This window comes from Myripristis murdjan, chromosome 9 (genome assembly GCF_902150065.1).
Source record: "Myripristis murdjan chromosome 9, fMyrMur1.1, whole genome shotgun sequence".
In the NCBI taxonomy this organism is placed as follows: domain Eukaryota; kingdom Metazoa; phylum Chordata; class Actinopteri; order Holocentriformes; family Holocentridae; genus Myripristis; species Myripristis murdjan.
The window spans coordinates 26,330,930-26,475,108 of NC_043988.1; the positions used below are offsets into that span (position 1 = coordinate 26,330,930).

The 144,179-nt window shown below is 42.0% G+C and overlaps 7 protein-coding genes and 1 long non-coding RNA gene across 8 annotated transcripts in view; 6 read left to right on the plus strand and 2 right to left on the minus strand.

The window, feature by feature from the left end:
* The first annotated feature begins 1,250 nt into the window (after positions 1-1,250).
* On the plus strand, positions 1,251-14,747 carry LOC115365376 (E3 ubiquitin-protein ligase KCMF1-like). Its single transcript, XM_030060348.1, has 7 exons — positions 1,251-1,406; positions 3,338-3,505; positions 7,580-7,719; positions 8,424-8,525; positions 10,263-10,443; positions 12,487-12,805; positions 12,956-14,747. Exons 1-7 carry the CDS (start codon positions 1,391-1,393, stop codon positions 13,281-13,283), a joined length of 1,254 nt encoding a protein of 417 aa, XP_029916208.1. The 5' UTR covers positions 1,251-1,390; the 3' UTR covers positions 13,284-14,747.
* A 2,527-nt stretch (positions 14,748-17,274) lies between these two features.
* slc20a2 (solute carrier family 20 member 2) lies at positions 17,275-68,644 on the minus strand. Its single transcript, XM_030060345.1, is given in 12 exon segments — positions 17,275-22,146; positions 27,922-28,006; positions 31,987-32,172; positions 32,443-32,501; positions 32,503-33,080; positions 33,778-34,011; positions 35,714-35,833; positions 36,019-36,115; positions 38,310-38,395; positions 39,729-39,869; positions 42,225-42,841; positions 68,558-68,644. Coding segments are annotated over 11 exon segments (2,040 nt in total). The 5' UTR covers positions 42,514-42,841; positions 68,558-68,644; the 3' UTR covers positions 17,275-21,981.
* Positions 68,645-72,996: 4,352 nt separating this feature from the next.
* Positions 72,997-86,792, minus strand: gc (GC vitamin D binding protein). The gene is made up of 15 exons (XM_030059689.1): positions 86,777-86,792; positions 85,607-85,812; positions 84,405-84,505; positions 83,923-84,027; positions 81,832-81,964; positions 81,583-81,683; positions 80,892-81,021; positions 80,036-80,253; positions 79,760-79,892; positions 79,314-79,417; positions 79,002-79,140; positions 78,657-78,862; positions 74,502-74,613; positions 73,950-73,994; positions 72,997-73,061 (listed from the first exon to the last, which is right to left on the minus strand). The coding sequence occupies exons 1-14, from the start codon at positions 86,790-86,792 to the stop codon at positions 73,983-73,985; spliced, it is 1,716 nt and encodes a 571-aa protein (XP_029915549.1). The 3' UTR covers positions 72,997-73,061; positions 73,950-73,982.
* A 2,337-nt stretch (positions 86,793-89,129) lies between these two features.
* On the plus strand, positions 89,130-102,648 carry LOC115365735 (probable bifunctional methylenetetrahydrofolate dehydrogenase/cyclohydrolase 2). The gene is made up of 8 exons (XM_030060870.1): positions 89,130-89,289; positions 91,499-91,683; positions 91,898-92,020; positions 92,851-93,003; positions 95,203-95,310; positions 100,243-100,335; positions 101,489-101,614; positions 102,115-102,648. The coding sequence occupies exons 1-8, from the start codon at positions 89,147-89,149 to the stop codon at positions 102,228-102,230; spliced, it is 1,047 nt and encodes a 348-aa protein (XP_029916730.1). The 5' UTR covers positions 89,130-89,146; the 3' UTR covers positions 102,231-102,648.
* A 1,321-nt stretch (positions 102,649-103,969) lies between these two features.
* LOC115365736 (uncharacterized) lies at positions 103,970-105,034 on the plus strand. Its single transcript, XR_003928786.1, has 3 exons — positions 103,970-104,133; positions 104,702-104,833; positions 104,974-105,034. It is a non-coding gene; the product is annotated as an uncharacterized LOC115365736 (long non-coding RNA).
* Positions 105,035-123,290: 18,256 nt separating this feature from the next.
* LOC115365741 (epigen-like) lies at positions 123,291-126,137 on the plus strand. The gene is made up of 5 exons (XM_030060878.1): positions 123,291-124,335; positions 124,904-125,035; positions 125,176-125,296; positions 125,444-125,596; positions 125,888-126,137. The coding sequence occupies exons 1-5, from the start codon at positions 124,308-124,310 to the stop codon at positions 125,940-125,942; spliced, it is 489 nt and encodes a 162-aa protein (XP_029916738.1). The 5' UTR covers positions 123,291-124,307; the 3' UTR covers positions 125,943-126,137.
* Positions 126,138-127,392: 1,255 nt separating this feature from the next.
* LOC115365414 (proepiregulin-like) lies at positions 127,393-131,305 on the plus strand. The gene is made up of 5 exons (XM_030060408.1): positions 127,393-127,728; positions 129,445-129,528; positions 130,376-130,502; positions 130,596-130,742; positions 130,997-131,305. The coding sequence occupies exons 1-5, from the start codon at positions 127,689-127,691 to the stop codon at positions 131,061-131,063; spliced, it is 465 nt and encodes a 154-aa protein (XP_029916268.1). The 5' UTR covers positions 127,393-127,688; the 3' UTR covers positions 131,064-131,305.
* Positions 131,306-138,048: 6,743 nt separating this feature from the next.
* areg (amphiregulin) overlaps positions 138,049-144,179 on the plus strand; it is a 6,644-nt gene continuing 513 nt past the window's right edge. The window contains exons 1-5 of the mRNA XM_030060527.1: positions 138,049-138,191; positions 139,214-139,387; positions 140,228-140,456; positions 140,731-140,904; positions 142,582-142,690. Of these exons, the coding sequence (XP_029916387.1) occupies positions 138,155-138,191; positions 139,214-139,387; positions 140,228-140,456; positions 140,731-140,904; positions 142,582-142,675 (708 nt within the window). The 5' untranslated portion in view covers positions 138,049-138,154 and the 3' untranslated portion in view covers positions 142,676-142,690. The remainder of the gene's footprint in view (positions 138,192-139,213; positions 139,388-140,227; positions 140,457-140,730; positions 140,905-142,581; positions 142,691-144,179) is intronic.

Sequence of the window (144,179 nt, forward strand, 5' to 3'; positions counted from 1 at the left end):
GTTGGGAGATAGCACCGAGATCTGCAGTTAAATTCTACATTCATATTACTTGTAGAACAACTGGTAACCCAGACTTGATTTTGCATTAATTTTGAATTGTTCTATGTAATTTAGAGCACGGAGAGTCTGCCTCCAAAGTCGATGCAAAAATGAAATGTTTCTTTAAATGTTAGAAGACAAGATGAGTGAGTTTTGGTTGAAGCTCATGTTCCCTGTTGGCTCTCACGAGACTAACAGGTGATAGGCGTTTAGTTTTTATGTTATGTATTTCTGCAATTATTAATATGACATGTACCCAGTATGTAGTGACATTTAATGCTATTAAATGATATAACACTTCTCTAACATGTGGCTCTTTGTCTTGGGATATATCACTAACCAAGACCGGCCAAGGCCACAAGCTCTGAGTCCAATTTTAGGGCAGGGGTTCCCAAGGTCCTCTGTGTCACAGACCCCCAGATAGAGATGATTTTGCTCACAAATCCCCATTCGATAAATACTTTGTCCCAGGAAACCCCTCTGAGAGGTGTTTTGCTGTCCATTAATATGACAAGCGCATAGACAGTGGCAAGTGAGAGATCGGATTAAAGCAATCATTTGTCTACTTTAAAAATTAAATGTGTGAAGTAGTGAAATTCAACTAATCCTCGTTTTGCTTTGTACTCTCTGGTATCCATTGGATGAATCACACCCCTTTACTCTGCCATGGAGTCATTGTTTTAGGGTGCAAATCACCAAGATGCACAACCGAGTGCACTAGCGAATCAATCTTCCTGTGGCCATGAGACTTTGTAAGGCGTGGATGGCAGGTCAGAAGGCCTGGGTTAACAAACTGCATAAATGTACACTATTTACAGTGTTTATTTAACCATTTAACTGTGCAATACCTTATACCTGTAGGACTTGACAACAATTCAAAAGTGCAATATCCCTTTGTATACATGGTGATGCACATTTTTAGACATAATGCACTTACATTTTTTACAGCTTTCTACACAATGCGCTTACTTTATGCATATTACACATACTTTTTTCTATTTCTTGTAATTTAATTCTTATCTTGAGAGTTTGAACAACTGAACTGGCCCTAATTTGGCCCTCGTGGTTTAATACAGTATATATGACTCTTGATTGTGAATCTGAAACGCATCCCTCAGCAGAAATCATGTCAAACGTGAGACAACTGCGCCCCCGTGTGGCTGACGCCGCCCGCGCAGCTGACGGTGACACAGCAGGAGGCGGAGGGGGCAGTCTGCCAGACCGGATCCTTCACAAGGGAAGAGGCCAGGGATAGCCAGCCAACCCCGGCTTCTCTTCTCTTCGGCTAACAATATTACTCCGTATTATCAGCCAGGGAGCCCGAACAGAGGGCTGCGTTACTGTTCGTAGGATGTCCCGTCATGAAGGTAAGAATAAATGTGCATAATGTAGCGTGAGCAAGTCAGGGCTTACCGTATATGCAGTCACGTTTGTCAGAGCACCGCTTGCTAACGTTAGCTAGCCAAGCGTTTAGCATCATCCTAGCTGTCGTTGGCTAGTGTTAGCATACCAGTAAAAGGTTAGACGTCTGTCGCGTTACAGTGTTGCGGGGCAGCTTATCGCTACAAAGCGTACGTCGCATTCATCCGTCCTTTACTTGCCGTTTGCATTTCACACAGTGCATATAGTGTGTGTTACTCGATCAAAACAGCGCTGACAAATAAGCGGAAGGAGCTAGCTAGCGTTAGCCGACTATGCTAGCACGGCAGCTAGCTTTATAGCAAACGTTAACGCTTGATAGGTTATAGGTTAACGTTAGCGAGCTAGTTTGGTAGGGGGAGTGCCGAGAATGGGAAACAGATAGCGTTGCTGAGGCGAAGCTTGTCATATGGTCAACATGCGCTAGTTTCATCTTCCTTCTTGGTAAAAGTTGGCCTGCCGAGCCAAGTCTTGCAAGCTAACAGTAACCTCGTCCTTGTGGCCAACCTTGTTGGCAATGAAGTTCGTGTCAAATTAACGCTAGATTATCAGCATTACCGGTGTTTGACTCAGCTGGTGTTAGCTGGAGAGTTGCGTTAGTTAAAGTTAACCCGGCATATTGGCTCATATAGCCGATTTATTTGTTAAATGTCCATCTGTTTCCCAGAAAGTAAAGGGTTTTGGTGCACGATTAGGCCCATACGGCCTCTATTTTCCACGTCTGTGTTGTTGTTAACTTTGCGGTCAGCAGTGTTTGTATCAGTAAGTAACTCGTGATTCAAGGCGGACTGACTGAATTTTACTGTCACCAACATCAATGTGACAGCGACTTGTTAGCTGCCAGCTACGCAGGATCAGGTTAACACTTACAGCTTTTCCAGCTAGCTATGAATGGAGATATGAGGGAGTTTAGACTGCCTGGTGTCATACAATACACCCAGGCTGCACGACTGTCGTAGTCAATCAAGAAATGCTTGGACTTGAACATAGTGGATATACCGCTTCTTATAAACATCACGTTAAACAATGTTGAGTGTGTTTTTGGAGGGCTCCCCTGTTGCTCTGTGAGCTGGATATTGTGTTGAGAGTTGCTTTATGAATGAGGCGGGTGGTGTGTGGAATTATATTTGAAACAGGGACACATGGCAGTCCAGTTTGTGTGTCACCAATGTGAGACTACAAGAAGATTGCTGTATGCAGCTGAGGAATGACTTTAATGTATTGAGCCTTGGGATGCACACAGTGATTGGATGTTGATGAACTCTGCCAGATATGCTCTTTAATTTTGATCAGCCAACTTGGTACAGGAAAATGCAAGACATTTGCAACACCTGTTTGTCATCTATTAGAATATCACAAAAAGCCAGCTGTCTGCTGCCACGGGAGAAAAAAAAATTCCCTGCTATTTATGTTTGCAGTATCTTACCTGTTTGCCTCTTTTTGTCAGGAGGCAATTACTCACTTTTCTGGGTATCTGGATGGGTAAAGGTATTTTTAAAAGTTAGATACATGCTAAAAGTTCATTGGAAACATTGAAAAATTAGACTCGCCAGGATTGTGAAAAATTGGTTTTAGCCAAATTTCACAGTGTAAAAAATTGGCCAGAATTGGTTCAGAAAATGTCCAATCATGACTACATCATGTAATGTGGAGGACGTGTTAATGTTGTTGCATGTTATCTTCCAGGTTTTTGGTAATATTGACTCTTACTTTAGCAACAAAGCATCATCAGTCACTACATTTAGGAGTAGTTACACATTACCAGTCAAATTACACAGTGCAGAATAACCCTACTGAGCATGACATGAGTATTAAATGGCAGACCTTTCCTTTCTCCTATCTTGTGTTATAATTTCTTATTATTTGTGTCTTACTCCAGGTGTAAGCTGTGATGCATGTTTGAAAGGCAACTTCAGAGGTCGACGATACAAATGTTTAATTTGCTACGACTACGACCTGTGTGCATCATGCTATGAGAGCGGAGCTACCACAACCAGACACACCACAGAGCATCCCATGCAGTGTATATTAACTCGAGTTGACTTTGGTAAGTCCTGACTGTAACTGTTTTTGTCAGCAGGCCTTAAGGTGGTAGTATAGTTGAGACAGTTGAATTTGCACACGGTGCTGTGAGGAAGATGTCTGTATTCCTTATGGCCTGAGGTTTGTTGGTTTTAGATGAGGCAGTTTGCAAACTGCAGGGTTAACATTGAGATACGAGATTGGAGAAAATAGGAAATGAATGTTCTAGTGGTGGTGACCCCCTAATTGCTCATACAAGTTTTTCAAAGGTTCCTTGCACAAATTGGGATTGTTGACACCCCGCTGGTTTGAGATTTCTCTGCAGGAATTTGCTGTCAGCTGCATGTCCTTTTTACGTCCCTGGTTGCATGGTAACATAAATCCACATATTCACCCACAACTTTAGCAGGTTTTGCCTCAAACTGATTTATCTTGGAAATAAGCAGAGTGGAGACAAATTCATTGTAAGCAGAGGAAATAAACCTGCAGCAGGTGCCCCAAAGGACATGAAAAAAAGCACAAGCAGTCATGTGACATTGACTGATTGCAAGTGCTTATGTATTGGGGGTGGTGAACAGAGGTATGCAGAAATTTTGACTAGTTCGGCTGGTCAGCCTGTGCACCTTGAGGCAATTAAAGCCAACACAACACTTTGTTTTAGTCGCAAACCGGATGCTTGCTTTTGCCCTCACTCTAAACTTTTTCTCTCCCTTATTGATGATATCCCTTTGGTTTGCACTACTGAATGCACCTGCTTTGTCTTATGCCCCACCCCACAGACATGTTCCACCAGAAAATACATCACATTTAGGGAAACAAGATGAGCTCAAAATGCTGTGTAATTGTGACTTTTATGTCGATGTTCTCTTTTCTTGTTTAATTGAGCACCATCACAGATAGGTTTCAGAAAATTATTTATAGCTGGGCAATTCATAACAAGGATGAACCACTAATAGCTATCTTTGCAATCTTTCCTTTTTTCACGTTTTTTGATGAAAAAGAATGTCATGTCAATGTTCATCTGACCAGAATGACAATGCCATTCTGGTCAGATGGAAGGCTTTTCTCAAATCACTTAGGAGTGGCTCGTCTGGCCCAAAGAGCACCTAGAGAGTTTGCTGCATTTCATTTGCATCCACTAGCATCTTGACTCCGAGTGTAGCCAGTATAATGAATCAGCTGGTGGAAAAAGTGGTGCTGTTATGATGCCTTGCCCCTTGAATATATATGTAAACAGATATGTGGAAAAATAGACACTCAGTAACTCAATTGTGTTCAAACAAACTTATACCATTTTACACACGTGTCCAGGTCCACCATTTTCCTGCTGCAAATGCTGTCTGTGTCCATGTGACACATGGCCCGTACACGGCACGCAGGTCACATTTCAAAATAAGACGCGTGTGCTAATACTAATGTATAGTTGTAATCCTGTAGCCTACAAGGCTGTTTACAGGGTTTGTTTGTGTTATCTATATTTTAGTGTGAAAGTGATACAGCAGGACTGCAGCCATGGCTCACTGATCAGGATTTCCCATTATTGTGACATGCAAAATAGGATTCAGGGTTCAGCCACATTGATCCATCAGATATTGAACAGAATTTCTGACTGATAATTTTTCTGTGTATTGGGCTGTAGTGTTGGCATAGGCAAAACTACAGTGTGGAGAAACATATCATGAAGGCTGCGGTCATAACAGTAACATATCATGAAAAATAGAAGAAACAGACTTTACAGTATAAATCAAACTGACCTGCAGTCATCCCATGATGATGCCAGGCTTGCTCAGATTGATCTTTCTTTTTGTAATCCCCTGTGTCCTACCGCTGGAATGATGTACACTGTGTTGTTTCAGTGTTTGCTGGTATTTTCCCCAAAACAAAAGTAGGAATGCCTCTAATTGGCTGAACAGATGGTAATGAATCCGTCTAGCCACAAAAAGTTCAACTGGGTTGAACTCTCTGCCTGTCAAAATGAATAGAAATCTAATAGAAATAAGGAGCACACATCATCAGCCCTGTCAGGACAGTAGAGAGTTCGCATCGAAAATAAATTGAGAAGACACACACACACATAATGGATCAGTGTGAACGCCTGCTTAAAGTTGGTGTAGAAATATTCCAGTTTAAATTCCATAGTGCTCAGTGTACATTTACTGAGATTAGGGGTTCATCTTTTAATCAGTCTCAAAGCTTTCGCCATGTAAAACATACAGGAAATTTCTCTTGGTCCAGGTGTCAACATAAAATCTAATAGAAAAAGAAAATGGGGGAAAAATACAGTATAAAGAATGTGAAGTTACGTCATGCTTCCTTGCATGTTGGGCCCTGGGCGCCATCTTCCGAGGATCACGTATGTAATCAAACTCCGTCTCCTTTATCCTTCCCGTTTTGTTTGGCTGAAAACTGTCAAAATCAACATGGCGGGGCAGTACTGCTGCAGGAAAGACTGCTGCAGCAGATCGCAATATCAAGCTGGGGAAAAATTGATCACAAAATATGTTTTTTCCTCATTCCTCATTTCTTTCCTCACTATGTGGAAAAAACTCAGGGCCACATATAGAGGAGAAAGAAAGGTTTAAAGGGGTAACCTTTATTGATCCCTATAGGGAAATTCTTTCACTGCATTTTGACCCATCCTAACTATCAGGAGCAGTGGGCAGCTAACGTGCAGCGCCCCCAGGGATCAAGTCCAGTTCTATGACTGCGCCTTGGTCAGTGGCACTGACAGGAGAATTAACCCAGCATACTGCTTTATTTATTTATTTATTTTGGATGGTGGGGAGCACCTGGAGGAAACCATCACAAACACAGGGAGAACATGCACACTCCACACAGAAAGACACTGCCCCGGCCAGGATAAATGAAAGGAAAATGAAAAAGGACCCTACTGGGAAAAACTCATTTACGTGCGAAACAAAGGTATGGAGAAAAATGAGGCTGATAAATTATAAAGGTCCTTAGGAGTTGGCAGCTCATAAGCTATCAAAACGACGTTTGATGACATGGGTGGCAGCTGTTAGAAGAAAATCCATAACATTCAAAAAAATTCCTTTGTTGATGAAAGTCTGCTCTCTACATTTTCAGTCAGGTGAGTTCTCTGGTTGGTAGCCGGTTGGATATGGACTGGTGTGCCTTGAACCTGGAGCGAATCACCTGGTCACTAACTATGGCCTAAAAACGTTAAGGCTTCTTATTTTTCTCTGCTCTGCAAGGGCATTTATGTAGTTCTCTAACCGGCAATGAGGGCTAGGAAGAGTGTCACCATACCTTTGTGAGTTGAACTGTGCTGTTCTCCAGCTTGTGAATTTGCAGATCTTGCACCCATCCACTGGAAAACTGTTCATCCTCCTCCAATGAGTTATAATTTCTGAACTCATGCAAAGTGTATGCACTTAAACCAAACACTAGTTAGTTCACAGTGTGCGGATATGTGAGTGGTGGTAATTCATCAGCTCCAAAATCCAGTCCTGAGCTACTAACTAATAAAGATCTATATCACTTAATCACCCATAATTTTTCTGGAAATCTTTCTTTTTGCGCTGAAATGTAGTTTTTTCCCAGTACGGTCCATTTTCATTTTCCTTTCATGCATCCATTTCTTCCCCTCTTGATCATAACTAAGCCATTCAGCTTTTTCTTTCTGAATGAAAGTGACAGGTGCTAGGTAACGGGTAGTAAACAAACATTCCTCGGAAGATGGTGAACGTGAGCTAGTGTGCAGCGTGGCGTGACGTCATCTTTGCATTCTCTGTTGGGTTTGCTATTCATTTGGTGTAATATAAGGACAATTTTGGAAAAAAAAACAGGAGCATATTGATTTCTACTGAAATAGCCTGGGTCATTTTCTTTTGATTTTTAGGTGACTGGTCCAATAACTCTGTGAGGACTGTTACAAATTGGTGCTGTGAAATCGGATGCACAGCAGCCTTTCACACATTGGAAACGTTGTTTTACAGTCTGCCAGGAAATAGTACAAACTGTTGCAGAAGCCACAACAGAAGATGCTGTTTCCTATGTCCCAGTGCCTAAAATGGGCTGGCAGTTAAACCACGCCAGACCACTGAAACTCATGTTGTTCATGTTGGTTCCCCGCCAGACCTGTACTACGGTGGAGAGGCCTTCTCTGTGGAGCAGCCCCAGGCCTTCACATGTCCCTACTGTGGCAGGATGGGCTACACGGAGATCTCCCTGCAGGAGCATGTGGCTGCCGAGCACACAGAGACCTCTACAGAAGTGGTGAGTTGGTGCTGGAGCCTCACATTCACCTGCCATTCTTGCCCCACTTGGATGTGTGAAGGTACTCGCAGACTTGAACAACCGAAAAAATGTCCATGTGTATTGTGCCCCTTTGGGAGAGCCTAGAAATCCTCACATGCCCCAGAATATTTTTCAACATTTATGACAGAGTAAATTTAATGAATATCTGAGAATGTTCCCTTTTATACTGGAGAATTCTGGGGGTCTGAATGTCTGAATTTAGCATATTGTCTTTATCACAGCTTACATAATTTCTGTTGCTGCTGTTCATATTTAGTCTAGAGTGTTAAAAACCTACTTCCTGATGTGAAGTGTTAAAACATGAAATGCAAGTGATGTCGGGTAAGCTGTGTGCCTGGTTAGAAATGCTGACCATATTGTTGACCATACTTACTTGCTAATAAGATGGTTTTGAATCACTTTGTTTGACAGAAAAAGGCTGAATGTAATTGAAGTACTTATAGTTGGCATCCTAGTAAATGTGGGAACTATGGATAATGTGGACCTCAACACACTACTGCATCTTGCATCTTGCTTTCCCTTCCTGTTTGAATATGGCATTTGTAGATATTTACGGTCTTGGTGTTTATTCCAGAGAATCCAGCCCTGCACCCACTGTTTACTGTTCAGTTTGATGAAATGTGCTGTTATTTTTGTGCTTGCTTTCTCTTCCTGTCGTACAGATCTGTCCCATATGTGCAGCACTGCCAGGTGGCGACCCTAATCATGTGACGGATGACTTTGCTGCTCATCTCACACTTGAACACAGAGCACCTAGAGACTTGATATCCTTTTCAAGTGTCTGTTTGCCCCCTCAAACTACAACTGTATTCTGGCTGCAGCATTTACGTTGACAGTTGGCCAATATTGAGAGCAGCAGTTGAATTCCGATTCCATTTTGTCTTTGAAGCAAAAGTAGAGATCCTTAGGTTTCTGTGTGGAAACTAGTGTATGTAGGGTTTTTGTGTTTTATGTTTTACCTTTACACAGCTGACCTGAGGGTGATGGAGGGTCACATCCAAATGAATCCGAAGCCAATCAATGTACTCTAGATTGCCCTTTAATTTTAAGATGGTATTGAACCGAGGTATTCGTTTAGTGACACGGACACATTTGGGGAGATATTTCTTTACATTTTGTTCACAATATTAAAGCCATTTGAACGTAGCCAAAGTTATTTCCATGTTTTGTGAAAACAAATTGGTAAGATGACATGTCAAGATTCTCAGCAATATTGCTAATGCCATTTCTCTACTGGGTTTCAGACGTATTCAGCTCTGACCAGTTGAGGCGAGCAGCAGGAGGGCTTTGCTCTGAGATGATGATCAGTTGCACACTGATTGCCACTGGCTCGGTGGTTTGTGGGAAGAGGGTGGACTAAGTGCATTCATCCTCCTGTTTTCCTACCACGGCTTCAAACAGGCAAAATGCCGTGATGACAGTGAATCATACAAGCATATAGCAAATGATTATGGCTTGGTTTTATCCACATCTTGCTGTTAACATTATACAATTTGTCCATTAAATGCCTGACATGCAGGACCACACAGGGTGTTTCTTCTCTAAACATCTATGGTTCCTTTGTTGGGTTTTCAACAGTTTCGTCACACAATTTCCTGCTGGTTTTCACATCAGAGTCTGAAGCCACAGCGTTCAAACTCTGAGAACATTTTTTTTTCATGAAAAGAAAATGTTTAAGTCTTGCTTAGGTTTTACAGTGAACACCGTTTACTGTACACATCATAATGTTGCCTTGAATCACAGTAATTTTTTTCCACTTAATTGTGAAAGACATTCTTTCCAGTGGGATTCGTTTCCTCTCTGATTCAGACTGATTATGTATTCCTGGGGACAAACTGGGTGGTCTGCTGTGTTTGTGAAAAAATGAAGGTGGCCTCAAGTGTATCAGTCAGCTACACCCTTTTCTAAAAATGTGCATATTATAGTTTTATTCCTTGACAATTGAAATCACTGATGAGATAAGAATTGATTTGTGACTGCAATCCATATAAGTACGAGCTGTTGTATGTCAGGAAAGCCAGGAGAAGAAACATTTTTGAAGAACTCAGATGCTGTTTGATATTGCCACTGCAGTCCAGCAGTGAACCATGTACATAAAATGGTGGACACCAGGTTTCATTACTGGTCCCAGGGCTAAGTGTTTCCTGTGGGTTGTGAGTAATAGAAATTTCTTCAAAAGTCAAGTTATTTGTAGATCCCTTTTCACAAAAATGATTATTACCATTGTGCTCTGCCAAAAATACAGGATGCAAAGACTGAAATATAAGTGATTAACCAAAAAAAAAAGAGCAACTACTTTTGTACGCGTGTTTGAAGGTGTCTCGTACCACCGGGCAGCATTTGGGCAGTCTGCCTGAGGAAGAAGTAAAGAGTCTACAGAGTCAGACTGTCTTGCTTATCAGCCGGTTCATCAGACCGGAGTGTGGTGTGAATGTGGAGGAGGAGAAGTGGCTGTGTTTTCATGTCAATCTGTGCATGTATTCCTTAATGGCGAGCTGTACGATGAGTCCAGTGGGGTGCGGCACGTGAGGAGGATGTTCCACCCTGGGCGTGGTCTGGGCGGTCCTCGTGCCCGGAGGTCTAACATGCACTTCACCAGCAGCACCACAGGGGGGCTCTCCACCAGTCAGAGCTCCTCACAAAGCTCCAGCTACAGCAGAGAGGCTATGGACCCCATAGCAGGTTAGTCACACAACACAGACGAGATACACATGCATGCTACAGACTGCGTAGGCTCGCTCCGAGGCACACAGCTGCCAAACAAGAAGCCATGCAGCTTGTGGCAAAAAACAAATACTTCTGTTCTCTCAGCTGCACAGGATATGGGCTGTTTCGTGGGTCAGAATGCACAATATATGAATTTGATAGGTAGTCACACAGACATGTATTTATGAATTGTCTTATTAGAAGCCGTACTATGCACATGGCTTAGAAAACTCACCATGCTATGTTCATATTTCAGTATGCACTTGGCAGGCTGCCCAGACAGTAAAGAAATGCGTGGGTAGAGATGTTGCCGTGGCAATTACTTGTTTATCCTATTCCCAATTTTAATCCGGTTCAGCGCCTGGCACTTGCCATGTCAGCTCCAGCTGTGCCATAATGAGTGGCCCTGCTCCAGTCTGCCTCACAGACAGGGCACTGGTCGATGCACCCCTACTCTCTAATGGCCTGCTGTACCTGCTGGGTGGTTGACCCGCCTGACAGACTGTTAGACTAACAAGCTCACTGGTATCACTCTGTCATACATACACTCAGACCATGTCTTCTGATTCCCACATGTGTTGTCTGTAGCACTAAGCAGGCTAAAGTTTGTTTGAATTTCCTTCACATCTAGATTAGACCTTGATAACCTCGTCCATTGCTATGTTATTATTAAGTTTTTTTACATGGCTTTATTGACTATTGGCCAGTGAGCACATTCAAGGGTCTGTATCTCCTACTTTTACATTGCTGTCAAAGGCAGAGGAGATTACCAAATCCCTCACTATGCCGGTTATGCAGTTGTGAATTTCTTCTGCTCTCAAATTGAGAGAAGGTCTTTAATTCCCCCCTCCCCAGCTGTCTGTAGCTTTCTCTGTTGCATATTTCAGGGATAGCTTGTGGGGTTGCTGTCATGTCTCAACTCTGTGAGGACCACTCTTTCAGGGTGCTCCTTTTAGCTCACACTTGTGTACTGGTGAAAACGAGCCAGAGAAGAGTGGCCCCGTGACCGTGGTTAGGCGCTGAACTTTCACACCAAGCAGAGCAGTGTGTCACCCTGGTCTCTTTAGGGTCATTTGGCAGGGTCAACTTACCCAAGTCAACCCTGTTAGTGATGGACAGCTAATATTTTTCACAGGTCCACTGATACAGTGTGAAAAGGGTATGAGGAGATGGTAGTGATCACATCCCAAGTATTAGTTGAACTTTCTGGTGTTACCAGGAAAACAGAGATATTGCTAGGAAGAAGATTTTTAACTCCAAAGGCCAAATGTATTAAAATGAATTTGAAGTGAATTGGCACTCCTTATGTATCAACCTAGGCAAGGTATGAGCAGGATAATGTCCTGTGGCAGGATAAAGTGTATGGTAAGCAATTTGAATAAATGTCAGACACAGCATCTCCTTTCTTCATGAGCCCAGACAGCAACCAGTATAGGAACTGATAATTAGAAGAACTGTGAGTAGACACTGAGTCCTGCTGTAGAAATCTCCCCTGCCTCTCACTGCCACACAAACACTCAGGAAGCATACTTGCTGACCACCGAAGAGACAGCTGGCTGGGTTTTGTGTAGGTATGCAGCCTTGCTGTGTATTTCTGTAACTATTTGTTAGACTTGGCTGGGTTTCTGACCAGATGATTGACTGTTAGCTTTTATATTAACCAGTATTGATGGTTCAGGGGGTGATGCAAGCTTGCAACACAGGGGTGAGTTATAAGACTGTTTCCTCATTCCTCCATGTTGGCAGTTCTTGCTCGAATGCATGTGTTACTGTTATTTATAGCTCCATCAGCAGCAGTATTTACACAACTCTTCGGTTTACTATCTTGAGCTGTCATTACTTTGTAGTAGCTTAACTACAGAGAGATGAGGGTAAGTTGTAATTTTATTTGTTGTTTCGTCTGCATCCTTGGATGCAGTGGCGATCCAGCTAAACTAGGCTTGCCCAGTCTTGTTTTCCTTCAGCCTCTCCACAACAGGTTCTGACGACGGGTCTCTCTGTTCTGTGTTCTTCCTCCAGAGCTCCTGTCCCAGTTGTCCGGGGTGAGGCGCTCTGCGGGCGGCCAGCTGAGTTCGGGTCCCTCGGCCTCTCAGCTCCAGCAGCTACAGATGCAACTCCAGTTAGAGCGTCAGCAGGCCCAAGCAGCGCGCCAGCAGCTCGAGACGGCCCGCAATGCCACCCGGGGTGGCGGCCGCGCCAATGCAATCCTCAACACCAACTCAGCTGCTGCCAACCCCAACCCCAACGCCAACCACAATACCAACCCCAGTCCCAACCCGGGCCCCCCTGAGCCCAATGCACAGCACACTGCACATAGCTCCCAGTTTCTACTCAGCAGGTTGGCCTGTTGTATTTATCTGTGATCACCCTCATTCTTGTAATCGTCTGAATTTGGGATGTTGTCTCTGCTGTTGCCAAATTTGTCATGTCTCTCTCCTTTACTCATCGCCTCGTTCTCATCACTGCTCACTTTGTCTTCCCCTCTCAGGCTGAGCGAACCTCGACTGTCTGAGTCAGAACGGCAGGCGTGCGAGGCCCAGTGGGCCGACCGGAGCCTGTTTGTGACAGAGCTGTTGCTGTCGACGCTGCTGCCTGACGAGGACGCCTCGGCTTCCTCCTCTGAGGATGAAGATGACTGTCACAGGCCATTGCGGAATTTTGCTGACTTCGAGGCCATGGGCTGTGTGGAGGTCATGACCTTGGACGTGGCACTGGAGAACCTGAACCTCAAGGAGACAACCCCCGCTACCAATACGATGAAAACAACAACTAAAACAACAACAACGAAGAAAGAGCCTCCCGCCCCGCCCCTTTGATGACATGGCCGCTCCCCCCCAAACCACCATTGTAACGGGCTGACCGCCGTGTCTGTCCAACTGCCAATGGATGAAAAACAGACTGCAGTTCTTTTTGGCTTTTTGTTTTGTTTTTGTTTCCTTTTTTTTGTTTTCTCAGTGATTGTCATTTCAGTTCTGTCGCTCCACACTCATCCCCATGTTTATTACGTTGTGTACATTGAATAAAAGTAGTGAGACGAGAGAATGTGAAAGTGAGCAAGCGAGGTGGGTGTGTGAGAGAGAAAGGAAAAATAACTATATAAATATATTATAGAAAAAAAAATTATATGAAAGTTGATAATCAATTCCACATAACCCGTGTTTCCTCTAGCAGGTGAGCAAGCATAGTTAGCTGTTAAGAGACAAACACGTCCTCACACACTCACCCAGGGAGAGGAGGCAGACTGAAACCTCTCCGACAAAAACGCTGCTGTGTATTTATAGTTATTAATTAAAGAAGTGCTTGGATGGTTTACCACAACTTAAGCATGAGCTTAAATCACCATGTGCCCATTTTTACAGTAACTGCACAGTCACTAGACGGGGAGGTCTTTCTCTGCTCAGACACCCGAATAACTGTAAATTTAGGGTGTCGTTTGCCACAACCGTGACATTTCTGCGCCACACACACACACACAGACAGACTGTTGGCCGAGTTTTGGTTACGTTCATATCCAGTCTCAGACCCCCCTCCCCCCCTCCCCTTTGTGTGACATCACCTGTATTGGGTCATGCGACCTTGCTTTATATCAACTGTGGGCACTTTGGTTTTGAATTGCATATCCAGAGAAGTGTCCATCCGTGTACACTACAGATGCTCTACATAAAGGCGATATACAACTCTGAGGCAAAGGAGATAAGTAATGGTAACAATCTCTTCAGTGTAACCGTTTTCATCCTTTTATAATGCGGAAGAAACACAACCCTGGTCTTGATACGGATGTTTTTCTTTTTGTTTTTTCCCTCTCTTTTCGTAAGACCAGACGCTACTCTCTCCAGCTTCCTGTGATCTGAAATTAATCCTCTCTCCATTGCTCATGAATGCAAAGATTATTCAACATGTGACTTGAAGGAGAGAATCCTGTATGCTCTTTCCATTTATTTCTCTCAGTAAGAAAACAAAACAAAAGATCTTTGTATGCCTCCACTGCTACCTTAAGAAATGCAATGTATGTTTTTGGCTCAATAAACAAGCCAAATCACAGGGTAAACCTTTCAGTTTGGAGGACAATAAAAATGTTTTGGATGGAAATGAACTAACCCAATCCTGCTCTCTGGTTTTTTTGTTGTTGTTTTTTTTCTTTTGTTTTCTCAGTTGCTAATTTACTGGCTAGCATGTACAGCGTATGGTTAAAAAAAAAAATAATAAAGGAAACACTTATATGAAATCTCACAGGTCAAGTTCAATCTTACAAGTAGTCTCATCTGATGCATTTCTTCCTTCACAGCAGCAGTGCCACCTTCAAGTGAAATGCTCAAAATAAAGCACAAGTGGATGGAGAAGTGTGATGATGACAGAGAGGAGTAGTGTTCATGCCGGTGTAGATTATGCAATGATGTCAGAGTGACGGCTGATGTCATCTGGACTTGTGACAGGCACAGGAGCTTCACAGTCACGTTCTGGATCCCAAACTAAAAAATCACATTTGGTTTGAAGCAAGCCCAATTCGGTTCCTGCTGTCAGTCTACGTACGCGGTGTGACAGCAGCTTTTTACACCCAGACACAACTGTGATGAGTCACATCTTCCTTTTAGTGCAGAGGCACTGACGGCATCTTTGCATGATCTCACCTTGGGCACCAAACGCCAGGACGCCATTGCTTCTGATTAACGTGTGTGTGCTTACTATTTCAGAATCAGGCTGACGGTGTCCCACACTTTTTACCGTATGACAATTTTCTTGTTTGTAGTGCCAATAAATGCCTCCAAACGACGTTCTCTTTCTGTGAACTCAGTCAACCTCGCACTGGTGACCTTCAGTCAGTGCAGCTGCGGTTGTTGAGGCTTATCGCTGTGTGCCTTTTCTTGGAAGACCGTGTGTTTGAACAGGGGGAATAAATGCTAAACTAAGTAAATATGTGACATTACAGCTGCCATTTCGGGCAAATTGGTGGCACGGGGTTATTAAGCCCATTGACGTGTGTTTTGTTCATAACAGGCAACATGCATACTGGTGGTCTGCGTTGTAAACATGAAGCAGCCATATCTAACATCAGCAAAATCAGTGGGACGGTAGTTTTTGAGCCTTTTTGGTAACTTTGTGAGAATTTAGTTATTTGTCATGCAGGTCAGATATTCCCACCAAAGTCTGATCTACGGGACAAAAGCCTATTTCACTGAGGACAAACATAGGTGTTGTCTATCAAAAAAATATTCTTCTAATTCACATACATCAATTAAACTACTTTATCAAAACAACTTAACAGAACAAAATTGTTTTTAAAGCAAATAAGAAAAGTTGCATTAGTGCAGTATGCAAGAAGCAAATAATTCAGAAACATATGCATTTAATAAAACAATAACCAGAGCGATAGTGTGCGGTGTGTGTGTGTGTGTGTGTGTGTGTGTGTGTGTGTGTGTGTGTGTGTGTGTGTGTGTGCATGGAGCAGAGACTTCTGTTACAGTAGAAAAAGCTTAAGTTGCGTGGCATTAAAATGTTCAGTCTGTTTGATTAATCCTGCGGTTCCCTGAGGGAAGTGGGTTGGATTCTCTCCACAAATGAGGAAAATCTGAGTTCAATGGCTGCGTGTGGCATTCAGAAGTAGAAGCGTTACTATAAATAAGGTTTATAATACAGCAATTGCAGTGGATTTTCAAAAACACCGTGTGACCAAAGTGGTTTAATGATCTAAATCAGGCTTAATGGTTTAAATCAGGGATGGGTGACCATGTACCGCAAAGTGCTGAGAGCCTGCAGGTTTTCCAGTCCAGCCAACCAGGACTGTCTCTCACTGGCATGGGAACACGGCTCATGGCTGATTGCCTATCCCTGCTTGAAATTATCCTTGCTGTTTGTGGTGAAGCCTGTTTTCATCATTCACTAAACCTATATCTGGGGCTCAAGGGGGGGAGACATGTTTTTTTCTCAACACTGCAGTAGCCATTCTGTCTCATACTTTAAGTTAACCACAAAAACAGGAAATCACAGTTCTGAAGTTCTTATGTCTAATAAACGGGGGCCTCAAACCCAGTGTGAAAAATGTACCTTGCACCGTTTGAGATGCTGTTACGATTGCTGCAATGCTGACGAGCAACAAGAAATGCCAGCCATTATCCCCCTGAGTATAAATTGTGCCTCCTGTTCATTATGTGTTGCATCAAACCAGCAGCCCTCCGTGTTCAGCACAGTCACACTGCTGGCAACCTAAACAAGTGCAATGTGTGCCAAGTCACTGAGTTATTATCTGTGCTATACGGGCCTGCAGCTGAAAGGACCTGGCAGATTTATTGAAGTGGAAGCCTTAAAGTTAGCTGGTTGCCGTAGGAAACCAAACACATGCAATCAGCGGTAAGGTAACCAGGAAGCTGAACGCTGTGGCAGACAATGCCTGTGCGTACTGGCCATATATAAAGTCAGCAATAAAATCTAAGTTTTCCACTAGACTACACAGATTATCAAGCACATTATTGCCTTTGTCTAAAGATTTCTATATGGTGATCAATCAACAGTAAGTAAACAAATAAAAAGGGCACTATGCAGTTGAAATTTTGTCATTTGGAGTTATGATTCTGTGATTTCACTAATGGAAGGCCCTTAATAAATTACTAAGCGGCAAGAGCAGCCACATGAAGAAATGCTTTATGTGTTATGTGTTTCCTGCTCGCTGTGCAACTCATGTCTTTTAGCTCAAGCCCAGTGCCCCAGCCCCATCAGTCTGTAAAATAAGACACACAACTCAGAGACATTTAGGTACTCTTTGTAATTTTAATTCCCATAATTTAATTAGTTTAAATGCAGACATTTTTTTTCACTAAAATTTTTAAATAAAACAACATTACAGTACGATATATGCAAATCAGAAGAGCTTTAAGATTTTGTAGAAGCCCAGGCTACTTTTTCCTTTCTTTTTTTTTTTTTTTTTGATACATTTTTGTATTTTTTTTCCTCTGAAGGACTGGACAGTTAAATAGCAAACAGTAAAAAGACAACACAGAGCTGTAAAGCCTGCAGGCCAGCCAAGGAGCACAGTCTATTACAAGACGAACCGGAAAACTAGCTAGAGACAGCACGCCACATCCAGATGAAGGTCAAAATTGATGCCCTTCCACCTTGGTGAGGTGGTGGTAATGCCACGCAAACAGGAGAGGGCGCCATTACACCAGGTTAGGTGGACCTACACAACCACTGAGTGACAGCAATGTAGTAGCACCTTCACAAGAAACAGCTTTTATTGCACATTCAGGGAGAAAACACTGCACATTCTGTTTCTGTAGTGATCTCTAGAGAGGGGCGAACAGTTACGCTGCAACAGAGGCACGGTAACTCCCTCAATGGCAATCACACCACTGGATTCATACTGATGAGTTGATACTGATTGGTCAAAAATGCTGTCCCTCTCTATCTTGAGCAGTGCATCCCTTTCGGCCTATCAGGACTGAGAATGCATGGAGGAAAAAAAAAATGACTGTGTGGGTTCCAGAGGGGGTCTGCAGAGCCTGGTGGTGTACTGATTTGTGTGCCACATAAATCAGAGAATCGGACATCTGAAGGGCTGAGGCTTGTAAAGAAACCTCGCAGTCCAACATGGAGGGACACGGAGGATTTCAGCCTTTGCTTGACCAGGCAAAGCAAAAGAAAAAAAAAAATCCCATGCAATGGAGCTGAATCTTATGAATTTTACAGATAATTTTTTTTTCCGAGTTGTTATTCCTTTTTAGAAAGAGACAAAGATGATTTTGCAAAGTGAGAAGGTTACAGTAATTCATGCCCAAGCCAAATGGACTGCACAATTCACACTTGATTGAAAAATGATGGGAAAGTATGATCTATATTAGGCTAGACACCTTGTGCATGATGGGATTTTTTTTTTAAATGGTCCATTCTTGCATTTATATTGTAATAAGAGTCTATCAAGAATCTCACACCGCAGGTCTGTGCAGCCCCCTGTGCAACACACCACTTCGAAAAAAAGGAAAAAGGTATGAGCTTCAAGAGTGGAGGTCAACTGTCAAGACGAGGAACCCCCTCCCTCCCACACACACACACTTTTTCAGCTTCTCAAAAAAAATCAAGATTTATTTCCATAACTTTTCTTGTTTCTACTGCTGCCCATTCCCAGGCCTCCATCGAGGAAGGAGTCCTCAGACCGTCCCACAGATCCGTTTTCCTGGTTTTGGCAAGGCGCTGACGTCCCACTCTCACAGTTCATGATGAAAGCAGTAGGGAAACAAAATTACAAAGTGTTTTCGTCTAAAATTCAAAAATAAAAATGGTAATTTAAAAATCTGATCTATTGGCAACCGACACATCAATCTACATGTTAAAAGAACACACTGGGCTGAGCGGGTCTGTGGCACATGGCACCAGAGAGAGGAAATAAGACCGTCTGCCAGGGTTTTGTCACGATCAGTCTTATAACTCGCCGACTTCCCATCGAGCCGCCACGTGTCCTCCAAAGTGTCTGGTAGCTCACCCAGATTAAAACTCAGATATGGTAGAAAAATATATAGTCTTGATGAAATTTCTCTATTTATTCTCTTCATTATTGAATTGCACCCATACATGTAGTGTTAACGTGTTGTAGTAGCAGTGTAAAGTGACTCTGGGATCATGATTAGCACTACTACTACGTCAAAACAAACAAAAAAAAAAACAAAAACAAAAACGAGGACATTGAGTCATTTCGCGCGCACACTTGCTCGCTCGCTCGCTCGCTCGCTCTCTCTCTCTCTAGACACTTCTGGTTATTTTTTTTCTTGCACTTAAATTCATGGTTAATAGTTTGTCTTTCATTGGCATCATTAGGCAACAGTTTTTTTTTTAAGATACTCTACGAAATGGTTACGATGTAAACACCACAGTACTTAATTATTTACTGTATCTGCACACAGTAAAAACACAACGTTACAAGGCAAGTGGCCACTTAAGCATAGATTTGTTCATGAGGAAAAAAAAAAAAAACAAAATTAAGAAACACACAACAAAGAAAAGAACCTGCAACACCTCACGTTGGGTTTGTTCAAATAATAATAATAAAAAAAAAGAAAAAAAAAGAAAAAAAAAAGCTTTAGATTTTGTTCATCTACAGGTCAGGTGACCCGGTTGAAAAGCTGGTGATGATCAGTTCCTATCCCCCCGATGCCATCTCAATCAAAAATAATGATCCTTGTGATCTCTCCATGACCGAGTGGCTTCTACACCCCGACACTGGGCCGCTGTAACTTTACCCCGTGACATTAAGTGACATCTAACCACGCCGCGTTCGCCGATTTCTAACCTTTAGCGCTTCAAGATGCAAATTCAGATAATCATCGGCCTCGGCGCTTTTCCCCTTCAAAGAGCCCGTTTTTGAATGGCTACACATGCGGCTGGAGCTCAATCACAACTCAAGTCAGTCCCGCTCTCTCGGCCTACCGAAGTGTGGCTAAGTGTGTGTGTGTGTGTTTGTGTGTGTGTGTGTGAAGTTGTAAGGAAACAAAGTTTGGCTGAATCATGTTTGATATGACACGGCAGACCGCCGCCTGACATGATGGGGCTCGGAAACAGGGGCTACGCTGGAGAACCGCCTTTGATTTAGCACGATATGAGACTGAGATTAAGGACTACAGGCTGATAAATCCAGGATTAAAGGACAGTTTGCTTCACTGGCAAACAGAGTTAGGCGATGTGAGATGTTCTGAATATGGGCACTGCAGAGGTCAGGAGGCCTCGGTGTTAGGGAGCACACGGCGGCTCCTGTGGTTAAACCTTACGACTACAGAGGTCATCAGAGGTCACACGCGGGACCTCGTCCGTGTGCATATGTGTCTCCCTCCGCCGGCCCCATCCCTCCCCAGATTTTGGCTTCGGCTGCACCTACACATCACGATTCTACATGAACGTTGGCATGCTGATATGGCGACGGGTGTCTCAGCTTAACTTTGGCATGGTGCGACTCTCTTCGACTGTCTCGCCTTTCCGGAGGGAAACGCGTCAAGCTTGGAGAACTTTCTGTCAATACTGTCGAGTCTGCAGGAAAATTACCGGCACGATAAAACTGGAAGAAATGGCGTATCCCCTGAGGGTCATCAGCAAAGTGGCTGTTATTTATTTATTTATTTTTTTGTCTGTTGTGAAGAGGTCAGATCATTTTACTTGCACTTTAAACGCCGCTTTTAGATGAGAGGAGCTTTTACTGGCAAAAGTTCAACGCGGTCAATGTTCTTCTGTCGACCTCAGAAACCCAGCAGCCAGCTGATAAGCCTGTGTGTGTGTGTGTGTGTGTGTGTGTGTTTCTGCCTTAGTGTCAGGGGTGATGCATATGTATGACATCATGAAGAGGCGAGGCAAACAGGCACCTCTGATACAACGTTAAGGAGATGAAAAAAAAAACAAAAACATTATGGCCCCCACCCCTCCCCCTCAAATTCTTGAGGACAGTATTTACAGTACAAATTACAGTATAGTACATCGTTAAAAAATATGATATCCATCTCTAAAACATAAAGGAGCTCTTGATATAATCACCTCTTCTTTTACAAATCAGGTTTTCGATAGTATCATGTAGAAAATGAAAGCAGACCGACAGCCCACCCCCCTCCCCCCCTCCCCTCTCTGAGGCTTCCTCTCTGTTGGCCCCAGTTGTACCTTCCTGGCTAGCATGTTAGGATGAGATGAAGGATGGGTTGGTTGACCACACGCACGTCTTTTTTTTTGTGTGTTTTGTTTGTTTGTTTGTTTTTTTTTAACCGTAAAGCAAGCTGCAATACAACAAACCACACTCAGTTAATCCAATATTACAGTATTTACAGTTTTCTTCTTATTTTTTTTTTCCAGAATAGTAGGTACTGGACCATCTATGCTACCTGGGTTTGCAGGCAGCAGGAACGCAAAGGATAAATGTTTCTAGATATGCAGGCATGTCACTTATTTGTGCAAAATTAACCTGTTATTGTGTTTTTTGTTACTTTTTTGTTACCATTATTACTGGTGTGTTTTTTTTTTTTTAAGTCCATGTTTTCTAATGAGGAAACAAGGAAATTGCTGCATTCATTTCTCCAATCCACCACATTAAAAATCGGCTATCGATAAACCCCTATTATTGTCTTATATGTACAGCAGGTTGATTGGTAGGATGGACACATTGGATACACACTTTCTTATGCAAAGAAAAAAGGATAAAGAAAAGAGAATAAATTAAACAAAAACAGATCGGAAACTCCAATGAGTTAAAACGATCTCTGGACTACTGAGCCAGGCAGCATGTGAACCAACCCTCCTCACCCTCCACAGTACAACCAAGTCCGTCTCTTTACCTCTCCTCCCTCTCTTGTCCCCTCCTTCTCTTCTTTCCTGTCTCCTAACTCCTTCATCCTTCATCCATTCCCTCTCTTCATTTCCCTCCGCTATCTGCATCCTTTTCCTCTGTCTGCATGCCTTCGACACTCGAGCTCTAATTTTCCTCCAGGTCTCTCTCTCTCCCTCTCTCTCTCTCTCTCTTCCTCTCCCTCCTCCGCTCTCCCTCCCTGCCTAGCGCCCTCAGACGTAGGGCAGAATGCAGTAGACGAACAGGGCCATGATGGCGGCGCTGAACAGGCCGGCCACGGGCACTGTGACGAACCAGGCCAGGAAGATGTTGCGGAAGAGGCGCCAGTCCACCGCCTTCTGGGAGCGGATCCAACCCACGGCCACCACCGAGCCCACCTGGGTTCCCAGCGAGGGGGGGAGAGAGAGAGAGTAAAACAAAACAATCAGCAGCGGCACAGAACAAATCTCTCAAATGGCAAGGTCACTGAGACACTGAAGAGCTGCGGGTTGTCCAGGCTTTTCCTCCAGTTTAATTTGATAATTCGCCCACTTGATCGGCAACTATTACACTCCTGCCTGCTCAGGAGGAGGACCGCACTTCCTATTATCTGTTATTTTCCGAGGGGGAGGGTGTTTTTATCGCACGCTATGAGGGTTTAAATCAGGACAGGGTGTGTCATCCTGCTTTGTTTGTTGTAGACCATGAGCCTGTAAAGCCCTTTGAGACTGTGAATTACTGGTGGCTCTAAATAAACTTGAACTTTCTAGTGGTCCTGTGGTCTTATTCATGGGACCTTTTCACCTCATAAAATCTTGGGGACTTTTCTTCTCTAAATAAAAAAAAAAACAAAAAAAAAAGAGGTTTCCTGTCTGCTGGAATCCTTTGACCGGCTGCCTGGGACTTTTGAAATCTCATCACCGTACGATGACGTCACCACGCTCGCCACACTGTGTTTTCAGCTGCATTTTCAAAGATGGACATCGCAGCTTTTGATTCGTCAGCCTCGTATTTTCTCCAGCCCCTTTTTTTTGTCTGCCACAAGCAGATAAAAGTCACATGTTAGAGACCCCGGAGGAGGTTGGCTAACACATGGTCGTGGAGCTATTAGGCCTATCCAGGGTGTTTCGGGTGACATAACACAACCCTGGCGGTCACACCGGAGGTCGTCTCTTGGGCAACACTGGCTGTGAACAGGTGGCTGCTTTGCTCCGTGTGCAACTTGGCCATCACAACAGAAAGCATGATTCTTCTCTATCTGACCATTACTGTCCTCTTATAAATCTTAATCATCTGATTTGCACAATAGCTAACGATGAAAGCAGGCTCTAGTGCTTGTTGACAAAATAGCCAGCTGGATAATTATTCTGGCGCACAAAGCCATGCAGAGCCCAGCTGATTTTTTTGGGCTGATACACCAAGGGATTCTCTGGGGTGGAGAAAAGCACCAGAGGCATTTGGGCTAAAGACAAGACGAGCTCCTGTGTTGACAATTTGGGAACAAATCTTACTCAGACTATTTATTTTTAATGTTATTAGCCAATGTTTGAATGGATCGATAGTCAAATGACAGGAAGTTTGTTCAAGTAGCATCTCCGTTTTGTTGCATATTAAAATTTGTAAACGAAGCCTCTTTTCAAAAGTAATTCAATCGGTGGAGAGATGTCCCCCTGTTGGTTTTGTCAACACGATGCAAACATAAAAAGTAGATCGACAAGTTATGCAGGCGGCCCTAAGTGAGATTCAACACAAGAGTTCAAACTCAGTGTCTTCTTTTCAGTTACCTGTTGAAACTCACTCTTACAGGAAGACTTTTTATTAGGAAATCTGTTGTTTGTCTGTTTCTATGTCTCTTTTATCACTTTTATTTCACTTTTTATTATACACTTTGTTTCATCAGCTCTTATGTTTTATTTGTGTTTTTGCTGTTAAAATCCTGACTTTGCACATCAATTTATCATGTTCTGTACTTTGGACTTTGTAACTGCGTCTTGAAAAGTGCAATACAAATACAGTTTATCATTATTATTTGTAGCAATGGTAGTAGTATTTATTAGTAATGGGTCAAACCAGGAGTTTCAGGACACAACTGGACAGAAAAGCCTGTACAAACCCTTTCTGCTCCTCATGACCGCCTGGGCCAAAACCATGTCTGGGTTAGTCAGAGCAAGCTGATTGGAGCACTCGTCACTCACTGAATTCAAGTCTAAACATGGAAGTCTGAAATCGGCAGTTCTGATGTTAAAAAAAAAAAGTGCTGTCTGCTGCATGAGGCTATACATTTACAACAAAACATTTCAGCAGCTCCTCAAGTGTCCACAAGTAATCTGATTACTTCTGCATATGTCAGACTTCCAGCATGTACACCCTTCACTCACCTTAACAATCAAAACTAGAGCTAAATGAGGATCACATTTTTTTTTTTTTTTTTCAAAGAGGAAAACGTCTCAGTTCTATTACATTTATGGCAATTTAGTGTGTTGGAGTGGCAGCTCCAAGGTCACATGACCACCATGTGCAGTGACTGGTTCCATGACAGTGCAGGTGGGCGGGGCTTAAGGTGCATTAGCCTGCTCTTATACGGCCAGGGTAACTGGAGACGGCCTCTGTTGCACTGCAGCTAAATCTGGAAGGCCGGGTCAAGAGGGACTCGGCATGTTACAGTCATACTGTTACTCAAACTTAAACTAATTTATCCTGTAAAGAAAGAAGGCAGTCAGATCTGCAATGAGCTACAGGATAATTTCGCCTCTAAAAAAGGGAATGCTATAAATGTTTTGACAATGACAAGGGAATGAGAACAGCAACTCTGAGCTGAGGCTTAGCATGTAACAATAGCACTGACTTGAATTGCATGTAGTTCACATGAAATCTTTGGAAAATCCATCTTGCATGTGACAGTGCCTAAATTTGTGGCTCAGGTGGTTTGTGGACAGCTATGTGCAGCATTTCAGGCATGCGGCAACAAAACGTGAACTGAGTGTAACCTCAGCATTTTGTTGACTGTGCCTCTGGAGCTTTCGAAACGAGTCACTGTACATAATCACACTATAGTGCGGCACACATCGGGGGTTTGGCATCCATTCGGCTTTCACTCTACTGAAATTATGGAAACCACATGCATAAAATGCATCTGGACAAAATTGAGTGAAACGACCGACTGGATGCCCGTAGCTGCTCTCTCTCACGCACACAAACACCCTCACGCACATCTGGGATAGCTCGTCAGGCGTTGTAGGCTTTTTTCTGAACACTAACACACACTTTGGGCCCTATCTTGCGCCAGACTCCCTAAACCCGCTATTTGCGGATTTAGGATTTAGGAAGAGGCGTTCCCCCGTAAAAGTTGCTATCTTGTGCACCTCCCGCTATCCGCAAAACACCTCCGCTACCCGCTATATTATGAATAGGTGTGTTTTGGGCGTTACGCCAGTTAAACCAATCAGTGTGCCAGGTGCCATTGCCTTTAAGGGCAGGCTGCGCTATCCTAAATCCTAAATCCTAAACCCGCAATGAAGAGAGGGAGGTAGATTTTCTCAGGGCTTCTACTGAGGCTAAAGCAAGTTGGCTTTATATACATATTATATATTATATTATAGGCGAGTTAATTCGGGAGGTGGAGCCACATGTGCCCAAGTGGACGTGTCACAAGGTTGTACTGATATAGTAAAATCCCGGGTCACACCACACACACACAAGAGGCAGAGGTGGAACTATGTGTAAACTAATTTATTGACAAGGTAGATTGGGCAAATAAAATATTAAAAATAAAAATATAGCACAGCTGCTGGCTTATGATAAAACAATAAACGTGCTGGCGTAAGTGTCCAATTAAAACAGTCTTTCCTCTAAACAGTCTATATGAATAATATACTCAGTCCATTCCGGCGGCGTCCCGGTATCAGTCCGACCGTGTGTGTGGCGAGGCTCCGTCGGGGCGCGCATTGAAGCCGCCTGGACGCGCTCTCCTAACAGCCCACACTTTAGGGATAGCGGATAGCGGGTGGTCCTGACCACCCGCTATCCGCTATCCCTAAAGTGTGTGCGCAAGATAGCAACTTTAGGGATAGCGCATGAAACACGCCCACGACGCACCTCCAGGCGCAAATGATGCAGTCGGCATAACGGATAGCGGGTAGCGGGTGGCGCAAGATACCGTTTAGGGATAGCGGAAGCTCCTAAATCCGCAATTTGCGGGTAGCGGGTCGTGGCAGCGGATAGCGGGTGGCACAAGATAGGGCCCTTAGTGTTTTCGATATCACTTTTAGCAATCTTACGGTTTATCTTTTAAAATAAAGACAAACAGTTTCTTAAAAAATATGATTACAAATCAACATGAGAGATAAATAAGAATCTTTCTTATTTATCATTGGCCAACAACCTCTGTGGATCCCCAAGACACAATCAACCTCATCAATCAATCACCATCATAGTCTGACACCTCTAATCATCATTAGATTTAGCATATTGGCAGAGCAGTTGATTATTGGAGGATTCAGGGGGAAAATAGAGGGTATTTAGGGGTGAGAAATGAAATTTACAAAAAAAAAAAAAAAAAAAAAAAAAAAGGGTATGGATGGCGATGTTGATTTTTAGACAAATTGATCATCAGAAATTAAATATCAGTTTTGAATCTCCTGTATTTTTCCTTCTAGGCAGCAGCATGGACTGATGTTTCTAACCATTTGCATGAAAAGGATAAAAAAAAAACAAAGTCGGTCACTGTTGCAACATTGCATTCAGTAGCTTCCAGTCACATTAAACAGTACAGGTCATATGATTTGAAAGCAAGCGTGGTAATGCCCCCATCATGCGTTCATGTTCATTCCTTGACAGATCAGAAATTTGATTAAGGAAAATCAAACTTGAGCTTGCAGTGCTTGCAATACTGTGAATGAGGCTGCATTACTTTTTGCAGCAGCCACAGGACAAAACTTGACATCAGAATAATAGCAACGAAATGCCTCTTATGCCAAATATTAGTGCATTCACATCATTAAATAAAGCCATGAGGTTGTGATAAACTGCTCTCTATGTGATGTGCACATTTTTGGCTTGAACTTGTAAAGACTGGTTGGTACAACAATGCTCTAACGACTGTATTTTTAGCCAATTCCCACAAAATTTTTCTTCAAAGCTCCCGGCAGACGGGAAACTTCGAGGCTTCACTGCCGGAGGAAAAGTGCACGAGAGGTCAAAACTGCAACTTCGGCTGAGTTGCGATTGGCTCTGTCGATTGACAGCTATGGGTGAAGCGATGAGATGGAGCTCCAGGTCGGCTCTCTAGCACGGCTTCACTACCACGACTCCAATACCTTGCAGTGGGTGGAGCTTATTGGGATGCCCACATTTGATGCAACAAGCACTGTTAGCGCACTCATTACTTCAATGCAAAATCCGCTGTGAAGACAGATGGGGACAGAGGAGAGACAGAGAGATGGACAGGGAGAGGGAAAAAAGTGGAAAACAAGTGAGATAGGTGGAGGGGAGGGGGGGCGGTCGGTGGTCAGGATTGCGGGAGTTTGATTGCAGCCAAGCACAGTAGGGTGGAGGGGCCCACACACCAAACCATGCCGTGAGTGCTGAGAGGGTGGAATGGGAAACAGTTGGTGGGAGTGAACCACAGGATGAGACATCATGTTGATGGAAAGAGACAGGGAGAGGTTGGGGTGGCAGGGGTCCGCTACATCGCGCAGCCTGGATCCGTTGCTCCTGAAAACAACAGGGGAGAGGGGCTGCACGCTGCTGCCCAGGGCTGGACAAGCCTGCACTTTGAAAAAAAAAATGTTTTGATTGTCTTTTTTCGATTCTGGATAAATAGTCATGCCCGTGGGCGATTGTCAGGTGTGCACAGTGAATTGATGCCAAAAAAAATATGTTAGTTGACTTTGGCAAACTGTGGTGTTCCAATGCTTTTTTAAAAAAAAAAAAAAAAAAATCTGGATGTCCTTGCAAACAAAACTGGAGGAAAACAAGAACAGTAAAAACACAGCCTGACAAACACACTGTAATAAACATGGAGACAGCAGAGACACTGGCTCTGGCTGGATTGGTGCATGTAATTCCACCTCTGAGCCCTGGGGGGCAGCGTGAGCTCCCTGTCCCCTGCAGATACCTTGGGAGTTTGAGAGGCCATGTTTCGGGCCGGTGAAGTCGCCTCCACTCAGTCATACCTTGCAGTGTGTGGTACTGACAGGGATTCCGATATTGGAAGCCAACACGACAGTGAGTGCAGAAGCCAGTTCAATAGTGAATCCACTGTGGAGGAAGGAGGAGGGGGAGGGGGAGGAGGGGGGAGGGGGGAGGAGGGAGGGGGCAGGGGGAAGGAGGAGGGGTTAAGAGACATCCTTCATTGTAACGTCCCGGGACGTGCTGCTGATGGCACAGTCCAACCGCGTTCCAGCATCCACTTTCACCGCAGCAGCACATACAAAAGCTCTCTTAAGGACCACACACACACACACACACACACACACACACACACACACACACAGTAAAAGAAAGAAGCAGCAGTAATTTTCCCCTCTCTTAGTCTCTCTCTCTCACACAGACATGTATACTAAGGGTGAAAATCTTTGGCTTCAAAGAAAATCAATTGGATTCGATTTTTTTTCGATCCACTTCAACAATTCAACGATTCAGTCCTGTACTTTTAGCCAAGATGTTTTAATTTATTGAATAACATGCAATAATATAAGACTATCCTTTTTCATCTGTAATGTGAAAATAATCAGACAACAGAACTGCTCAAACACAAAAACAGTGCAATTCATAGTGCTCTGTTATATCCTCTAAACATTAGGTCTGTCTTTTTTTCTTTTTGTTTTCCTTTTTAAGAATTGAAAATGTTTCAATTCAAAGTATTTAGTATCGATTCAAGTTGAAGTCAGAGCAATTCATTCTATCGATTTCTTTCAGCAGATCGATGCGGTTGAACTGGCAGAATTTATAATCGATGCATCATCAATACAACGGATGAATCGTTGCACCCCTAACACACACACACATACACACACGCACACACAGACACACATACACACATAGACACTCATAGACACACACGCAACAATGAGGATTACATTTCTGTAAAAACAGTAGCCCAGGTCCTAAATGTGGACGGCTAATCTAAAAAGAAACTTGTAACATACAGCACATAGAGATCGGTGTGTGTGTGTGCGTGTGTGTGCATGTGTGTGTGTATCAGAGCCTTCACAATATGTCTCTTTGAGGAAGCACCCTCCCAGTATCCCACCCAGTCTATCTGACAACAGGTCGTGTTTTGTCAACAACAGCGCCTGCTGCAGATCTGCACACATGCAACTGCTGGCTCCGCCTACCACGCCGGCGACTTGGAGCTATTGTGAAGCGGGCCAATTATATAAGTGTGCCACACGGGATCAGGTCAGTGGAAAAAGGCAGGAGTATCTGGGTTTGTCTGAGTGTCCCGTTGGCAAACCTCGGCGAGACCAGTCGGCCAATTTGATCTGCAGCAATCTGTCCCTGTGGCAGTTTGACGGACGGGCCAGCCAGAGCAACAAAAAGCCATATTTAAAGATTAAAATGCGTTTATTAACACTGTGAAAAACACACCATCACCATATACACAGTGTCTGCTCAAACACATGCTCAGCCACACACACACACACACACACACACACACACACAACATATAGACACTTTCCTGTCCTTGCCCTCCATTTTGTCTGTGCTTTTGCTTCCGAACAAACCTTATTGTCAGGATGATGCATGGAAACAGACTCTAGAGGAAAGAGAGCCTTTAAGAACGGTGAACCAGAGCAAATTCCTCTTTGTGCCCTGGAAAAAGACGGATCTGGTGATGGAGAGACGGAGACAGAGGAGCACAGAGGGGACAGGGGAGGGAAGCAGTGAAACGAGGAGAAATGAAGACGAAGAGGGAAAAGAGGGGGAAAAATAATGAGATGGAGATGGAGCGAGGCGCGTGAGAAAGACTGTGAGACTCGGAGAAAAAGGGAGAGAGGAGAGAGATTTAGGGGTGAGTGGGATGCCCGGAATAAGACTGAAGAGAAAAAGATGCAGTGAGAGAAGCGGGGAGGAATAAAAGGCAAAAAGACAAGGGCAAGGAAATGAAGAAGGGGATGCGTGGAGAAACGGAGAGGCAGTGGAGAGGGCGAGGGGGAAAGTGACAAGAGAAGGCGAGAACGAAGGAGGGCGAAAATGCAAGAAAGAGTGGAAAAAGAAGCCGAGGGAGAAAGAAAAAGAGAGAAAGAGAGAGAGAGAGAGAGAGAATGAGCCAGTCTGGCGTCCCTCCCTGTGGCTGGAGATGAGAGGCCAGGGTTCCCACTGTGGCTTCCTTCCCCCTCCTCCTTCCCCCTCCCGCTCTTCTTCCCAGAGTTTGGCCCACAGTTGCCAAACAACTTCCTGCAACCCTGTGTGATATTCCTGCCAGGCAACAGAGTAAACCCCCCCTCCCTCCTTCCTCCACACACACATACACATACACACTGGAGAACGCACACAAACATACCTTAGATGCACACACACACACAGAAATTCTCCTCAGCTAATGCGTGGGAAGACAAGAGGACAGCGAGAGAGAGAAAGAGAGAGAGGGGGAGAGAGAGAGGTCCCAAGGCCAGAGGAGCAACAGTAAGTGGTTAAGCGTGTGTGAGGGACTGTGTGTTTAATTACAATTTATGTCAGCGTTTTATGGTTACGGTGGGGAACTAAGAGAGCCCCGGGGCTTTGTGTGCTGGAGTCTACGACGCTGCTTGATTATTCATAACTATTACGCAAAGAGTCCAAAGGGCAGGGGAAGGGATCGAGAGGCTATCATTCCCGTTTCATTCTCCATGCAAAGGGCCATTACAGAGCCAATTATTACCGCAGGTTTCTAAAACCTATTCCAAAACAATAACAGATTACTGCTGGGAGAGTTTAGGGTTCATGTGCTTTTTGCTGTTCGCCGAGAAAAATCAATTGCATAATGTGTGACTGCGTTCCAAAGATCAGCTCTGTTAATCAATGTGAAAATAAATAAATAAATAAATAAATAAAAAGATATGCTTTTCTTCAGGCAGCATATTTGTATTTATGCACATCAGATCAACGAGAGCATGAACAAATTACTGGTGCCGGCTTTCACCATGACTGTACAAAACGTATCATTAAAAATTACATTAAGACAGTAAATCAAAATTTATAGCCTCTACATAATGACATTTAAAACCGCGGTTATCTAAAAACTTTTAAATGGACATCATGGACTAAAGGCTCTTTGTTCAAACTGTAGTGACTGAGAGGACTGACTGAGGTTTTGCTCCTAATGCTAAAATTATCGCTGGTAGAAGACCGGATAGTGTACAGTTTGCCTTGTTGCCGTGTTTAAATTTGATTTGAATCTTTGACATCTAAAAAAAATACTTAAAAAGGTAATTACATCAACGAGATTCCCAAGTCAATAACGACAACAACATCTTGGGATATTGGTTATTTGCTCTTTACGAATGTCCCTGTCTCTTTCTCAGAAGTCGTCATAATAAATCCAGACGTGTCCAACAATCAACCTCAATTAACCTCAAAATTATTCTTATCCCTATTGGAGGGCTTATTGCTGATAGCAGGTCATTCTTCATCATTTTAAGATATGAATTTAGTCTGCGTTTTATGTATTACCACTTTATTATAGACCAATGATAATATTTTCACAACTAATTATTTGTAAGGAGACTGGAATAAAGTCAAAACAGTCACTTCTTGTTTTTTTTTTAACATTTTTTTTTTTAGCAGTCGCTGTAAATTTGGCTTAAAATATCTGAAAGGAGGAAGGAGACAGAATCACTTTGTTTATGATTAAAACAGACTAGAGACAAAACACTGGAAAGTCTCTTTACAGCACTATGCTTTTACACAGGAGTAGAGTTATATTAGCCACACAGATAAAATAAATGTCAGCTTGTGAATGTAGTATAAGCATGTGTGTGTACTTATACTCTAATATGTATGCATGTACCTCAACCTTTAGATTTTGCACTGGAGGCACTTTGTGTTTGTGTGTGTCAGCGTCTCTGGGCCTGGTGATGATTGTGAAAGTGAACATACTGGCATGTTCTCATGTCAAACAGGGCCCGGCGCCTCTGCCAGCCATTCTCAATTCTCACTCTGTCTCACACTCACAAACACACATATACACACACACACACAGACAGAGACAGACACCCTCTCCTCGGCCAAATCCCCCCATGTGGAGGCTTCCTCACCTGGAGGGGGTGATGGGAGTCAGGTCCTTTCCCATGGTCTGGATAACACGGCGGCCCCACACCCACAGGCCAGCGCAGATGCCGATACCGCCGTAAAAGAGCAGCCAGACTGGGGTAGCAGCGTCCTGCATCACACCGCCCTGGTCGTAGATCATCCAGAGCGCCACCAGTGGCCCAATGGCATTACTGCATAGGAGGGAAAGGAGTCACATTTTTAACATAGTGTGTGTAACATTAGCTCCCCTCATCAGTTCCTCCGAGGTGTCAGCAGAATCGACCCAAATCTTAATTTGAGGCAAAAAAATTCAGGGATAACTAAGTATACATTTAAAGTGTGCAAATCATTCTCATTTAAAGTTTCGGTTATATGTTTAAGGCGAAATATCCTGTTCTAAATTTGGTCAGTGCAGTGGCCATACAGGATGTCGGTGTCGTGTGAGCAGCAGGGGGCAGCACCTGACATCGTTGCCACCATGGGCGAAGGATCCGAAGCAGGCGGTGAGGATCTGCAGGAAAGTGGAAGAGCAGGAACACCTCGGGCTTGTCCTTCTCCTCACGATCCTCATCGCCCAAGTCGTCCAGAGGCACCGGTGCCGGCGCCCCTCCTTCCTCCACCCCCTCCAGCTCCGTGGCCAGCTTCATCTCCACGCCGCCCTCCTCCGCCTCGATCTCAGCCTCCGCCACGGCATTGCAGTACGACGAGTAGCTGTCGTAGCGCACCCGCTTCTTGGAGTAGGACACGCTGTTGCTCCTCCCGCTTCCTTCGCCCACCAGCTTCTCGCTGTCTTCGCGTGACTCGGTGCGCATGAGCGGCTGGACGGGCATGCCGCAGATGGCGGCTGTGTAGCAGGTGTAGCTGTTGTTGCGGCGCAGCAGGCGGTAGTTGTTGTCAGGCGGGCCGGCGTTGGAGCCTGAGCGTTCGCTATCGTCCAGGCGGCCCAGGTGGATTTTGTGGAGCAGGTCTTTATACAGACCCGAGTCCTTGTGCACTGTGTGGTAGACCTGGCCATCGCTGCGCATGTGGCCATCGAAGCTGAAGCTGCCGTTGGAGACCGGTGACTTGAGGCAGCCGTTAGTCATGGAGTGAGTCCGGCCTGGAGGACAGAAGGAAGGAAAGAGAAGAGAATATTTCAGGTCATGATGACTGAAGTTGTACAAACTTATTCAGACCTTTTCCTTTATCATTATTGTTTTGCTCTGGCCAAGGTTGTCTTTGTTTCTTCCAACTGTCACAACCCCTCAAAAGACATATTTATATAGCAACAGGGCTGTGTTTACTTCCTTCATCCACAGAGAGGCTAAATATGATGAGCAAAGAAAATGTTTTCCAAACATGCCCATTCACCACTGGTCGTTTAACTGGATGTGTTGATGCTTTAAGTTTTTAAGTCACTTTTGTCCCTTATGACTGAAGACTGGAAAATGGGATGGGCTCCATCTGTTTGTCAGTCCATCATTTGTGAGCCACTGCTGGCCTGTTTTGGACACACTTGGGAGAATGACTGATTTTGACAAAAGGACGGGCATTTTCCATCATTCCAACAGGGTCCTAAGTTTCACTCTCAATATGTCAAACAGTGCTGGGTCAATTCTGACAAGCCTTTGGGGAATGATGCATTTTTACACTGGGATGCAGTATCCACAAAATGAGACGGAATGGTCCATCACAGCGACACCAACACGCCAGAAACCACCCAGAGCACCTCACACATACAAAAACATAATTGCACACAGGTCACCCTTGGTTTGTTTAAATGTACAACGACCCATATGAACTTGGCTTGCTCTTACCATACACCCTGCCGTTCGGTAGGACAGTGCCTCCGTTGGCGAGGTTGCTGAGCTCTCCGCTGGAGTTGCGGGTGCCTCGGTCACTGCTGCCTCCGGTGAGCGGCAACACAGCTTCATCTGTGCCTTTGGCCCCCGGAAGTTCCTTAAAGACCGGGCTCTCTTCCTCCTCCTCGGGGATCTTGTCCAGGCTCTCATCAGAGATCCTGGACAGGGCCTGCTCCTTCTTGAGGCGACCTGGTGGAAGCAGCGGGAGGTTTAGCAGGCGTGGACACTAAGAACTGCTCTAACCAGATAAAGAGGAATTCCTCCAAGCTACAGTGTCTTGTTTAGAGACAATTTTGATGGTTGCATCTTAATTTTAGACACCCAGACAGCAAATACCTAATGTGCCTAATGTATGATGGAGAAACACTGGGTAAAAAAAAAACAAAAAACATTTGATCCACATAGAAAATGCAGAGAGGGTGTTTCAAAAAGACTTTATATGACTGAAAGAGTTCCTTCAGTGAATCTTTGATTTGGTGCACAAGGCACAGTTTTGTGGATCGCACACCTGCTGTATATAATTTCAAAGAAAAGGGCAGTCTGTGTTTCAGAATGGCTGTTTTTCTTGAAACTGCACTGGTGCTCAGCCCTGATATAAAATTACAATAACGAAAGGCCTGGAAGTGGAGACAAACAAAGAGAAAGCTATGCAGTGGCATTCCACAAACAGCACAAACAGGAGTATAGGCATCAGCTGATCCACAGCAAACTAATCCCAGCGCCGACAGACCCCCTCCTCACTACAAAACTCCCCCCCCCCGGCACAAACACATAAACACTCTCAATCACCGGCTGTTTCACTTTGACGGATGCAGCAATGTCCAGATTAGGATGGATAATATCACCTAGAATCCTTGCCGGCATTCAGAGGTCATGACACGTTAAGCAACAGGTCAAGCCGGCCTCAGTCACCCTCACACCTCAGTCAGAAGGCTGAAGCTCTGGTTGCACTGCAGCACTAAAGATCTTGACTTCCACATTTGTATGACTGTTGAACTTGAATTACTGAGTTGCAGTGCAGCAAATGATTGTACTTTTTTTTTTTTTTTTACCGACTGGCTTGAAATTTCAAAATCACCACCACAAAAGCACAATTTCTGCCTCTTTCTTTCACATCTTGGAATCCAATTTACATTTTCATGCCTCATTAACCTAATTTTGTCATGAGAGTAAAGCATTTATCCGTTCCTTCAGCTTTGATATGTGATTGGCGTCTTGCACTTGCAAACTATATCCAGTAAAGTCAACGAGGCTTACAATTTGCATCGCATGTTTAGCGTGTGGACCGTTGCACCGGCCTGAAGTTCTCCTTCATCCACACATGATGCAAACTCACTTAAATGAGACAAACTCTCTGCCCCTATGTCCACCACTCTGTCAGATTTTCTACCTCCTGCTCTTTCCACCGTTGTATTCAAAATGTCACATCTGTGTTTTATCTCTTTTGTGATCTTGTACTGTGTTGTGTGCCTCGCTGCAGGCTGATTTTCCCATTAGGGCAATAACAAAGTCTTCAAACTGGACTGCAGTCTGAAAGCTTTTAACACTGCGGGCTATGATCTTAACCCGAGGACACTGGGAGGACACTAAAGCCCAGCAGCTCTACCGCTGAAAAAATAAGAGTCTGAGCACAGAAACCAGACTACACAGAGTTCACCGAGTTTTTTTGGAGGCTTTAGCGGTTTTGGCAGAGGGCAACAAGAGAACACATCCGCTGGCAGCCGTTGTTTGGTGTCACAAAGCAGCACAGAGTGTGCCGAGCTGGGGTTGAGGCCCTGTTGTCAGGCCAGGGTCCGAGCGCGAAGCTTTCAGACGGCGTGAGAAAGAGTAGTCGCACAAACACACAAACACGCGTGCACACACACACACACACACACACACAGATACCTACTTGCTATTTTCCTCCGCATCCATGGACACACGAATATCCAGACCAGAGCAGCACAGACGAGCGACCCAGCTAGAGTGATGAGAAAGATGGCCCAGACTGGTAGCATCTCTAACCCAAGCACTGCAATGGAAGCACACACACGCACATACGCCCACACACACACACACACACACACACGAGAAATGTGTGTTAGAAATCAATACCTTGCAATTAGCTTCAAAGGCATTGTTTTGTCTGCAAGTATTCCTTATAATTTAATCACAAAAAATGTAAATATTATCTCTCTGAAGAGCTGACATGCTTACATGGGGCTCCAGTGTACATGATGGAGAAGGTGTTGATCCCTATGGTGGAGGCGTAAAAGAGGGGCAGGGCTCGCAGCCCGTTCGGGACAGAGTCATCCTGTGGATAAAACACACACATGGGCTTGTGATGAAGTTTCTCATGTATAATAATGATAAACAATATCAGCACTTTAATGACAAGCACGATTTCTTCATCTTTTTAACCGGAGACTACATAATAAAAAATGATGTTACCTGGTTACCAACTTATCATACTGCATAGGTTAAAAGGGATACCGCCTACCTAAAATGTAAAGCATGTTCTGAACCACTGTGCTTTGACCGGGTCACAAATTAGCAGGTGACATATCTACACTTCTGAATCCGATAAGGACCCAGGACAGTGGCAGGGCTCAGAACGTGGGACTGAAATGCCAGTTAATCCGCTGACAGTGAACTCCACTCTCTGATGGTACTGGGATTTTTTTGGTCAGTACAAAATGATTAATGAGCTTTTCATCTAGTCAAGCTGTATTCATTTAAATCTTTGTTATAATCATCTTGTTCTTTCTCCCCTCCTCTGTGCCCATGTGGTGGCAGGATGGCCACTGTGACCATCAGCTGCCAAGGTGCCCTTGAGAAAGGCGCCAGCTCATTCACTGTGCATCACTATGGATAAAAGCCTCAGCTATGTGCTTAAAATGTAAATGTGCGCTCTGCAGCCAAATTGCATTTGGGCCACAGTGAACTCAGATCCCAGAGTAGCTCTGAAATGGACTAACTAAAAGGCAAAGATGCACAAAAGTTAGATTTTGCTCACACTGTGGTGCCTGATCAGGTGACAAAAGTCACAGGCGAGTGTCAAGTGTAAGCAGAGCCACAGATTAGCAAGGTCACTTCGGATCTGTAGCTTTCAGAGAAGCAGAAGGACACAGGCAAATTTCTTCACATCAGGACACCAGTCAGCCTTCTCACATGGCTTTGTGAATCCTTTTCAGTTCTGATACATATGACTCATAAATGCTTATAAGTATGATTAATGCAGCCTCTATGGAGTAAAGATCAGCTGAGTCCAGATCATGAGTGTGACAGAGCCCAAAGTGAAAACAAGTAATGAGGTCTAGGTGTGTGACATAATTTCTTGCACAATGTGTGGACTTAGAAGTTTGATGGGCTAAATACACACAGAGTAGGGCATGTTGAGGCAAAAATCTCACATCTACAAAATAAATCACCTCTCTGACTGCACATTTTGCAACAAAGCTCAACATAAAAGTGAGTATCTGATATGATAGGAACGCCAAATATTCCCCTGAGCTGACGCAAACAGCCGGCAGTGACTGAGTTGAACCCACCCTGAATTTGACCCAGCTATACAATAACTCCCGAGTCCAAATGAAAAATCGTCCTATGAGTCATTCCTGCATAATCCAATGGTTGTGACCTCAGGATGATCTGAAACACTTTTCTCTTCCTAGTCTGTCAGCGGCTGCCTGTTACATAACTACAGATCTGCCGCTGTTGCCAAATCAAATGGATTTTATCTGTGATGAAATTCCTTGGATAAGTCTGTGTGTGTGTATGTGTGTTTATGTGTGCAGTCTGTGTCTGTAAAAAGTTGTTTAACTGCGTGGATCATAAAATTATACACTGGCACCGCTGTCAATGTTTTACTACATGATCAGTCATGAACCTGGTTTCTATCATTAGTGCTGCAGCGCCAAGATGTCTGAGCTTCCTATCTGACAAAGTTATACAAGAGAAATTCAAGTTATTCATTCAAAATTAAATAGAAAATGTTTGGGGTTTTAAATGACAAAGGAGGGTTGGTGTGTGCGAGTGCCTTGCAAAAAACTCCCCATCTTAACAAGTCATTTAGTCTCATGTTCAGTGTTAAAATCCTGATTTTCTTAAAACAAATAGAAAAATCTTCCAGTGGGATGAGATAATCCCACTTTTTACCAATGTAGTTTCATTTTACTCTGGATTTTTTTTCTGATAACAAGCAGATCAACCCACTAGTATCAAGAAAATGACACTTGGTAAAGGAAAATTCAGTAAACAAGTTGATTGGCATTGTAAGGCAAGTGGGATTATCATTGGGATCACGGGGATTTTTTCACTTGTTTTAAGAAAAACAAGATTTTGATCCTGAATATGAGAGTAAATAGCTTGTTAAGACAGATGGTGTATGTTTTTAAACAAGACCTGTGTCTATCCTATTTTATCTTATCGCCCTAATCATGATTAAATCCGGCTTTTCTGATTGACACCAGCGAGCCGAGTGCAGCTGTGCGGCGATGTGAGCTCACCTTGTTGAGGATGAAGTGTCTGATGAGGAGGAAGAGGAGTCCAGACATGAGTCCAGAGAGCAGGGGGGAGATGAACCACGATGACACTGGAGCAGGAGAAACAGAGAGATGATCAGAAAAACAGCAGGCAGGAAAAAACACGCACACGCACACACACACACACACACACACACACACACACACACACACACACACCTCCAGATATTCTCACACTGTCCTGTATCATCAACCTGTGATGTTCACAGAATATTTTATGTCCACTTTCCCTCAGTGTGCCTCATCTGTTTCTGCTGCACTTCGTGATTTCCTACATTTCCCAGAATGACTTTCAACAAACCACACAGAACCGGTTTGAACTTGTTGCATTCAGCTGTGGGTTATATGTGTTACACGCAAAGAGGAAAAGTGATAGTGATGGTGCACTGAGGCAGCTGTTGTTAGAGAAAGTGAAATTTCTGTGTCTTTTCTGCGGTGGATTTCTCCCTGTATGATTTATGAGCATCGGTGCAAAAACAATGATTTCCTTTCTGTGATTTTGAGGGACTGACATCAAAGCTCAAAGTGTTAACTGCTGATGTTCTTAGATTAAAAAAAAAAAACATTTTCTTTCTTTTCATTCTTTCTTTCTTTTGCAGATGAGCTGGAAACACCTCACTGTGACGGCATATCACATACGTTGGTGAGATATCCACAGGATTGAGAAAAATTCACCACCAAATAGCCCAAAGAATCCAGAAATGCATCGTGAATTACAAATAGCTGCTGTTTTTTTTTCTTCTTTTTCTTTTTCTGAACAGTCTTCAAATATTCCAGGGCAGATTTTCTTCCCCCTTTAAGTGCAAACACTCACATCCAAACACGCACACACTAAATGAAATTCTTGTGGGATATGAGATATCGGTGTACTTGGTGGCTTCACACAGATATTTTGGGATTGAAATGAATCCTGAATTGCGGAATAGTGTAGCGAAAATCCTACCAGAAATATTGAACACCGAAGCACCTGTGTACCCGGCTTTGTTACCTCTTGCCGTCGCCTCAAGTGAAATCTTAAGGATAGTCTTTTTTTTTTTGCTTTGAAGCCAAAAAGCCTATCCTTTAAGGTCTGTTTGAAGCAGTTCGGGATATGAATTCTGCGGCTTTGTGGTGATCTTATTCTTATTCTAGAGAAGTGCGCTGCATCGTTACATAAGGCCTCTACTGGGGATCTGAATAATTGGACAAAAGAAGTGAAATATGTGAGAGATTTAATGTGATATGTATGGAGGCCTGGTGTTCATTTTTGTGTATTTCTCGTTTATGCAGCCCCCCCCTCCTCCGTTGTTTGAACTGATTTGTTTTTGAGTAGGTGTCTTGCTGCACACACACACACACACACACACACACACACACACATCTCATCCAACTCTTAGTCATTACCAATCTTAACAAGCTGCATCCACTGCACTCCCTTGGTGCCGATGGCCACCATGGAGAAGCCGATGGTGGAGCCCACGATGCAGTGGGTGCCAGAGATGGGCAATCTGAGGAAGGAGGCGATGAGCTGCCAGACCGCCGACCCTGTAGATAAAACAGAGGCATTCATCAAACCATTCATCATGTTTGACCTGTCATTGTCTTCCAACAAAATTACAGTCCTCACACAAAGGCAAGTAAAACCTCTCTGACATTATTTACAATAGACGCCTGAGCTGTGGACATTGCCATCACAAGGTGAAAGCACAGTCGTTTCAGTTTCAGGTTTCTCGTTTAAGTAATGCGAAATAAATAAGCACTGAGATAATGTAGATGGCTCCGAGGACAGCTACGATTAAAGGCTCAACGCAGAGCTGAAATCGAGCTCTACCTCTATATTTGCCCCCCATACTTTCTTCGTTTATGTTTACATCTTTGGATAGGAGACATTTTTATCTCCAACTAAGTTATGACAGATTCTGACATCTTAATATGGGACCTGCGTGCATTTAGAAATTCAAAAGTGCTGGTTTAGGTTTGCGTTGTTTGTGAAGACTGGAACAAAGTGGGCCTGTGTTTAAAGTCGCAACGCAATCTGAAAATTGCAGAGCAATTATCCATCAACGCATCCTACTCTTCAAGAATCTGTGGGCATACCCACAACTGGGGTGGTCGAAACAATTGTGGACTGTGGCTTTACATCAGGAGTAGGCCTTGATGTAAAATGGCTAAACGAGATAATTGTAGTACTTGATCTGTCAAAAACACATCATCCTTTTAGTGGTTTCCATAACCACAGCTAAAATGTGGTTTTGTCATTCACGAACAGTTGGAGCCCATTATTTAAATGATCCTGACCTAATCAAACCCAGGTCTAGTTTTGGTCAAAGCCCAAAATTGGACTTTGACACACAAGATTTTGCGCTCTTTGTGTGGAACTCCAGTGGGACTTAAAAAAACAAAAAACAACAACAACATACTTTCCAAATATTACCTAATACAGTCAGGAGGTTCAAGCAAACAATTTTGTTTCAAACAGTGCAGCAATGAAAACCTCTTCCTGCCTCAGGTCAAAGAAAAATCCTTATTTGTCTTAATTGCATCTTGGACGAGTTTTTAATCTTCATTTATGTAAATATGTGACCAGAACTGGTAATCCCAGATTGGTACAGCTATTCCTTGAGGCTTCGCTCATATGGGGTGTTAACTAATCAGCATTACCCCATCCTTCATGCAGAGGCTCGGGTTCAAGCCCCCTGCAGACACCCTGCTAAAGTGCCTTTTGGCAAGACACTGAATCCCTACCAGCTGGAAATGCTGTTCTGCAGCTGCCCCTGACCTCTGACCCCTCTAAGGACGGGGGAAGTGAAATTTCCCTTCAGGGATCAATGAGGCATCACATCATTATTATCAGTATCATTATCAGCATCATTATTATTATTATTATTATTGTTATTATTATTCTTGTTAGTATCATTATTATTATTGGTGGTGTTATGGCAGAGAACCTAGTGATACGGTTGATTGTATCATGCTGAGTTTTACATCAAATTGTGATGCTCTCACTAATCATGACAGAGCCCCGTTACTCATTTCCCCGACAACAAAGTCAAGATCAAATGTAAACCCGAAGGGAAACGTCGCTTGGAGAACACATCACAATGCCTCTTTCTCTGCGGTAGTCACAGCAGAAATCCCATCTTTGGTGTGTTTATCCTGCATCCATCCTACATCAGTGCTGCTGCTGATTCTTTCTTTAGTGTTATGTAATACCACCAAATAATTATTCATAGAGCTAAAATGTCTATCTGCCTGCCAGACACAAGGCCAACTCCTTGCAACTTTTATACTCTGGAAAAAAAGTGCAGAAGCTATTTTTTTTTTTTTTTTAAAAAGATTCCTCTTTGGCAAGAAGTCAGAGAACAAGCAGTTGTTCAGCACAAAAAAGTCCATCTAGTCTCATATCGAGTTTTAAAATCTTGTTTTACTTAAATAATGTGAAAATATCCACCAGTGCAGTGAGATACTCCCACTTGTTTCCAATGTTAATCCAACATGCTTTCAAAATTTTCTAGGCAATTTTCTTCTGTTTTCTTGATACTAGTGAGCTGATCTGACTTATTTAAACATATTTATTCTTGTTTCCAGAAAAATTCCTGACACTTCAATATCCTCATTTATCCATTCACCAGTCATGCTGCCATTTATCCCAGGGGATCATAGTGACATCCTGCTGAATTCATGCACCCTTTGTCTTTTGTATTTAATGTATCCTGTTGCTATGACAATTTCATTTCCCTCCAGAGATTAACAGTCATCATTAAAAGTCGTCTGTTTCTCTATCTGTGTAATAAGTGAAACTGCACAGGAAACAAGTGAAATTATCTGATCCCACTGGCAGATTTTGAGATTTTTTTTGAGCAAAAGGAGACGTATACCGCGTTCGTCCGTCCAACTTACCGACCATGGCGCTGACCTCCCCTGCCATGAGCACGGGCACCGTGTCGTTGTACAGGCTGACGTCGATGATGCCCTTCCGTATGGTCTCGCCCACCTTCGCCCCCAGCAGCATTGAGCCCAGCGTCTCGAATATGGACGCCAGGATGCAGGCCTGCTTCAGCGTGACCACGCCGGAGCCCACTGCCGTCCCGAAGGAGTTGGCCACATCATTGGCTCCCACCGAAAACGCCAGGATGAAGGCAATGATGAAGCCAATAATAACCATCCACAGATATGCTTCCAGATCCATCTTGATATGATTTCACCAAAGGAATCCACAGGGCAAACAATAAACAAATTAATAATAATAATTATAATAATAAAAAAACTAGCTTATGGACTCTAAACTGAGGTGCTTTGTGCGTTTTGTTTTATTTATTTATTTTTTTTTGCGGAGGACTTTTATTTGTAAGCTCGCTCCTTTTCTTCGTCCCCTGGTTGTGAAGAGTTCGAGGGGAGAAGCACAGCCGCTAACTAAACGTTTGGAGCTCAGTCCAAGGATTGGAGATGAGTAATGGTGGGTGCAGGGAGCATTCCATCGCTTAGGGCTGAGACAGGCTGTCTGCACGTTCCTTCACCTGCCGGAGAAACACCAGAGAAGAGACAGAGAAACAGATTACTGTCACGAGCCATGATTACTCTCTCCGCCTGTATACCAAGCAACACATCCCTGAAACTCCTGAGAACAACTAAAAACAAGAAATACTGAAAAAAAAAGACATATAGAGACCTAGACAGCACACAGCGGAAAGAGAAAGAGTGTGAATTAGGCGAGCAGAGCACATAAAGTAAAACATTTTTACAAATAAACAAAAACACAAAAGGATTCACTTCACAGGGGATAATGATGATGCTGAGCTGACTTTGATGAAATGAAGAGAGCACTTGAGAGCTAACACTGAGGACAGCTCAGATAGCCACAATAGGAAATCACAGTCTGCACTTCAAAGAAATCAAATCAGACCGTTCGGAGGGCTTGCTGTCAGCGCCGAGGCTATAAAAAGATCCACGGTATCCAGAATGAGATGTGAGCAATGCACACAGCGTCGGAGCGGACTATTAAGACCTTACCCTGACACAACAAGGGGGCAGCTGGCGTCTTCACCAAACCTGCTCTCGTTTCACAGGTTTTACCTTTGCCACACATTCAGATCACCTCCAGCAGGAATACAAAATTCACCTTGTTTACATATCAGATCAGGCCAAAACTTAACACAACGTTGATGGCGTCTGGCAAAAGTACCCGGCTAAACTCCACTGGGCAATGAAGACAAAATACTGTTCCACATCACCATAATTATACATTTTCTGTGATGCTGGAAAGTCTTTTGATCAAACTGATGTCCAACATTATTAAACCAGAATTGCTGACTGACAGAAGGAAGTCTTACTGCCAACAACAGCCCGGTGGAAAGATTACAGTGTAATTACAGTTACGGTTGCAGTTATTATCTCTTGTCCTCGGCGTGACCGCTGAGGTGCTTACTGCGTGACAGTCGGGCGACACAAAAGTTTTGAGACTGGCTTTTGGGAGCAAGTTCAGTCAGAGCAGGAAGCTTTGCTGAGGTAATAAAAAAAACAAAAAAAAACACCGGTGCATGGATTAACCTTGAGACTGCATTGCAGTGAGGAAAACAGCAGCGAGGTTTTCTACACTGCTGCTGGAGGTGGGAGAGTTCACAGAAATCTGCGGTGGGATCATGGCTGGGTAACACAGTTCACCCAGCGAAGGGAAACACAACAAAGTCACCTGTGATGCATAAAATAAAAAAGTTAACTGTAACTAATTTTAGCATTTCATATCACCGCAGTTATTATCTCAGAATATAGATACAGCAATTAAAATCCTGGGGTTGTGACATTACGCTCAATTTTATCACCTCATTAATTTAAAAGTGTGATTTTTGAGGATTTCACTGGCGAGTGCAGGTACACAAATTTACATAAGTGTTGATTAGAGTGTGTTGTCCTTTAAATATCTTACATACAGGTACAAACTGTTTACTTTTTGCTGCTCCATTTGTTCATAACAGAGGACTGAACTTCTTTTTTGAAAAGAAAAGTCTTTAAATACTTAATCGTTTTCCTAATGTGATATTTCCAGCGCTTGACATTATATTTCTAAATTAGTGTTGGCAAAACTGCTGGTTATGTTAGCTGCCAATACATCAGCTACATAAGACGAAACCTAAAACTTAGAACGTGATGACAGAAATATTTTCAGAAGTTTATAACTCTAGTTTATAACAAATTTAAACTATCACTAACCTATCCACATGACACTTTATCCAGCCCTGAAAAACCAAAACAGTCGCTAGAAGTTTTTTTCAAACCAACATCCAATATTATTTTTTTGGATGGGCAATATATTGATAGCATATTGATATTGTGATATGAGACTAGTGTGGGACTTTGGATATTGTAATATCACGATACAGTGTAAGTGTCGTCTTTTCTTGGTTTTAATGACTGAATACAATAAAAGGATGCAATTTTCTGTTTTTTTGTTGCTGTTGTTTTCTATCCACACTTCCAATGGTTGTAAATCAAAATCCTTGTGTGTGAATAGTTTATGAAAGTACCAATAGGCATTCCTACAATATCAGGATCAACATCAAGGTAGGCCAGTCGGTCAAAGATACCGTGACATTTGATTTTGGATGTGCTGCCTGGCCCGAGGCTCGAGCGTGTCTGTTGGGAAGCCGATCACGTTGCATTTAAAACAGCAACAGGCAAACAGCTTCCCTCATCCCTGGAAAGTTCCACATGGCTTGTTTATGCTGCAGCGAGCAGCGACGACAACACGCTTTGGAAACGGAGGGTTCGACTACCAACGCAGCAGCCGTCCAAACAACTCTAATCCACAAGAGTGTGAGAACAAATCCCCAGACTTCCGAATAATTCCCCCTGTTTTTTTTTCTGTGTCTACACCATATTATTAAAGTCAATCGATAATCATCAATAAGCTGTGCATTTCTTTTTCCTGCTGTGGTTAAGCTTATTGTGGACGGGGTGGGAAGCATTAGATGTAAACAGCTTTGAGGCCGGTCTAACACATTCTCTTGGCATTAACTGTGTGCTCTCCATCACGTGAGGGGCAAGCAGCTCCGTTCTCAACAGCCCAGGGCCAGTTATGACTCCTTCCTCTTGAACATTTCCAACCACAGCGCACAAATGTGAGCCTCAAAATAATCCGCCTCTGAATCAGGTCACAGTAGGCCCAGCAGGAACAGCATTCTGCACCTGGGAGGGCAGTCAAGCGTCTCTCAACTTATGAAAATGACCCTAAGTTGTAAAACTGAGAGAAATGGCCAGTGTCGTGGAGTTTTTGGAGCGTTTTTGGAGTTTTTGGAGTCATGGAGCGTGATACAGATCTGGGGCGTCCCTGTGGCTCGCCATGTAGAGCGCCCATCATGTAATACAAAAGCTAGGCCACAGTGGCCTGGGGTCTAATCTGGCCTAGACCCTTTGCTGCATATCATACCCCATCTTTCCCATTTCTCTCCACTGTGACTGTCTGATAAAGCAGAAATGCTGAAAAAAATATATTAAACAAGCTTGATACAGATCCCAGTTGGCCTTGGGTACCAAATTTGAAAAAGACTGAATAAAAGTAATGTGGCTAATCCCTGAGGAGGAGATTCTCTTTCCATCCAGCTCCACAGGGACATCGGAGCTCGAGGTCAGCAGCATTACAGCCCCCCCTGGACCTGGTACAGATTTAGGGCCTTGCTTAATGACACTTTAGCAGGGTGGATACTTGCTAACAAGGAGTCTGAGGCTGAAAGATGGTCTCCCTTCTCACTACACCACCTTCCACCTGAGTCCTGAAGCCTTGTCCATGACTATTTGCAAATCAAAGTTAAACAAATTGTACATCCAGGGGAAAACATCCGCTCAACTTCAGGAACTAAACTTCACTCGACATCATGGCACAAATAGCAGCCTCTTAAAATGCCTTGCCAGAAACAACATCAAAATATCAATGTTTTAATGTCCACGTTTATCATCATCATTATTGTTTATTTGTATTTTAGTAGTTTAACCTTACTGATTACGTTAATTGGTCATTTGCCGCTGTGAAGCACACTATTACTTGTGCGCTTTTTTGCCAAGTAGGCCTTCCTTTGCTGTCAGATGTTAAAATGCCCAGCTTAGGGACTTCAGGCTGCTAAGAGAAAACAAATGGAGCAAATTAAATTTCAGATTATTAATTGACATCACACGTCTATTCCTTAAATTGCTGTCACTCTTGTTGTGAAGCACATTAGTTTCTTTCTGTAATCTCCAGTTTCAAAATGTGCTAGAATAAATAAAGACTAAGTTAATGTATTTGTCTTTTATTCTTACATTTATTAGTCCCATTTTTCTTTTTGGCTGCTTAAATAAATTCTGGAGGTTATTTAACACTGTTTCATTGTTTGCAGACACTTTGTAACACTTGAAATGCGGCATGAAAATAAATACTGTTTACAGTTCGTGCACTGGCGACGGCTGGGCTAAGCTTGGAGGGAATAACCCGGGAGAAGCTGAGTAAATATTTCATGTGGGGAATACGGGCACCACATGAAGACCTCACAGTCAAACAGCGCAGAACCAGAGATGCCACACAGGAAACAGTATGAGCAACTGTCAAACACACCACCAGAGAAAACAGACAGCACAGTAATGGGTGCTTCAAGTGTGTGTCAAAAGGAAAATTGAGCCTGAGTGAGGGGACTGCTCACACGCATCAGACCTTTATAATCAGGTCCACAATTTTCTAAACGGGGAAACTCGACCTGACAGCTGCAGCTGACACTAGGACCGCTCTGCAGAGCTCAGCCTACTGTACCACATGAACACAAGTTCACATGCCACCACTCCCAGCTGTGCACATAAAATCTATTTTCTGTGGGCTTAAACTTCATCACAGGGGTTTAGAGGTTAACTTAGTTAATGCTGCATTAACTATTTTCCTTCAGAAGGAATTCAAACAGTTCAAAAACTGCGACAGAATTCGGCTACTCTCGAGGATCGACTTGACAAAGCTTTACTATTAAAAAACCAGCACGTTTCAACTGGAATAGCTGCAGGATTACAAAGTCAAAAATAAATGTATTCAGTGACATCCAAACTGGCTACGTCAAAGCCCACAAACCAACCAGATGTCAGTATTTCTAAAAAAAAGAAAAAAAATTAAATAAAAAATGATGTGCCCCTGACTGTGACAATCATGCCATGGGCTCACACTGCATTTGTCAAATAGGATAAGTGCCCTGCCATTGTTTCCACTCTCTTGGGAAACTTCTGATGTTCCCCAACAAAAGATGTGAAAGCTCAGTGCAACCTAGTCAGCCTAAATGCCAGCGGTCAAATCTTGCTGAAGGAATAATTGAGAAAGCTGAAATGTAGTCTCCACCACAAGATAAATAAATTGTTGGGGGGTGGGGGGGACAAAACAAAACAAGGGGATCTAGATGGAAATTCAATAAAATGCCCAGCAAGTGCTAATGAGAACATAAAATGAAACTGAAACCCATATTAACCTTCACCCTAACAAGCGTTGGAATTCTGGGTTCAATAAAACTTTCCTTTTTCCTGTCGACTGAAAAAATACGGTTTAACGGCGTATAATAACATATCGTTTTGCTGTGGCATGAATACACTCTCCTGTTTGAATCTTGGTGTTTCACCGGATCAATGCATGCAGAGGATGTTTCAGTTTGGTAATATAAATATAAATTCCTCTGGCAGGTGTCATTACATCACAGATCTACATGTTTTAATTTAAATGCACACACAAAAATGTCCTCCTAAATACTGGATGGAACGGAGGTGGTTCTGTAAAGCTGACACGACACAAAATCAATCATCAGAGGATGCAGAGCCACCAGACAGCACGAGTCAAAAGGCCGCGTCTCAGTCAGTGCAGCTTCTTGCAACTGCACTGACTGCTTGACCTTCAGTGTGTTAGAGGAGCCCCGACCAGCTCGAGGCTGCATGCTCACGCTGTGTGTGTTGGGAGTGTTTACCTCGCCCCAATTAATGAATCCGTTTGGAGCTTGTGACTGCTGGGAGTTTCATCCTTGGAAAGTAGCGCCTCATAATCATTAGTCGAGTCTGAACTGTGGCCTTTTCATCAAATGTGAATGAGAAAAAAATGTATTTTGAAAAAAAAGAAAAAACAGGAACCTGGAACATTTTTTGTCTTTTTCTTTTCAGTTATGATTTATGTAGAGCAAGATTACCCACTCAAGGAAAAGTGAGATTGGCACAAAAGCAAAAACATATTCAACACAGAGTGCTTTAAAAATATCTTAAAGGAAAACACCGCAATCATTTAAGAAAGAGACCATTTACGACTAACTACACGTAGTTCACATTGCCCACATAAATTCTTCATGCAGATCATATGCAATCAGATTTATTTAACATGCACTCATTTTTAATGCATACTTTATGGTGTCAAAACCACCTTGACTGGCATCCTGAGAGCCTAAATAAAGAGACACAGATGTGACAGTCTGACAACATGTTTTCTGAGGGATTATTTCCTGTTGGAGACTTGCATTTCTTCCAGCTGGAGTCAGGTGATTGACAGTAAGCACACTGACAGTAATATGCACACTGACACTCAACACTCAACATCAACACCACAATATAAAAATAAAAAAGGAAACAAAGTCACGGCTTCATGTTTACTCCAACAGCTTATCTAACTTGCAGTTATTTGTGATAGTGTTTGTCATACTGTAAGACAATGACTGACAGCACATGACTTTGTCTCTGTGGAAAATGAGTCCTGACATCGACACTGACTGTGTTTAGACTATGTGCTGACATCACCACAAATAATGTAAAGGAGAGCAGCCACCCAGATGACTGGCACAAACTTAAACCATCATTATCCATTATATCACAATGTCCCAGTCCAACAAAAGTACAAACTGATGGTTTTTGACAAGGGGGACAGTTAACCAAACCTGGACAGATGTGGGGAATTAAATAGTGTGATGTATAAATAGGACTTTGTTGTGTGTAACAAAGCCTTCTTTTTTTTTTTTTTTTTAAACAAATCAACTGAAAAGCATTTATCCCTCTACTTTTGTTAGTACCTTGCAGGCTTACGTCAACTGCCTGGCTACAGCACTACCTGTGTAGAATATTTTACCTGTTTTACGTCAGCCTCTGAGAACGGATGCGTGTTGTGCACCGTGCCAAACTCTGAAGAGAAACCCTCGCATAAGCCATTTACACTGATCACTTCCGACTCTCTAATTGTTTGCTGCCACTGCTGACTGTACAATGCTTATTAATCTGCATGAGATGCCACTGCAGCACAGCCACAGATGGTGCAAAACACTGTGTCACGAGCAACAGTCTGCATTGACACGCAGCTGCACTATCCACACAATAACCCCCCCCCCCCCCCCCCCTCCTCTCGATCAACTAGCCCATCTCCAGAAACATGCTGCAAAGACCAGAAGTACAAAATACATGCATGCAGCGTCAGATGATGACTCACTAGCTATCCAACCAACACTGGCTGATTGTTACACCTGAAGCGTATGCAACGATGCTCCGTAGCGCCAAGGACACCGGCTGCACGCATCTACCAGATGGCTTGCTAACTTAAAAGAGACAGAGATGGGTAGGACAAAAAAAAAAAAAAATAGACAGACAGGCAGGCAGACAAACTGAGACACTGAATCAACTGTACTTACCTTCATGCTACACATGCCTCCTCACATCAGTGGAAAGTGGGAAGGTGGTGGAGGAGATGAATGAATGCCAAAGATAAACTGACTGTATGAGGGAGAAACACAGACAGAGGGAAACGGTAGGCTGAAAAGATGGGAAAAGATGGACACAGCAATAAAAACGGGGATGAGCATGTGATTGAGTGGAAAGGAGACGATGAGGAGGGAGAAGGGGGGAGTGAGGGACACGGAGAGAGTGAGTGATGGAGACAGAAGAGGAGGGAAGTGAGGAAGAGAGGAGGGAAAGAGCAAGAGAGGCTCAGTGATAGCCAGAGAAATCAGCAGGTTGTGTCGGTGTTGCGGGAGAGAGAGTGAAGGGAGAGCGAGAGCAGCGCAGCCAGGCCAGTCTAGACTGCCTCTTAAAGGAAAGCATCCGCATCTGCATCACAGCACATGCCGGCCAATGGCAAACATCAGAGGGGCCGGGGTGCACCGCTGACTGGCTGGCTGTGCGCAGAGAGGATGGACAGATGGAGGGGAGGCAGCCAATGACTGCGGAGGAGGATAGCCAAGGAGGGGGGCGTATGGGGGGTGAGAAGGAGAGGAGGTGTACCCATGTGTGGATGTGTTTTACAGCTAGAGAAAGGCATGCAGACAGATCAAGGGCATTCGGAGCACTTGCGTCCCCCCGATTGCTACAGACGCGGCAATGCATTGTAACACGGTAAAAAATAACTTATTGGTGGATCAATATAATAATACCCGCATTCATCCCCATATTCATACAGCTGTTCAGTGGGATAGCAACAGTGTGACAAGCTGACAGAACGGGTCCTTGCTGAAAAAGCTCTGGATTACACAACGGTCTCTGAAGTATTCCGCCTGATGAAATGAGTCGGGCCAGCATTTTCCTGGTAACACACACTTGCCCGTCACACACGCAAACACAAGCTCAAACACCATGACTTGGCTCCGAGCCACCCCTCACTTTCTCTGCCTTTCTCTCTCTCTCCCTCTCTCTGTCACAATTGGCCCTTTCAAATCGATGCCGAACAGTATGCCTTTATGTTACTTGGTCTCGGTAGACAGGCGGAGATAGAGCCTCTCTCGCTGACACAATGAAGGGAAGCTGGCGTTGCTCTGCGAGCTCATCTCCGACAAAATACTGAGCCAGAGCCTGAGTGCAGCCTCTCCAGCAGTTCCTCACGATACTGACTGACAACGCTACAGCAACAAGACCCGCAGCGAGCAACTGTCCTGCACGCCGGCCACCTCGGACCCAGCAACGAGCTGGTCCAAAGAGCTGCTCTATCAGACTTAATGGAACGGGAGGAAGCAGATAATTGAGCCTCTTGGGAAAGTTGTCTGATCTACACCAAGATTACAGGACAACAGTGTGGCCTTTGAGAAGAGGTTACAGGACAAGAATTTTCACACAGGACAAAATAAAAGCCCATCAAACCACGTGCATGTATGTTTTTCAGATGGTTAGAAAATGTATCACACATTCAGCTTAGCTACTAACTACCTGCCTTGCACAAATTGTGTCACACAGTTTCTTGCTTGCGCTCAGCACAGTCTTTGCACTCTTCAACACTTATTTAACACTTATTACTCACGTACGCCGTGGAAGCTCAGGCAGTGTCTGGTGCCGCTGGTGCAGTTCAGGTTCTGTTCCCATGCGCCCTGCTTCCTCACATGCTGCACACAGCGTGAGGACTAGAAAAGGGGCGATAAATTCAAATGTGCTGTATTGTGCAGAGGTCTAATCTGGTGTTTGTTGAGTTCCTGTGGCTCTCTCCACTGCTTTCTCTCACTCTCTCATTCTCTTCCTCTGTGTCCCTCAACTGGCCCTGCCTGCTGAAAAGCCTGTCTGCGTCAGCTGCACCTGCTGCCTCCAACTCTGAGCTTCGCAGCAGGGGGGCGCTGTCTCCTAGAACCCTGATACACACACATACACACACACACACAGAGACACGCATACAATGTCTTGAGATCAGTCAGCCTCCACAGGCAAGAGGGGGGTCCCTTAAGAATGACAACAACAGTGTGCATGACTGCAAAGAGCATGTCTCTCTCAGCTCTGTCTTCAAAGTGTAAAGAGATTCACACACACATGCACACACACACACATTTCCATAAATCCTCTCACTCATTCTAGTTTCTTTCTCCCCTGCCGTGCGTCTGCATTGCAGTACTAAGTCAAGTTGTCAAGAAGCAAGTAACTTGGGTAATCCTTCAGACGGCCTCTGAAGGGCATTACAAACTCACTAGCCATCTGTTACAAGCTCATGTGTGCCTGTGGCTCAATCAATAGTTTTCACTGCACTTTTTTTGCACGGGCTGATTTACACTGATAGGGATGAGTGGTTAGAAAGATCTCCTCCATCATCCTATCAGTCTTGTCACTGATCTCCCCAAAGCAAAAATCCCTCTCTCTGCAATACAAGGCCCATCCTCATCTTAACTGAGGTTGTGATGAAAGGACAAGAAAAGTACATGATGATCACATCAATTTCAAATGTAATTTGAGACTGCTTACACTTCATTAACACTGGAGCAAAACAGGCGTATAGTGTGCACTACAGCAGCTTCCATCGAGAAGCCAAATTCTTTCAAGGACGTGTGGAGAAACACAAGATGTAGGTGCAGGTCGAAAAAAAAAAATATGAGGAATGGGTTTCATTTTGTTGGCATACTGCTTAACAAATGAATGGGAGGAACATTCGCTTCAAAGACAACCACTTCACAGACCACTTGCAGACTTAACTATCCACAGCAAGGGAAGAACCGGGCTTCAAGCGCTGCACAACTTGGCTCATAAGTAGAAAATTGTCCCACGCAATTTACCAATCAGGGTAAAGTGAAGCAGGGTTATATTCGTGGCTGTAAATCAGCACTTACTTAACTCTATAAATAATCAGGGTTTGAAAACTGCTGGCCAGTACAGCCGCTGTTCCCCAACAAGGTTAAAACAGCCTCTTTTCAAATATAGTCATGGTCTAGACATATACTACGTTTTGACCTAGTCTTGTGCAGCCATTGTTTGTTATTTACGGGCCAAATGCCTTTTGTTTTCTGCCAAAAAAGGGGGACAAAATGTAACAGTGAGATAAAACTGGCTATAAATAAAATTAGACCTGCTGTGAAGCCACTCTTTGAGTTAAGCATAAAATGTTTTTTAGTACTCTGGACATCATCAGCCTCCTTTTAAATGGCAATGACAAGAGTAACCCATCATGATGCCTGGCGTAATCGTCCAGCTGCCAAACCTACTGAGCAATAAAATAATTGTAGGCGGTATTACACAGCGATGAGTGTGTAATTCAGTTTAGGGTGATGGCAAAAATGGAGAAATGACCGTCTTGATGAGAATGTCCCAGCCTTTAGCGACACCAAAGCAGTTCGCATTACAACAACAAACAATTGAGTCCCCCTCGGGCTTTTGGTGTTGAGTAAGCCTTATGTTTAAATACTCTTAAGGTCAACTCTCTCTGGTTTCAGTGGAGACTGGACAAGGGTTTGACTTCCTCCCCCTGAAATGGTAAAAGTGACTGAAGCAACTCCTCCCTGTTTGTGACTGTACAACTGCTTTGAGACAGCTACGACGCGAACATCTGTTAGAGCCTGAGGTGGATTCTCAAATGGCCAAAAAGGACATCCATTACCCGGAATTATAATAATAGGCTGCACTAAGCATTTTGCAAATATTTATTAATAGTCAATTGAGCACTTAGCAGAAATGTAAATCCAGAAAATTACTAGAAACAGTCTTTCTGACGGGATAGAAAATCTGGGAGTTTGAAACTACCCTGTAGAAAAATGCAGGCAGGGGCCACACACCAACACTGAGCCAAAACACAAAATGTTAGCACGCGGACAAGCCATCCCCTCTCTGAACCCCAGAGCAATGAACTAAACCACTAAAGCTGAAACAGCCACCGCACAAAACATGCACGACTTAAAATATTGCTTATAGACAAGGCAGAAACTATTAGTAAACCTTGAGAATAAACCCCTGCACACAATAGGACGCCTAATTGACCAATCAAAATGAGCCTCAGGGAAGCATGGAGAACCAAACAGAAAGTCTGAGGTCAGCCTTTGCCAATAAGCTTAGTCCTCACATCATATGACCAAGCAAACAACTGGGACTGGTACCTACCACTTAGTGTGGCTTTTTGAGGTTGTACTCTGGTATTCTCTTTCTGCCAACTGTCTCCATGTTGCCGAGAGTGGGAGTCATCTTACCCTTGACCCTCCCCTCTATTTTTCTCTCCTCTCTCTCTCTCTCTCTCACCCCTCCCTTACCCAGCCACGGCCGGATGGTTCCAGTTCTCTTCAGCGACTCAGCATAGGTGCCCGATGGCAAAAAAAAAAAAAACGAGCCCCCTTCGCTCCTCGTCTTCCTCCTCCTCTCTCGCTCCCTAGCTACCTCTCCTGTCCCACCTCCTCATCCTAGGTGTGTGAACAAAGAAATGTTAACCAGGCTCTTTGCGAACAAAGCCGTGCCAGGACAATCCGAACTTCCCTACCTCTCTCTTGAGGGGGGATTTAATCTACTGTGTTGGCATGGCCTACTGTATTAAAGTGTGTTACTGGGGCAAAGTGGGTGCTGGTATTATTGGGTGTTAAAAAGCAGCACAAACAGGGACTTAGTGTGAAGGAGAAGCAGGAATATGATTAATGGCATTTGTATGCTCTACTATTTTGTGTTTGTAAGGAGAAAAAAAAGATGGCTGATTCACTGACTACGGCTGTTTTTCAGGGCATGGATGGTCAAGAATGCAAGTGTGCGGCTGTTTTAGTCAGCTCAAATGTGTGTGTGGATATTTTGAGGGCACATACGCGTGTGTGTGTGTGTATCTGTGTGTGCACATATTAGGGACGTCTGTGACCTTGTATGGCTGTGCTCCCGCATGCATGCTTGAGACTGTGTTTGAGGGGGAAGAAAGGGACAGAGAGAGAGGGAGAGAGAGAGAGAGAGAGAGAGAGAGCAAAAGGGAAAGAGAGGAAAACTAAGCTGGATCGAGTGGCCTGCGCCCTCCTGCTCTTAATCCGGGCTTCCAGCACATGACCCAGCTAACAGTATTACGGAGTACCTTTGATTAGGGCTGCTGCTGTGCGCACGTAGCGGGGGTCCAAAGCAACATGGGGTCCTACACACTCTGTCACCACTTCTCAGGTACACACACACACACACACACACACACAGAAAAAGGTCACACACATATACACGCACTCACATTCAAATGTGAGCTAACCACATGTTCAACCCAAAACTACAGCCTGAAGCCCAGACACTGCACACGCCGGACGCAGGGACACGAGGCCTGCGGGATTAGGCCTGCGAGTCAGTGAGTCAGCGGATTACCCCGAGACTGTTATTCTAGGTGAAAACTAAGATTAATACAGGAAAACGTGTCGTTAGCATCGGTGGCTGTGGCTAATGGGCCGCCGAATGACTCGGAAGAATGCCACTTAAGAGCGGTCACAATAAGGAAGGGAATTTCACATGCAGCAGCAAAGCGCTCAATGTGACTTTTGTTGGGCCATAATCGCATTGACAGAACTTGCAGGGGAGATATTTGATTTGAAGTTTATCAATTACAGGTGAGGGATCATAAATTCTTGAAGAGTTGGACCTGTAGAGGGAAGTAACCCCCGTCACAACTCTCATCCTGCACTGCTCCATTTTGTGCAAACTCTTCATACGTAAGCAATCCCTTTTCAGCCTGGAGACATTTATAACTCTACAAATTCACAACAACGTCAGCTGTTATTAGGATAGCATGCATGAAAGAGGGAGGGAAGCAAAGCTGGTCAGATTTGAAAACAATTAGAGTGTAAGAGGGATTGGGGAATTTGGCACGGCATGTCCTCACTACAGGAGTCGAGTTGTATGTTATCTTTCCTCTGGGAAAGACACTTGTACAATGTCTATACAATGTTTGTTCAACAATGAATCCAAAAGCAGAAGTGCAGGGGGAAGCGGACCATGACATCCATAAAACACAAAAACATTACAGCCTTGTGAGGCTATTGCCACTCTCGCAAATTGAAATGTTTTGTCTGGCCAATTGTGAAAAAGGCCATGTTTCTCCCAAATGGGCCACGTCTCTTTACCACAGAGCCCTTAAAAAAGAATAAAGTCTTGAAAAACATCTGTGATTTAACCAAAAGCTGGACTTTTTTTTTTTTGCTTTTTTAAGAAATTTATATAGATGTTATTGTTCTATGTGAATGCTAAACTGTAAATTCCATTCTGGCTGAGAGAGCTTTGAACTGAAGGTTAGTTTCCCTCCCAAAAAAATGATGATGATGGGAAGTGAACAGAGTTTTGTCCACAGGCAGGTTCTTGAGAGTGAACAAAAACTCCTCACCCACATAGTTTCAACCCTGAATGCACGAGGGTCAACAGAGTAACAACATTACATACATTTATAAGCCCACATCCTGAACCTGATTCATGTGTGAGTGGGTTAATTTTACAGTTACATACTGTGGCATCACGGCTAATTTTAATCTGGCAAAGGTATAAAGCACGCGCTCGCTCACTTTCCACTATACACCATCAAAAAAAAGGCATACAAGCATCCACGGAGCATTCACACACGAGAGTTATTATTTTAAGGTGGTTGGATTACATCAATACAGCTTTCTAAGGTGTCAGTGTTTTTCCACCTGATCCACTGATGCATCCACAAAAAGACAGACTCATTTTCCTGAGCCATTACATTTTCATACAATGTAGTGATGCCAGTTTTTGATGTGTAAATGTGAAGTTCTGAGCATTTGAAAAGCCTACGGGGCAAAACACACCACATTTTAAAACAACAGGAAAATGAGAGGCGCGCTGCAACAAAGCCTATTGCTTTTCGAAAAGGGATAAACTGCCCTTTCGTTTTGTTCACGGCTTGCTGTCACTAGAACAAACAAGTCATCTAGAAAAATAATAAATTCCCGTCAACCGCTTTGCTTTCTGATCTTAAGTATGGAAAAAAAAAAAAAAAAGCTGTGACTAATGGATTATTTTTCGTCACATGATGAGTGTTGAGCACCGCTGCATTCCAAAAGTTACAGTAATTTTGTCTCAGCCTCCCTCTGTTGTGCCTGAAAATAAAAAATGAAAAAAAGCATGGGAGCATGTGCGCCCACGTCACTCTTGCATTTGAGAACACCTGCCGCACATCTACAGTGACAACAATGGATTTACACGCTCACAAAACGCTTCATGTGATACCGCCCCACAGGCAGCGAGCAGAGAAGAACTTTGAAATGAGTTATTTTCACAGAAGAATGACAAGAAATGCTCCCCAACAAAACATTTCTCCCAGATCTGTCGTACTGCCCGCCGAGGACCTTTCCAGCCATTTCAGGCGTCGTTGGGAGTCCTTGTGTGGCATGTGCTACTTTGTTTGTGTCAACGTGCTGCCGGAGTGTGTTTGACTCTGACTGAAACTCGCTGTGACAAGCGGTCTGCTTGTGTTCCGGCGACTCTGAGGGGAGGAGGGGGCGAGGTCACTTCGCGGGGCTCACCTCTAATCCTTCAGGGCAAAATCATTTCCTCGAGACTTTTCCACCCATCAGTTCAAATCAGAACGTCATCATCATCCCCGCCAGTAGGGGTCACCATGGAGCCCGAGCAACTCAGCATACAGAGAAGTGCGTACATCACATCGGTCTTGGATGTGAATGTCATCAGTCTCAGTTCTATGCATCTGTTGTCTCTTGTCTGTTTTTACCGTCTATTTTTAATTGTACCTTCTGTTTTTGTGATGCTCCATGTTGTTATTTTTATAACCTTGTAATGGTGTGCTATCTTCGCCAGGTCTTCTCAGAAATTGGATTTTATCTCAAGGGACTTCCTGGTTAAATAAAGGTAAAATAAATATATATATATATATAAAAAAGAAAGTTTCTACTTTATTGGTCAGTGCGAGTAGAGAGAGACAGGAAAGACAGGGGAGAGAAACGGGATGACATGCAGCCTGAGCGGGAATCGAACCTGCATCACTGCAATAACTAAGGTTGGATATCGCCACTGACTTCCCAAATCGATTTGATTCCAATTCTCAAACTCCCAAATTTGATTTCATTTTTAAATCTGACTCAATGTCGATTTAGTTAGGAATATCAGCTACAATACGAATTTGCTTGGATATAAAATGGATCATGAAATAAAACATTTGAATTGAATATAATATGAATATGAATAATTCTGACGCTGTAAATTGTACAAAGAACCCTCTGACCCGGTGCATTATTAAAAATATTAATGTTTACATTAAGAATTGACTCCAAAACAGTTACATGAATGTACTTTTTATTCAACATGACCAACGCACTACAGGAGTCAACACAATATAGTGCAAATCTACAAACTCAGAACAAAACTGATTTAGGGATTAACTGAATCGTTAATCAGATCATTATAATTATTATAATGCGTTTTTCGATTAATTGAACCCAGCCCTCGCAATGGCAGTAATTGGTTCATGCTCTACCAGGTCAGCCACTGGGCGGCCCCCATTGAAACTCACTTTTTAAGATTATTTTTTTGCCATTCCTGCTTTATTCGATAGTGAGAGAGAGACGGAAAAGGCAGGGGAGAGAGAACGGGATGACATGCATCAAAGGGTTTGGCTTGGAACTGAACCCAAACTGAACTCCTGAAATGCACTTTTTAACTATTTTGAGATTAGTGATTTTATTTTTGACTTCCACTTTATATAATGCAACACAAACTTAAAATAAATGTCTTTTCCATGATCTATCTCAAATGATAATTTTTATCAACATTTTTTGTTGCTATGCAAGCAAAATTATGATCTGCAGGTCAACTAAGCCCTAAGAATTCCTGACTGTCGCTCTTTAACCCCACCAGCATGACTAAATTACCTGCTAACTACCAAGCGAGTTCACTTTGGTGTCCCTTGGCGATATCCTCTGCAAGGATGACAGGGGAGGATCTCAGAGGGGCAAAGTCATCGCAAGCCTCAACACCTGGAAGACGTTTGCTTGGTCAGACGTCTAGGTGATTATCTGATCTGTCTTTCCAGATTTATCCTCCCATCACTAATCCAGGAACCAGTCCACTCCAGTCCAAACAAAAAAAAGCCCTGTTGAGTTATGATATTGAGTCTGAAGCCAGGAATATTATCTAATTGAACTTTTACTGCCGCCAATGACATACCCACTTTCCCACTCAACAACATGTAGCAACAATTACTACCGAGTGACAGCGCTCTCACATTTATGGACCTGAAAGGTGTGGAGTGTAAGGTATTAAAGGGATGATCATGTGTGGTGGAGTTGCATTTCACTGCAGGAATTTGCAGGACACAAACAGAGTGCGGTGATCATGGTAACAGGTTTGTTAACTATAGCTCAGGCGGCAGTGGCCAGCCCATCTCCGCAGAGCCGGTATGGGGAGTCACTTGTAGCCGAAGCTGGGGGGGCTGGAATGTGTGAAATACTATGAAGATGTCACCACCTGGTCAGTCCGTGTAACCCTGGAGGTTTTCAAGGATAGATAAGCCCTTACTCCCATGGTTTACTGGCTTGACCTTTGCCCTAGAATATCATCTTTACTTTAAGATAAGACCTGTTTATTCTGTGCACACCACTCTTATGCAGCATACAGTGGATCAAGTCTTTTTGGTACTAGTGCCTTTCCCGGCCCCTGTTCCAAAATGGCTCTCATTTCTATGTTTAGAGTATTATAAATCTAAAGACCAATTACATAATTTCCCATTATTAATTAAGGGGCATGAGAGAAATGAGACCTGTATTACACCACTAATCACATTCTCCATTCAGTTGGAATACTGTGATTAGCTCTTAAAAAAATAAAACACCCCTTCACACTGAGTGCTGTCTTAGTGAATTACAATTCAATAGTGTTTCAGTGCAGTCTAAAAATAATCACAAAAATACATCCTTAATCTTGCACAAGTACATTTGAAGGGGGTAAAATGAAATATGCTGTACTTTACATAAAATTTAACAACAATCCTGACACTGACATTGTGTGTGTGTGTGTGTGTTTTTTTTTCCCCAAATCATTCACATTGCCTGACATAACATTCAGGGAAACCAACATGGGGGAACAAGTATACTGTTTACATATGGGTCATGTAATGAACCAGTTTGGTCAGTTGCAGGGGAGGTTGTGCAAGAGTGGCTCCATGCCTGCGATTCCACTGAACATTATCATACTGGGGACAAAGCATTACACACTATGAGACATAATGAACAGAGTTATGTCACTTTGAGTGCTGATGCTGAGTGACAGCTCGAAAAAAGGCCTGTGTGCCGTCTTGTCACCAGATATCCCGAGTTAGTCAATAATTTCAGTTTAACTCAGGTAATTGCTGTCAAAAGAGAAGTAAATTACTCTAGGTCCTAGGATAACGAAGACTGGCAAGTATTTTCTTCTCTCATGGATCAAGGGCAAGTGCTTGGCCAAAAAAAAAAAGAAAAAAAGAAAAAAACACACAAGGAAATATAGTCAACTATAGTGGACTCCCTCTCCCTTGATAATCACCATGGCATATTTAACATAACCAGCTATGCTCATAATGCCATAATTCAGTGAACTAATGCATTAAACGGAAAATATGTCTGTGTTCACACTTGTGTTACATAACATGTGGACAGGATTGATGTGAATTCCATATCAAAGCATTAAGGAGTTACAGTAGTTTCAAGAAAATCCTCATTAATGTGCAAATTCATGCAGCACGACGCTCCAAAATGTAACCACATCATCTGCTCCACAGTGGAAGCCCGTGGTGTAAGGGTGAAGTCTCTATCATGCTTCTTGAGCACGTACGCTCACAAGAACATGAGCGCACAACACACACAGGATGACAGAGAGTCAGATGCACACCACGATGATGACATAATGTCTCATACACCGTGTACCTGGGTGGTCACACATAATGTAATTGGTGGTGTTTGAGATATCGCAGCCTGACTCCCCCTGAGCCATCAATCGATGTGGCTGCTCAGCCACAGATTAAATGATGTGACTGATGAGCGCAGTATGAAAAATGCAGGTCACCCATAGCGAAAGTAATGTGCCTCACCAGTGGGCCAGTGATGGTGTCCAAGCACACTAGTATGCAGGTATGCTGTAGATGTATGATGATGTAACAGGGTTTACACCTTTTCTTCAATCAAATTCACGCACTTTTCTAGCATTTCCAAGCTTTTCCGGCATCTATACATTATGTAGACACTCAAAATGTTTACTTCACTTCTTCTTCACATTAAATCAGATGCTGCTGTGCTAAAAACACCCAAAATTATTTTGAGAGAGAGTATTTACTCAGCAGAAGGGATAAATTAAAAAAGACTCAACAAAGTTCTGACCCAGCTAGTTACTATGAAAGTAATGCATTTACAATTTCAAGCAGTTTCAAGCACTTTACTCAAAATTCAAGCACTTTTCAAACCTTGAAAATGCCACATTGCTGGCACCCGTGCGACCCATGGTATGAGAGCATTTTCTCAAAGTTTTCATTGTCTTGTGGGCAAGCGAGCAGGATTGTCTCTTGGAATATAACAAGTGAATTACCAGTCAGTCAAACAGCAGGTCACTGGACCTTTGCCAACCCATGAAAATAAAACTGTAATTTGTGTTGACAAGTCACCAGAAAGCAATGAAACACTAAAGACAGAGGATGGCATTTGCAAATTTTCTGCAAGGTTAGCAGTTTATTCAGATTTTAGATTAGGCAACAGCAATACACATGTTGCCCATTTAGAAAATTAAAATAAAAACAAATCGAGCCCTGACTCGGGAAGATTCGACAGAACAAGACATCCTCAGAATTGGCATGAGAGAAGTCAGTGCCTCAGCTCAAACGATGCATGTGTAATCTGACAAATGACAGCTCCGTGTTAAAAAATTATGCAAAGCAAACTTGTAAATCAGTCTTAGTGACGGCGCTTTCTAAAAAGGATCAAGTCCCAACAGAACACACCTTCATTTCTCTCTTTATCTTAAACCGAATCCATCAACCCTCAATCTCTGTGCATGCCATTGTTCCCCCTTCCTACGTAGTTTGTGTCCACCCCGTGAGGCTAACTTGCTTTAGATATCCTCTATCTGAGTCCCCCCCGCCTTTCTGAGGTGTCACATATCCACCACTCGCTCTTGTTGCTAAAGGCCGAGGGGAGGAGGAATGATTTAGCTAGAAATAGCAGTGTCACATGAGGCTGTGCACTGACCAGTCAGCCAACTGCTCATCCTTACATGGATCCCAGCCCCATCGATACAATCATACACAGAAAGGCAGCTCCGTGGTCAATACAGTCATATGAACCGACTCCGATACTGGAAAGTCATTCACACATCTTAAAGGCCTGTCACACCCTTCACTCCCGACACCATAGAATTATCGAGAGCACACCTAAAGTTAATAGGCAGGCTCACACCTGTTCAAACATCAAAACTTCAACAAAAGAAGAGGAGATCCATTTCACGGGGGCAGAATCAATCTCATGATACCTCTCCTACTGTCAGGGAGAAAATGAAAACCATCACTTGTTTACGGCCTTAGCTTTACACAATTAACTGAAAAATAAATAAATAAGTAAATAAATAAATATATACACATGCTGAAATCATAAGATTACCTCTTGTCACCCTCTAAACTGCAAGAGGCTGCAATGTTTCCTTAAAGGGAAGTGTACCAGACTGACTCCTACACAAGGTATTCCGGCACTGTGCAGAATCACACTGACGTACAAATAAAGTTACATGCAGGAGGAAATCTGCAATTGTTTTCTACTGAACAAATACTCAACACTGTCTTCTCATTTCCACCAACGCCCTTCCGGCAAACAATCTAACATAGAAAAGGCTGTGTGTGCAATACAGTATAGTCAAGTTCATGCTGCAATCACAACATTTCTCCTGCCCTTTTTGAAAAAAGAAAAAAAATCAATATGATTTTTGTGTCAATACTGTGCAGCCCTCCTGGATGGATTTGCTGATCTCCTCCTGAATACAAATGGACTTGCTCTTTGGAAGTTTAGAGGTGATTTATAGTTTACAGGAGCATGGGTTTTCATCCAGCAGACACAAAGGCTAACCAAAACACATGTCATTTCCATGACCTGAGAGATAATTCCTACAAAACCCCATTCCCATGCTTCTCTCAGTCTTTCCCCTAGTGGTTTGCACTCAAACATTTTCCAAAACCCCCAAATGACCCAGGTCGCAGTGGCAAAATGACTCATTAACATCAAGAGGAAAACCCTCGCTGACCCTGGATGACTGTACTTGAGGGGAAAGAAAAAAGCATCTTTTCTACCTTCCATAAATAAAACCACAATGCCTTACAGATCAGCAGTAAGCCGGTCATTAGCATAGTTAACACCAGGCCAGCGCCACACAAGAGGCTCTCTGTGTGACAATGCAATGAGACCCTACCGCTTGCAGAAGGCCACCAGAAACACTACAAAACAGCTCTCATGATCCGACTAGAGTGGAAAAGCTGGGCCAAAAAACACACAAAAGGCCGAGAAAACAATGCTAATGACCAACTAGCAAAGCAGCCACTGGCTAAATAGCAAATATCAATTTAATAGTTTACAAGTTATTTGACATGTATCCTTTTTTTCCAGGAATGAACCCAGTGATTTTATCCTTCAGGAGAATATAGCTGAAAGGACAGACATTAGCTTGTATGTGTCACACTTCTCAAATTAAGTGAGGATCTCTCTTTAAAGTGACCAAAAAAGAAACACTAACAGGAAGCTTATGACTGCCAGCGCAGCTGAAAAATTGAGTCGATGTTCACTAGCAAAGGCTGATATTGGCCAAGAAGACTGACCAGAACTTTACTTACATAAACCTCAATGAATGAGGCTACATTCTGCAATAAATGTGCTGCTATTAGAGAAGAAATGCCTCAGTGTTAGGAAGGGTGGAAGAATTTCTTTTGATTCTGGGAACAAGAGTTCAAGCAGCACACAGCAGCAGTACCACAAAGACAGAGGAGCCTCAAGCAGTGGCAACATTTTATAAGTTGTTGTTTGCTACAAGATATGGCCTTACTGACACCAATTGCATACATATGGACAAACCACAAACATGCATGTGCATAACTGGGGCCTTGTTAATCAGATACTTCTGTGTTAAGGTAAATGAGACATGGTGAAATGCTGAGGCAGAGCTTAACCGGTGGTTGTAAAGTTGATGAGCTCTAATTCAGAGCTGAGATAATTGATTTTATTCTCTTTTTTTATTGTTCCCTGACCTTGCAGCAATGACAAAATTGCTCAAGTTAGACCACTTGAAGACTCAATGGACTGCGGTGACTGAAAACTTCCATTCTGCATTACATCCCACATGCTTGCAGCCTCTTTCTCCATCGTTGAGGTCAGCTCGCTGAGTGTGCGCTCATCTCAGCTTCCCTCGACCGCCCACCCACTTTCTTCTCGGTCTTCTTGTCCACTGTTTGTTTTGACTTGTGAATCACAAATGAGGAAGTGAACATTGTCACCTCCACGTGCTCAATAACACGCTTTGGACGGGCTTTCAGCACAAACATGGATTAAGGAATTGTGAAACATGCAGGCATGCACGCTAAACGCACGCACACACACACACACACACACACAGCATGAAGATTCCCACTCTGTCTGTGCTCCGTCATGTGATGTTGCCATGGCGAAGGAGGGCTCAGACATAACAGTGTGATTGTGCTCTGAGGGCGAGGTGGGACGATCAGAGAGACAGACTGTTCTCTGACTGTGGCACTGCCAGCCCCGGTGCCAACTGCCCTCCCTCCCACGGAGATGCAGACACACCCACTGGCAGACGGGCCAGCCTGCACGGGGCCCGACCGTCATGGAAACCAGCACAGACTCCAGTGCCTTTCCCATACATTACTGTTCTTTTTTTTCTTCTCCCTCCTGCAGATCGGCAAGATCAAGGTCATCTCTTTTTTTAAACGCATTAGAAATCGCATATTCACTTCTAAGCTATTCTAAATTCTGGATATCGCCTGTACCGGGCAGCTGACTGCCTTCCAGAAAATATATTTTTAACCATTTAGGTGGCACACTGTGGTGGAAAATAACCATCCTACCCTTATGCATCAGCTCATCCGCCATTTGATTCCCCTCTAAAGGCTACACTGCATTGCTCCGTGCTCTTCCCATGATCATGCTTTATTAAACTACTCATAAGACGGTGCTGGCTCTGGGCCAGATCATGATAAAAAATAATTATTCAACACACACAGAACATTCGAACATCAGAGTGAAAAAAAAAAAACAGCATGACAGTTATTCAGGCGGCTTTTGCGCCATTCTAACTGTGAAAATCCGCCTTTGCATTAAATTAGAAACCTGTGAAACTACCTGCTGTTTTTGAAATCAAGCGTCACCACACAAACACGAGTTCAAGTCCTTAATCTGTCACATCTTTTTCTATGGTTCTCCACTGTAATGTATTTAGAAGTCTTTGAGGGGAATGGTGTAACCTGCATGGAAGGGGGTGACAACCAGCCTGGTAACTGGAGAACATTCTTGTCCCGGAGCGTGAAGCCTCGAGTGAAAGCCGCATAGATCTGGATCTAGAGACCATCCCCATGACCCGGGGACGGCAGATACTACGGAGAAACTATAAACAAGCTGGGCACGTGTGCTTAAAAACACACGCAAACCTTAGAAAACAGGTCTGACTCTGCTCGCTCAGCATCTTGTTTGACATGAAAACATTACACAACGAGCACATCCTTCTTACACTGATACAAACAGCTCCTTCCACCCCTCCTCCTCCTCACACACACACACACACACACACACACACAGACAGCTCCAACACACAACTTCCACAACACATGCAGAGGCTGGCTGACTTCACTGACGAATAAATATGCACTGCTGTGTGTGTGTGTTAAGAAGCGTCTGGACTTATGGGTTACTATAAAAAAAGAAGAGACACCACTGACAGTATGTCCTAAGCCGTGCCTAGACCTCGTCGGCACTGAACTAGCAATTTAGTGTGAATCATTCCGCCTTGATTGTTTTTCAAAAGGATTACACTTGGGAAGGACGGGTCAAAGTACAGTAAAAATATGAATTGAATCTGCCCTCATCTAATCTTTCGATGCACCCACCTTAATTCCGCAAGACAGTGATAAAACAAATAAAATCAAGGCTCAATACAAAAGAGGGCAACATAATATTCTTTTAGTATCATTTTCCTCTCTGCAAAGTAGAGACCGCATCACTACAGTGTGTCCTGCTGGGATTCAACACAGATTTTTTTTATGAAGTGTTTCTTGGTTCCTCTGCAAATCAGACAGCTTCAAATGGGTTGTAAAGCAGGAGATAACAGGCTAAACCAGGCAGGTACATTAACTTTTAAATTTTATAAGTCCCAGATTGTTCATGTGAAAACCTGTGGAGCAAGTCCATCGAAATCTTCCAATACCTGTCAGCTGGCTATTTGTTATGAGTTCCCATGAATACTTCGGGTGTAAACACGTGTGAAGGAGAGTGAAGAGATGCCAATTAATTCCAGTATCATTTCATTATTGCTTAAGCTTGCATGATAGGTAAAGCCATGCAGAGTGCACATTTACACAGTGAGATTGTGGACCTCAGGCAATGTCCACACTAAGCCAGGTAAATTTGAAAACACATCTTTTTTTTTCTCCCCTCTGTTTTAACCTTCCACCCACACTAAGCCAGCGTTTTCTGTCAACGAAAATGGAGCCTTCAAATACGGTCTCCATGCTGTGTAAGTCTGAAAATGCCGGCCTGGCATTTGTGTGTGGATGGGGAAAACAGAGCTTTATGAAAATGATTATTTAAAAAGCGAATAACTTACAGAGATACATAGAGCTGGAGTGAAATGTCCATGCAGGTGTGGGTCTCTAAATCAGAGAAAGTAATTTATCTGGGCGGATGATTTATGTGCGTATTCAGATGACATCAGAGCTGATCTACACATCACAAGCAAGCATGCACAATATGGGACTTTGTACATTTGAGGGCGTTTCAATGTGGACAGTGGGCTTGAAACACTCAAAGTCACAGTCTCAGACACTGTGACAATGCTGTTGCGGTGTAGTGAGGATTGAAGAGCAAAACAGCATTTTAAGATTTACTTGGCATAGAGTAAACATGGCCTCAGGCTAGACACTTTCTGATATGTCACACTGCAGGCCACATACTGCTGAAGCGTATGAATATGCCATTCACACACTGATGCAATTATATAGGTATATGAACCATATAGGGAATGTTAGAGGAGAGCACAGCGACCTGATCCTTTGTTGCTTAACTCTGATCACGAGCCGGAGCTGCCTAACAGAAGCACACAGACTTACAGAGTGCATGTTACGTCCATGTGTGTCACATGAGCATAAAAGGTGAGCAAGAGAAGGAAGTTGTTAGTCTGCCTATCTTATCATAATATGCCTGTCCTATCTAGCTTATAGACTTTATGGCTAGACGAGATAAAGCAATCACCGGTGTTTTCAGGACTCCTAGTTTATGGGGCCTCACAATATAGAGGCACTTCAGTGAAATATTCTTGGCTAAATATGCATTACACTATGAGAAACACAGATACAAGTAGACCCCAGTGAGCTTCTTGTTTTCCACCCTTTATCATAAGTTGTAGATTAATCATTAACTCACATCTGGCTGCTTGAATGTTACTTCTGCTGCCTATGTAGGTCATTGGATAAGGTTTCTTTTGTATGAGGTTTATGTGATGTGAAAATACAGGATAATGAACATGAAGATTCAACCTGTCTTACTAGTAATAATTTACGGCTATTACAGTGACAGTGAGTGGAAGAGGTTCAATCTGGAAAAAAGGCTGCAAGCCCTTACTAGCAGGGGTGTATGTCACACTGATTGTCACTGTAGACACATCAGCAAGTGATCTGCCTTATCTATGGCACAAAATAACAAACTATAACCTAAAAAAACCAGACCGTCCTCGGTTAAACATCCCACTACAATACCAGGATACACTGACAATACAAGAAAAGCCTCAGCTCTTGACCGAGACCACAGAAGTGAACTGAGGCATGCACAGATGAGATGCGTGGAGGGATAGACCACATTTGGTGATGGGGTGGTAGTGACGGTGCTCACTGCGCATGCCCAGTTGTCGACCGCCTTGTCGTCAAATACACAGTCGGCTCGGTGCGCTTAAAGCTCAGCAGAGTATAAAATGGACTCGCATGACTACAGTCTAACGATTAGACGTCCGCTGAGGTCAATCCTATGGGCCAAGCAGTCGCCTTGGCTTAGGTTTTAGGCTGCGGGCTGGTTATTCAGACAAGTGGACGGGCCACAAGACAATGCATTACTATTGCTACTATTGTAATAGTGTCGGAAGTAGACTTACGCACGTGTAGCAGCGCCATTCACTGTGACTGCATGTAGTGGTAACATAACAGGCACACTTCTCCAAATGTGGCGAAATGTAGCCATTTAGAGTCATGTCGCCTGTCAAACACACACGGGTTCGGGTCAGAGGGTGCGTGGCCATGCGCCACAGCCTATGCCGATTAATTCAAGCCTGTCTTATTGAGCTTTACTTTACGCGACTGTAACACTCACCAGGCCCGCTGCTTCAGAGTGCAAACGACGGTAACCATAAAGAAATCCTCCTAGAAAGTGAGCACCCGACGAGATAGCCCGTCGAGGAAAAGAGTGAAGCGTTTTACTGGAGGAAAATGTACTTACCAACGAAATAGGACACCAGCTTTAGAAAAATGTGCCGTTCACTCTCGCCCCACGCCTCTATCTTTCCCTTTTTTTCCCTCCCCAGAATCCTTTTCCGTGGGTTTTTCCGTGGGCTGCGTCGAAAATGTCACAGATTCCAGCAGTGTCCGTCCCCCGGAAAGGTTGCCCTCGACTACACCGACTCATACAAACATGTTGCCGTGAATGTCGCCTGCTTTCATGCGGCTGTGCGGGGACTGAGCGTCGTCTCGCTGCTCACGGTGACAGCTTTGAGATGAAGGAGGGGGAATAATGTGAGGGAGAGAGAGAGAGGGACGAGTTGTGGTCAGTCAGTGTTGTTGGCATGGTGACACCATATTTAGGAGGGGGGGGGGGGGCGGGGGGGTTTGGCTTGGACCTCTGTGGACATACTTTTAATAATAGTCATAAAATATTTTTAAAGGCCAAAAATCCGTTTAGTAGTCGAAATGTCCATTTTTTTTTTTTAAATTGTATTAACCCTCTAATCTCTGTGTAACTGATTTTATAATAAATATTACTACTACTACTATTTCACCTATAGGCTACTATTAGTATAGGATATTTCCATTGCTCATAAAAAATGTTGGATATACTCGGAGAAAGGTTGTCATCATTACCCAAGACGCAAATAAATGTGAAAAGCTATCTATTTATTTATTTATTTATTTACAGCAGGAATGGGGATGACACAGCCATCCCCCAAAACATACTGTACCTCATATATCTCAAAAAGGGGGTGGAGAAAACTTTTAGCAACACATTGTCCTGTTCCTTCATATGTGCTCACATTGTGTGCTTCTCAGTTTGGTTTCCCTCTTTACATTCTGCATGGTTAAAACAGGGAGGAGCGCTTGCCAAATGGAATAACTCTTTTGTAAATCATCCTTGAGTGGAAATTTAAATCATCTGACTGTGTTTCCTCCGCCTCGGCTTTATTACGACGCCGTGGTAAAAGGAAAAAAAATGAATTGCAGATGGAGGTTATGATCATTGGATCGATGATGTTTAATCCGTCTAAATATTGCCCACTATTATGGCTATGGCCACGTGCGTAAGGCATAAACGTGTTACGTAACCTGCCCAGCCAGTCAACAACAGTGGGAGGGGGGTGGAGGCAGAGCAAGGGGGGCTAATCAGGGATGTAGTGGAGGGCAAGCCAACCTAAACTCTGTTAAAGCACATTCTTGTTGGTGAAACAGGGAGTTTGCCCACCATTTAGAGATAATAGAGATCTTTCTGATCAACATATAAAATATATATAATGGTAAGTACCACACATGCTGTATGTAACATTACAATAAACCATCTCAAGGAAATGAAACCTATGTCAACACCATTATGAAAAGACTGGTCACTGTGTTTATTGTTTGTTGCCTTGTGGTGATCACTGGCAAGAGTTCATAGTACAGTATACCCAGATTTTTATTTGGTGTGTATGTGTTGTAAAAAAAAATTCTCTCTATGAATTGGATTTCATGCTCCAACGTGCTGAGACATGACAATGTGCCCTATGCAGCTAATGAAAGGGTGGAACAACTGACTTTCTTGAGCTGGACCCACCTCGTTATTCCAAATTGGACTTAAAATGGAGCTGCGGCCTACAAGTTTCTCACCCGCCAGGCCGCAGCTCTGACATGTTATTAGTTAACACCAAACAGTAGTAGGCTTATTAGTCAGCTATCCCTATGTACAAACTAAACCCTAACTACACATCCAGCTGGGCTTTTCCTGTGATCATAATCCTGTGAAATCTCATAATGGTCTGAGAACAGATTTACAATTGTGATAGGCCTACAACTCTTTAAGACACGTCCCAGAAGGGATAATTGTCGAAGAAAATAGCAATCCGAAGGCACAGTACAGTACATTTGCTTCAGTGAAGTGGGGAGACACTCTTTAAAAGGTTAATAAAACTATTAGGCGTTGGTTTTGGTTATTATTTCACAGCAGTGCCGCCCTACCAGTCATTAAGGTTCGCCATGTTGTGCCTCAAAGGTACTGTCTGCTCCCTAACAGCCACATAGCAAATATCACAGCTTCCTCAGAGTTACAGGAAATTGATCCTCTTTGTTCTCGCTAACCCTGACTCAGCCATACCATGTTAAGTTCCAGCGTGTATTGAGCACTCGTTTGCACCACTGACTATGTCGCACACCGTGTTATGTTTTTCATTGGATTAGCAAGTTTGTTTTGTGACATACCGTACTCAGTGACATAATCACTCTGTTTTTTCACCATACTGCACTTAATTGGAATACATCATTACCAACATCATTGTGTTTTCATAAGACGAGATGGAAAGTTTTTGGAGTTACGCAAGCCATGGATGGGCAAACAGACCACATGCGTGTACGCTTTGGTTTATTGAGGTAAACTACACAGCTAAGCTCTTGTACCACAAAGACAATGCCAGCGTTCTCTTATGGTCTCGTGTCCAGGCAAGCCTTGCAGGGCGTGGTGTTTTTCATGGCTCCTGAATGCACTCCCATCACTCAAGCTGAATGCATGAAAGACACTACCCTCAAAGCAGGGCCATGTCCATGTGCAAGGTGCTTGGTACACTTCATAGCAATGCTGTAACTGCATAGCACAGGGAGGGTGCACTCATCTATGCTTATTCAGTCTTTCTGTCAGGTTAATGATTGTGGTGCACAGACTGTGACACACACTATAGCTATGGATGTTTGTTAGCCAGCCAGCTGTGGTCAGGCTCAGTGGTTTTCAAACTTTTTTTCAATAATGTACCAGCCAGTGTAAAAAAAAAAAAAAAAAAAAAAAAGCCTATATACAGAGGTACAATATAGCACTGTTAGTGTGTGAAACAACAACCTGACACTGACAGCATATTTTTGTTGGCTTTGGTTGGCCTCTTTTTCCACTTCTTTCTCCCTTTTTCAGTTGTATTGCTGCTATGTTTCAACCACAAATCCATCTTGATTGTTGTATTGGCTTCCCAGTCATAGTGAACAAATGTCCTTGCAGACACATTTGACACCCACAGGAAACCCAGTGGGATACTGAATGTAAAATGTGATTAATCAAACTTACGAGTTTGTTGGCTTGTGTGAAAACCATTGTGGTAACTGATTTAGCTATTTGGTCAATGCACAAACTTACAGACAAGCCATTATTGGTAAACAAGCTTTTTACAGCTGGATAGCTATAAGACCAAATATGCAAATCATACAAAGTGAAGTGTCTCTGTGCAGACTGACAAGCGAGGCAAGCATCACATAGATACAGAGGTGCCACGGACTGCAGCCGTAAAGGACATTTTCAATCAGCCAATATTACGGCCAGATAAATCTTCATATTGAGACTTGATTGTTTGACACAATGTCAATAATTATTTTACAACACTGCCGGTCATCAAGGATTCTCACTTCATTCAAAAGTCCAGTCAGTCTTCCAATATCGAGGAATTGCAATGACAAGATAGTGCTAACTTAGAAGCCCCAGTGATGTTAGCCAATAATGAGCAGCAAATTATTGTTTCAGTTTCAGTAACGATATTACAGGTAATCAAAACATGCCGAAGGCTAAATTACTGTATTGTCCTGCCAGCCTTGACATGGACAACACAAAGCGGAAGAAAGGTTTCTGTTCTTTAGCTGGAGGTATGGACACGACTTTGATTTTGTCAGTGAATAAAATGAGAAGAAAATTAGACATCGACCTCAGTCTCGTTATTCACCCAAATAAGCAGTCCATCCAATAAACCAATTTTGGGAATATAATATAACAGAAAATTAATAAAATGAGTTCAGCATAAAAGGTGTGGAAAACACAGTGTTCTACTGCTGTGTAACAATGACTGAGTATATTAATGAGCAAGTAGCTTCTTAAGGTGTTATGTAAGTATTATAAACCAGACCCCATTATTCCCCATAATGTATATTCAATGTGCAGTTTCTCTTCCCTTTTATTTATTTTAATGGATTATTTTTGTTGTTATTTTTAAACCTTTTTTATAGGCTACTGTGAAGACATCTTTTTTTTTTTTTTTTTTTGCTGGTATTTTCTCTATGAACTCTAATTTTAACGGATACACATTATATGTTTTTTCTATAACACCTTGCATCAGTGTGTTTTACTCCTTTGGGTATCCACAATTTGCAACAGTGAATAAATACATGGGCAGCAACAAAACATTTTGTGTTTAAGATCAAACATTTTAGATCAAGGTAATAAAAAACTCATAAATAAAGAGGTAGATGGATAAATCATTGTCAGGCAGGGAATTTGGAAGTATGCAGCAGGCTATTTCAAATATTTATTGTTTGATAACAATCAGGAAATACACCAGTGTCCATCAGATTCGGTGGGCGGTGGACTGGTAGATGTGTTTCTGAGGAGGCTGTAGAGAAAAACAAGCTCATAAAAAAGGACAATGTTACAGTTAAAAAAGCATAACAACAGTATAGTGCAACCTGAAGCTCAGATTTCCATGCCAAAGTGTGTAAATATAGTGTGCAGCCTGATTTGCATGAGAGAAAAAATGTGCTGCTGCAAAAACTATAATTACTGCTGAATGTGTGCAGTTCACATCATAGATGTCCAACCCGTAACTGCAGTGTGGTGCCACCTATTGAAGGCCTTTTGCACTAACACCGGCTTTTTCTACTGAGTGATTTACAGCAGTGGTTCTCAACCTGGGGTCCGGGGACTGCCAGGGGTCCTTGAGGGTGTTCCAGGGGGTCCCCAGAAAAAAATGGAGTATTTTAATTTTAATATTATTTCATTGGCTAGAAGTTAGCCCAATGAACGAATGTATAAGAATGACTATTCAGTTCATAGGTTTCACACTCCTCACTGTTATTCTGCCAATCTATGGTACAGACAGTTATTGGATAACAAAATCTTATCAGATGGGGATCCCTGAGAGTGCATCTTAATAAATACAGGTCTGCGGCCTGATGTGTATCAAGTTGGGGTTGACAACCACTGATTTACAGTATTTTGCTGATCTGAGCTGGTAACTGACTGCCAGTTCTGTATGTGACCACTAAAAAGGAGTTTTAATGTGTTTTCAGATGGTGAGAGACCAACCAATATTTGTAATTTAATTTTTTTAACATTTATTTAGACATATAAACAAGAGCCAAGCAGTCCACTGGCATATTTGGGGTTTAAATGAAGGCACTCTCAAATAGTCTCAGCGGCACACTGACTATTTTGAGTTTGCATGAGCTAAGAAATGTCACTAACAAAGAAATAAGCACAATGCAAAAGAGTGAAATCTTACCAGCTTAGTTACGGTTCTTATGAAGCAGATTCATCAGCCTGTAAGCTGAACAAAATGTCAAAAACAAATTGTCCAGTCAAAATTTGGGGAAAATTCATGTTTAACAGCAGTAAGAGAAATCATAACAACAATAATGTTTGTGAATGATGGTAAAAGGCTGGGCGACATATCAATATCTCAATATTGTGTTTTGAGACTAGATATGGTTTGATATTTTGAATATCGTAGTATCATGATTTGGCATAAATGATGTCTTTTCCTGGTTTTAAAGGCTGCATTATAGGAAAAGGAAGCAGCGATTTTCTGAACTCATTAGAGCATTGTAGATGTTATTATTTGCCTCTACCTGCTTATCATCATACATTACAAAGAACTGTTGATCAAAAATATTTTGTGTATAACTATCCTATAAAAGCACCCATAGTCAACCCAACAAAATCATCAAATATCAATATTGAGGCATCCAGTCAAACATATACTGATATTTGATTTTGTCCATATCGCCCAGCCCTATGATGATGATGATGATGATACGTGATGGCTGAAGCTGACCTGTGCAACTTCACGGCAGCGCCTGTAGCTCTCGATCTCGTGTTTGTTAAAGAGTACCCCCAACCGGTCATCTGTGATGTTGATGTTACGTCTAATCACAGCATGGAGTAGCCTGGAGGTACACACATAAGCATACATTTACACACAGCAGCTTTAGGAGTCATAACAACAAAAATATGTTTACCATTTCAGCATCCATTAATATCTGCTCTGCTGAATATGTATTAAATATTTGACTAAACTTGACTACTGTAGCTCCCTCCTCTCTGGCATAGACCAAAAGTTACTCTGTCTCGCCTCCAACTAGTTCAGAATGCAGCAGCTTGGCTTCTTTCTGGCTTTCCCTGTCCAATTTAGAATTGATTTTAAGATTTTACTGATCTTCTTTAAAGCACGTCTGGGCCTGGCTCCAAGTTATGTAACAGGAATGCTGACCCTCGATGAGCTAGTTTGCGGCCTCAGATACTCAGGTAGGGCCCTTCTGGCCGTTCCAAAGTCGAGGCTTAAATCTAAAAGCAACCAAGCTTTTGCCATCAGGGCCCCTCGGCTTTGGGACGACTTGCCGGAGGAGATAAGACTCGCAGTATCGGCAACTTCTTTTCAATTCTGTCTTCTTATTTTATTGACATAGTTATTATTGCTTTTATTCTTGTAGTTTTAGTTATTGATTTATATATTTAAAAAAAAAAAAATGTATATACACTATATTGCCAAAAGTATTCGCTCGGCTGCCTTCACACACATATGAACATGAGTGACATCCCATTCTTAAACCATAGGATTTAATATGATGTGGGCCCATCCTTTGCAGCTATAACAGCTTCAACTCTTCTAGGAAGGCTGTCCACAAGGTTTAGGAGTGTGTTTATGGGAATTTTTGACCATTCTTCCAGAAGTGCATTTGTGAGGTCAAACACTGATGTTGGACAAGAAGGCCTGGCTCGCAGTCTTCGCTCTAATTCATCCCAAAGGTGTTCTCTCGGGTTGAGGTCAGGACTCTGTGCAGGCCAGTCAAGTTCTTCCACACCAAACTCGCTTATCCATGTCTTTATGGACCTTGCTTTGTGCACTGGTGCGCAGTCGTGTTGGAACAGGAAGGGCCATCTCCAAACTGTTCCCACAAAGTTGGGAGCATGAAATTGTCCAAAATGTCTTTGTATGCTGAAGCATTAAGAGTTCCTTTCACTGGAACTAAGGGGCCGAGCCCAACGTCCGAAAAACAAGCCCACACCATAATCCCCCCTCCACCAAACTTTACACTTGGCACAATGCAGTCAGACAAGTACCGTTCTCTTGGCAACCACCAAACCCAGACTCGTCCATCAGATTGCCAGACGGAGAAGCGTGACTCGTCACTGCAGAGAACACGTGTCCACTGCTCTAGAGTCCAGTGGCGGTGTGCTTTACACCGCTGCATCCGATGCTTTGCATTGTGCTTGGTGATGCAAGGCTTGGATGCAGCTGCTTGGCCATGGAAACCCATTCCATGAAGCTCTCTACGCACTGCTCTTGAGCTAATCTGAAGATCACATGAAGTTTAAAGGTCTCAAGCTATTGACTCTGCAGAAAGTTGGCGTCCTCTGCGCACTATGCGTCTCAGCATCCGCTGACCCCGCTCTGTGATTTTATGTGGCCTACCACTCCGTGGCTGAGTTGCTGTCGTTCCCAATCGCTTCTACTTTGTTATAGTACCACTAACAGTTGATTGTGGAATATTTAGTAGCGAGGAAGTTTCACAACTGGACTTACTGCACAGGTGGCATCCTATTACATTACTATTACAGCACCATGCTGGAATTCACTGAGCTCCTGAGAGCGACCCATTCTTTCACAAATGTTTGTAGAAGTAGTCTGCATGCCTAGGTGCTTGATTTTATACACCTGTGGTCATGGAAGTGATTGGAACACCTGAATTCAATGATTTGGATAGATGAGCGAATACTTTTGGCAATATAGTGTATGTATGTATATGTGTATATATATATATATATATATATATAGATAGATAGATAGATAGATAGATAGATAGATAGATAGATAGATAGATATACAGTACAGGCCAAAAGTTTGGACACACCTTCTCATTCAATGCATTTTCTTTATTTTCATGACTATTTACATTGTAAATTCTCACTGAAGGAATCAAAACTATGAATGAACATATGTGGAGTTATGTACTTAACAAAAAAGGTGAAATAACTAAAAACATGTTTTATATTCTAGTTTCTTCAAAATAGCCACCCTTTGCTCTGATTACTGCTTTGCACACTCTTGGCATTCTCTCAATGAGCTTCAAGAGGTAGTCACCTGAAATGGTTTTCACTTCACAGGTGTGCCTTATCAGGGTTAATTAGTGGAATTTCTTGCTTTATCAATGGGGTTGGGACCATCAGTTGTGTTGTGCAGAAGTCAGGTTACTACACAGCCGACAGCCCTATTGGACAACTGTTAAAATTCATATTATGGCAAGAACCAATCAGCTAACTAAAGAAAAACGAGTGGCCATCATTACTTTAAGAAATGAAGGTCAGTCACTCCAGAAAATTGCAAAAACTTTAAATATGTCCCCAAGTGGAGTCGCAAAAACCATCAAGTGCTACAACGAAACTGGCACACATGAGGACCGACCCAGGAAAGGAAGACCGAGAGTCATCTCTGCTTCTGAGGACAAGTTCATCCGAGTCACCAGCCTCAGAAATAGCAAGTTAACAGCAGCTCAGATCAGAGAGCAGATAAATGCCACACAGAGGTCTAGCAGCAGACCCATCTCTAGAACAACTGTTAAGAGGAGACTGCGCGAATCAGGCCTTCATGGTCAAATAGCTGCTAGGAAACCACTGCTAAGGAGAGGCAACAAGCAGAAGAGATTTGTTTGGGCCAAGAAACACAAGGAATGGACATTAGACCAGTGGAAATCTGTGCTTTGGTCTGATGAGTCCAAATTTGAGATCTTTGGTTCCAACCGCCTTGTCTTTGTGAGACGCAGAAAAGGTGAACGGATGGATTCCACATGCCTGGTTCCCACTGTGAAGCATGGAGGAGGAGGTGTGATGGTGTGGGAGTGTTTTGCTGGTGACACTGTTGGGGATTTATTCAAAATTGAAGGCACACTGAACCAGCATGGCTACCACAGCAAGAAGGAGAGTGATGGAGTGCTGCGGCAGATGACCAGGCCTCCATGGTCACCTGACCTAAACCCAATCGAGATGGTTTGGGGTGAGCTGGACCGCAGAGTGAAGGCAAAGGGGCCAACAAGTGCTAAACACCTCTGGGAACTCCTTCAAGACTGTTGGAAAACCATTTCAGGTGACCTCTTGAAGCTCATCGAGAGAATGCCAAGAGTGTGCAAAGCAGTAATCAGAGCAAAGGGTGGCTATTTTGAAGAAACTAGAATATAAAACATGTTTTCAGTTATTTCACCTTTTTTTGTTAAGTACATAACTCCACATATGTTCATTCATAGTTTTGATTCCTTCAGTTAGAATCTACAATGTAAATAGTCATGAAAATAAAGAAAACAAATTTTTTTTTTTTTGCGAATAATTTAAGATTATTACTGTTATGCACAAATTTTTTCCCTTAACTTGTTTTCAGTTTACGTATATAAAACTGTGACATTGTTTTTCTTAATAAATATCATAGTTTCCTTGTAAAAAGGGTGGGCAAAATAAGCTTTGGCTTCAGCCTATACCTTTTCGGTACCACTATTAGTGGACTAGACTGTAAACTATGTATTTTCTTCTTTTTTTTTTTTTTTTAAATGGACCGAAATAAAATAAACAAATAAAAAAAAAAATAAAAAAATAAAGATTTACATCGGCTATTTTAAACATCTCTTTTATTATTTTAGATCCGTCTGCTTTCTCTCTACTGTATTTGGCATCTTTTGCTTTCCTGTTTTAACCCTATCTTAGGTTTACCTTAATTTTATATTTCTCCTATTTGGCCTCTCTGTACAGCTTTCTGATGTTATTTTATTTTCTGGTTATTCTGCTTTTGTTGTCAAAAAGCTATATACATAAAGTGCATTCTTCTTCTTCTTCAAAACTAAAAACAGAGGCAAAAAAAAAAAAAAAAACTATTAATTTCCACAAATTAAGTTTCTAGAAGTTCTAGAAATCAATTTACAACTAATACAGCGTAAGATCCATTCACCTTCTCCTAAAAGGAAACGGGTCTTCTTCCCTGGGGCAAATTTTAGCCCACGGGAGTTCAGGATCTATCTTGAAGGTAGTGTCGGGCTTCATGTCCAAGATGCAGAGAAGGCGTGTTGAATAGCTTTGGTTGCAGCAGTTGGCGATTTGTGAGTTAATGCTGGCAGGGTCATATTCGTGAGACATTACATCAATTAAGTCAGTCAGCTGTGGAAGGACACATGGAGAGATGGTGACTTGCTTGTAATGGGATGGTAGGTGAGAGTTTGTCTGTGTTTCTGTGGACTCTGTTGAGTAATATGTTCATAATATGTCAGATGTGTGCATGTATGTGTGTCTTTCCCACCTTGTCCTCGCATGCCAGGAGTTCTTGGTCAGTGACATTGTTTACGCATTCGTCATAGACTTCAACCACTGCCACAGATAACCTCTGGATGTCGTTTAAGGAGGCCTGAGGCATGGCCTGGGTGTATTCAGTGATCAATCTACAGAGAGAGAGCCACAGAGGAGCATCCAGGGTTTCAGATCCAGCAGATTTCACACCAAGAAAACTGTTTTCACACCCATTAAATATTTTCACACTAAAAATAAGCAATCCTGCAGGCAATTTGACAATGCAACTTGACAAGTCTTCGATACTAGTTGCATGACGTCTTACCCAATCTCAAAATTCTGGTTATCCATCTGTCTCTTTGCAGCTGCATTAGTCCTGTAAAGGAAAAGGTCTTTGACAATGGCCTCCTCAAGATTATTCCTGGCCATCTGATAGGTGACAAACAGTGTGACATTATTAGACATGGATTAAAATTTCAACTTTGGTGTCTGAATTTACAGTTGAGTAACACTTTGCCACCAAGTAGGTATGCGCATTTTTAAAGGAAGCTACAAAGAGGTTTGCAAGAACCAGAATTAAAACCACTGATTAACTGAGGTAATGTCATTTACTTAAAGTCTTTGTTTCAGCCAGCCAACTCACAATAGATGGAGTTAGCTCTTTGGGGACCATTCCACTGATTCCTTTGAAGTACAATCAATCAAGTCTTATAAAAATATTGAGTTTTTCCTTCAAATAATAACTGGAGCCTGTGTTAGGAAATTACGCACTGCAGTCTTGACACAGTCGGCACGGTCCTCGCGGGGACAGCACTCTCTGAGGGCCTGCTCTGCTGGTTCAGCATAACGAAAGATGACCACCCGGGATGCTTCAGGGTGACGACGGGACACTTCATACAGCAGCCTGCCATTCACAGCAGTTAACACACAGTGAGCTAACCAGGAGACAGGATGCACATTAAAGGGGTGCAAGGACATGCATGTGTGCTGGGGCACTGGGGTGTTGTAAGAATGGGTGAATACAAGTACATATGTATTCTTGCATACTTTTCCATGGCTTGCTCAGGAGACTTGAGGAAGCTGTCACATACAGTTTGGATATCATCAGTCAGGTTATACGTTTCTGATAGGCCATTAGGCTTGGGGTCAGGCTTCAAGCTGGCGATGCAGTGACCACGACTGAAGATATCTGCATTGCAGCACGCTGCAAGTCCGGTCATTTGGAAAGCACTGTCAGCGGTGCATGCCTCATCAAAAGCTTGCTTCTGTTTAGGTGATAAGAGGACAAGTGCACACTTAAGAGTAATCCATGCTCCATTTTGTGTTCATGGTGCTCACGGCACTAACGGCACGGCAAATGGCTGGTCATTCATGGTTCTTGTGGTTAAAATGGCATGAACAAATGGAGTGTTCATACCATTTTGTGTCCTCCATTTGCTTATCAAAGAAGTGACATATCTGAAAATTCCCGTCCCTTCCTGGTTGTAACTTCAACCAGTCATCATTTGTTTATCCAATATGGCCTCCACAGCATTGTACCATGTCACTGCAAAATTTGCAAGCTGCACAGCACAATTAAGGAGCTCTATTTTGGCCAACATTCAGCGCCGTTCACCCTGTAATTACATTGTTTGTGTCATTTGCACTGTGGACACCATAGTGAGCATAAATCAGCCTTCATCCATCCTAACATAACATATCATTTAAGGTGGTACTGAGTCTTATTTTTTTTTTTTTTTAAATAAGTGGAAAAAAACAAAACAAAAACTCAGTCAATCGGGGTGATCCGTGTAGCTAAGAATCTATTTTCCAATTCATGAACAGATTTACCTATCATGAACACACAGAAACACACACACACACACACCCCTACTGTACAGACAGTGGGTTTATGGTGTCTCACCCTCAGCCTCAGGCATGTAACCATGTCTCCTTGACAGCAGGGGGCATAAGACTCTACGATCTTCTCACTCATGGCCTGTATGGCATCCACTGGCACTTGAGGAAACTTCTGGCTGTATTCCACCACCTTCCTAGGAAATGAACACATATATGAATGTGCAGTGAAAGAAGATCTCATTTACTTAGGAAATATGAAGGGTTATTCCTGGATTAGTTTTGCGCTGCCATTCTAGCAAGAGACTTCACCATTTAAATGCAGTGGAAAAAAGGTTGATGCACATGACAGAGGGATTACAGTAACAGTCTCTCATCAGTAAACAGTTCTTTTAGAAGCACAGATGTGATTGGGCAAAATGACAACTTCATGTACTTGAAGAAACGTGGAATGTCCTCTGCATTTACATAAACACCCGCTGCCCACAAGTGTGAGGAAATTATAATGATGCTCAAGGGCAAGAACCATATACACAAAAGAGATGGAGCTGCTAAAATATGTGCAAATAAAAGAAGGATATTACTTGTGTGCTAAACAGACTTAAATTCAACAAAAAAATGTTTTTACAAAAGCGCAAGGAAAAAGGCTTGGAAATAGAATGCAGATACACAAATGCACCTCCTTCTTTTATTTACACATTTACACATTCTCAGCGGCTCCATCTCTTGCCTTGTGCACACATAAGCTTATGTCTTACTTGGATTTAGCAAAGGGTTTTCCATATTTCTGCTGGACGAGGCAGGTGGCTGTCAGTTCTCTCATCTGGCTCCTTAAAGCGACACCAAGAGCAAAACCTTCCTGCAAATCGTGAAAAAACTGTGAATAAATGATTTCAGAATTGATCAGGGAGGAGCATGCCTGCATATGTCTAATTACGTCTAGTGTGTGTGTGTGTGTGTGTGTGTGCTTGAGTATCTAGGGGCATGTTTATGGAGGGTGAACACACCTTGGTGCTCAAGCAGCTCATTAGATCACCCTCTCCACAGCAGGACTCCATCGTTTGGCTGTATTTTTTAGCAAACCTCAATATCAGTGGGGGAGGCATCCTGTCATTTCTCTTGGATAAAAAGAAAATGAACCTGAAGGAAAAACAAAACACACACACACACACACACACACACACACACACACTCATCATTAGTCATCATGTCAATGTGACAACTTTACTACTCTAGTCAAAGGCACAGGTTTTAATTTGTAATACTTTACTTGCCCAAATGTTCAAATGACCATTTTACAGGGTTGAAAAATCCATTCTGGCCCAGAAGCAACTTCCAGGTGGCCCAGCGAGCTTGAATAAAATAGGCTATTTCAAATTGTATTATTATTATTATTATTATTATTATTATTATTATCATTATCATTATTATTGTTCATAGCATTGTTATTGTGTAGTCTAAATAGTTACAGCACTGCGAGTGTGGTCTAAAATCTGTAAACGGCCAGGAAGCAAAACCAGCGAGAGAGACATTTTCCATCAAGCAGGATATCTTTCACAAATCAACTTTTTCCTCATGTGACGCCATCCCGACCACGCCTAGTAGCTTTTCAAAACAACTGGCTATTGAGAGTCACAAGTAGGCCAAGTGCTCGACTGAAAATATGTCTCTGTCCACCCTGAAACGCAAAACTGAGTGTGTAACTGGTTTGTGACTTGTTATGATTCTATCCATTCATGGCTTTTTTATTATTTAGCAGTTTTTGATGTGGCTGGTCAGATATGTGACCAAAATTTTTATGACTATTTTTTATGACATTCAAAAGCTTTAAATAGGCTGTTGGCCCAACTGAATTTAAAATTGAATAGTATGGTGTTGCCAGGCGAACACACATACATTTCAAGCTCTTGAAGGCCTGTTTGGGAAAATGTTATCATAGAGAATTAACCAAAACCACAGTGGACTAAAAACCGTCTTTTGTAGTTCAGCTCAGAGACGTGTGCTGTGTGTAGCCATGCTGTTAGCCCAGCACTGCTGCTGCCTCTCTTTCACCCTCATCCCATTTGCTCTCAACAGCAGAGCATTATGACTTGTTGTAGACTTTACTGTATATAGCAGAAAACACGTTTGCTCTCTTCCTGATGGCCACATGTTGCTTGTTAAACATTTGTAACCTTATGTGTTATCTTACCTTAAATCGTGGTGTAAAAATATTGCCTCTAACCATGATACATGAAACCCTAAAAGTTTAAAACTCAGATTTCCTTGTTGCCCATACACATGCAGATAATGAGATGGGGTTGACACACCATAAAATTGCATATTGCGCCTGTAAGTTTATCAGGTGAAATTAAACATGACCCGTGGGATGCTGTTTGCTTTTTCCATCCTCTGACATTAAAGTTGAAGCGTGACTCCCTTCTTGCCTTTGACATTTACCACTCACTTCAACCTTCAAGAAGCGAGATGATTTTTGACGCTGTAACATCCTGCCTGCCCTCTATATTTCCATCACTAATGACAAGACCGCTGTGACTCGCGGCCAGACTGCCCAACATTTTTAATATTTCGACTTTAGACGGCCGAATGTAATGTAAGGCTCACATTGCATCATGCAGGTCTGCACTCTACAGCATCCGACATCAATCAGAGTCTCTCTCTTGTCCAAGGTGTAGTCATCTCCCTCCTGGAATACAGCGGCTCCACGCCAACCTGTGCTCTGCTTTCTGCCACTACCAGCTGCCAGCCTCTCTTTCATTACACTTCAGACCTGGTCAGCACTTGACTTGCTCTCAGCTCTTCTTCCTCCTGGTTCTTTGGTGATGAATGACCTTGCCACTCCAATCAGAAAAGGCGCACCCCATCTAATGCTACAGGCTGAAAGCTTATCTCTTCGAAAAGTGTCTCATATTTGTCCCATCCAACTGAATGATATCCCTGAATGATGCTCTGTTAAAAAATCCTTTGCAAGAGCTTTGACATTTGTAGTCCTTATTTATGGCTGCTTATAGAATTGCTGTGGTTATGTGTGCTACAGTTGCGTGATAAAAATGCATATTTAAGGTGTGTGTGTTTCTGTGTGCATGCATGTCAGTGACCTCTTATGAAAATCGTCTCTGTCCTTCTGGAAGTCGCGGCACACCTCCTCAGCTGGCACCTCATGGTCCGCTAGCGGGACGGAGGGAATGTTGTACTTCTGGTGACTGACGAGGACATCATAGTTAACTGAAACTAAACTAAAAACTAAAACTGGATGTGAAAAAAACATTTTAGTTGACTGAAATAAAAATAAAAACTAGTCTTCAGAAAAAAGTGAAAGTTAACAGAAAACGTCTTTAGTTTTAGTCTTTGTCATTTTGCCCTCACAAACTGTTGTATTTGTATTGTAATATCTATTCTGCACAAACACCCCCCATATTATAATAATAATAATAAAAAAAAACTAAGACTAATACTGAAATTACTGAAAATACTGAAACGAGCAAACATACTCTGGAAACTAACTGAAACCAAATTAAAAAAAAAAACTAAATAAAAGTAAAAACTAATGAAAAATACAGAACTATAATAACTCTGGTACCTGAAGCATGTTCTGTTCTCAGTGTTCTCACAGCAGGGTTTCAAGCTGTTCCTCTCCACGAGCGACTCAGAGGCGCACACAGTACTCCACAGCCATTCAACCTGCAAGAAAACACACGCCAAGAAAAGACAGATTCAGGTGAGAGAATATGCCGAGGTGGCCCACGTGCAGAAGGGATCATTTCCGCATATATTCACAAAATAAACTGTAGTCTTTCATGACCTCTTAGTGCATTAATCTGCTCTCATGCAAACTGTTGAACACAGTTTGATCATGGGGAAGCTGTTGATGTGCAACTCCACTTTGAGAAAGGGCTAAATTGGGTAGGAAAGGTCTAGTTCTTTTTACTCAAGGTTCCTGTCACATCCATAGCAACCAGCACAATCACAGTCATGTGGTTCAGTCACTACTCAGTGACTGAACCACGTGCGTTGAGGCCTCTTCACCTTGATGCACCATCAGGTGGTTCATTCAAGTTTTGGTAGAATAAACCTCCACCTTACAAATACACAAATAATTTGTGCACAGTATTACAGCAGGTTGCAAGTTCTTTACAATGAGGTGAAAAAAGAGTATAAAACGGGATTAAAAACAAGAGCATACATAAAATCAAGCAATCTGAAAAACAAAGAGCAGAGGCAATAAAACAAATGTCAGTAAGATACATAAAAGATGGAGATAAAACAAATTTAGAAACAAAGGGAGACATAAAAACTAAGACAAAGGAGGACTTAAAAACAATAAAATATGTAAAAGAACAGAGTAAAAGAATAAAACAAAGGACGCTTGGCAGTTAGTTAAAAGCAATGGTGAATAAGTAAGATTTCAACTGTCATTTTGGTCAATTTTGGTGCTCCTGATTTTCTTATTTATGTGATAGTTTGTATCTAAAAAAACAGCGGCAGAGGATCTAAGAGGCTGAGAAGGATTATAAAATAAGTAATATAGGCCAGTCCTAACCCATTGAGAGCCTTATAAACAAGTAGAAGAAGTTTGTAAGTATGGATCAACAGTTTTTGTATCCCACGATGCCCTGCAAAACTACAAGATGAGGCTGTGTCTGATTTGCTTCATGAAGTGACACAACACATAAAAACACCTTTCTTATGGCTCATGTAGTCATGAAGACATTATAATACACAGTGACCGAATATCTTAATCGGTGTTTGCAATGAAAGTGAACATGTTGAGGCCGCACTAACCACATCTTTGTCGCAGTCGCCTTTGGGCTCAGCAGAGCAGCACATGGTGGCAAGAGTCTGAGCCTGATCGAGGAGTGGAGCCAACTCGTCCAGGGTGCTGTTAGGAAGGTTCTGGGCGAGACTCACTAAAACCCTGAGGCAGAGGCATGAAGACCGTGAATACACTGTGTAGCTGAGCGCCCTGCACAGGGGCTCCCTCTCTCCCCCTTAGCACGGTATCCTCCATTTTTGTGTAGTTTTTCCTTGATCTCACTGAGAGTCTAACGTTAGGGGGTGTCATTTTCACGGTCATTTCAAAATATGGGTGAGAGGGTAGGAGAGCCTTTGATCTGCAAAGCACTGAGTGAAAAAGCTGAATTTTTAAAAATCACCTTTGAATTCAAACTTGTTCAGCATGATCAAATGCTGCTAAACATGAATACACTGAATACACTGCCTTTGTTAAATTTGAAAATTAAATTATGATAACAAGTTTATGAACCCCCCCCCGAAATTTCTGATCAGAGGTGAACAAAACTAAAGTACCCAATACCTTAACAATAAAACCAAGCTGTAATCATGTTAAGAGCAAAAAAAGTAAAAAAGTAATAAGTTTGAATAAGTTGGAATAAGTTTCTTGTAATTTCTGACATAAATACCTTACCTACATTGATAGGAAAAGAAATTCTTTTGTTTATCTCATTTCAATAAATTGTTTGACCTCATAAACTGTTGCATGTTCACATATTTCCCATAAGTTTCTTGTAATTTCTGACATAAATACCTTACCTACATTGATAGGAAAAGAAATGCTTTTGTTTATCTCATTTCAATAAATTGTTTGGCTTCATAAACTGTTGCATGTTCACATATTTCCCAATAGCTGAAACTTGAGACACTTTCAGATGACAACATGTAATTTTGCAGCCATTCAAATATAAATATAAATATAAACGTACAGCATCATAGACCTGAGTCCATAGGTTTCAGTTGCATACCCTGTTTTACACAGCGAGACTTTTTCTTTTCAATGGAAACCTCCACTGCAAAAACTTTATGGTCAAATAATAATTCATATCTATGAAAGTGGCTCATATTGTCCTATTTTTCTTGATCCAAATGGCATTTAAAGTGTAAATCATTTCTATTCCACCTCCATGGTTAACTAAATAATAAAGAAAGCATACTCACAGTGACCTGAAGTCATCTTTCTGGACTATTATGTAAAAGGGGCAGATTTGGTTGTGTGATGCCGCTGTGTGCAGCAGCAGCAGGCAGAGCGCCGCCCATAACATGGCTGGAGCAGAGGACAGGATGCAGGCAGGGACAGGGGGCTGCTGGATGGGAACCAGCCGCAAGATTCCTCCACTTTTATATAGCTGTCATTGTCATTAGTCAATGATTAACTTACTCTCCTTTCTAATCATTAATCCTTTATTAGTCATTGCCAGTTGTTGTGCTCTTTTCTCATCTAAGGTTTAATTGGATTCTAGCATGATTTTACTCCACTTTAGATGTAAAATGAAGCAGCTGGATACCAAGATATGTGCCTGCTGAAGTGTAAGCAATAAATAAAAATCAAACATGATATTTTGGTAGCAGGAGATTAAGAGTTTAACATCTACAAAGCAATTGAGAGGTTACCCCTTTTACTTTTTGCCATGTTTCTTAACAGGCAATGCTCACACAAAGTGTTACCCAATTCTCAATGTGTATTAAGCATAGATGAATGGGAGTATAAATTCTCTGTCAAGGTAGTCTCCTCTGGCAACAGCCTATTGCTTTTCATCTGCACTTTGAATGCAGCTAAACACCTACGTGCTGTAATTGTCAGCGAGCGTTTGCACATTTCAGCAAGCAATCACCTTCACAATGTGCATCTGATGTTTGCACTCGCTGCTGCAGCAAGAGTCCAAGTGAGGTAAAAGACCGAATGACTCAACAAGTGCCTCACACAGCCATGAACTGAAAACACTTTACAAAAAAAAAAAAAAAAAAAAAAAAAAATATTAAATGGTGGAGTGGGTTGTCTGTTCACCTTCAGTATGTTTTTTTTTTTTTTTTTTTTTTTTCCCAGAGAGTTGAAAAGCAGAGAAAGACACACACAAGGTGAAGTTCAGTTCACACAAGTGCTTTACGGACAGATTAAAGAAATAGTTCTGTTTCAAGGATAGTTGGATTTGTTAATAATGATGAAGAGATTTAATTTTTGTTTTTTTTAAGTGATCACTGCGCTTTACTGAGTTATTATTATGGTAGAATTACTCCCAAGCCAAATAATATTGACTCCAAAATTCATCTTGTGCACTGTCACTGTCAAGTTTTTCAGGTATTTGCCATGAATATCAGCTGAAGCCATTACAAACTCTGAAAGAAAGTTACCGTAGTTTGCATCAAAAGCCAAAATGTTATATAACGTACAGGCTGAGATTCAGTTTCCCCTTGGTGGTTAAGGATAATTTCTGCTTTTTTTCCCTCTGTCTCTGCTTTGACACTAATACAATACAATACAACTTTATTTGTATAGCACATTTAAAAGAACCACAGGGGTAGCCAAAGTGCTGCACAGTAAGACATATAGATAAAACCCTCATATCTTACCAAAAACCCAAATTAAAATACATAAATTCATACTGAAATATGCCTAAAGATCCAGGACTAAGGGTTAAAGACAGGTCACTGTGACAGGTGTTAACTTGCCAAGTCGCCTTCCAAAGCAGAGGAGAACACATGAAAGAGCAAGCCTGATGATGCTGTTGAATGAAATACAATAGGGTGGAGGTGCATTCCTGGGGTGTTTCACACTCACATTTGACAGGATTTAGAGTTAGTGCACCTTTGTGCATCTGACTCATACTACCAAGCAATGGCTTTTCAGCTGGAAATTGTGTCTCACTGAGGGTTATGTTTGCTGAACTCTGTCCTGAATGAGCCTTGACCCAAAGGGACAAAACGCCCACACACAATTTGCACAATCACGAAAATGGATCTAAACAAGACAGTTCGTCTTGTTTAGATGGATGGGTGAGGATCAAATCCCCCTTTATACATTACGGTTCAAACACTTCAACAAAAGTGTGTATCGCCTTTCTGTTAATAAGCTAGGGGTTACAAAATGTAGCTGGAGGAAAATCAATACACAATATTCGGTTTTATTCCATTGTATACACCATAATATTGGCAAAATACTGTAATATAATACAACTGTAATATTCCTATGAGATTTCCACTGAATAGTTTCTGTTTATTCTTTTTCCATACAGGTGCACTCTATGGGATTATTTTTGAACAAATACTAATTATCTTTTCTATAGATTAAGCAGTGAAGGCATAGCTGTATACTGTTGGCAGCATTACAGCAAGAAAATGTCTCTCTGTCCTCAAAGAGCCTTGAACCAAATACTATTTACAGTATTATCTCCATGCCGGGAATTAAACGCACAACACGCCGCCCCCCCTCCCGCACGGCCCTCCGTTTGCCCCTCAAGCACGCACGCACACGCAACACGCGCACGACGTCCACACACGCGCTGCTGACAGCTCTACGACGCACACACAAACATGGCGGCCTCTGTTTCACCGCTACGCTCCGCCTTCAGGATTTGTAGCCCGTTAGCGGTACACCATCGCTGCTGCCGGGCCAAACTGCGGATGCACAGAAAATGCGAGAGCCAGAGAAGACATCTACACCAGTCGGCGACGAGGTAAAGAGGAGAGAAACACGTCCTGGCTGCAGTTTTTACGCGGAGGGATGCGCGATGCTAGCAGTGTGCCGGTGAGGGCGTAACGGTCATCGTCACGTGTCAGAGGATGGTGATTGACAGCAGGCTGACGGGGCTCCACCGGGCTCGGTAGCGAGGACAGGTGCAGGTTGGGCAGAAAAATCCCCTTTGGATCGATTTTGCGGTCTGATAAGACTGACAACACTGTCAACAAATGTGCCCCGGTTACATAAGTGGCGATAACACGCCGCCGTTGTCGTTGTGTGTGAAGAACATCGCATGCATTGTTGTAACGTGAGCCCAACGGCTGTCACACGGCAGCACGGTAACTAGGCGACGCTGTCAAGGTTAAATCACAGTGTAGCTGGCGGCAGGCTGCGGAGTAAAGAGGCTCCTTACTTTCAGTAAATAATAATAATAAAGTTAATAATTGCCAGCTGTTACGTCAGTTTCCACCGGCATCCACCTCTGTTTACTCTGAACATAACCATTTCTCGGCAGGGGAGTGGACGCATCTGCAAACACAACTGCAGATAAACATTGAAATAGAACGGTCGTTCCCTTGTACCGTAAATAAGTTAATATAGCTTCAAAATCCACGTTTCTTGACATCCTTTGGCACGATGAAATAAAAATGATGGCAAAAGATCCACTCAGGGAAAATAAACTTTTCATTTCTTGCTTAAGTTAGCCAGCGTCAGCCAGTGTAATACGTTAGTGATTATATATATTGCTATTATTATTATTATTAGTAGTAGTAGTAGTTTTGTTAGTATAATTTTTTATTTTCAATTAAATTTAGTTCCAGTTTGTTATTTAAGGGGAATGTTAACAAATGCATGTGCTTACTTTTTATTGTGGTATGTTATGCTATTTATTTATTTATTTATTTAGCTACTCCTTCCTTTTGAATATATTCAAACTGCTCCCGAGAACTTTTTTTTTTTTTTTTTTAAGTATATGTTACTTCATGAGTCCATGTTAACACAAAATAATTGTCTTATGGACGTTATTTGTTATTCCAATAGATTAGGTGAAATTTATAATTAGTAAGCAGAAAAAAGAGAAAAGGATAAGATTACAATGTAGTAACTAGAGGGTAAAAAACAACATGACTAATAATTACAAATGTAGTGGCATGAGTAAAAAATATGACTGAAGATATGACTGTGATTTTACAATATATAAAAATCTGGCAGTGGATGTGTAATTTTATTTTGTAATGTGTATCTGAATTGGTATCAGTGCCGATATCGGGCTAAAATGGAGCCTCGGTATCAAAGATTTTACCCAAGAAGACTGCTATGCAGTATCAAAAGGCTTGAGTAATGTCAAAAATAAAGCAAAATGTCTTGCAGTCTTTATTCTTGGCATACAGAAGCCTGCGTTTCTCAAATCATGGGGAAAAAGAAGGATTTTATATCAAGTTTTGTCCAAGGACCCCAAACTAATAGTACAAGGTACAGTAAAAGTAATAAATTGGATGGATACTCATGCATTGATAATGAGACAGGTTTCATACTCAGTGTCACCACTGAAAAAGTGGCATCGGTGCATCCCTGAATTTACATCATAAAGGTATATAGGGTTTTGAATTTATGCATTGACACTGTGATATGAGACTAGATACATCTGGAATTTTGGATATTGTAATATTGTGATAAGTAGATAAGTGTATATAAAGTATATGAGGTATAGGTGTTGTCTTTATCTTAGTTTTAAAGGCTGCATTACAATAAATTGATTTATTTTCCGAACTTACTCGACTGTTCTTGCTGGTCTATTATTTGACTTTAGCCACTTAGTTATTATATAGACATTACCAATGATTTTACTAAAAATCTTGTGTAAATATTTAATGAAAACACCAATAGTCATCCCCACAATATTGACACAGTAATGATCTGAGGTACAATATTGACACAGTATGAGGTATTTGATATTGATATGGAGGTATTTGGTCAACACTGTTGTGATATTTGATTTTGTCCCTGTCACCCAGCACTGTGGGCCAATGTGTAGTCCCACATTTTCAGCCATGTTGATGCATGTTGATGTATGGAATAATGTGTGACATTTGCAAGATTATGTTGTTGTTTTTTTGTCTCATTCTATTTCTGCTTTGTAATCTTACACTATAGTCAGTATATTTATGTGTATGTATTTGTGCCTGCATGCTTTACCTATCCAGACATGCAGCTGTGGTGATTTCGGGGACAGAGTTGGCTCGCCAGCTCCACCGAGAGATCCAGCGTGATGTGGAAGAACTGGTGGCTCAGGGCAACATGCGACCCCACCTCGGAGTGGTCTTGGTGGGGGACGACCCAGCCAGTCGTACCTATGTTAGGAACAAGACCCGAGCAGCCAGCATTCTGGGTTAGATATGAACATTGCATGTGTAATGTGCATTATGTACATCAACAAGCATAACCTATCATGCATTGCACATCTTTAAGCATGTCTGTATGCATATAGATACACATGGACAAGCACGTTTTTCACAGTTAGACACACTGCTGTCATACACACATGCACACATGCGCACACACAGCTACATTCTTAAGATGGTGTGTGTGTGTGTGCTCTCCAGGTATTTCCAGTGACACAGTGGTCCGGCCTGGCTCTGTCTCCCAGGAGGAGCTGCTGGAATTGATTGACAAGATGAATCGCGATTGGAAGGTCAGCGGCCTGTTGGTGCAGCTCCCACTCCCTGGTAACCACCACGCTCTATGTATAGCTCTTTCAAAATGACATTAAAAAAGATTGTGGGAGATGTGTGAAAATTTGCTGACTAACCAGCTTAGCCAGCCATTTAAAAGATGTTAGTAGAACATGTAAATGTTTATCTAAAAGATATTTAAAAGAGGTTATGATATCAAGTATTTGCTACACATTGTTTAAGACTTTGTTTTAGTGGACGCATATGGCTTAGACTGTAATTCTTATTTGGTGCATGATAAAAATAAAGTGTTACTTTTGCCACATTTTATATGTATAGCTCTTAATGCATCGTTTAAAAATATAATAAATGAGAATTAAATGAGAGCTAAAGCATAGAGGCATTATTAGAATGACATCTAGTGCTCAGTGGGATAATTAATGTTGAGTTTTTAGAATAGTAAAATGTTTAGCTTGTTTTATTAAGTAGACAAAGTGAAATGTCTCACCCCTTGACTGACTAAAGTAGATTTACCTCCAGGTGAACATAATGCCATGCTAGTAATGCAAAAAATGCCAAAAATATAATAATTCAAAAGGTTGTGTGTGACTATGCGAAGGTCATGTCATTTAAGCCTAGTCTGCCGAGACGACTCCCTCCACGCTTCATTTGTGTTCATTTTAGTACTGCACCAGTGCAGTGGACAACAACAAGATGATGTTATTGCTACAGGGGAATAATAATAACAATTCAGCTTTCTTGTAACTGGCCAAACATTATAAAGGAAAGCATGAAAAACACCATCACAGCATGCCGTGGTGCATAGTAGCAAGCCTGTAAGTTCTTTCCTTCTTTACATCTGCTTTACCTCCTTCTCTTTCTAGCACACATCAATGAGCGAGCTGTGTGTAATGCCATTGCTCCAGAGAAGGACGTGGATGGCTTTCATATTGTGAATATTGGCAAGCTGTGTCTGGACCAGAGATCCATGGTGCCTGCGACACCCGCTGCTGTCTGGGAGATCATCAAAAGGGCAGGTAAAGCTCAGCATTCACCCCAGTGACCCGACAAAGTGAGAAAAAGGCTCAGCAGGCTCATCACCCCTCGCTGTCCTGCACTCTGACAGCTCATGCATGTGACAAAACATGTATCAGGTTCCACACTGGAGGATAAGTTAGAAATGTCATAGAACTGTATTAAAAAAAAAAATCCAGGAATGGGCAAGATATGAAGTATGAAAAAAACGCATACACGTTTTTTGAAAAGTTGGCAAAGTTAATGTTTTTCTTTCTTTTTTTCCTTCAATACCATCAAATGTCAAAAAGTTGTGGCTGGACAGTTTAGACCTCCCTGTTGAAGTAGTCCTAAAATCCTGGATTTTAAAGTGAAATACAATGTAATGCTAATGTTAAAGTAGCTGATGCTTACTTTTTAATTCAAGTATCAAGTCCTAATTACAGTGTGTGTAACATGAAAATGAACTCCAATTAAATTCTATCTCCAATTTAACTCTCAGAACACTGGAGAAATCATTCTTGATCGATATTTGCAGGGACGTTTTTGGAATTTCTCTGACAACTGCATGGTCATTAGTGAGTTTTAAAACAATACAATTATTCATCAACCCTGATAATTGCTGATGGAAGCCTGTTTTATTTTCTTTTTGTAATGGCAGGTTGAGTTTTGAATTTTTGGCACTAGCTGCACAGTGCCTTGTATTTATTAACTTAGCATGCTGACTGGCTAATTCATCCTCATCACACCTCTTCATATTCCAGTCATCAAACATTAGCACACATTTTGAGAAAGAATGGCATGATTTAACTTGGCACATCATCTTGAATTGACCGATGGCTGGATCTGCAACGCTGCAAAAACTGAAAAGTCGGTATGCAACCTGGAAAGCAAAGGAATGATTTAAGATTGAACATCCACAAGCTGGTGTGTGTGTGTCTTTCTGTACCAAGTCCACTAGATGGTGCCAAATAATCAGTTTTTAGACCTGTACTTTAAATCTATCAACTTGACTGGTGTATTACATCAATGTACTGATCTGTTCTGTCATCCTCTTGACCAAGTAAGAGTGTAACTGTACTGACAGTTACAGATCAGAGAGTGTGCTCTGCTCATGATGATCATGATGAGGTGAATTATTGTCTTCTAATCAAATCATTCCTGGTTTGGTTTCTAAACCATATTTTCCAAATACCTTATAACTAATAATGAATTCTCTAGTTGTCAACCCAGATCTGACAAAAAAGCAAGTAAAAAGGAGACCTAACAACAAAACTTCAACCTGGCATATAAAATGTACATATGTGCCCAAATAGGTTATGTTAAAAGATTAAGCACCAGATAAACCAGCAGGGTGTCAATTGGAACAAAGCAAATAAACCCCAGTAACATCCTTTACATTTAACTATTGTCATTCCAGAGAAATTTGAAGTTTTAAATGTTTCCCTCTGAATTTGTTTCCTGCCACACCACTGTCATCTATTTAGTGGCAGGGAAAACTCTGGAAAACATCGGGCTTATAAATGAAGAAATACTATACAAAAGTACGTTAGTACTGAACAACTAAATAAATGACTAAAATGTGTATGTAATGTAACTGTGGTCAGAGTTGACACCTCTATCTGTGGGCAACCTGGCTGTTCAATATCTCATATTTAATCAAAGGCCTTTGTTTGCAAACCACAATATCATTGTAACCTTAACACATACCTCTCCTCCCACCTTCAATCACTTTAATCACTTTGTCTTGGCTGATGGTGAATCTAATAAGTGTGCGACATGAGGGTGCCAGAATGTGGTTCAGTTTGGGGAATGATAACCAATATGCACATGCCTTACTTTGATCAGTCATAGGTGAAATATAGCCTGCGGTTGAGTGCATGTGGGTGTGATATTCAGTCAACCCCTTTATTGTATATTTTTGTTCGGTTTCTGTATTTGCAGTGTATTAAATGTCTAATTTTCTGTTTACTAGACACAAGAATTCTCGTCAGAAGATTACCTCTGTAGTGATATCACTCATACCCAATATTGTCAGTTGTCACTTGATCTAAAAGGGCAAAGTGCCACTGACCCATGAGACCACCAGGAGTAATTGAATTCCAGTTGACTGGAAGGTGGTTTACCCACAACTCTTACTACTTTCTCAAGTTCTCCTCTGTTACTAACTAGTTTGGTCATCAACATTTTTTTTTTTCCACCGGAAAAATTTGTCTGTGCAGGTATAGAGACAGTGGGAAAGAATGTGCTGGTTGCTGGGCGCTCCAAAAATGTTGGAATGCCCATTGCTATGTTGCTGCATACTGACCGCAACCATGAACGTCCTGGAGGTAAGTGTGTGTGTGTGTGTGTGTGTGTGTGTAAATGTGAGAACTTCCCTAAGTTTTGCTTTGAACAAATGATGTTGCACCATCTTGGCCTTTCATGGAAGTTGCCTGACGATCACAAAAGCTTTTGCCAGGATGTGACCAATAAATTGAGACATTATTATGGTTCCCCTCCTTATTATCAAACATGCATGTCTCTCTGGAGGAGTACAAAGGAGGAAAGAGGGAGAGTAAGGCGAGATTGTTGGCATGCAGCCCTGTTGGCCGAGGGCCCACCTGTCCTAATATGGGTGTAGGAGGAAGTCAGAGAAAGGGTTCAGAAAGGCATTTGATGGAATTTGCCGTTAAGATGTAGCAACAAGACAAGGCTGACCTCGGACAAACTATTGGAGTGTAGAAGACAACATAAAGTTCTCAATAACAGTTCTCAATAAAAATACAAACAAAATAACTTAGATGGTAGATGGTAGTTTGTGTATACTCGCTGTGGTTCTGTTTTGTTCCTGTATTTACACTGTATTTAAAATGAAGATTAAAGAGGTAAAATACCATAAGGGAAACAAGTAGAAGTGATAAAAACTCAGAACAGTAACACTGATGGCTGCAGTAAAAAAGCACATGTGGCCTCTAGCATCTCAGCAAGGTAAGCCGCCAAACAAATAATTTTGAAAGTACTATTGATGAAATGGGAAAGTCAGTAAACCGTAAAAGGAAACATTCATTACAATTGCCCCCTAGCATTTTGCACTTAGACAGTGAAGGCCCCAAGAAGGTCCAGTCAGTCCTTGCTGACCGTAGTCACCCCTCGTTTAGCGAGTTCAAGCTCCTTTTATCTCGTCGAAGATATATTGTGCCAAGATGAAGGACCAACAGATTTAAAAACAGATTCATTTGTCCCTGCTGCTATTGGCCTTTCGAATAATATTATGTAACTCTATTTTTTGTGTAAATCGGTGAGTGTGGATTGGTGTGTGTATGTGATGAATCAAAAGCAAAAAAAAAAGTAGAATTCCTCCTTAGTGTAATCATAGGTGCCAAAAGGCCTTTTGTGCTGGCTGAGTGAACGGCGACAATCATGTTTAATGCCAAAAGGGAATTTACAGTGGCAAACGACAAAACATTATTGGATCTGGCTTAAGAAGCTGTCATGTGCTTGATGGAGAGGACTTGTATTCATAACAATCTTAAATCAAACTGCGCTAAGTTATATCCTCACTGACCATTTTTTTAGGCTTGTTTTAAGAAAAAAGATTTTAACACACCCTACTAAATTCAGTGAAGTAAATTAGATGGACATTTTTTTGCAGTGTGATAATTGAATGTGCAATGTGCATTCTCACAGTCCTGACCGCACTCGCAGATGCCACATGTTGGAGAATTTACAGGCACTACATGCAGCATTTAACATCAATAAATCATAATGACACTGTGGCAGAAGTATAGTTACCATAAAAATGTTTAGACAGTCACTGAGAGGATTGGCTGCCTCTCCTTTGCTGTACTGTGCACCCGGCTTGGATTCCACAGGACGCACAATGATATGGATATGAACAGGCAGAATTTGGCAGGGAACCATTTGAGATGCAATATTAAAAAATTCCAAGGCAAGTGCGCTCAAGTTCACGGTTATAGGAAAATGAACAAGTTATGAAGGCGCCGGCACTGAGTAGTTGTTTTTTTCGTGGTACAACCACATTTATGTCCATGTTCACTTCAAGAAGAGATTTTCTTGTATTTTTGATGTCTCACGTACTGTAAGGAAATTATATGTAACTAAACCAGAACTACAACATGGTTCGCTAACAGTATCTAGGCCCAGCCTTTTTTACACCAGAATTGATTTCACTCAGTAATAACTACTCATTAGTGAAATTACCTGCTTGAGTCGAATGAAAAGCTGCATACTCTTGTCCCTTCATGGCACATGGTTACCCATCTCTAATTTTTCTTCATGCTTTTGCACAATCATCCCTGGGCCTTTTGTTTTTTTCTCAAAGAAAAATGCATCCTACAGTTCAAATCGTATCAAATGCCTTCAGATCAGAATATTCCTGGTTTATTTGGAAGGCCACTTGTCAGCACAAAACCAGTTTACTTTGATAAAGCCCACCCTTGTCAAACAGAAACTCTCAGTGCTTCTCCTTTCATCTTTATCTATTGTTGAACAAACCTGGGTCAACAAGTGACAACTTGTCAAAGTGATACCTAGAAAAATCCCAAATGGTGTTCAACCTAGATTCTTTCTAAATGCTACTCTACCACTCAACATAATTATTTGACTACTCAACACTCAGTTGACAGTTAAGCTGCTGGCACTGTTTTAATAGGTACATCCTTGGGGAAGTAGTTGTTTTTTTTTTTTACTTCCTGTTTTTTCAATAAACCAAATCTCTTTATTAGTCCAGCTTTTTTTTTCTTTCAGATGGTTTTGTTGAAGTTGATATCGCCCCTCCACCACCGTTATTTAGTGTTCTTAATGGAACTGAGCAGAATCCGCATGGATTTTAGCTCATGTGTCAATATATTTCCAGAAGATTCCCCTTACCAAGGCTTCAGCTGTACATGTTTGCTGATGTCACCACATTGGCAGAAGAGTTTATTCATGTTTGTGAAGGGAGCAAGATTACAGTAGCAAGTGAGCTAGCCTGATCAGAAAACATGTTCTGTTATCACAGCTCTCTCAGAAATTAAAGATTTCTCAAAATAAGTTTGTTGCTCTTGTGTTTTTAATCATTTTCCCTCAACTAAAAAGTTAGTTGTAGAAGCAGTTGATCTTTATCTGCGAGTTTGGTGGCTTTGCCCTAACAATATTTAACAAATTTCTTAACAATAGCACAACTAGTTAGGATAAGCTAACATCATAACTATAATTAAATTTGATTATGTTACCGTTTATGTTACCTGATCCAGCCAGTGTGGTACAGGTTGGCGTGGCTCTGCTCCAGTTTTGGTTAAGTTATCGAGTCTGAGAAGTGCCAGCGTCAATGCCTGCTAATTACAGCCTTACAAGGTTGGCAGTCGTGAGCCACAGCACCATCTTTTAGCCCAAATCAAAACATTTGTGTCCTTTTTCAAATCACATGTGTATACATATTCCATTACCAGTTTGTTTGTAATCAAGAGGTCTGTAAAGATGCGTGGAGAGATCAAAGTGTATACAAAGTTATTGGTTCCCCCAGAATGGCAGCCATTAGCACCTGTGGGATCCTGATACAGTGTCCATTCTACACAGTTCTATTTCAATGGTGCTGCTGCCTGAAAGATAAGAGTGTGCATGATGATAGCTGACTCCATGCCAACCTGCAAGTTCAAGATGACAAGGAAGGAAAAACAAGCACTCTGAGCACACATTACACTTTACAAATATGCCTGACACGACCGTTTTAATGTGTTGCATGCACAACTTACATAACATTTCATTTTTGAAAGCATACCGTTTTTTGTTTTTTAAGATTTTTGAGTAATTACTCAATTTCCGTATTTTTATACATTCCCATGTTAAGGTGATGAATCTACCTTAAAATTCTCTTTTGCTCTGGCTAACAGTCTCTAGTTTAGAAGTCATCGATGTTTGAATTTGGTTTGTAAATTGGTCTTTTTTTCAGGGTTTATTTTCTGGTGGAGACGTACATTCTGTTTCGGAGTGCAGCAGGGAGGACTGCTGCATTCCTGGCTTCTGATAAATCAGCAAAACTATTTTCATATCCATTAATCTACTGTCAACATTTTTAAAGCAAGAAGATGCCAAATCCACGTTTGCTCAGTGTTTATGTCATGAATTTGATTTTTTAACCAAATAACGCATGAATGCATCGCTGTGTCAAAGTCGGCCACCAAACAACATATTGGAGCTGCCAACACACATGTGAACACACCAGAAGAGATGCAGTTTTGTCAATTCAATGTGGGAAATACACTGAATTACTACAGTATGCAATGATAAATTGACTTGGACCAAAGTAAATCTGGGCAGGATGTTCACTGTGATGGATCACCAAGCTCAAGCAAGTTGGTTTTCGTAACATGCTGAAATGAATTCAAATGTGTGGTTGCCTAGAACATGGGAGGAAAGTACATTCAAACACCTTAATCAGTATGACATGCTTTGGAAAAAACTCAGTGGCAGTGTAAGGTGTATGTGAATTGGTGTAAATGGATTAAAACTATAATATTGGTGTGATCCTTAAAGACAAAACAATATAACTGAGACCCATGAAACCCAGAGCCTGAGGCTCTGCAGGTCAGGATGAGTAGCCTTCAGACATTCGCACATCATTCTCTCTCCTCTCTCTCTCTCTCTTTCTCTCTCCCTTGCTCACCCATACACACACCCACACACACAGGCAGATCCCTTTAGGTATGTTATGTGGAGGTTTGATGTGCCGTTACTTGTCTTTCATTCCTTTCTGCCTAAGAATCCACGCTCTCTTTCTCTCTCCACCCCACATCTATTTGGTGCAGTCATCGTTCAGTCATGACTATGCAGGTCTTCACATACACACAGACACACACATACACACACACACGCACACACACTTGAAAAAGATTAGCGGTAAGGCCTGTTGCAGTAATGTTGCTTGCCTTTTTTGTGTAATCGCTGGTTCACTGATTAAAATCAAAAGTGTTCTTGCCTCACCGCTGCCTGCCTCCATGGTATGCCATGTGATGGAAACTAAATCCATTTTTTTGTTTGTTCTGTCTTGTTTTGTTTTTTGTTTTGTTTTGTTTTTAGATTTTGGGTTATAATATCAGGGTCACAATGATGTAGCTAACTGTCTAAAGTGCCACGTCATGCATCCCTAATATTACTCATAGTTTCTGAAAAAGTAGCATTTTTGTAAACTGATATTTTCCAGTTGGAAACTATGAGTATAATGTTGCATTGTTTTCATTCTCTTACCTTGTCGACCCATATTTTTAATTGTGTGCTCTCAGGTGATGCCACAGTGACCATTGCCCACAGATGTACCCCCAGGGAGCGGCTGAAGGAGTTAACCAGCCTGGCTGACATCGTTATTGCAGCTGCAGGTAATTGCTCCTCAGCCGCTCATGCCTCGTGCCTGCCCTGCCTTTTAAATTTGAGTTAAGCAAACTTCCATCCTTGATAAAATTGTCCATTGCTCATAATAAAATCATGGTCACCCTGTTGCAGCACTGTTGAAGTTTTAGGGAAAAAAATGACTGTATTTAGACATGGATGCATGTTTACTTGAACTCCAGCCATTCAGTGTTAACACACAAGTCAACAGCTGTTTTGGTGTCATTTGGGAAGTGGCACGTGTTTGATTTAGTGTGGTTAAGAATCATGTGTGTGTCAGGGATTAAGTTGTTGTGGAACTTGTAATTGCAGTTAGCAGACAGCTAGAGGTGGGGTGCAGTTTGGGTTAGCGTGTCACTGAGTTCTCCCAGTGTTTGTTGTTAGTTTGCAGGTATATGCTCAGCAGTGTTATGGTACAATTAAATCTCATGCTTAATTGTTATTTGTTTCAGACTCGTTTCCATGTAACACACTTGTAATTGTAGTCTAGTAAACAGCTTTAAAGTGAGACGATAGTCATCATAAAACATATGTCTCATTTTTTCCTTACATTTTGACAGCAAGGATGTCAGCTTGTTTTAACTGTGCCGTTTTTGAATTCCAGGGTGAAATTGTATTTGTCTAAGCTGTTGCATAGAGCCGGTATTAAAAGGAGATGACAAGCCGCAAGAAGACTTGTTTTGGTCTGTATGCTGATGTTGATATAGTGACTAACTGGAACCTGCAGAATCTTTATCTTCCATCTGGTACAAGTGATAAATTGAAAATATATAGTAGGTATTGAGAATTGAATTTCATGGTGGTTGGAGATGTAGTTGACCCACAACCATTACACAAATGGTAAAGAAATAGATTTTGAGGTTTTATACTTTGATGTCTGGCTTTTTTTTTCAGCCTCCTCAACTCCCATTAATTTTGACTGCAGTTCTGTTCCTATGTTTGTCTGTAGCAGCAGGGACAGCTGGCTGGACTAGCAGTCAGACAGACTGTTGTTCAACCAGATGACCCAAGCTTTAGGCCAGAAGTCAGCAAGCATCTGTGCTGCTGAGGTGTCCTTGAGCAAGGGGCACTGTTTTTTAACTTTTAAATTCTTGTTATAATCATTATTATAACCGTGTATCCCTCTTTGGCGTCTGTTCTCAGGTGTTCCTGGGCTGATTACAGCCGATATGGTCAAAGAGGGCGCAGCCGTCATTGATGTGGGCATAAACCGCATCCAGGACCCAAACACAGGGAAGCTGCGCCTCATTGGTGACGTGGACTTTGAAGGTAAATAATTCCAAATGACTAGGATCTGTCCTCTGCTCCCTCAATACCAAGTTCCTGTGAGGAGGAGGTTTCTGCTAGATCAGAGCATAATCCTTGAGGGAAGCCGCAGCTCTGACATATTTCCAAAAGAAAACAGTCAGTATTCTAATAATGAAATGTATATTACTCTTTGAAGTCAAATGTTTATAGTGAGTACAGGAAAGCAAAGCTTGCAGTGCTTTGATGTAAAAGTATATATTTTCCAAAAACAACTATAATTAAAAATTTAATAAGGCTGCCAGGGATTTTAGTTCAAATAATTGGGGTTTTCAGTCACACTTGTAATTTGGCTCACCTTTGGTCCTGCATGAACACCCCCTCTCAGCATGTGTTTACTACTTTACAGTGTCTGTTGATTCATAGTGGGTTGCATTAACACAGTAAACAGAGGTCATCTTAGTTCTGTTCATGTTTGCATTCTTGATAAGAGACTTTGCTTAACTCCATCTGACTCCTTGTAGGGGTGAAGGAGAAGGCCGGCTTCATCACTCCGGTTCCTGGAGGTGTGGGTCCGATGACAGTAGCCATGCTGATGAAGAACACTGTGACTGCTGCCAGAAATGCACTGATGCATTAAACACACATATACACACATACTTGCGCACGCACTATAATTCCAATAGTTTTAATGAATGACATATGTCAGTGCATACCTACATACACTGATTTCCTTAGGACACAGACACACAAACACACATACATGCCCAACACACTCTTTATTTAAAAAATGAACTCATGACTCCATACCTCCTGGGAAACTTATTTGATATTTATATTGTTTATATTGCAGAATTGTTCGTTTATTTATTTTAGTTATTTATTTTCAGAGTTTACTTTTTAAGATTTTAGATTAATATTTTTTCTACTGAGCTCATTTTCGTTCATTTTGAATATTCCAGATTGACTGGAAATGGAATGAATAAATAAAAAGTTTTATGCTGTAGGAATATTTCTCGTTTCTCTTTTTTTTCAAACACTTTCCATATGTACTGGGAATTTAAATCTGTTGTTTTAGTTTAATTTGGAAGGCTTCATAAAGGAATAGAGTGTGCATTCAGTCCATCAGAATAGATTGTTCTGACCTGTGTCTAATGTGATACTGTGCTGATCTCTGCAGGGAAACTTCATTGCTCCAGTTCACCAGGGAGGTTAGAGCAGCCATGGAAGGTCAGCTACAAACATCACACACCTGAAGCTGGTAGGGATTCAGTGTCTTGCTCAAGGACACTTCAGCAGATTAGAGGCTCGCCAGCTGTGGCCTTGAAGCCACTTGATACTTTAGTGTTAAGCTTTTGTTGCTGTGGTATATTCAACAAAATCACCCTGTGCTCAAACAGTGTAGGTGGGTCTTTTTTTTTTGGCTTTTCTGTTGATGAACTCCAGGTTTCTATAGATGACTATAGATAAGTTCTATAGATAAGTTCCTGTACATCAGTGTTTGTTTACATGTTTGTTTTTTTGTTTTTGTTTTTGTTTTTTTAGGGAAACTATTTATTTATTTATTTGAAAGGTTGAGGTGGTTGATTTTCTTTGCCAAGTAAGATCTTGCAACAAAGCCTGAACAGGGCATCTGTGGGGAAACTGGGGGGACACTGGCAGTTTCCTCATCAAGACATTTCTGTCTGGATTTATGTCTTTGGACACAAAATGCATTTCTGTTATCTTGTGAATGTTTTAGAGACATGTTTACTGAGTCTCTCTGTCATCAGTGCAACTAAATTCACTTTCAGTTTGATTGATCATTGATAACCAGTTCTTCCAGAGCTAGTCTACTTGTCTATGACGGCCATACAACCACACAGGGAGGTAACGTGGACCATTTTTCAGGAGGAAATGGTGAAACTGATAACGTTCCTGGTGATGAATGATTTGTTGAAAAGCATTTTCCTCCTCCAGCTACCGCTTACGTATGTGCCTCTGTCTTCACCTGTCCACCTGCTGCAAACCATTCATTCCAACTAAAATCGTGCCCAACAATCTATGCAAATATCACTTCCCACTGTAAACACCCCCCTGAAAACCCCCAGCTTTCACAACACTTTCCCTCTGAAATGAAGCAACCCCTTTCAAGCACATTATATGCTTTGGTTAAACTGAGAATCTGCCAAAGCTAGCAGGAAACTCAGGAAAGAAGAAAGCATCATTGAAGTGCCTCAGGGAGTGAAACGCTTGCCCCCACCACCATCCACCTTGAGAATTTGTCTCTGCATGCAGGTAGCTTTCAGAGAAAAGCCCAGGAAATGATGTGGGCTCCAATCAATTGTATGATTTAGCAACGGGAATGCCTCTCATTTTTCATGGAATCATAGGATTATGATTTGCTGTTCACATCCTTCCAAAGGACGATTAGGCTATATAAAGCTCAGGTTAGTCCTGCATTCAATCACAGCAGCTACGCTCACCAAAGGAGATTCTCGAGACCATCAGATATCTCACACTGTCAGACGGCACGATGTTTACACTGACAGTTTCAGAGAAGGGTGAGTTTCTGGTTTGTTTCATGTCAAATTGAAACTATTAGACTGAACAAAATGACAACATATTATCTCCTCTGCAGTGACAACTTCAGCTGTTTTAAATTGTTTATCAGATTTTATACAGCACTCTTAAGACTATGGTTATGCACCAAGATCTTTTCAGTTCATAGACAATTGAGGCAATAGCTCATTATTACATTCAAATCATTCATGTTTTGCTGAGGTATTGTTACTTTCCCTGAAAATAAAAAATAGAATGATGTGAATACCAGGGGCATGACTGTGATTACAGGCAACGTTTTTGCTTACTGATCATTAACAGTGCCAAGTTCAGAACAGAGGAATGAGCATTTGTGGCATTTAGTAAAAATGTTTAGAGTTTTGGAAATATGGCTGCTGCCTCTTTCAGTATGAATATGGAGATAATCTTGGAGGGAACACAGTCTGAGCAAAAACATGATGTGAAATATGCCTCAATATTTGCTGGATTGAGAATGCGGTGTGCAGCAAAACAAATCTTTTCATATAATATATCCCAGTGATATCTAACCTTGTGTTTTGTGTGTTCCAGCCATCTTTTCAGTGGTGTCAGTGCTGATCCTGCTGGCCACTGCAGGCCAGTCTGCAACACTAGTAGATAACTCTGATCCAACAGCCAGCCCTGCTCCATCAGACCTCACGCTGACGACTCGGCTTGACAATGGTAAGCAGCTTCAGTGTGTCAACTGCAGTCACCTAGGACTGTGGAGATTTGTTCCAGATCTCAAAAGACTCAAATTGAAGATGCAATGAACTTGAAGTGCTTTGTTTTTAAAATTTGCCTCTGTCTCTCTGTGTGTGTAGGCAGTATGGAGGAGCCTCGAGTTCAGCGACTGCACGCACCATGCAGGGAGGAATATGCTGACTATTGTCAAAACGATGGACAGTGCATGTACCTACAGGACATAGACACTCCTCTTTGCTTGTGAGACACCAAGCATTAACACACACACACACAAACAAAGGCTTTTTCCCATTAAAACTTATCACCGAAACACTTTCAAATGTATGTGCACCTGTTGATTCTTGTCCAGATTGCAGTGCACTCACGTCTCTCTCTCTGTGTCTGCAGGTGCAAGCCTTCGTACAGCGGGGAACGGTGCATGTTCATCACTGGGGGCTCTCAGTCTCCGGCCAGCTATGAGGAACGTGTGTGGGAGTGGCTGCGCTCATCTTTGTCCTGGTTATCGCATTTTACTGCTGTGTCCGCAAGAGGTGAGCAACTCTTGTCTGCAGATCATGTGTCCTCCTTCTAGATAGTGCAGTTCAAGTTGCCGTGCTCAACCTCGAAGCATAGCGACCTTGCCTTGAATGAATGAGTTTTTGTAGCATCACTCATCATTTTCCAGGTACCATGAAATTTAAGGCTGGATTTTCAGTGTTCATTTTTTCTCCCATTTGAATTGCAATGTTGTACTTGTTTCATATCTGTTTAGGTGTAATTACTGATATAAACAGTTTAACTTCTGCTAAGACAAAAATAACTGGTGTTGTGTCTCTTTTCAGGTGTACCAAATCAGCATCACTGATAAAACATGCACCATCTGAGACCTCAGTGTGACCAGAATGGTTCATTGCTCCTTGTCGCTATCACCACCACCACCATCATCATCATCATCATCATCATCATCATCATCATCACCGCCACTATCATGATCGTCACTGACTCAGCATCATGTTTCATCAGCTTTTTGCATTTAATGTAAACACAGCGATTTCATCTTATTACATAACCTATGGCAATGAAAATGACAGACAACAGAATGAGAACTGGACAGGATAACAGCATTTTTATTTAATTGGACTTTTATCCAATGTGCCTCAAGATGGATGGAAAACTTCAGCTTTGACTTCATTAATCTCTAAACAGTGCAGAGCATCTAAATGTCAACATTTGTTTTTGCCTTTTGTCAAAAAAAGCGTAATACATTTTGCACTGTGGTTGGTATTCATCTGATCCCGGCAAGATTGAATAGTATCAGAAATGGAGGGTGCCTTTGTGCTATACAGGCTCAGTGTTAAGACTTTGGTTTCATGAATTAAAATAATTTCATTTAATAGGGAAATGAATGGTACTCATTAGATTATTTAAGTTGCATTTAATTTCCCTCACTTCTACTATACCTGTTACCATGGCGCGTTTGTGAGCATGCGCAGTTGGCGCATGGTCGGCTTTAAAAATGGCGTCTAGTCATGCTTTCATTCATACACAAACCAACCTTCGTCAGGAGCGCACATCACCGTCGGTATGTAAACTCACTAAACACGCATCCCGATAGCTGTCGACTCCTCTCGCAGTTTATGTTTAAACTTAGGACATGTTTGTGATTGTGAACGTTACCGCGCTGTGTCGCGTTGTGTCGGCATTTGTTTATTCGGACACTTGATTCATTCATAACAAACGGTGTTTGATTTTGCCGCGGTGTCTCTATAGGACCGTGTGCGCATGCTCTGTGAGCGCTAATGATTATGGGTAACGTAGTTCTTTTGAACCTGCTGCTGAACCAGTGCAGGCTTGTTGAATTCTTATTGTTATTGTTGTTGTGGATTGAGTTATTATTGTTACTCAGCATATAACCTGCTTCCTTATCATGACAACAATAATAATAATAATAATAATATTTTCAGTGCTTTCAAATAGTACATTGCAATCGTTTATTAGTTTATTAGTAATATAATATAATGTTTGGTCACTGAAAAGAATGTATTGTGATTGCTTTTTCCCTTATTTTTCTAGGTTTATAACCTGTGTATTTTGGTGATAAATAAACAACAAAAGAAGCACGAGTTATAGCCTTTGTGTGCTGCCTGACTGCCTATTCGGAGGGTTAAAATTGAAAAGTCCGAACAGTTATAAACTGACGCCAGCTCTGAGGCATGAACCAAGCCCAAAGACCAAAAATAATCATCAAGGCTGTTTAACTCAAAGTGACTGTAAGCCAACAGCCCGTCCATACTGCTCATCTACTATCTTGCAAGACTAAGCTAAAGCCAGGAAGAGGACACAGTCGGATAACAGGACTATTCCCAGTTGGCATTGAAAGCATTGAAAGTCAACGCAAAAAGAAAGCAAGATGGCAGATGGTGAGCTGGAGAAGCTAAAGCTGAAGCGTTCAGCAGCCCAAACCGCTTTCACTAAAAGAGCAAATCATCTCATCTCCAGGGCTAACGCTCTAAGTGAAACTGAACTAAGAAGTGAATGGAGGAACCTCAAAGTGGAACACAAAAGAGTCACTGATGCAGGGTTCGATTATGCCATGGCTCTGAGAGAAAAGGATGATGAGGAGGCTGGAAGGAAGGCAGAGCAAGTCGACGAAAAAACAGCACAGTGCAACTGCAAGTTTGATGAAACTGAACAAATACTCAAAACAAGCTTCTGGACCAGGTTCGCTGAAGAGGCGTTCACCACCCTCGCTGAAGAGGCTGAATCAGCCATGGACCAGGCCGAGGCATCTGATCACCAGCAGATGACTAGGAGGGAGCGTGAGCTGGTGAATAGAGACCTGGAACGGGAGGTCTTTGAACTCACTAAAGTAGTGAATGAGTGGATTGATCTGATTCCTAGACCCAACTTAACAGAGTCAAGGGACCGAACCAGGAAACTAAAGAGACGACATGAGAGACTGTGGGATAAGTGGGTGTGGCGAGGCTGGAACCAGGCTGATGACGATGACGATGAAGAGGAGCTACAAGAACAGGCGGAGCCAAATGTTAAGGTGGATGAAAACCAACACAAAGAGCAGGGTGAGACCGGTGAACAGGCCGCGACGGCTAATGCTCGCCCTGACCCTGACCCATTCTGCCCTGTAGAAGCTCAAGCCCCTGTAGGCGGCGTCCAGCATGGCTTGCCAACCATGCCCCCCAGTCTCAGCTCTAGTGCACTTCCAATTGCAACAAGCTCACCACACGGCACCTCCAACACACTGCAAGGTGTGCCAGGCCCATATCCCGGGGCTTACAGCTTCAAGCCCCACATAACTCTAGAAAGAGCACGCCTGCCCATGTTTTCCGGTAACATGAGAGATTATTACCGGTGGAAAGCTGAATGGGAGGACCTTCAGCAGCTCGGAAACCCACATGGGTTGGAAAATGTGAGAAAATTCCACCTTCTTGGCAGCCTAGATGAGAAAGTCAAGAGGGACCTCGTGTTGTCCAGCTGCGGATCCGCCAACGATGTGTTCAGACTTCTGGATAACAAGTACGGAAACAAACCAAGGATTGTGCTGCTGATCTCAAAAGAAGTTCATGGACTTCCCCCTGTCAAGGGAAATAACCCTAGAAAGACAATTGAACTAATCCAGGCTGTGGAGAGAGCTCTTCGTGATCTCCAAGTCTTGGGGGAGGCAGATGCTGTGAAAAATCGAGTGGTGGTGCAGTCGATTGAGAGTAAGCTGCCTGACTCCCTGAAAGAAAAGTGGCTAACGCATAAAAATGACCCCGCAAGTGGATTTTCATCAAGCAACCACTTTACAGTGTCTGTTGATTCATAGTGGGTTGCATTAACACAGTAAACAGAGGTCATCTTAGTTCTGTTCATGTTTGCATTCTTGATAAGAGACTTTGCTTAACTCCATCTGACTCCTTGTAGGGGTGAAGGAGAAGGCCGGCTTCATCACTCCGGTTCCTGGAGGTGTGGGTCCGATGACAGTAGCCATGCTGATGAAGAACACTGTGACTGCTGCCAGAAATGCACTGATGCATTAAACACACATATACACACATACTTGCGCACGCACTATAATTCCAATAGTTTTAATGAATGACATATGTCAGTGCATACCTACATACACTGATTTCCTTAGGACACAGACACACAAACACACATACATGCCCAACACACTCTTTATTTAAAAAATGAACTCATGACTCCATACCTCCTGGGAAACTTATTTGATATTTATATTGTTTATATTGCAGAATTGTTCGTTTATTTATTTTAGTTATTTATTTTCAGAGTTTACTTTTTAAGATTTTAGATTAATATTTTTTCTACTGAGCTCATTTTCGTTCATTTTGAATATTCCAGATTGACTGGAAATGGAATGAATAAATAAAAAGTTTTATGCTGTAGGAATATTTCTCGTTTCTCTTTTTTTCAGTCACTTTCCATATGTACTGGGAATTTAAATCTGTTGTTTTAGTTTAATTTGGAAGGCTTCATAAAGGAATAGAGTGTGCATTCAGTCCATCAGAATAGATTGTTCTGACCTGTGTCTAATGTGATACTGTGCTGATCTCTGCCGGGAAACTTCATTGCTCCAGTTCACCAGGGAGGTTAGAGCAGCCATGGAAGGTCAGCTACAAACATCACACACCTGAAGCTGGTAGGGATTCAGTGTCTTGCTCAAGGACACTTCAGCAGATTAGAGGCTCGCCAGCTGTGGCCTTGAAGCCACTTGATACTTTAGTGTTAAGCTTTTGTTGCTGTGGTATATTTTTTTTTTGATTGATTTCTTTTATTTAAGTGTCATACTTCACTCAGAAGCCCAGCCCATATGGGCTTACAAGACACTGTTACACACATTACAAAACCATACTCAAACATACAACAACAGCAACAACAAAGTACGCATTAGAATAAATCAGGCATACAAAGTCAAATCCAAAATGTACCCATCAAAGTATCAGTTAAACAAAATATGCTGCCTTCTATTCCAAGCCTTGGCAATAAAATTTGCAGTCTTAAATACTTCAGCATTAAAGAGCCATTTCAATTTATGGCCATCATCTACCCAAAATAGCTCAGGTTTTTGGTTTTGCATGGCCTCAAATAAAGGGACCCTCAAATCATCATACAGGGTGCAATAAAACATAAAATGAAATTCATTTTCAACATCTTTTAAATCACAAACATTACAGATCCTATTCTCTTCAGGGATAGCTGTGAACCGCCCTACCTCAATGGCCAGGGGCAGGGTACCACTCCTCAGCTGGGCACACAGTGACCTCTGGCTTCTGGTTAGAAAAGAGGTGACATAGGGTTCAGGAACAAAACAATCTTTCATCTGAACATATGATCTGAGCTTGGGCTTCAGCCATACATCATTTGACCACTTCTCTTTAAAACTGAGAAACAGTCTCTGCTTCAACATATTCACATTACAGCGAAGCCTATTGTGAAAAATATAAGAAAGGTCTGCTTCCCTAAAGATAGAGAGGACTTCCATTATCCAGGGATGACTGTGGGCTTTATTCCAGTTGAAAACCTTTTTTGTTAACCTACTCTCTGGCATATCAATAAGGCGGTTCCACAGTCTAACCATTTCTCCTTTTAATTTAACTTCCATTGGTTCCCAGCCCATATCACCCTGTACTGCAAGAATCGGAGCAAAAGCATGCACTCCAAGAAAACATTTAATAGCTCTGTTTTGAATAGAATTTACTTTTTTGGCATCCTTATATCCCCAAACTCCAGCTGCATAGCAACGAATTGGACTTACGCATGCCTCATAAAGCTGTGAATATGTTGAATAACCAATATCTTTACAAAATTTCATTTTACTAATTATTGATCCGACAGCCCTTCCCGCAGAGTCTGCCAATATTCCCATTCCCTCGTCATAGGTCATAAATTCATCTAAAGTAAAACCTAGATATTTATAAACATTAGTAAATTCAAGAGGCAGGGCGCCAAATGAAAAGTTATACAATGATCTTACAGTACCCTTCTTTCTAAAGTGCATAATTTGAGTTTTGTTTTGGTTAATCAGGAGCCTCCATTTAGAGCACCAGAGGTTAACAATATCCAGAATTTTTTGCAGGGAGTCCTCTGACTCTGCCAGGAGGATTATATCATCCGCATAAAATAAAGAACCTAGCACAGTATCCTCCAATGCTACACCTAACCCAGAATTTTTGATCTCCTGAGCTAGATCATTAACAAAAATTGAGAAAAGAGTAGGGGATAAAACGTCTCCCTGCTTTACTCCAAATGGTGTTGGAAACCAACCAGTAGTCAGATCGTTCACTTGCACACATGCTACAGGAGCTTGATACAATACTTTGATTGCTTTGTACAATTTACCATCAACACCATACTGAATTAACTTAAAGAAGAGTAGGTCTCTGTTAACCCAATCAAAGGCCTTTTGGAAATCTAGAAAACAAACAAATGTAGGTTTTTCTTCTTGAATTCTTGCTCTAATAACTGAGGTTACTGTATAAATATGATCGATACAGGCCCTATGCCTCCTGAATCCATTCTGCTCATCAGCAAGTAAATCAAACATTTCTAGGTAATGTGAGAGTCTGTTATTGAGAATACTAGAGTAAAGTTTGTATACTGTACTCATGAGACTAATGCCCCTATAGTTTAGAGGGACGGTTGGGTCACTCTTGGTGGACTTTGGGATTGGCTTAATAATAGACTTATACCAGAAGGATGGAATAGTCCCATACAGGAAACACGCCTTAAATAAACAAAACAATACAGACAAAACCTGGGGGCATTTAAGAACTTCATTATGAAGACCCTCTACACCTACAGCTTTTCCATTTTTTAATTTAGCAATGGCCCTGGTTACTTCTTCTATAGTAAGGTTACTATTCAAAAATGAATTTTCATGATACCCCTCCTGGTCCATCCTCCTCTCAAGAGTATCTTTGGCATTTTTCATTTCTGCCAGAGCACTGTCGTCAAAAATAGGTGGAATACAGTGACCCGAAAACAGGTTGGTAAATTCATTTTCCCACACTTTCAGAACATTTTCTGGACTGGTATCCATATCCCCACTGGGTAGTCTAACTTCCATGGGTATTTTAACAACCTTCTTGGGGCCCAAGCGATTAATTTCACTCCAGAATTGGCGTGGATTATTGGATTGAAGTTGTTCCAAGTGCAATGCTTGACCCCTGCTAAACCTTCGTTTATATAAGCGGAGCTTCTTATCAAAGACATGTTGGCGCTGCTTATATTCATTTCTTAAAGATCTTTTACGCACTCCATCCTGGCATTTTATAAACTCTCTTTCGGCCATTCTTACATCAGCCCATAATGTATTTAGTTCACAATTCCAAAAGAATTTACCCTTACGCTGATGTCTTAGGTTTTTACCAGTGTCATTGGGTCTTGTAAAGAAATGTTTATCCAACTCTGCATACAGCACACTACATAGTGAGCTGTAGCAGAGATCCACCTCCTCTTGTCTGCCCTGAGAGGCCTCAATATTTCTAATCAGTTCTAATAAAGTATTGCAACACAGCTCTGAGGAGAGAAAATTATCAGGAAAAACTCTAAGCCGCTTAATTTTGTTTTGGGCCACAGGGGACTGGACAGAGGGGTTGCTCCCTACCGTAGCTTTAAATTTCAGCAGCAACAGGGAATGGTCAGGCACTTTACATCGATCCCCCAAAAGTTTAAGGCAGTCCGAGCCATTACTCTGCAGTAAATCATTGGGGGTAATAACCCTGAATTCAGTACATAAATCTAGGCAATCATGAGGAACAATAATGTAATCAACTACTGCCTTTCCCTTAGGTGAGATTGATGTGAAATCATCATTAAGAGGAGTGACTCTGCCATTCACAATACAGGATTTAGAGTCTTTAATAAAATTAATAAGTGAGTCACCATGTTTATTTACCACTAAATCCTTAGCTATTCGCTGAGGCACCCCATCCGCCATTAAGCAATCATCCATATCGGAAATTCGACTGTTGAAATCCCCACAGATATACAATGCGTCCACTTCCAGTGAATACACCAGTCCAAGCAGGTGGCTGAAAAAAGACAACGAATCCCTTCCCCGAGCAGAACCTTCGGGTGATAGATAGCATGACAAAATAACAAAGACATATTGTGACACCCGGTGTTCAAATCTTAAAGCAAAGATGCCATCTACACTCTTATCTGCAATGCGGACATCAAAATATTGAAATAATTGGTCCTTAACAAAAATTCCCACCCCACCGGAGGCTTTGGGGGCTTTAATGTGCATATTCCTATTTTGACCAAACCAAGTATAGCCCTTCAAAGTAATAACAGCATCATTTTTCAGATGAGTCTCATTTAGGCAAATAAAATCAGGTTCAAGGGACTGCAATAATAAAGATCGTAAACCACAATTAGTGTCAGTCCATCCATTCACGTTCCAGTGGGTCAGGGTAAAAAGTTCATCACTTACAAGCCGGGCATCAGTCTTTCATCTACCGTCTAGGTGACCACCTCGCCCGCGGGGGGCAACTCCGCGCGAACCGTCATCAGCACCGTCTTTCCTCACAACCCTCCCATTACCACTGATGTAGAAATTCTTCCCAGATGGGAGCTCCCGTAAAAGGGTCCTGAAGTTAAGTTCAATTAGCCGCTCCGTATGTGACTTGGCAGATCGGATATAAACATTTTTGTACCTTTCATCGCGTCTTAGTTTCTGTTTCTGGCGCAGAATTGCAACTTTCTCCTCGACTGTGCGTAACTCCACTTTTATCAAACCGGGACCGTTTCCCCTTGCCTTTGCTCTCTCAACCGCCACAAACTCTGGCATCGGCTGGCACTGGGTTCCCTCGGCCAAAAGGATGCGAACCTTCTCCGACACATCCTCATCTTCCTCGGCCCCGAGCCCCGATATAACAATAGACACATCAGGGTCGAATCTGGTCCCAGCCGTCGGTTTGGAGCCTTTAATCACAGACTCCAGCTTATCCATACGCGCTGTCAGGTGCCCCACCTCGAGGTCAATGTTGTCTTGTATCTCCTTGGTTCGGCTTTCAATTTCAGCTTTCAGTTCTTCTTTCTGCTTATTTATAAGCTTCTCCATGGATGTTTTAAAGCCATCCAACTTACTATTCAGCTCCCGTTTCATGGAGTTTTGATAGTGGTCCATTTTTTCATTCAGAGCTCTGGTATATTCAACAAAATCACCCTGTGCTCAAACAGTGTAGGTGGGTCTTTTTTTTTTGGCTTTTCTGTTGATGAACTCCAGGTTTCTATAGATGACTATAGATAAGTTCTATAGATAAGTTCCTGTACATCAGTGTTTGTTTACATGTTTGTTTTTTTGTTTTTGTTTTTGTTTTTTTAGGGAAACTATTTATTTATTTATTTGAAAGGTTGAGGTGGTTGATTTTCTTTGCCAAGTAAGATCTTGCAACAAAGCCTGAACAGGGCATCTTAGTTCTGTTCATGTTTGCATTCTTGATAAGAGACAAGATTCTTGATAAAAATGGCGTCTAGTCATGCTTTCATTCATACACAAACCAACCTTCGTCAGGAGCGCACATCACCGTCGGTATGTAAACTCACTAAACACGCATCCCGATAGCTGTCGACTCCTCTCGCAGTTTATGTTTAAACTTAGGACATGTTTGTGATTGTGAACGTTACCGCGCTGTGTCGCGTTGTGTCGGCATTTGTTTATTCGGACACTTGATTCATTCATAACAAACGGTGTTTGATTTTGCCGCGGTGTCTCTATAGGACCGTGTGCGCATGCTCTGTGAGCGCTAATGATTATGGGTAACGTAGTTCTTTTGAACCTGCTGCTGAACCAGTGCAGGCTTGTTGAATTCTTATTGTTATTGTTGTTGTGGATTGAGTTATTATTGTTACTCAGCATATAACCTGCTTCCTTATCATGACAACAATAATAATAATAATAATAATATTTTCAGTGCTTTCAAATAGTACATTGCAATCGTTTATTAGTTTATTAGTAATATAATATAATGTTTGGTCACTGAAAAGAATGTATTGTGATTGCTTTTTCCCTTATTTTTCTAGGTTTATAACCTGTGTATTTTGGTGATAAATAAACAACAAAAGAAGCACGAGTTATAGCCTTTGTGTGCTGCCTGACTGCCTATTCGGAGGGTTAAAATTGAAAAGTCCGAACAGTTATAAACTGACGCCAGCTCTGAGGCATGAACCAAGCCCAAAGACCAAAAATAATCATCAAGGCTGTTTAACTCAAAGTGACTGTAAGCCAACAGCCCGTCCATACTGCTCATCTACTATCTTGCAAGACTAAGCTAAAGCCAGGAAGAGGACACAGTCGGATAACAGGACTATTCCCAGTTGGCATTGAAAGCATTGAAAGTCAACGCAAAAAGAAAGCAAGATGGCAGATGGTGAGCTGGAGAAGCTAAAGCTGAAGCGTTCAGCAGCCCAAACCGCTTTCACTAAAAGAGCAAATCATCTCATCTCCAGGGCTAACGCTCTAAGTGAAACTGAACTAAGAAGTGAATGGAGGAACCTCAAAGTGGAACACAAAAGAGTCACTGATGCAGGGTTCGATTATGCCATGGCTCTGAGAGAAAAGGATGATGAGGAGGCTGGAAGGAAGGCAGAGCAAGTCGACGAAAAAACAGCACAGTGCAACTGCAAGTTTGATGAAACTGAACAAATACTCAAAACAAGCTTCTGGACCAGGTTCGCTGAAGAGGCGTTCACCACCCTCGCTGAAGAGGCTGAATCAGCCATGGACCAGGCCGAGGCATCTGATCACCAGCAGATGACTAGGAGGGAGCGTGAGCTGGTGAATAGAGACCTGGAACGGGAGGTCTTTGAACTCACTAAAGTAGTGAATGAGTGGATTGATCTGATTCCTAGACCCAACTTAACAGAGTCAAGGGACCGAACCAGGAAACTAAAGAGACGACATGAGAGACTGTGGGATAAGTGGGTGTGGCGAGGCTGGAACCAGGCTGATGACGATGACGATGAAGAGGAGCTACAAGAACAGGCGGAGCCAAATGTTAAGGTGGATGAAAACCAACACAAAGAGCAGGGTGAGACCGGTGAACAGGCCGCGACGGCTAATGCTCGCCCTGACCCTGACCCATTCTGCCCTGTAGAAGCTCAAGCCCCTGTAGGCGGCGTCCAGCATGGCTTGCCAACCATGCCCCCCAGTCTCAGCTCTAGTGCACTTCCAATTGCAACAAGCTCACCACACGGCACCTCCAACACACTGCAAGGTGTGCCAGGCCCATATCCCGGGGCTTACAGCTTCAAGCCCCACATAACTCTAGAAAGAGCACGCCTGCCCATGTTTTCCGGTAACATGAGAGATTATTACCGGTGGAAAGCTGAATGGGAGGACCTTCAGCAGCTCGGAAACCCACATGGGTTGGAAAATGTGAGAAAATTCCACCTTCTTGGCAGCCTAGATGAGAAAGTCAAGAGGGACCTCGTGTTGTCCAGCTGCGGATCCGCCAACGATGTGTTCAGACTTCTGGATAACAAGTACGGAAACAAACCAAGGATTGTGCTGCTGATCTCAAAAGAAGTTCATGGACTTCCCCCTGTCAAGGGAAATAACCCTAGAAAGACAATTGAACTAATCCAGGCTGTGGAGAGAGCTCTTCGTGATCTCCAAGTCTTGGGGGAGGCAGATGCTGTGAAAAATCGAGTGGTGGTGCAGTCGATTGAGAGTAAGCTGCCTGACTCCCTGAAAGAAAAGTGGCTAACGCATAAAAATGACCCCGCAAGTGGATTTTCATCAAGCAACCACTTTACAGTGTCTGTTGATTCATAGTGGGTTGCATTAACACAGTAAACAGAGGTCATCTTAGTTCTGTTCATGTTTGCATTCTTGATAAGAGACTTTGCTTAACTCCATCTGACTCCTTGTAGGGGTGAAGGAGAAGGCCGGCTTCATCACTCCGGTTCCTGGAGGTGTGGGTCCGATGACAGTAGCCATGCTGATGAAGAACACTGTGACTGCTGCCAGAAATGCACTGATGCATTAAACACACATATACACACATACTTGCGCACGCACTATAATTCCAATAGTTTTAATGAATGACATATGTCAGTGCATACCTACATACACTGATTTCCTTAGGACACAGACACACAAACACACATACATGCCCAACACACTCTTTATTTAAAAAATGAACTCATGACTCCATACCTCCTGGGAAACTTATTTGATATTTATATTGTTTATATTGCAGAATTGTTCGTTTATTTATTTTAGTTATTTATTTTCAGAGTTTACTTTTTAAGATTTTAGATTAATATTTTTTCTACTGAGCTCATTTTCGTTCATTTTGAATATTCCAGATTGACTGGAAATGGAATGAATAAATAAAAAGTTTTATGCTGTAGGAATATTTCTCGTTTCTCTTTTTTTTCAGTCACTTTCCATATGTACTGGGAATTTAAATCTGTTGTTTTAGTTTAATTTGGAAGGCTTCATAAAGGAATAGAGTGTGCATTCAGTCCATCAGAATAGATTGTTCTGACCTGTGTCTAATGTGATACTGTGCTGATCTCTGCCGGGAAACTTCATTGCTCCAGTTCACCAGGGAGGTTAGAGCAGCCATGGAAGGTCAGCTACAAACATCACACACCTGAAGCTGGTAGGGATTCAGTGTCTTGCTCAAGGACACTTCAGCAGATTAGAGGCTCGCCAGCTGTGGCCTTGAAGCCACTTGATACTTTAGTGTTAAGCTTTTGTTGCTGTGGTATATTTTTTTTTGATTGATTTCTTTTATTTAAGTGTCATACTTCACTCAGAAGCCCAGCCCATATGGGCTTACAAGACACTGTTACACACATTACAAAACCATACTCAAACATACAACAACAGCAACAACAAAGTACGCATTAGAATAAATCAGGCATACAAAGTCAAATCCAAAATGTACCCATCAAAGTATCAGTTAAACAAAATATGCTGCCTTCTATTCCAAGCCTTGGCAATAAAATTTGCAGTCTTAAATACTTCAGCATTAAAGAGCCATTTCAATTTATGGCCATCATCTACCCAAAATAGCTCAGGTTTTTGGTTTTGCATGGCCTCAAATAAAGGGACCCTCAAATCATCATACAGGGTGCAATAAAACATAAAATGAAATTCATTTTCAACATCTTTTAAATCACAAACATTACAGATCCTATTCTCTTCAGGGATAGCTGTGAACCGCCCTACCTCAATGGCCAGGGGCAGGGTACCACTCCTCAGCTGGGCACACAGTGACCTCTGGCTTCTGGTTAGAAAAGAGGTGACATAGGGTTCAGGAACAAAACAATCTTTCATCTGAACATATGATCTGAGCTTGGGCTTCAGCCATACATCATTTGACCACTTCTCTTTAAAACTGAGAAACAGTCTCTGCTTCAACATATTCACATTACAGCGAAGCCTATTGTGAAAAATATAAGAAAGGTCTGCTTCCCTAAAGATAGAGAGGACTTCCATTATCCAGGGATGACTGTGGGCTTTATTCCAGTTGAAAACCTTTTTTGTTAACCTACTCTCTGGCATATCAATAAGGCGGTTCCACAGTCTAACCATTTCTCCTTTTAATTTAACTTCCATTGGTTCCCAGCCCATATCACCCTGTACTGCAAGAATCGGAGCAAAAGCATGCACTCCAAGAAAACATTTAATAGCTCTGTTTTGAATAGAATTTACTTTTTTGGCATCCTTATATCCCCAAACTCCAGCTGCATAGCAACGAATTGGACTTACGCATGCCTCATAAAGCTGTGAATATGTTGAATAACCAATATCTTTACAAAATTTCATTTTACTAATTATTGATCCGACAGCCCTTCCCGCAGAGTCTGCCAATATTCCCATTCCCTCGTCATAGGTCATAAATTCATCTAAAGTAAAACCTAGATATTTATAAACATTAGTAAATTCAAGAGGCAGGGCGCCAAATGAAAAGTTATACAATGATCTTACAGTACCATTCTGTCAAAAGTGCATAATTTGAGTTTTACTTTAGTTTATCAGAAGCCTCCATTTAGAGCACCAGAGGTCAACAATATCCAGAATTCTTTGCAGGGAGTCCTCTGACTCTGCCAGGAGGATTATATCATCCAAATAAAATAAAGAACCCAGCACAACATCCTCCAGTGCTACACCTAACCCAGAATTTTTGATCTCCTGAGCCAGATCATTAACAAAAATTGAGAAAAGAGTAGGGGATAAAACGTCTCCCTGCTTTACTCCAAATGGTGTTGGAAACCAACCAGTAGTCAGATCGTTCACTTGCACACATGCTACAGGAGCTTGATACAATACTTTGATTGCTTTATACAATTTACCATCAACACCATATTGAATTAACTTAAAGAAGAGTAGGTCTCTGTTAACCCAATCAAAGGCCTTTTGGAAATCTAGAAAACAAACAAATGTAGGTTTTTCTTCTTGAATTCTTGCTCTAATAACTGAGGTTACTGTATAAATATGATCGATACAGGCCCTATGCCTCCTGAATCCATTCTGCTCATCAGCAAGTAAATCAAACATTTCTAGGTAATGTGAGAGTCTGTTATTGAGAATACTAGAGTAAAGTTTGTATACTGTACTCATGAGACTAATGCCCCTATAGTTTAGAGGGACGGTTGGGTCACTCTTGGTGGACTTTGGGATTGGCTTAATAATAGACTTATACCAGAAGGATGGAATAGTCCCATACAGGAAACACGCCTTAAATAAACAAAACAATACAGACAAAACCTGGGGGCATTTAAGAACTTCATTATGAAGACCCTCTACACCTACAGCTTTTCCATTTTTTAATTTAGCAATGGCCCTGGTTACTTCTTCTATAGTAAGGTTACTATTCAAAAATGAATTTTCATGATACCCCTCCTGGTCCATCCTCCTCTCAAGAGTATCTTTGGCATTTTTCATTTCTGCCAGAGCACTGTCGTCAAAAATAGGTGGAATACAGTGACCCGAAAACAGGTTGGTAAATTCATTTTCCCACACTTTCAGAACATTTTCTGGACTGGTATCCATATCCCCACTGGGTAGTCTAACTTCCATGGGTATTTTAACAACCTTCTTGGGGCCCAAGCGATTAATTTCACTCCAGAATTGGCGTGGATTATTGGATTGAAGTTGTTCCAAGTGCAATGCTTGACCCCTGCTAAACCTTCGTTTATATAAGCGGAGCTTCTTATCAAAGACATGTTGGCGCTGCTTATATTCATTTCTTAAAGATCTTTTACGCACTCCATCCTGGCATTTTATAAACTCTCTTTCGGCCATTCTTACATCAGCCCATAATGTATTTAGTTCACAATTCCAAAAGAATTTACCCTTACGCTGATGTCTTAGGTTTTTACCAGTGTCATTGGGTCTTGTAAAGAAATGTTTATCCAACTCTGCATACAGCACACTACATAGTGAGCTGTAGCAGAGATCCACCTCCTCTTGTCTGCCCTGAGAGGCCTCAATATTTCTAATCAGTTCTAATAAAGTATTGCAACACAGCTCTGAGGAGAGAAAATTATCAGGAAAAACTCTAAGCCGCTTAATTTTGTTTTGGGCCACAGGGGACTGGACAGAGGGGTTGCTCCCTACCGTAGCTTTAAATTTCAGCAGCAACAGGGAATGGTCAGGCACTTTACATCGATCCCCCAAAAGTTTAAGGCAGTCCGAGCCATTACTCTGCAGTAAATCATTGGGGGTAATAACCCTGAATTCAGTACATAAATCTAGGCAATCATGAGGAACAATAATGTAATCAACTACTGCCTTTCCCTTAGGTGAGATTGATGTGAAATCATCATTAAGAGGAGTGACTCTGCCATTCACAATACAGGATTTAGAGTCTTTAATAAAATTAATAAGTGAGTCACCATGTTTATTTACCACTAAATCCTTAGCTATTCGCTGAGGCACCCCATCCGCCATTAAGCAATCATCCATATCGGAAATTCGACTGTTGAAATCCCCACAGATATACAATGCGTCCACTTCCAGTGAATACACCAGTCCAAGCAGGTGGCTGAAAAAAGACAACGAATCCCTTCCCCGAGCAGAACCTTCGGGTGATAGATAGCATGACAAAATAACAAAGACATATTGTGACACCCGGTGTTCAAATCTTAAAGCAAAGATGCCATCTACACTCTTATCTGCAATGCGGACATCAAAATATTGAAATAATTGGTCCTTAACAAAAATTCCCACCCCACCGGAGGCTTTGGGGGCTTTAATGTGCATATTCCTATTTTGACCAAACCAAGTATAGCCCTTCAAAGTAATAACAGCATCATTTTTCAGATGAGTCTCATTTAGGCAAATAAAATCAGGTTCAAGGGACTGCAATAATAAAGATCGTAAACCACAATTAGTGTCAGTCCATCCATTCACGTTCCAGTGGGTCAGGGTAAAAAGTTCATCACTTACAAGCCGGGCATCAGTCTTTCATCTACCGTCTAGGTGACCACCTCGCCCGCGGGGGGCAACTCCGCGCGAACCGTCATCAGCACCGTCTTTCCTCACAACCCTCCCATTACCACTGATGTAGAAATTCTTCCCAGATGGGAGCTCCCGTAAAAGGGTCCTGAAGTTAAGTTCAATTAGCCGCTCCGTATGTGACTTGGCAGATCGGATATAAACATTTTTGTACCTTTCATCGCGTCTTAGTTTCTGTTTCTGGCGCAGAATTGCAACTTTCTCCTCGACTGTGCGTAACTCCACTTTTATCAAACCGGGACCGTTTCCCCTTGCCTTTGCTCTCTCAACCGCCACAAACTCTGGCATCGGCTGGCACTGGGTTCCCTCGGCCAAAAGGATGCGAACCTTCTCCGACACATCCTCATCTTCCTCGGCCCCGAGCCCCGATATAACAATAGACACATCAGGGTCGAATCTGGTCCCAGCCGTCGGTTTGGAGCCTTTAATCACAGACTCCAGCTTATCCATACGCGCTGTCAGGTGCCCCACCTCGAGGTCAATGTTGTCTTGTATCTCCTTGGTTCGGCTTTCAATTTCAGCTTTCAGTTCTTCTTTCTGCTTATTTATAAGCTTCTCCATGGATGTTTTAAAGCCATCCAACTTACTATTCAGCTCCCGTTTCATGGAGTTTTGATAGTGGTCCATTTTTTCATTCAGAGCTCTGGTATATTCAACAAAATCACCCTGTGCTCAAACAGTGTAGGTGGGTCTTTTTTTTTTGGCTTTTCTGTTGATGAACTCCAGGTTTCTATAGATGACTATAGATAAGTTCTATAGATAAGTTCCTGTACATCAGTGTTTGTTTACATGTTTGTTTTTTTGTTTTTGTTTTTGTTTTTTTAGGGAAACTATTTATTTATTTATTTGAAAGGTTGAGGTGGTTGATTTTCTTTGCCAAGTAAGATCTTGCAACAAAGCCTGAACAGGGCATCTTAGTTCTGTTCATGTTTGCATTCTTGATAAGAGACTTTGCTTAACTCCATCTGACTCCTTGTAGGGGTGAAGGAGAAGGCCGGCTTCATCACTCCGGTTCCTGGAGGTGTGGGTCCGATGACAGTAGCCATGCTGATGAAGAACACTGTGACTGCTGCCAGAAATGCACTGATGCATTAAACACACATATACACACATACTTGCGCACGCACTATAATTCCAATAGTTTTAATGAATGACATATGTCAGTGCATACCTACATACACTGATTTCCTTAGGACACAGACACACAAACACACATACATGCCCAACACACTCTTTATTTAAAAAATGAACTCATGACTCCATACCTCCTGGGAAACTTATTTGATATTTATATTGTTTATATTGCAGAATTGTTCGTTTATTTATTTTAGTTATTTATTTTCAGAGTTTACTTTTTAAGATTTTAGATTAATATTTTTTCTACTGAGCTCATTTTCGTTCATTTTGAATATTCCAGATTGACTGGAAATGGAATGAATAAATAAAAAGTTTTATGCTGTAGGAATATTTCTCGTTTCTCTTTTTTTTCAGTCACTTTCCATATGTACTGGGAATTTAAATCTGTTGTTTTAGTTTAATTTGGAAGGCTTCATAAAGGAATAGAGTGTGCATTCAGTCCATCAGAATAGATTGTTCTGACCTGTGTCTAATGTGATACTGTGCTGATCTCTGCAGGGAAACTTCATTGCTCCAGTTCACCAGGGAGGTTAGAGCAGCCATGGAAGGTCAGCTACAAACATCACACACCTGAAGCTGGTAGGGATTCAGTGTCTTGCTCAAGGACACTTCAGCAGATTAGAGGCTCGCCAGCTGTGGCCTTGAAGCCACTTGATACTTTAGTGTTAAGCTTTTGTTGCTGTGGTATATTCAACAAAATCACCCTGTGCTCAAACAGTGTAGGAGGGTCTTTTTTTTTTGGCTTTTCTGTTGATGAACTCCAGGCTTCTATAGATGACTATAGATAAGTTCTATAGATAAGTTCCTGTACATCAGTGTTTGTTTACATGTTTGTTTTTTTGTTTTTGTTTTTGTTTTTTTAGGGAAACTATTTATTTATTTATTTGAAAGGTTGAGGTGGTTGATTTTCTTTGCCAAGTAAGATCTTGCAACAAAGCCTGAACAGGGCATCTGTGGGGAAACTGGGGGGACACTGGCAGTTTCCTCATCAAGACATTTCTGTCTGGATTTATGTCTTTGGACACAAAATGCATTTCTGTTATCTTGTGAATGTTTTAGAGACATGTTTACTGAGTCTCTCTGTCATCAGTGCAACTAAATTCACTTTCAGTTTGATTGATCATTGATAACCAGTTCTTCCAGAGCTAGTCTACTTGTCTATGACGGCCATACAACCACACAGGGAGGTAACGTGGACCATTTTTCAGGAGGAAATGGTGAAACTGATAACGTTCCTGGTGATGAATGATTTGTTGAAAAGCATTTTCCTCCTCCAGCTACCGCTTACGTATGTGCCTCTGTCTTCACCTGTCCACCTGCTGCAAACCATTCATTCCAACTAAAATCGTGCCCAACAATCTATGCAAATATCACTTCCCACTGTAAACACCCCCCTGAAAACCCCCAGCTTTCACAACACTTTCCCTCTGAAATGAAGCAACCCCTTTCAAGCACATTATATGCTTTGGTTAAACTGAGAATCTGCCAAAGCTAGCAGGAAACTCAGGAAAGAAGAAAGCATCATTGAAGTGCCTCAGGGAGTGAAACGCTTGCCCCCACCACCATCCACCTTGAGAATTTGTCTCTGCATGCAGGTAGCTTTCAGAGAAAAGCCCAGGAAATGATGTGGGCTCCAATCAATTGTATGATTTAGCAACGGGAATGCCTCTCATTTTTCATGGAATCATAGGATTATGATTGGCTGTTCACATCCTTCCAAAGGACGATTAGGCTATATAAAGCTCAGGTTAGTCCTGCATTCAATCACAGCAGCTACGCTCACCAAAGGAGATTCTCGAGACCATCAGATATCTCACACTGTCAGACGGCACGATGTTTACACCGACAGTTTCAGAGAAGGGTGAGTTTCTGGTTTGTTTCATGTCAAATTGAAACTATTAGACTGAACAAAATGACAACATATTATCTCCTCTGCAGTGACAACTTCAGCTGTTTTAAATTGTTTATCAGATTTTATACAGCACTCTTAAGACTATGGTTATGCACCAAGATCTTTTCAGTTCATAGACAATTGAGGCAATAGCTCATTATTACATTCAAATCATTCATGTTTTGCTGAGGTATTGTTACTTTCCCTGAAAATAAAAAATAGAATGATGTGAATACCAGGGGCATGACTGTGATTACAGGCAACGTTTTTGCTTACTGATCATTAACAGTGCCAAGTTCAGAACAGAGGAATGAGCATTTGTGGCATTTAGTAAAAATGTTTAGAGTTTTGGAAATATGGCTGCTGCCTCTTTCAGTATGAATATGGAGATAATCTTGGAGGGAACACAGTCTGAGCAAAAACATGATGTGAAATATGCCTCAATATTTGCTGGATTGAGAATGCGGTGTGCAGCAAAACAAATCTTTTCATATAATATATCCCAGTGATATCTAACCTTGTGTTTTGTGTGTTCCAGCCATCTTTTCAGTGGTGTCAGTGCTGATCCTGCTGGCCACTGCAGGCCAGTCTGCAACACTAGTAGATAACTCTGATCCAACAGCCAGCCCTGCTCCATCAGACCTCACGCTGACGACTCGGCTTGACAATGGTAAGCAGCTTCAGTGTGTCAACTGCAGTCACCTAGGACTGTGGAGATTTTTTCCAGATCTCAAAAGACTCAAATTGAAGATGCAATGAACTTGAAGTGCTTTGTTTTTAAAATTTGCCTCTGTCTCTCTGTGTGTGTAGGCAGTATGGAGGAGCCTCGAGTTCAGCGACTGCACGCACCATGCAGGGAGGAACATGCTGACTATTGTCAAAACGATGGACAGTGCATGTACCCACAGGACACAGACACTCCTTTTTGCATGTGAGACACCAAGCATTAACACACACACACACAAACAAAGGCTTTTTCCCATTAAAACTTATCACCGAAACACTTTCAAATGTATGTGCACCTGTTGATTCTTGTCCAGATTGCAGTGCACTCACGTCTCTCTCTCTGTGTCCGCAGTTGCAAGCCTTCGTACAGCGGGGTACGGTGCATGAACATCATTGGGGGCTCTCAGTCTCCGGCCAGCTATGAGGAACTGATTGGCATCAGCGTGGGAGTGGCCGCGCTCATCTTTGTCCTGGTTATCGCATTTTACTGCTGTGTCCGCAAGAGGTGAGCAACTCTTGTCTGCAGATCATGTGTCCTCCTTCTAGATAGTGCTGTTCAAGTTGCCATGCTCAACCTTGAAGCATAGCGACCTTGCCTTGAATGAATGAGTTTTTGTAGCATCACTCATCATTTTCCAGGTAGCATGAAATTTAAGGCTGGATTTTCAGTGTTCATTTTTTCTCCCATTTGAATTGCAATATTGTACTTGTTTCATATCTGTTTTGGTGTAATTACTGGTATAAACAGTTTAACTTCTGCTAAGACAAAAATAACTGGTGTTGTGTCTCTTTTCAGGTGTACCAAATCAGCATCACTGATAAAACATGCACCATCTGAGACCTCAGTGTGACCAGAACGGTTCACTGCTCCTTGTCGCTATCACCACCACCATCATCATCATCATCATCATCACCGCCACTATCATGATCGTCACTGACTCAGCATCATGTTTCATCAGCTTTTTGCATTTAATGTAAACACAGCGATTTCATCTTATTACATAACCTATGGCAATGAAAATGACAGACAACAGAATGAGCCTCAATGTGCCTCAAGATGGATGGAAAACTTCAGCATTGACTTCATTAATCTCTAAACAGTGCAGAGCATCTAAATGTCAACATTTGTTTTTGCCTTTTGTCAAAAAAAGCGTAATACATTTTGCACTGTGGTTGGTATTCATCTGATTCCGGCAAGATTGAATAGTATCAGAAATGGAGGGTGCCTTTGTGCTATACAGGCTCAGTTGTTGATTATGGTCTGTTGTTTTCTTTTTAAGTCATTAAAATCATGCCTATTTATTGTAATATATAAAATAACTTATTTAATGTGTGATGTTTATTTAAATTTTTTAAATAAATTAATGAAAATGAACCTTGTTGTGTTGCTTTAATTTCCAAGGGTAAAAAAGATGGATACGCAGGCAGGCACGCACGCACACACACACACACACACACACACACACACACACTCACAAAGTGTGTGTGTGTGTGTGTGAGAGAGTGATACACACACTCGTTTTTCAGTGAAACTTTTGCTTAATTCATGCAGCCAATATGAGCAGACTAAGTGGTTTGGTTTGGTTTAGTTTGGTGTGTGTGTGTGTGTGTGTGTGAGAGAGAGAGAGCTGGGGATTTTGACCCACACTCATTTAAAAATAAGAAATCAAAGTTGTGACTAACAAAAAAAGAAAGACACAAGAAATAAAGCAAATGAGTGTCTGATTATCAGCATGGAGGAGGTAATAACCAGTGTGTTGGGGGCTCGGTTTTGCTGGGACTGGGACACGCAATATTTGGCAAGAAAAGACAAAAAAAAAAAAAAAAAAACTATTTCCCTAAAGTAGGCTGCTGAAACACTCAAGCGGTTATCCTGCTATTACAGACTACAGTTAATGGTCATCCTGGCTTTTCTCCTGCATCCCTTTAGGATATCCTCTATTTTCAAAATGAGAACATAAATGCAGGCAGCAAGATTTCCTTTAGTGAAGAGCATTTACAAACCTATACATTACAGAAAGATAATACAAATAAAGAACAATAAAGTAGATAAAACAGTAATTAGGTGACTACACATTTTATTGACCCTGGATTCTCATAAATCCCTAAAGGAAGATGGGAATATTATCAATATTATAGCGATTTCCTTGGAATTTTCCAAAACTGATAATAAAGCTTGGCAGCGTCATCTCTATCTGATGTAAACGCATCGGTGGGCTTAAATGAGAATTCAGCAGAATTCAGAAGTCCAATTATAATAAGGAAAAAAAATAAATAAATAAGACTCCTGCACATTCAGCTCCACCTAATTTTTTTGAACACCTTTGCCTGGCGGGGGCTGACTTTTTATTTGGTCCTTTGAAGTGCGAAATTGTCTAAATTACAGGAGTCGACCACCACACCCAAACCGCAAGATCTAGTCGATTGGTCTCTAGTTGTCTTCGTCGACGAAAAAAAAAAAAAATCCTGCCTATTTACCTAATCCCTACTTTGACAAAGTCGGAAACGTTTATCCTCCAGGTTGGCGCATACCTGAAGCCTGCCGTCCCTGCCTGCCCACGTACCACCAGCTTCCCGCAGCGACCCGCGGCTCTGACATGGGGAACGGCACACCATCAGCGCTCCTCTCACTTTTCAGTAAGTTGTTTTCTTAAACTTTGATAAACAGAAGTCAGGGGAAAAAAGCCGGAGGTTTAGCGTAGTTGGGCAATGTTTTCATTTGCGGCTTCTTGTGCGTCAAATGAGTAGCGCATATGGCAACTCGCCCGAGCCGACCGAGCCAAGATCAGACATAAATCACACTGGAAATTTATTGAATCAATTTTTAACGAAAGGATCAAGGGAAATCGCGAGCCGTGTGGGCGAGCTTTATCTGAGAGTTTGGAGACGTGGGCTCCTGTAGCCACTGTCTGCGCGTCTAATCATCCCCAAATTCCTTCTCTTTTGCTTACAGGCAAATTAAGTGCGCTCTGTGCCACCAGACATTTCTTCTATTCAAGAGTCATTTTTATCGGAACATGATTTCGGGGACTTCGCCATGCATTTGACGCCCATCTGTCGACCCATTACGCGGGATGCCAAAGGATGTTGACAGAGATAAATGAACTTTAAGGTTTATGTATGGAGAGCAAGTTGTTCACTTAAAATTCTCAGCAAATATCGTCCTCCAATTAAAAGAACTACAGTAGTGCTGCTGTATGCTTTAGAGGGATGCATACATTTAATTAGTCCCTAGAGGAGCTTTATTGTGATATGATGAGGAGAGAATATCAATAAGGATGATGAAGTCACTATTAGATTCACCTCTGATGGCCACCAACACCCTGTATATTAATGTTAACATATTTCATCACGTTTGCTTGCGTGCTGCTTACTTTTTTTGTACTGTAATCTGTGTACGTGTGTGTGATCATTATGACAAGGGCACTTACCCATTCATCACCATTTGTCACAGCTGTATTTTGTCTGATAATCTGCCTCCTTTCATTATTCTTGGTTATGTGGGTCATAAGCATGCTGTACCCCCGCTGACCTTTATCCTGAAAACCCCTCAACAGTTGCACCATTGTGAAATTTACAAACGTCACAAATGTAGAGGAAACTTAGCTGTGTTTCCTTGTGCGTATTACTTTACTGCTGCTAATCAAAAAAAATAAAAGTACAAGCATTTCCTGTACACCTGTTGCATCATGAAGTGATAATGAGATGCTTACTGGGAAAATACTGGTTCGTGTCATGCCACGGAGATTAGGGTGAGTCAGTAATGATAAAAAGGTGGATCTAATAATGATTTATTAAGTAATACGGAGACTTCGCTTCATCACCACCTCCAGCTCGTGGGCTGTGTCCCTCACACCGACCGAACAAAGTCAGAAACACCCAACAACCAACCGGAACCTTCACCTTGGAAAACATGAAAATAGCAGCCATAACAACAGACAGGCATGCAGACAGAGAGGGAGCGATGGCGAGGGTTTGGTTGCTTCTGTAGCTAGTATAACTAGAGTTACCTGGATACAGTGCATGCACACTTTTTTTTTTTTTTTTTTTGGTCCTGCCTGGAGGAACGTGGGCGTCGTCAAATGCCACACCATTACCCCAAGTCGTGCAGGCTGGTACAGGCATGAGGACCGGGCAACACGAGCCACACCGCATCACGTTCCACTTCTCATAGTTTACATAACAGCTTGGCTCGATGGCAGCAGAGTGATGGCATGGCATCAGTGCAATAAGGGTAAAGGATTTAGTCGATTACATTGGGGCAGAGATATATGTATATCAACCAGTAGATGCAGTACTGACCCACAAAGCACAGAACCTCAACAAAACAGAACCATGCTCTCTTTTCCACAGGTGTCATGCTGGTCTGGCCTCACATTTCCACCAAGAGTGTCTCGTCCAAACTGCAAACCGTAGCCAGCACCTCTCTATCTGCAGGTATTTCCTCTGTCCGCTGTGGTGCTACAGTTTTACTTGCACTTGCTTGTTGACTTGATGCTGTTGCACAAATGCTGTGAAGGTTTCTAGCACATCCACGTGTTCAGTCGTGATCCGAATCACCCTCTATCATCAAGCACAAGAGTGATGCACAACTTAGGGAGTGTTGGTGCAAACACATGTCGACAAGTGACTTTTGAAGTACATTTCTCTATACGCAGTACAACGAGAAGCCCTACAATAGATGTTAAACTGCACGTATCCTTCACATTCACCATTACATACAGTTGCAGTTGAATGGGCAAGTGCAGTGAGTGTCCGCTCCTGCATTAGTCCAGTGTACCATGAGGATGTAATATACAGATGTCTCTACTCTCTATGCACACAGGCCTGCCATTTATAGCTACTGTAGAAAACCCAGACATATTCACTCAGGCTGTGAGGTGGCAAAGTGTGTAAAATCTAAAGTGAAATAGGATTATGCAATTGCCATTTAAGTAATGGAAAATAAAATGGCAATAAACAGTAACAGTTCCGGGTGTACTGTGTGATTTCGTGTTTTGTGCAGAGATGAAAGGGGCTATTAAAAGGGCTGATTAATGAACAGAAGAAGCTGTGGGGCTGCATCATTTCCCAGAGGCAAGTTTTTGGAGCAGATGGTTGCCGAGCCAGACTGTATCATCAGCAGTCTCCCTCAGCAGTTAGCCTCTGAAGCGGATGTATGGCTAATTTGTGTCTATTCATCCCCAAAAGGGCCTCCAGAGAGACGATCAGGGTTAAAAAGATGAAATGTTGCCTGTGAAAATATTTGCAACATTTGGTTTCCTTTGTTGTTTTGGTGATTCAGAGCAGGAGGTGGAGCGCCCTCGTGTGGGAAGACTGATGACACAGCGCTGCGACGCCGCCTTAGATAACTTCTGCCTCAACAATGGACAGTGCATGCTGCTGGTAGACACCAATGAGCATCACTGCAAGTGAGATTCTTTGTGTGTGTGCCTTAACATACATGAACATAACGTTTCAAAGCTTAGAGTGCAGTGTGTGTGACTCTTCCCTTTGTGCTGCAGGTGTGAAAGTGGTTACTATGGTCCCAGGTGTGCCCACATGCAGCTGGTCTTCCAGCCAATGGGAGAGGAGCAGCTGATTCTCACCATCGTCTGTGTGAGTCTGCTGATTATAGGGTTGGCCGGAGCCCTCTACTTCTGCTGCAAATGGTGAGACTGTCGATGAATCAGTGTATGTCTGCGACTGCTTGTGGGTGTACGTGTGTCTGGCCGTGCATGTGCACACATGAATGACTTACGTTGAAATTTTACCATTTCTCAGTTTGATGCTATCTCAGGGTTGCCTTTATCAACAGTCTGACAGCTTGGCACAGCACAGAATCACTGTTTTGTTTTGTTTTGTGCCTTTGTTGTAAATTCAAACAACACGGCAGTATGAATAAGATGCGGCGTTACTTTCACAGGTATAAGAGGAACAGATTTCCACGTCAGCAGAAGCGAACGGGGTACCGGGGAGTGCAGAGTGCATAGTGTGTGTGAGTCACACACCGCCATCTCAGCTCCTGCGAAGAGGGTGAACCAGCATTTCCCCGTTTTTCCCGCATCAAATTCTCAGAATATGACTTCACGCGATGAGTAGATGGCTTATCTAAGGACCATATCAGTGTTTTGCATGTTCGTTCTAGCCCATTTATTACACGGCTCGCATGCCTTACATTTCTGCCAAACATTTTGCAAAGAATATCATAGTTATTTAGATGTTTAAATGTTTTCCCTATTTTTTAAAGTTCAAACATTCAAGCGACAAAACTTAAAAAACTTAAAATCTTCTGTCGCTCTGATTGACATTCATACATAGAAGTCATGGAAATTCAAAAGCAGCTCATAAAACACCTTCAGGGACTCTTTCCTGCCAGAAACTTCAATCTGTTCTGTTGTTCAAACTAATTGTTATGGCTTTTTTCAAAGCAAGAAAAAGCCAAATCCATATCATCATTTTCCTGATGCCCATGTTTGTTTATCATTTGTGCTCTGGGTTTGCCCAGGAGCGTGTGAATGCAGCGCTGTTTGGCAGCTGACTTTGACTTCTAAGATGTCGGAGCGTCCCAGGTGTAGAGGTGAGAGGAGGACATACAAAGTAACTACAACACACAAATCCTCTCAGACAGACTGTTCACTGTGATGGTTTTTCCAAGGTGATGAGTTTTGTAACAAACTGAAATTAATGGAAAAAAAAAATCAGTTGCTTGTAACGGTAGAAAAAAACACATTCAAACATGTAAAAGAGCAGATAATTTTAAGGTAGTTTTATCTAAACAAGATAGGAAGAAATCAACTACATTTACGAACATTTAAAAAAGTATAATATTCTTTGCAAAAATGGTTGGTAGTAATAAATTATATATTAATTGTATTAACTGACTCATCACAAACCTGTGTTTCACGATATAACCCAGGAAGGCAGATCAGGATACAGTGCAGTGACTCACTGACTTGAAATGGTCAAAATGAGTCAGCAAAGAGACTCTTTCCCCACATTTTGCCATGTTACAAGGTTAGGGTTGGATTTTCTAAGAATTATATCACACAAAAAACACAGTGTGTGGCAACACTGCCAGAGGTGAGACCAGTGGAAGGAGAATGGCAAAAAGTTGTGAACCGGCACACACCGGCAAACACCAGGTGTCGAAATGGAACAACAAGCTGATGGAATATGTCTGATATTTTGTATTTGAGCCGATAATCAGTTGGTGTACCTGACGATGTACGCTTTGAGCTTCTCCGTAGTTTTTTTTTTTTTTTTTTTCACCCGTTTCTGCAGTATTCCTCATTAAACACACACAACACGATCATATCAGCTTCATTTTAGGTTCGCTTCACTGTGTGCCTCTTAGCGTGAAATTTCATTTTATTTTATTTCACAGAGCGTTTTTGAGACTTAGCAAGATACATTTGAGCATTGAGGCCTAAAAATGAAAGCGTCCACTTTTGGTGTGGTCCTTAAAATACATTTTCACACACACATTTTAGTATAGTTTGTATGGTCCTATTTTATTGACCTATTTTATTCTTTTTTCAAACCTGATTTTAATTTATGTTTCGCTTTTTAATTCGTTAGCTTCTATTTATTATTGCTGTCATACCGTATCACAAGTCACAGTTACAGTTCAGCCGGCCACTGAGCGTAGTGGTTCTGGTATAACAAACACCATTTAGTCTACGGTGTTCTCCTTTTGATAATTTATTACAGAATATGAGTATGTACACTGGAAACACATTGTATTGGAACCTCTGTTACTGCAATAAAGTCAATACTTTGTGGAATTAATCCATGGTGTTTTTCATATGCCAAGAATGAATAGAATTTGAATGGTTTATTCTGGTATGTATCACTTTTACATTTCTATAAACATATTTTCATAAACTATGCCTTGAGTGTTATATTATTATATTTGTGTTTGGATACGGTTGCTGTCTGAAGGTTTCATTGTTTTGGAAGCACCATCCTCAGATTCTTTTCACGTCTTCACACAGTCTCAGCATTTTTCTGTGCTGAAATCAGAAGAGCTCCTGTGAGAAATTCTTTCTCCATACCAACAGAAACCGATAATTTATGATTTCACTCAATATATATGGACTGTCTCACTGTGAAATGCACTTATTTAGCCAAGGAACCTCTTCAAATAGAAGTAACACATAATACCACACGTCACATGCTTCCAAATGTCCCGTTCTTACAAACATCAGTCACATCAGAGCTCACCCTGTAAATAAAGTCTTGGCTGTTTGAATACCTGCCTGACAACTCGCATGTTGAGATTTACACAGAGAAACTAGGAAAGTCGCTTTAAACTGCTTCTCTGATTGGCCACAGAATCATCATAGAGGGCATAAAATTTGGGTTACCATTAATGTAGGTTATAAAGGATGGTAACTCTTTTGTCTGTAGTTGAAGCTCCTTGAGCTCTGCAGCGAAGCACAACATGCAGTTTGAGAAGAGTTATTACGGGTAACCTAAACTTTTTTTCTGGCTTTACTACCTGCTTGACCCAGCAGCTAATTTAGCAGTTTACTGACCAGAAACTGTAGTTAGCTGGCTAGTTATTGTAATGCATCAGTGGTGAAATGAATTATCCCCATACAAAAACAGCACAAATTGAACTGAGTATTCGCCACTGTTGAGATGACTGAGTAAAAAAGTTAAAGTTCAGTTTTTTGTCAGAATAAATGTGTTTGAAAGTTTGGTTGTCAAATGATATTAGATGCAAGGTCTCAAGCACACTGTAGGGTTTAGTTTGGTGACGAGCCAGAAATGAGGACTCATTGTAGCGTGACACATATGCTGTCCACACATATGCCTGCCTGTAAAAACACTCGCAGTCCTGCAAATAGTTGATGTCAGGAGGATGAATGGAAATACATAAAACTGCTTTCATACTGGCCTTCAGAGATCATTGCAAAGATCAGTCTTTCTGTACTTTTGTTCACTTCTGCAATAAAGAAGCACACTCACACTTCCTGCAAAAAAAAAAGCAATGGTTTTTTAGATCATTTAAGTGAAAATAATATAAGATAAAACAAATAAACAGACAAATTGCCGGAATCAATGTGCTTTTTAAAGACAGCCTGCTCCAAAATGTCACCTTTTCAGGATTTAAGGAATAAACACCTGACAGCCGTGTGGTTTGGAGGTTATCTAAAGGGTTATGAAAGGCTTTCATAAGCTGAACAAGTTTAGGCTTTTCCCAACCCAAAGAAAACCACGCAGCACGAAAAAACACCAAATTTCGGGTTATTTAGGGTTTCGTATGACAACAGCGATATGCAAGGCTGGATGTGCAAAAAAATGAGCACTTAATTACTCTGTAAAATGGTGGTCGGCTGGCAAAGCACCGTGGGGAGAGTTAATCGATAACAACACTTGACTCTCTGGAGCCTCATTAGAGCTTCAGCCAGAGTCAATGAGCCGTGTGTCGACTCCAGCTTGAGCCTCTTTATGTCCTCCATGCTAATGAAGAGCCATGATCGCACATAAACATCGGCTCACTCAGCGCCGTTGTGCTCTGTTTAAGGCATATCTAAAAAACACAGATATGCACGGACACACGCACACCCACACACATTGACACACAGTTGGCTCAAATTACTCTTCATATTTTGTCCTGAATACAGAAGCTTCCAAAACAACATAAGTTCAACACTTTTAAGAATATTTCTGGGTGTTTGAAACCTGAGCGTTATTTTGCTATATTTTTCTGTATTTCTGTTCTTTTGGTCAACTTTGGTCAACCGCCCATTGTTTTTAAACTGTGCTATAGACATAAAATTACTTGATTTAATGTTTCCTAATGTACAGTAACAGATGACTGTGAGTAGTTGAATAAAAAAGCAGTGAAAACACTTTGAGCAGAATAATCTCACACTGCAGTTGCTTATATCTTTTGATGTCTGCAGTTGAACGGTCATCACATCATTTCAGTTAATATAGGCCTAGTCCTTTGATACTTTTTTTTTTTTTTTTTTTTTAGCATTGTTTATACACTTTCTTATTTACTTTGCCTGCTGCTGGTCTTCTGTTATGAACTTTGTTGCTACAGTGCATTTTACTCACTGGAACACCTGTATTTTTTTAATTCAAAAGCGCCCGTAAATGAACTACCGCAGCTGTTTCTCTTGGTGATTGTCATTGTTTGCATTAGTGTGGTTTCTCCTGCCGCGGACCACCAGCATTGCTGGATTTGCTGCTATTTATTTGTTTACGGCACTTTTGCGATGCCAGGTTGGAGATCTCACGCCCTAGTTGTCACACCTTGTATTTACAGAACATTGGATGGGTGCAGCGTCACCCATCTGCTTGCCAGTGAGCTCATGCCCCTTAGAATAACATGTAATACCACAACACACTCGTGCAACAGATAGTCGAAATGTAGGAGGGGTCCCGCTGTAGTGTGAGTGTTAGCTGTGTTGAAAGGACATGCTTTAATTGCCTTTTGGAGTCAGCTGTTGGAGATTACCCACTGGCCTCCTGTTTGTGTGCTTGACAGCTAACACTCCCGGCTACCTGGAGTAATTACATTTTCAACATCTTGACGGCAAAGTCTTGGAAGGCCCAGGCTGACAAAGTAACCAGAATTATTTAGTGATTAGCCTACATGAATATTGACAGAAAAAGCTGCTTGGAGCCGTTTTTGCCGTTCTTAGTATTGCTTTTTTCTGCAGTTCCACGTGTCAGATTAAGTTTTCCTCCCTCTGTAGCTGCCACTCATTTTTGCCCATTCTTCATCAGACTTGAAAAATGCCTGAGTAACCTGATACATCACAATAAACTCAATGCCTTAATGATTTTGTCTACAAAGTCTGTATGCTGTATTGTTCTGCTATTGTACTTGAGAGTCCACCAGAAGATGGTGTCCCTTTACTTCTTATGGCCACATCATTTTTTTTTTTATTTTTTTTTTACAGCAGGTAAGGCAAGCTATTTAATGTAATGATAATGCAAACTAGTCACCAACATTCATCGACAGCATGTAACTCAAACTTTAGACTGGAAACTGAACAATTATTTCCTCCATAACACACCAGTTACTACACCAGTCAATCATACTTTCATCAAGTTTTTGCCCAAACTTTTGCGTGCATGCCCACTTCAACCTTGTTTTCTAAGATCTTGCTGTAAGTCTGTTTGCATGCATGTCCACCTGCTTATCTTAACTCTTGGGAAGTTGGAGGTGAGACTGACGGGTGAAGCGATAGGATTTAAAGTTTGAGACAAAGGCCTGCAGCTGTGTGTCCGACTGTTAGCAGCCGTCAGTGGGCGGCTCTCAAGATGACTTCAGAGTTTCCACAGTTTCCTGTCTCATCCCTCCAATGCCATTGCACATAATCCAAACATTTTATTCCAAGCCTTTATAAACAAAATGTGACGGGCGCGCTGGCCAGAAGTGTTCCCGGCATTCCGAGCAGCCTTCCATTGGGATTCCACTTGAGGCAGGAATGATGGGTTAACCTCCAGCTGGTAGACACAACAAATAACTAACCAACACACCCTCTCTGCAACACCGCCACCCAAGCCTGAAGGCCTCTTCTCACTGTGAGCAGTGGGTTTACCGACACGTCCTGTAATCAAACAGCACATACAGTAATGCAAAGAATGCCATACCACGTAATAACATAACACATGAAGAGAAACATTAACTTACATCATTACAGTTCATGTATAAAACCGCCAGTGTTTTTAATTGTGTATTTCTTTAGCATTATGTCTTGTATGTCTACCTGCCCATGCACTACAGATAAATGAGCAATTTTTTTTTTTTTTTTTTTTGAGAATTACAATATGTTTTGTTGGGTATTGCCCCTGTCTAAATAAACATAAATAAATAAATAAGGAACATTAACATTAACATAAAAAAATAAGAAATTAGAATTGGAATTAGCCTTTCCACTGATTTTTTTTTTTTTTAAATTATTATTTTTTTTTTTATCTCCAAATTGCTACTGTACTTGCATATTTGAGAAAAAATGAATAAATACATAAAATTCGGTGTTCAATTACAGTAAATATGCACATTATAGTCTATATTTAAAATGATCTTGTAAAATGTTAGTATAGTATATGTAGACTATTAATTAGTTAGTATATGCAGACTGGTATATGTAAACTATTCAGTAAGTAAAGACCCCAGTGTAACTTTATTAATATTAAACAATGAGTTTCACAGTCATGCCAGTAATTTATTCACTTTATTGTTTAGAAAACCAATTATCAGCTCATTTTATTGGACTCAATTTATTATACTAATTTATTACTTATTAGATTGCCACCACTGTGGAAATCATAATACTGAGTCAATGTTTATTAGATATTAGTACGATTGTGCCTTGAGTGCAGAGTAGCCAGACTACCATCTGTAGTCTACCATAAAAGATAATATGTGTGCGTGTGTGTGTATGTGTGTGTTGTGGAGGGGGGTTGGGATGGTGTGTGTGTGTGTGTGTGTGTGTATGGGGTGGGTTGGGTGTTATAGAGGACAGACAAGTGCCACAGTTGTTTAGTCATGGTTTGAATGTGTGATTATGGCCTCATATGTGACCATAATGGGAAACGTCCGGAAGCAATAACAGTAAAGGAAGGGGAAACTGTTTTCTTTACGTGTTTTAGAGGCAGCGAGTCAGAAAACATCACTTGCTTTGTGTCTGAATCTGTGTCGGACTTATTATTCCCCGACAGAAGCCTTGTCAGGTGTAAGAACATGAGATGCAGAATGTGTCGCCTAAGGCAAATTAATCATTACACACACACACACACACACACTCTTACACACATCTGTACAGTGTGACCCAGTCAAACAGACCCATGCACGCACACACACACACATACACATACATGCACAACCCCCCCCACTCCCCCGCACACATACACACATACACACCCTTCCTTCCTTGAGAGGCAGGCGTTGTCTACACTATAAAAAGCTGCACCCAGCACCACTGGAGGTAAAGAGAGCAAAGCACACTCTCTCCCAGCACGGGACAACCACACACACACGCGCACACACACACACTCACACCTACTCAGATCAGCACAGAACTCTGTCATATACATAATACTCTCCTGGGATATGAACACTCTCGTCCTCGCCTGTCTCCTGTGTTTCGGTAAGTCTGGGCATGCATATGATGTGTGTGTGTTTGTGTGTGTGTGTGTGTGTGTGTGTGTACGTGTGTGCGTGCAGTGCCAAAGATTGTAAAGTGGTGAAATAGAGGGAAATGTAAAATGATAGGGAAAACAGAAGAGAGGGGAGGAAGCAATTTCACCGCAAGTAAGGACTTGTCAGGTGAGCAGAATATTCAGGTGTTTTAGAGGAGCCTGCCTGGGGGAGTGCGTCAGCTCTGGTTGTAGCCAAAAAATCTGCTCAATGGTCTTAAAGCTGAACAATGAGCATTAGTCACTAGCCTGGTCACACCTTGGACACTTGGCTCCAGTAGCTGTGACCAGGTTAGATATTTGAAATACCTGATTATCATTAAGCGAAGCCTTATTCACAGACGTCGATGTCGGTTCCACTGATGTATTCAGGCACCCTGTGGGTTCTGGTAGTACTGGTTTCAGTGCCACCGTGTGCCTAATTTATGAGGGCTGATCACTCTCGCTCTTTCAAGATTTAAGTATGAGAAAGTCCTCATTCTGAAGTGCTGACACGTCTTTGAAACCAACAAAATGTTAGTTTCTGTTCTTAGGTTTAAAAGAGAGGAGCAAGGGGAAAAAAGCTGTGATTGCCGTTTTATTTGTCTGTTTCCAAATTTATGCCATTTTCCTGATTTGGTGGTAACAAGAAAGGTGGCTGGTTATGTGATCCCATTTTTTTCTGATTTCTGTCACAACGATTGCTTAAATGCAGATACCACCAATTTTAGCGTATCCAATATTTTACTTTAAATCATATAATGACATTACAGTTGATAGAGTTCTCTAGTTTGGTATTACGTTGGACATAGGAATTCAAAATTTCATTGCCTTTTGACATCTGACTGAGATCATCTCATTTGATGTAACCCCTGACTCTGATTATTCTGATTTTGACTCTATGTAGGTTGCTTCGTATCTGTGTAGATATGAAGTAATCTTATTTTTTTTTTCTTTGTGCCAATTCATGTGTCTTATCTCTTTGGCCTGGCAGTCGTCTGCAGTGCTCTAGGTGCCCTGGGATCTGAGGCCACACACTCCAGCAGCGGGCTGAGCCATGTGACCGGGGGTCCGGCCTCCGGCGAGGGCCTCCAGAGTTCGCTCAGCGATGACGATGATGACGAGCTGGAAGTGGAGGAAGATCTGAGTGCAAGCCACACCCCTCATGGTACAACTTTGTTTCCTGTCCTCTACTTAGCCTATAGTTTCAGTTTTCATTCTGTTACAGTGACTACGTATACTGCAGTGCAACTACTTGGTTTTCCAGTCAAATGCGGTATCATTTGTAGATGATAAATCTGTTAATCATTGGTTGATGATGTCTGGTGGGATTATTAAATCTGGGTTCAATCATGTTACCATATTCTCAAATCAACATAGAAGTTAGGAAACTAAATTGGCTGATGATATTCTAAATCTACTGACTACTGTGGTGCAATTGACAAAAATGATTATTTTCATTGTCGGCTCTGTCCTAAAATGACTGTGGTCTAAAAATATCTAGTATCACCTAGTGTCCTGTTTCTACGAGGTCACTTTAGGTGTTTAAAAGATATGTGAATGGACCTTGAAGTCATTACAGAGTTTCACTCCTCTTTAACGTTAGTAGCATTTACAAGAAACGCAGTTGGAATGGCAATTTTTTTTTCTTTACCCACAGGAAGTGGGGCAGACTTTGAACTGATAGTATGGAATGCATTTAGTTAATGATTGGTTATAAGATCATTTTCATTTTCATTTACTCATACGTCTCAAAGTGATATGCACAATTATAGTGTCTGTTCAATAAAAAAAAAAAAAAAAAAAAAACAGCAGATGTCAAAATGTTGATGGTAAAAAGTCATATTAAATAGATACTCTAATGTCCAAGCCTGAGAATTCATCATGCACTGATTCAGCCTAGAAACTCTTCTAACTTCAACCTCCAATTCTGAAAAATGATACCATAAACCTGTCAGATGCTCTCTTACCTGTACTGGTGACACTTTGGTCGTTTCTCCCACTACAGATGGGCACGTCAGCAGAGATGAGAGGAGGAAAAAGAAAGGCAAAGGCAAGAGGAAGAACAAGCACAAGAGCAGAAATACCACGCCGTTAAACCCCGAGCACACGTTCTACACCAGCGGATACACTTCAGCTCAGACTACCACAGAAGATCCCTGCACCACCACCCACCTGGGCTACTGCATTCACGGCTTCTGCAAGTACATGGAAGACCTGCAGGAGCCAGTGTGTGTGTGAGTACAACACACATTTCATTGTATTGAATGTGCATTTGAAAAAACAGATTTCCCTAGTAAAGAATTCATGAGTTCTGCATAACTTCCCAACTACATAAGTTGCTTGGTGCTTCTCTAAGCGAAATAGAAGATGCACAAAGCAACCAAGTAATTCATGCTGTAAATGTTCATGATGGTTTTGCATGATTCACTGATTCCTCCACCCTTCTTCATTGAAAACATACACAAAGTGTCTAATGAGTGTTTTCTTTGCTAACTCCTCCCCCTCTAGGTGCATGAAGGGTTTCGATGGAGAGCGCTGCGGGATCCAGACACTGGAAACGGGGAGAAACGAGGAGGAAGAGGAGGGGAACAGGGCCGAGGTGGTGCAGACGGTCTTGGTGATCATCGCTGTGGTCCTGTCCGTGATCAGCTGTACTGCCATCCTGCTCATGACGTGTGCTCAGTGAGTATACAGCACTCATACAACTTTATGCACACACCTTTTCACCTTAAAGCTGCAGTGGCCAAGATTTTTTTTCTCTGAATTGTGTTTCATTGAATATAATTCAGACTTTACTGAGTTAAACTTTGGGATCAAAGACATACAAATGTCATAGCAAAATACTGCGGCTACCAGAGAGACTCTGTTCCACTTTGTGCCACATTTCTCAGAAGGTGGAGGAATGGTAAGAAAGAATGTTTGCAATAAAAAGCCCTTTAGTATTTTTCCACGAACATTTGCATAATGCAGCAGATTGTCGCAGCTTTGAAGTGACCTCTCTCGGTTTTTGTTTGAAGTATGCACAAGGGCAGCCTTCCACACCCCAGCAGATCCCAGCACAATGGGCATTAGCACCCAAACATCCTGCCCAGGAACACTTCTTGGCATCCGGATACACTGACACATCATAAAGCACATAACACACCCAAACACACCCGTAGAAACAAGTATTGTTCATTGCCTTCACAAGACAGACTCACCTGACATTTAAGAGTTTATATGGTTTTTACTTTGATGTTCTTAACAAGTCCCGGACAGTATTGGGTTCTGGTAGGAAAAGTACCAACAATATTTTTTGTGTCACCTCTTTGTTGCCTTTTTTTTAATGGCTCATAAAAGTCTGCAGGTTGATTTTACTTGAAAAATAATTCATTCTACTAAATACCTGTGTTTTATTGTGTTTAATGAGTGACAGTAATGAGGGAACAGCATTGCTCATGCTTTATTTCTAATTACTCTGAGCTGAAATGGACTTCCCGCAAAGGAGGCACAACTCACCTACAATCACCATTCCTTATCAATCAGTAACCATGTTATATCACAGATATTGCCAGAATGTGGAACAAAGTCAACAGTCCAAGAGAAGCAAATATAATTATCGGCAATGGAATTACAGATTTGCAGCCACAGAAAGATAAGTGTTTGGCTGAAGTCCTAGTAGAGAGAAAGTGACAGACTGAAACATCGTGTAATACGTGCGATCAAAAGATGAATCAACTGTGTTTCTCAGGAGTTTAATCACTGACACATGAATTCAAATAACTTAATGACATGAATTCGAATGCACACTGTGTTGCAATTATTTTTTCCTCTAAGTGACTGTGGCAACTCTTGCGAGAGGCGTTGGGGTTTTCAAACAAAAGGCTCTCATCTTATGTGTTCCAATACTGCTTATCACCGACTCTAATACACACCTCAACTCTCTGGATGATTGTCAGCAAACTTTCATTATGGACAATAACTGTTGGCAGAACAGACATGTCACGGATTAACACAACAGCCTACAGAAGCCTTCACGTCACTTAAGAAGTCTTCAACACCAAAAAAAAAAATTCTCTATTTGGCAAGATAACATTACACTAAATGTTCTAATTCTTAACCTGTTAACATGGCAAGTATATACTGAGTGTATTGCTGTGGTGCATAAAATGACCTCTGCAAAGCTAATTAACAGGATGACATGATTATAACAAACTTAATTTAACTTGATAATAATAAACCACAGCACAATCCACCAAGAGTAGAAGAAAATAATTATACTCAGCCTCTCAAATGTGTGATAGTTTGATGCATTTATTTTTTAAGTGTCATACTTTAGTTTATACTACAAGTTGTGTCCTCACACGGCGTCTCTTTCAGTTACAGGACACACAAAAACTTTCTGGCCGCTTACTTGGGAACAGAGGCGGAGGTGGAAAAGCTCCAGAAGCCCATCGGTGATGTGATAGTGTGAGCGTCAAATAACAAGGTAGGTGTACAGCCCCACGTCTGACCTACTTTGTGAGCTACACACACACACAGACACACACACACACTCGCACACATATGCACAAACAAAAACACAAACACCCCCGCGCACCATCTCATTGTAGTCATTCAGGTCTCACAGATTTGTCTGGGTGCGCCCTCAAGAGGGGTAAGGTAACATGTCAGACCTTTGTTTCACGTATTATGATTGTGTTACATGAAACCAATAAAATCACAACACAAACTGGGACCAGCGTCCAATCCGTTAGCAAAACTCAAATCTCTACGTTTGGAAACACAACTGTTTGAGTTAAAGCTATTTCCAGGCCGTCTGACGCCTGCCAGGCTGCTATGATGGCGTCAAAAGCACCCGCAGCGTAAACGGGTGCTCATGTCTTTCCAACAGTTTATCTCAGTGATGTATTTCTTCCAAAGTCTTGCCTAAGTCTTCCAAAGGCGGTGTCAACCCTGCGCTCACGTGAAACTTAAGCCAAACAGGAAAGAGTGGGCTAAAGGGTGACAGAATAATTCGTGGGCCTGTTGTTGTTATTGAACACTGCGAGTTGCATCATGCGACGAGGAATCACCATGAGGCGGATTAGCCCGGATTAGCCAGGATGTCTCGGTCTGTCCCATCTCGGCCCCGCGTGTACGGAAATACCATCAGCACAGATTCACCTGCGTGCTTAAGGATATACAATAACAGCACTTAACATCGGCCGCACGTGGTCACATTGAGGGCTCGGTTGCTTCACCGGCGGCACGGAGCCCTGCGGTACATGGGGTCGAGTCTCACGCTCTCTTGCGCACAAGACTTCACGTGTTCAGACTCCAGTCGGTGTAGCCCACACACACAGAAATCCTCCTGTAGCCTCAAGGCAAACAATGCGGCCACACAGCATTCCCTTCATAGCCGTACGTGTCACTCAGTGTCCACCCTCCGAAAAGCCAGACTGGCTCCAACATTAAGATTACAACACTTGCATGTGAACCCTGTGTGAGCTTTACCTCATCACTCTAAGAACTTTACTCCCAACAAACTTATCTTTAATTACAATTTATTGGCTGTAAAATGGGATCTGTGCAATAGGCCACAGACGGGAGTACACAGAGAGTCGAGGGCATTTGCTGTAAAACACTGCATCCATTATGATTTGCAGGGGTTTTGAACATCTCTTTGGAAAATGACTATGTATATTTACTCTTGTAGTTAATAAGCACCATTCTGAGTCAATTCTGCCTCCATTTTATGTAACTTAACATTTTTGCTCCACTGTATTTTAAAGCGGATATTCCTTTAGCTTCACTACATTTATTTAACATTTACAGATGCGAGTCATCTTTAAGAAAAAAGGGTTTCTACGTAACTTTTTAATTTGTGAACATCTTTAACAACCAGAAAGTGGACTACTATGAACTTCAGCTGACACTGTTTAGATAACATCAGGAGACTAATTGTGATCTAAAATAACTTCAATACTTAAACTGAA

Coding starts and splice junctions, on each gene's coding strand:
- LOC115365376 (XM_030060348.1), top strand. Junction 3,506..7,579: donor ATTAACTCGAGTTGACTTTG/GTAAGTCCTGAC, acceptor GTTCCCCGCCAG/ACCTGTACTACGGTGGAGAG. Junction 7,720..8,423: donor CAGAGACCTCTACAGAAGTG/GTGAGTTGGTGC, acceptor CCTGTCGTACAG/ATCTGTCCCATATGTGCAGC.
- gc (XM_030059689.1), bottom strand. Junction 81,022..81,582: donor AAACCCTTTGCTAAATCCAA/GTAAGACATAAG, acceptor TTCATTTCCTAG/GAAGGTGGTGGAATACAGCC. Junction 79,418..79,759: donor CCGACTGTGTCAAGACTGCA/GTGCGTAATTTC, acceptor GTCACCTATCAG/ATGGCCAGGAATAATCTTGA.
- LOC115365735 (XM_030060870.1), top strand. CDS start 89,147: ATGGCGGCCTCTGTTTCACCGCTACGCTCCGCCTTCAGGATTTGTAGC. Junction 91,684..91,897: donor CCGAGCAGCCAGCATTCTGG/GTTAGATATGAA, acceptor TGTGCTCTCCAG/GTATTTCCAGTGACACAGTG. Junction 100,336..101,488: donor CATCGTTATTGCAGCTGCAG/GTAATTGCTCCT, acceptor GTCTGTTCTCAG/GTGTTCCTGGGCTGATTACA.
- LOC115365741 (XM_030060878.1), top strand. CDS start 124,308: ATGTTTACACCGACAGTTTCAGAGAAGG. Junction 125,036..125,175: donor GACGACTCGGCTTGACAATG/GTAAGCAGCTTC, acceptor CTGTGTGTGTAG/GCAGTATGGAGGAGCCTCGA. Junction 125,597..125,887: donor TACTGCTGTGTCCGCAAGAG/GTGAGCAACTCT, acceptor GTCTCTTTTCAG/GTGTACCAAATCAGCATCAC.
- LOC115365414 (XM_030060408.1), top strand. CDS start 127,689: ATGGGGAACGGCACACCATCAGCGCTCCTCTCACTTTTCA. Junction 127,729..129,444: donor AGCGCTCCTCTCACTTTTCA/GTAAGTTGTTTT, acceptor TCTTTTCCACAG/GTGTCATGCTGGTCTGGCCT. Junction 130,743..130,996: donor CTCTACTTCTGCTGCAAATG/GTGAGACTGTCG, acceptor TTACTTTCACAG/GTATAAGAGGAACAGATTTC.